This window comes from Entelurus aequoreus, linkage group LG01 (assembly GCF_033978785.1).
Source record: "Entelurus aequoreus isolate RoL-2023_Sb linkage group LG01, RoL_Eaeq_v1.1, whole genome shotgun sequence".
NCBI lineage: Eukaryota > Metazoa > Chordata > Actinopteri > Syngnathiformes > Syngnathidae > Entelurus > Entelurus aequoreus.
In genome coordinates, this window is record NC_084731.1 from 31,250,930 (window position 1) to 31,395,108 (window position 144,179).

At 39.2% G+C, this 144,179-nt stretch overlaps 2 protein-coding genes and 1 non-coding gene across 6 annotated transcripts in view; 2 read left to right on the forward strand and 1 right to left on the reverse strand.

The window, feature by feature from the left end:
• The first annotated feature begins 23,466 nt into the window (after nucleotides 1-23,466).
• Nucleotides 23,467-82,018, forward strand: raly (RALY heterogeneous nuclear ribonucleoprotein). 4 transcript variants are annotated; one of them, XM_062063999.1, is made up of 11 exons: nucleotides 39,639-39,695; nucleotides 41,741-41,820; nucleotides 41,927-42,010; nucleotides 52,008-52,271; nucleotides 52,355-52,427; nucleotides 55,745-55,792; nucleotides 63,736-63,890; nucleotides 68,268-68,384; nucleotides 75,704-75,858; nucleotides 81,701-81,745; nucleotides 81,939-82,018. In XM_062063999.1, exons 3-10 carry the CDS (start codon nucleotides 41,935-41,937, stop codon nucleotides 81,740-81,742), a joined length of 930 nt encoding a protein of 309 aa, XP_061919983.1. In that variant the 5' UTR covers nucleotides 39,639-39,695; nucleotides 41,741-41,820; nucleotides 41,927-41,934; the 3' UTR covers nucleotides 81,743-81,745; nucleotides 81,939-82,018. The 4 variants fall into 4 exon arrangements, with proteins under 4 accessions (XP_061919902.1, XP_061919983.1, XP_061919819.1 ...); XM_062063835.1 differs by lacking the exons at nucleotides 81,701-81,745; nucleotides 81,939-82,018 and having other exon boundaries at nucleotides 75,707-76,158; XM_062063752.1 differs by lacking the exons at nucleotides 39,639-39,695; nucleotides 81,701-81,745; nucleotides 81,939-82,018 and having other exon boundaries at nucleotides 41,750-41,840; nucleotides 75,704-76,158.
• A 20,954-nt stretch (nucleotides 82,019-102,972) lies between these two features.
• trnal-aag (transfer RNA leucine (anticodon AAG)) lies at nucleotides 102,973-103,054 on the forward strand. The gene has a single exon. It is a non-coding gene; the product is annotated as a tRNA-Leu (tRNA).
• A 4,945-nt stretch (nucleotides 103,055-107,999) lies between these two features.
• The window catches only part of asip1 (agouti signaling protein 1), a 48,998-nt gene continuing 12,818 nt past the window's right edge, over nucleotides 108,000-144,179 (reverse strand). Inside the window, exons 2-4 of the mRNA XM_062064285.1 lie at nucleotides 129,300-129,484; nucleotides 129,186-129,232; nucleotides 108,000-108,772 (exon numbers count right to left, since the gene is read on the reverse strand). Of these exons, the coding sequence (XP_061920269.1) occupies nucleotides 108,608-108,772; nucleotides 129,186-129,232; nucleotides 129,300-129,468 (381 nt within the window). The 5' untranslated portion in view covers nucleotides 129,469-129,484 and the 3' untranslated portion in view covers nucleotides 108,000-108,607. The remainder of the gene's footprint in view (nucleotides 108,773-129,185; nucleotides 129,233-129,299; nucleotides 129,485-144,179) is intronic.

The following is a 144,179-nucleotide window of genomic DNA, read 5'->3' on the forward strand; positions in this document are numbered from 1 at the left end:
CTGAGACTGTGGAATAATAGTCTCTGGGAGTGTGTAGTCTGTCTGAGGGGAATGTATTCTAGTAATGTACAAAATAAATTGTCTGAAAGAAGGCGGAAAAAAGGCTGAGCACAAAAGCAAAGTAACAAATGAAACAATTAAAATAATGTTTGCTCGTGATTTGTCAGGAAGAAGGTTGGCATGGTCTGGACTCATGGTCTGAAGTGCATCGATGGGAGAAAACAAACAAACAAACCGAGATTAATTTAAAAATGTAGAGAAGAAAATGTACGATACTGGCTTCATTCAGACTGCCGACAAGCAACGTTCCCTCTAAGGTGCGCGCTTGTGCAATTGCGCACTGCTCAAGCGTCCTCTGCGCACGGCAAATCTATGCCACGCACAAAATCAAATAAAAAAATAAGCGCATAACAATTTTGGACACACGGACACGACAGAGAAAACAGTTTTCGTCATCATTGTTCAAACATTGTAACGTCTGTCGAGACGCTTTGAGGACATGAATTCCATCCATCACTTTACTGAGCAAAACTCTTTATTATCGGCCATAAACACATCACCAAAACATTACTAAAAAAAATTATATCTAGCAAAACTGGTCATTTTCTGCAGTACAAACCAGACCAAAAGCAACTTTGTTATATCAAAAGCAGCCGCTCGCTCTTTCTCACTTGCGCCAACACATGCACATGTGGCACTTAGGCAGTGATGCTTTTACAGCCACACAAAAAGTCGGACAACTCCAACACCACACATAAAGTGTAATACCAGGTCGTTACACTATGATTTACCAATCAAATGTGTGCTTATTCTAGTGTCATTTATTAGGAATCTTAATTTATAAATATTAATCATGAAATGCTGTTAGTATATTAAATAAATACTAATAAAAATATAGGAAGTTGCAGGAATGTACACATGATCCCCTGCTTACATCTCATTGTGCAACATGTGAATGTTTTAATGGGAACTAAATGCAATATCTGAAAGGGGTACAAATTATTTCCAAAGCAGGACCTCCACCCAGACAAACAATACAAGTACACCGTTCATGAAAAACAATATTTTTTGTTATTGTCATTGTAAGTGGGCCTAAACACTTATATTAGAAAATCATCTCATGGAAATGACTGCTGTCATTTGATCATAATAATAAGAGAATGTTGTCTATCTATCTGTGTTGGCCCTGCGATGAGATGGGGAGTTGTCCAGGGTGTACACCACGGCTGAGATAGGCTCAAGCACCCCGCGCGACCCCGAAAGGGACAAGTGGTAGAAAATGGATGGATGGATGGAGATTGAACTTGTTATTTAGTCAGGTTTGGGACAGGTGTGCTGCTGGTGTAGCCACAGTGTGCACGTCTGATGTTGCTCACATGGGCTCCACTGAATGCTCAGGGAGTTTTTGCGTTTGCTCACACACATGAAAAATTAGAGGGAACATTGCCGACAAGTAAAACGTAAGGTAATGAAGCAGGATTATTATAAGGCAAAGAAGAAAACGTACACAAACATTTTCACGCTGCATTTGTGCACTACAAACTGCTTAACAATATCTCTGTATTACACATGACTGGCAAGCGTATACACAACAAATAGAAAGTTTAAAGTTAACAACCTCCATCTGAAGCATGCACGAACAGTCTTTTCCCTCGAACTTAAAACTGTAGGGAGTGTACCAGTGGCGTGCGGTGAGGTTCATGTCAGGTGAGGCACTGACTTCATCACAGTCAGATTTACAAACATACGAACCCTAAATAGTATCTTATTCACCATGTGATTGGCAGCAGTTAACGGGTTTAAAAGCTCATACCAGCATTCTTCCCTGCTTGGCACTCAGCATCAAGGGTTGGAATTGGGGGTTAAATCACCAAAAATGATTCCCAGGCACGGCGCCGCTGCTGCCCACTGCTCCCCTCACCTCCCAGGGAGTGAACAAGGGGATGGGTCAAATGCAGAGGACAAATTTCACCCCACCTAGTGTGTGTGACAATCATTGGCAGGGGCGCCGAAAAGGGGGGGTAAAGGAGACGGATTCTAGGGGCCCATGATGGAGGGGGGCCCAGAGAGGCCCCTAATGATGATGAAATTATAATACAGAAAAAATAATGGGTGTCCTGTAAAGATTCTTTTCATGGGGCCCAAAATCCCTTGCGGCGCCCCTGATCATTGGTATACTTAACTTTAACTTTACACTTACAAATTGTAGCACACAAAAAAGCACATTTAATAAAAAAACGTTATTATGGTCTTACCTTTACTTATAAGTGCGGGAACAGTGGTGTTCCTGTTGGAAGAGTTGTGAATGAATGAAATATGAAATCCGCGCTGCTGTCTGCAGGTGTACCTAATGTTGTGTCCCTGTTCACGGCTCCTCCGGCGCGCCGCGCGAGCATTGTTGTTTTTGCACTTTTTGGCTTCTTGTTAAGTGACTTTTTTTGGGTAGATTCGGTCTTACACGTGGAGGGTTTGGATGTGGGCTTTGGTTGGTGTGGTGCTCCCGTCGGGCGGTGCATTCTGCGGCGGAGGTGCTTGGCACCAGGAGGCGGGGTTATGAGACGAGCCTCCAGTTTTATGATCGCTCAGCACAAGAAATACGTTACACACATACAGTTGTTGACAAAATACACTGTACATTATATACCTCAGCTAACTAAACTATGGAAATGTATAATATAATTCATATAGCAATACGGTCTCACTGCACAGCAGGCCAGCAGTTAGCCGAGTCATTGTGCACAATCCATGTTGAGGCACAACGCCGTGCCTCCCCTGCCTCTAGTGACCGCACGCCACTGGAGTGTACGGGAGGCACGCGGCCTATGACCAATAGTCGCATTAGAGAGGGTACATAGGCACTGGGATTTCACATGTTGGTGTGAAAATACAGAAAACCGATCTATTTGAGAAATCAGACTAATTCAGTGCATGGAAACGTAGTGACTATAAGTAGAGTGTGGTGATTGGTGCCAAGTGGGCTCAAGCTTTCCATGACAACTGGGTAGAGAGAGAGAAAACAGAGCAAGAGCAGGGTGGCCACGAAAAGTACAGAGGAGAAACCCCCCTTTAATGGACGCAACCTGGCGGCCTACCCGGGTTTTCTAGGAAACGCCTTGAGAACTTTGCGAGCAGTGATCAGTCAAGGATGAGTGAGCGAGACAAAACCTGGATGACGTATAGAATTCGTATTTCTTTGCTTTGACAAATACCGTATTTTCCGCACCATAAGCCGCACCTAAAAACCACAATTTTTCTCAAAAGCTGACAGTGCGGCTAATAACCCGGTGCGCCTTATATATGGATTAATATTAATATTTATTTTCACAAAGTTTAGGTCTCGCAACTACGGTAAACAGCCGCCATCTTTTTTCCCCGTACGGTAAGCAACCGCCCCATAGAAGAGGAAGCGCTTCTTCTTCTACTGTAAGCAACCGCACCCGTCCCCGTAGAAGAAGAAGCGCGCGGATATTACGTTTCATTTCATTTGTGTGTTTCTGTAAAGACCACAAAATGTCTCCTACTAAAAGACACACGCACAAGGTTCCACTGACTTTTGATATTCCTGTGAACCGCACTGTGGATACAACGGGAACACATACGGTGAATATTCGCACCACAGGGAATGAGAAGTCGTCTTCACCGTGGTTCTAGCTTGCCATGCTAACGGCCAGAAACTTCCACCCACGGTGATATTCAAAAGGAAGACCTTGCCAAAAGAGAACTTTCCAGCCGGCGTCATCATAAAAGCTAACTCGAAGGGATGGATGGATGAAGAAAAGATGAGCGAAGACACCGGGTGACTTTTTTCATGCAGCTACGTCCCTGTTGATCTACGACTGCATGCGCGTCCACTTCACAGATGGTGTCAAAAAACAAGTGAAGCACACCGAAGAAGAATAATTCGATGGATTTGTGGATGAGTAATAACTTCAGAAAGTGAGCTTTAAATGTTTATTGTGTGTTGTGTGACACTAACGTATGAGCAACGTTGAGTTATTGATGTTGCTATTGCTCTGCACTATTTTGAGTGTTACTATTTTTGTGATGGCACATTTGCACATTACATTTTGGGAGTGAACAGAGTTGTTAGAACGCTGGTTTGTAATATATTATTAAAGTTTGACTGACCTATCTGACTGTTTTGTTGACATTCCCTTTAGTGTAGCGTAGGTGCGGCTAATAGCACGGGGCGGCTAATAGGTAAACAAAGTTTTGAAATATGCCGTTCATTGAACGTGCGGCTAATAACACGGGGCGCCTTATGGTGCGGAAAATACGGTAGCTTATTCTCAAGCAATCCGTGGCAGTTCAAAAAAGTGGTCATATTTTTGATTATTTCTTTATTTAATTCAGTGAATATCATCCACTTCTTATTCTCAACGCTGTCCTTCGCTCTTACTTTCTTCCTTCCCATTGATAAAAACAAAGTTATTTTATACTAATGCTAGCGTGTAAGACCGTATGTTTTGGTCGGATCTTACGGGGTTCATTGTGACATTCGCCACGCCAACTAGCCATAGGGATGCTCGTAACCTAAATGTGTGCTCGCAACCTAAAGCATAACAAATAGCCGAGAGACAGTTCGTATCTCAAAGCAGCTCTGTAGTCAGTTTTCCCGTGCATCATTCCGTGTAAAGGATTGCCCAAACAAAGAATCTGCCCTTTTTTTATTGAGTACGACTGCAAAAAAAGCCACCATTGGACCAAAGAAAGTTGCATGTGTCAGCATCTGTCACTGTCAGCGCCCGGATGGCTCTCCACCGCCCAGCTCCCTCTCAGCTCATCGCTGTCTTTGCCAACAAGAGTCTTTAATAAAGATAAAAATTATCCATTTAATTTGTCATTTCTACTTATATGACATTGTTTTCTGCAAGTGAAACTTTAATTATTATTTTTAAATTGTATTTTGGGTTTGTATTTTTATCTGGAAAGGATTAGACTTAGACTTAGATTTAGACAAACTTTATTGATCCACAAGGGAAATTGTTCCACACAGTAGTTCAGTTACAAAGGTTGGAAGGGTACGGATGGAAAGGATAATGCAGGTATAAAGTAGACTAAAAATGTACCATAGTAGCAATATAAAATATAACATATATGTAATATTTACATATTATATACACAGTATATAATACACTGATATATTATATTATTATATTATATTATATTTGTATATAATATATACAATACATAACAAATCCCAATTACCATGTACAATATTACAGTATATGTAACAGCTGCAGCATAAAATAGAGAGTAGATCCAGCAGAAAATGTACATTATAAACAAAGAGAGGTAGCTAACATAGAAGGTGTCAGGTAATAGACAGATATCATCTATTGCTGTATGGTGAGTCATTATACAGCTGGATGGAGTGCGGAATGAAGGAGTTCTTGAATCGAACACTGTGGGAACGAAGCTTAAGGAGCCAGTTGGAGTATGAGCTCCGCTGTCCCTCAATTGTCTGCACTGTAAAAAAAAATCCTATTTTTATGGTTAATTTACTCTAAATTTCTACTGTAATTTTTCTATTTTTTAAAATAGTTTATAAAACTGTAGAATTGAAGACATTATCGGTAAATAAACAATCCGCCTGTTATTTTAAGTAATATGCCAGTAATGACAAACTATGTATATTTCTATTTTTTTTTACAGAAAATACCAAATTAATTATACATAGCATTTTCTGTTTTCTTAAATTACTTTCAAATTCATGTAAAATTACAGTAATTATCTTTCATTAAATATGTAGCTTGTTATATAAAAGTCTATGTCCTTACTAACAATCTAACACAGGAGTGTCAAACTCAAATACAGAGTGGGCCAAAATTTGTTGGCAAGTATTGGAATTAGCGGTGAATGCGGTGTTACCGCGGCACCGCCGCAATATATAATCGGCAGGCCAGCTTTAGTGTTAATTTGATATCGCCTCAAGGACCAAGTGAAATTACACGGCGGGCCAAATTTGACACCCATGCTGTAGAATAAAGGTATTTTTCTGCAGAACTGTTTGCATAGTCACTTTATTAAAGGTGGTTGATTTTAACAATTCAGAAAAAATCTGTAAAATAATGGTATTTTTCTGTGGAACTGCCAGCATTGTCACTTCATTAAAGGTGTTTGATCGTAATAATTTGGAAAAACTCTGTAGAATAAAGGTATTTTTCTGCAGAACTGTTTGCATCGTCACTTTATTAAAGGTGGTTGATCTTAATAATTTAGTAAAAATCTGTAAAATTACGATATTTTTCCGCAAAACGTTTCATGAAAATTTCTGTAAATATAATGTTTTTGATCATTATTTGGCTTACAATGTTTTACTTTAATTTTATGGTTTTCGTTTGGCAGCCATAGCTGCCAATAGATAACCATTTTTTACAGAATTTTTTTTTACAGTGTGGTGGAGTGGGTGGGCAGGATTGTCCATGATGGTGAGCAGTTTGTCCAGTGTCCTCCGGTTCTCACTGACACAAACGCCTCCAACTGCGAGCCAATAGTTTGGCCGGCTTTCCGGATCAGTTTGTCAATCCGGTTGAAGTCCCTTTTGCTGGTGCTGCTCCCCCAACAAACCACTGCAAAGTACAGGGCACTGGCCACAACAGAATGAAAAAAGATCTCAAACAGCTTGCTGCACACATGATTAAAAGCCTACTGAAATGAATTTTTTTTTATTGAAACGGGGATAGCAGATTCATTCTATGTGTCATACTTGATCATTTCGCGATATTGCCATATTTTTGCTGAAAGGATTTAGTAGAGAACATTGACGATAAAGTTCGCAACCTTTGGTTGCTGATAAAAAAAGCCTTGCCTGTACCGGAAGTAGCGTGACGTCACAGGCTGAAGGACTCCTCACATTTCCCCATTGTTTACAATGCAGCGAGAGCGATTCGGACCGAGAAAGTGACGATTACCCCATTAATTTGAGCCAGGATGAAAGATTCGTGGATGAGGAAAGTGAGAGTGAAGGACTAGAGAGGCAGTGCAGGACGAATCTTTTTCCGCTCTGACCGTAACTTAGGTACAAGGGCTCATTGGATTCCACACTTTCTCCTTTTTCTATTGTGGATCACGGATTTGTATTTTAAACCACCTCGGATACTATATCCTCTTGAAAATGAGAGTCGAGAACGCGAAATGGACGTTCACAGTGACTTTTATCTCCAAGACAATACATCGGTGAAGCACTTTAGCTACGGAGCTAACGTGATAGCATCGTGCTAAAATGCAGATAGAAACAAAAGAAATAAACCCCTGACTGAAAGGATAGACAGAAAATCAACAATACTATTAAACCATGGACATGTAAATACACGGTTAATGCTTTCCAGCTTGGCGAAGCTTAACAATGCTGTTGCTAACGACGCCATTGAAGCTAACTTAGCAACGGGACCTCACAGAGCTATGATAAAAACATTAGCGCTCTACCTATGTGTCATGATCCATGGTCCGGATCATGTTTTGTTTAGTTATGCTGTTAGTTTTGGACTTCCTTAGTTCCTGGTTTCACTTCCTGGTTTTGTTTTGTTTCCATGGTTACTCATTAGTTTCACCTGTTCCACGTTTGGACTCACACACACCTGTCTCACGTTTTCACATTTTGAGTCACGTACCTGCTGTCACTATTATTTAAGCTCCCAGTTGCCAGGCTGTCTTCCTGGCAACATCACCTTCTCTGCACATTTATTCTCTGTCCTCTTTATGATCGCGTCTTCATGCCATGTTCTATGTCAAGTAAGTTTGTGTTTATTGTTCATAGTTTTTGTGCCCACGTGCATGTCTTTTGTTTCATAGCCAAGTTTGTTACCTCCTCTGTGAGCGCCTTTTGTTTATTCCTTTTTATTGTCCTTATATTAAATTATGTACTCACCTCCAAGCCGTGTCCAGTCAAGTTGCTTTGCACCTCGGAAAAACAATCCACGCCAAGGACCAAGTCGTGACACTATGCCAGCAAGCCCTCATCTGCTCATCAACACCCGTGCTCACCTGCGTTCCAGCGATCGACGGAAGGACGAAGGACTTCACCCGATCATCAGTACGGTCGGCGGCTAGCGTCGGCTAGCGTCGGCTAGCGTCGGCTAGCGTCAGCTAGCGTCGGCTAGCGTCGGCTAGCGCGTCTACTATCCAAGTCAAAGTCCTCCTGGTTGTGTTGCTACAGCCAGCCGCTAATACACCGATCCCACCTACAACTTTCTTTTTTGCAGTCTTCATTGGTCATTAAACAAATTGCAAAAGATTCACCAACACAGATGTCCAGAATACTGTGGAATTTTGAGATGAAAACAGAGCTTTTTTGTATTGGATTCAATGGTGTCCGAATACTTCCGTTTAAATACTGACGTCACGCGCATACGTCATCATACATAGATGTTTTCAACCGGAAGTTTAGCGGGAAATTTAAAATTGCACTTTATAAGTTAACCCGGCCGTATTGGCATGTGTTGCAATGTTAAGATTTCATCATTGATATATAAACTATCAGACCGCGTGGTCGGTAGTAGTGGGTTTCAGTAGGCCTTTAAAGGACCTAAGCTTCCTCAGGAAAAAGAGTCTGCTCATGCCCTTCTTGTATGCAGCTTTGCTGTTGTCCTTCCAGTCCAGTCTGCTGTTCAAGTGGACTCCCAGGTACTTGTACTGCCCCACGAATGCCACCTCCCGGCCCTGGATCTTGATGGGCTCCACAGGGGTCATTTTTTTCATGAAGTCCATGACCAGCTCTTTGGTCTTGTCCAGATGGTTCGCCTGAGACCACTCCACAAAGTCAGCGATCAGTGTCGTGTACTCCAATTCCTGTCCCTCTCCGATTTTATCGATTATCTGATGATTCGGTTTTTGTCAGACATTTTAGAACAGATTACCAACGAAAATTGTAATCAATATGTATCGCCCTCTGTTGACTGGATTGGGCGGGGCACTGCCTCGCTTGCCCCGCATGCAGATTGTCCACTGGTCTTTATTGTCATATTTGACACATTTTGAAACACGCTCTCATGCCATGATGGCCTCATGACGTGACGGCGAGCGCTTCTGACACCGGCGATGAATAATCGATGGACTTTGTGCGCGCTGATGCCATTAGTGTCATCTTCTTGGTGAGGGCGACTGCTCTGTCAGGTGAACTCTTTCATTAAACTATGACCGACATGATGGCCGTGTACTTACGACACGGCTCGCTGCAGGAGAACTTGGCTGTCATCTCGCCGTCGTCTTCAGTTTCACACTGGACTGATGATGGAAGGACGCTCAGTGGACTTAAGATTCTAGAAAGAAATGTCAGGGACACATTGAAGTAAAAGCAAATAAATGTTTTACCAGATTTTTTAAAATGACTTTTTTAGAAGGCATGGTCTATATAGAAATGTTGAACAGACTGGTAATGTTGAACAGACTGCTGTGTGTGCGTGCATGTGTGTGTGTGTGTGTGTGTGTGTGTGCTTGTGTGTGTGTAAGCTTTATCCACACTGCACACTGACATTTAAATCATTGACTTTAAGGCAATGGTTCACATTTAAAGGTGCTGTGTTTGCATGCTAAATATCAGCTTCTTCTCTCTCTCAAAGCCGAAGACCCCAGAGACACCAAATGTCGGCCAAGGGGACTGAATTAGCAAACTTAGTCCCCTTCAATTCCCCCTTACAAATATACAGTGCATTTGAAAGGTATTCACAGCACTTCACTTTTTCTACATTTTGTTATATTACAGACTTATTACAAAATGGAATACATTAATTTTTGTCCTCAAAATTCTACAGACAATACCCCATAATTACAATGTGAATTTCTTTTTTTTTAAATTTTGCAGATGTATTAAAACTAAAAAGTTAAAAAATTACATGTACTTAAGTATTTGCAGCATTTGCTCAATACTTTGTTGAAGCACCTTTGGCAGCAATTAAAGCCTCAAGTCTTTTTGAATACGATGCCACAGGCTTGCCACACCTATCTTTGGGCCGTTTCGCTCATTTCTTTTTGCCCATTCCTCTTTGCAGCACCTCTCAAACTCCATTAGATTGGATGGGAAGTGTTGGTTTTCATCCAGGGTGTCTCTGTACATTGCTGCATTCATCTTGGTCCATAGTCAAAAACCCAAAATCCCAATGTTTTACTCTGGCAGAGCTACTACATCTTTCCTTTGTGGAGAGGAAAGAACCTAACAGTAGGACAACCATCTCTGCAGCAATGCACCAATCAGGCTTGTATGGTATAGTGGCCATTTCTTTATTAAAAAGTTTGCCAAAATGCACCTAAAAGACTCTCAGACCGTGAAAACCAAAATTCTCTGGTCTGATGAGACAACGATTGAATGAACTCTTTGGAGTGAATGACAGGCATCATGTTTGGAGGAAACCAGGCACCGCTAATCACCAGCCCAGTGGTTCTTAACCTTGTTGGAGGTACCGAACCCCACCAGCTTCATATGCGCGTTCACCGAACCCTTCTTTAGTGAACAATTAAATGTTTTTTTTTTTTTTCAAATTCAAGACAAAGTTATATAATAATAATAATAATAGATTTTATTTGTAAAAAGCACTTTACATTGAGTAAACAACCTGAAAGTGCTACAGTGTATTAAAAATAAAAATAAAATAAATAAATAAATAAATAAATAAAATAAACAATAAAAAGATAATAAAAGATAAAAAAATAAAAAAACTAGAACAGCCAAATAGCTAAAATTAGTATGCATATATCTAAAAAAGAAGGGTTTTTAAGCCTTTTTTTGTCTGTGGTGCCCTCAGGTGGTCAGGGAGAGCGTTCCACAGACTGGTAGCGGCAGAGCAGAAAGCCCGGTCTCCCATTGTTCGTAGCTTTGTCCTCGGAGGTTGGAGGAGGTTAGCCTGTCCGGAGCGGAGGTGTCGTGTGGAGGATTTGGGGGTGAGTAGTTCTTTGAGTTAGAAGGGGGCATTTCCATGGAGGCACTGGTGGGTTAGTAGGGAGACTTTGAATTCAATCCTATATGTTTTTGGTAACACTTTAGTATGGGGAACATATTCTAAGTAACAAAGACTTAATTTGGAGTTTTTTGGACACTAAGGGAACATATTCTAAGTAACAAAGACTTAATTTAGAGTTATTTGGTTAGGGTTAGGGTTAAAGGGTTAGGGCCAGGGTTAGAGGGTTAGGGTTATAATAAGGCCATGCCGAATAAGGCATTAATAAGTACTTAATAATGACTAGTTAAGAGCCAATATGTTACTAATTTGTATGTTAATAAACAACTAATTAATGGTGAATATGTTCCCCATACTAAAGTGTTACCATTTTTTTTAATGGTGCACAAAATGAACCGTGCATGAACATCACCTTGTTCAAAGAGCATAACCAACACAGTGCATAAACTCACAACAAATTACACACCTGCAAATCCGTGTGACTTCTGCTGTTGCCGTATCTGTAATACGCCGATAGGGAGAAGTTTTTATTTACACGATGAGTCGGGTGTGTCTTGACCTCCGCCGAACCCCTGAGCCCGACTCACCGAACCCCTAGGGTTCGATCGAACCCAGGTTAAGGACCATTGCACCAGCCCAATACCATCCCTACAGTTAAGCATGGTGGTGACAGCATCATGCTGTGGGGACGTTTTGCAGCGGCAAGAACTGGGAGACTAATCAGGGTAGAGGGAAAGATGAATGCAGCAATGTACAGAGACATCCTGGATGAAAACCAACGCTTGTTATCAGTCTGATGGAGCCTGAGAGGTGCTGCAAAGAGGAATTGTCAGAGAGGAATGGGCGAAATTGCCCAAAGATAGGTGTGCCAAGTTTGTGGCATTGTATTCAAAAATACTTCAGGCTGTAATTGCTGCCAAAGGTGCATCAATAAAAGATTGAGCAAAGGTTGTGAATATTTGTTTTTATTTTTCATTTTTAATAAATTTGCAAAAAAACCCCAACCTTTTCACTTTGTCATTATGGGGTATTGTCTCTAGAATTTTGAGTACAAAAAAATAATGTATTCCATTTAAAAAAAAAATGCTGTAACATAACAAAATGTGGAAAAAGTGAAGCTCTGTGAATACTTTCCAGATGCACTGTATGAACAGTCCAGAATTTTTTATGGTAAGTTATGAGACAGAATGTAAAAGTCATGTGTAATGGAGTCACACAACAAAAAATATGGCCAAAACCTAACAAAAATGTACTGAAAGAATAAACAAGTCAACCTTTGTCACGTGATTGTTAAAGAAAAAAATAGGCTGCGTGTCAGTTTTTTTTTAATTTTTTATAATTGGATTTTCTTGTAAATAACAAGCTTTTGCAACACCGTGTCTGTCATGTCTGTGTTGATCATGTGTTTGTTTGGCCATGTTTTGCTTGGTTTTTGGACACTTTTTAGTTCTTGTTTTCACTCCCTTGCTTTGTCACCATAGTAACCATTAGTTCCTCCTGTTTCACTGGTCTGACGTCTTTCCTGATTGCCTGATTGCGCCCACCTGTGTCACCCTCCCTCACAGTGGCGTGCAGTCACTAGAGGCAGGGGAGGCGGGGCCTCACCTGCCATCATGGAAAGAAAAAAAATGTCAAAAGAAAAAAAAAAAAATTAAATTGTTATATGTATCCAGTGATTATACTAAAGTTACTTTCCATTTAACTTCACCAGTTTTAGATTATTTTTATTTTTCTTTTCACATTTGCCGTTCAAATACTGAGAAGAGACGGTGCGGTGATCAGCAGCCAGTTGAGGCACGTCACTGATTTGTGCCTCAACATGGATTGTGCACAATGACTCGGCTAACTGCTGAGCTGCTGTGCAGTGAGACCGTATTGCTATATGAATTATATCAGCTAACTAAACTATGGTATAGTTTAGTTAGCTGAGGTATGTAATGTACAGTGTATTTTGTCAAAAACTGTATGTGTGTAACGTATTTCTTCTGCTGAGCATTCATAAATCTGCTGCAAAAGACGTACTGGTTAAGGTTTGCTTTTGACTTCGGGACAGAAGACCCGTTCTTTTCAAACGGCGTCGTACACACGCAAAGGCTGGCTGTGTGGATGTCCAGCAAGAAAGGTAAGACCATAATAATGTTTTTTTTTATTAAATGTGCTTTTTTGTGTGCTACAGTTGTGTAAAGAATGCTGGTATGAGCTTTTAAACATAACCTGTTAACTGCTGCCAATCACATGGTGAATAAGATACTATTTAGGGTTCATATGTTTGTAAATCTGACTGTGATGATGTCACCAGACATTAACCTCACCGCACGCCACTGCTCCCTCATGTGTATAAATGTCTCATCCTCCTTCTGTCCTGTGCCAGAGTGTTTTCGTATCTTCTTGTGCGTACCTCCAGCGTTCCTTTGCCACAGTCTTGTCCACAGCCATTGCCACTTTTTGTATTTTTGATCCACGGGAGATTCTTTGTTTGTAATCTTAATGGGTGTCAAGGCACGCGAGGTAGCACTTGAGGCCGGATTCTGATCCCTCACCTGGGTTGACTTGGAAAGGCAGGCGGCCACGAGATGCCCCACCTCCCCGCAATAGAAACACCGCTCCTCCTTGAGGCAACGCTGGCGCTCTGCCAGGGGGAGTCGTGCCCGGCCCAACTGCATGGGCTCCTCTCCGCTCTCAGGCAACCGTACTGTTGGTTGAGGACCTGTAGCATAACTGGCGGTGAGGGAAAACTGCGACTGGTGATCATGGATCCGGACGGCCTCCTTGGAGAAACTTGAACTCCCGTAGTCGTTGGTCTGTCCGGATGGCGAGGGCGATGAGGTTGTCCAAATTCGCAGGTAGGTCTATGGGTAGGAGTTGCTCCAGAACAGGCCCGGCCAGCCCCTTGAGGAAGACGTCGTGGAGTGCTGTAGAGTTCCATCCGCTCTCTGCAGCCAGGGTTCGAAAACGAATTGCATAATCTGAGGCTGTTTCTCTCCCCTGACGAATCCCGGTGAGCTCTCTAGTCCTTTCGCGCTCAGAAGAGACAGGATCAAAAATACAAAAAGTGGCAATGGCTGTGGACAAGACTGTGGCAAAGGAACGCTGGAGGTACGCACAAGAAGATACGAAAACACTCTGGCACAGGACAGAAGGAGGATGAGACATTTATACACATGAGGGAGGGTGACACATGTGGGCGCAATCAGGCAATCAGGAAAGATGTCAGACCAGTGAAACAGGAGGAACTAATGGTTACTATGGTGACAAAGCAAGGGAGTGAAAACAAGAATTAAAAAGTGTCCAAAAACCAAGCAAAACATGGCCAAACAAACACATGATCAACACAGACATGACAGTGTCCAGGGACGTCACTAAGTTTGAAGACCGGGGGGCTCGCCCCCTGGAGGTTCCTGTGATGTGAGCGTGCGAAGCAAGTATTTCAGATCTTTTCGCTCACAACTTTTAGGCACTGTATAAGAATTACGCAACAAACACTGAATACATCTAAATGGTTGAAAGTGGAAGTTGAAGGATTTGACTATTTTTAATGCTAACTACAAAAATTGCTAGCATACACATGCACCTAATAAAATGTGTATATTGCTCTTACCATCATATTTCTGCATGCTAACTATCATATAATTCTTATATTATGTCAGTAGGTATTAATGTAATGGGTTAGTTTTAAAGTAACACATAGACACACAATAGATCCCTGACATGAGGGTGAGAGTTACTTGCGAGCGGCAATAATCAAGATAAGCCAGCGGAAGGAGCAGTTACCATGGAAACCGGAGTCTGCTGGAGGCTTCTTCTTTCATAATCTTCTCCACGGTTCAGAAAATGTTGACTTAGATTGCACAGAATCCTTGAACAACAAATGTGGCAGTACTGAGACGACTAGAATTGAAGCATGTTTACTTCTGAGTTTACTTCTGTAAATACTGCAGGACGTGCGACGTCATGACACCATATTTGTATTCGGATCAGTTTGCATTCACATTGAAGTCTGGACACATTTTTTTTGTAATGTCAACCACTACATAAAAAGATCAGATTTGACAAAAAAAATCTGAATTGGACATCCTAGCCTGCAGTGTTGTGAACGCACTGAACGTAGCATTTTCAACAGTGGCGGGCCGTGCGTTTCCCACCCGTGCTTCAGTGCTATTGCTACTTAGTCCGACTCAATAAATACCTCTAAAAATACCATAATTTAGGTCCCCACATGACCACGGCTGGAGAAATACTACACAGAAACACACTTGTGCACTACTGGACATTGAATCACCTCAACAGTGTACAAAACAGCCTATTTTTAGGCGCATTTAAACATCAATAAATCCGCATCAGCAATTAATGTGCTATTGTCAAAATGTATGTAATTTAAATAAATGTAAAAATATAATAAACGTGAAAAAACTAAGAAATAATCACAATTTTGGTGCGCACATTCAGCGCCGTATAAGGGCAAACCATTTCACTGCCGGTACAGCTTAACTAGCTTCCGGGGTTGTCGCCTCGTCTCACAAAATGTAGTTTCTTTTTAAATATCACTCTTGAAAATGATATTACAAATATATATCTGCCACCGTATCAACATTTTGCTCTCCTTCTTCGTGGATTAAAAAAGTGAGTACAGCTGATTTCTCCGCTGGCCGGGTATGTCTCCGGTGCCACTTCCTGCTTCCACAAATGGTAAATGGTAAATGGTAAATGGGTTATACTTGTATAGCACTTTTCTACCTTTTTTAAGGAACTCAAAGCGCTTTGACACTATTTCCACAATTCACCCATTCACACACACATTCACACACTCATTCACACACTGATGGCGGGAGCTGCCATGCAAGGCGCTAACCACTACCCATCAGGAGCAAGGGTGAAGTGTCTTGCTCAAGGACACAACGGACATGACTAGGATGGTAGAAGGTGGGGATTGAACCAGGAACCCTCAGGTTGCTGGCACAGCTGCGCAACGCCGTCCCCAACAAACCACAACTTGTGATTAGAAACTCACTTGGGAGTGACAACTGAGTATCCAATCACAGTCCCGTTTAACGTAACGATGGGCTACTGTCAACAACTCTTGATCTGATTGGCTATCGTAACTGTCTATTAACAGAATGTCCTCGTTTGTTTACATTGCACAGCCGCCGATAATGTCAACTAGCTAGCTGAATTCTTATTGGATAAAAGATATAATGTAAAACAAGCAACACTGGAGCCTAATATGACATGAAGAGATTATGATGAATACTTTTATATATTTATGGAAAGTATCTAAAAAATAAAATAAACTTTTATCAATTTATGATCATGATTTATGTTAGGCCAGCAGAGATGGCCTTGCTGGCCCTGACAGCACACCACTGATTTTCAGTATAGTAATGCAGGCATTACTGATGGAACGGATTGGATTGGATAATAAGCGCTGACAAAGGGTCTTCAAATTATTTATAATCATAGTGAATAATGACAGGTTATATTCCTGCATATTTACATGGATTTTTTCTACATTTTTTTGTAAAAAAAACAACAACAAAAAAACCCACCAAATTATTTAGGGGGGCTGTCATAAGACTTAAGTGAACGTGAGAGGAAAATATTTTTTTTTTATTAATTAAGAGGATGTAAGAGGAAGTGCAGCCCAGCAGAAATGAAATCTTCTCTGACTAAATGACTGCTGAAGTTCACTCATGTCCCTCAGCAACACCCATAGTGACACTTTACACTCCATCATGGCTTACTCCGTGTGTGTCCTGGGGCATCAATAAGCCACCATGAGATAAGTGCAGATGTCTGCAGCCTGCAGCTTCCTGCTCTCAACACCTCTTGGCACTGCCGCACAAATCAAACGACGCTCTGCTGGCACGCCGATCGCCTATAGCAGGCGTGTCAAACTTGTTTTAATTGAGGGCCACACAGTCGTTATGGCTGCCCTCAGAGGGCCGCTTGAAAACAGTGAATAATATATTAACATTAATACATAATGTTTCGCCTGGTACGCAATTCTCGAAGCATTTGATTATTACATCTTGTTTTGCATTCGTCTTAAAAAGAATGTAGGTTTTATGTTAAAAAACACTGCCGGCTCAATTTGACTGTAAATGGAACCACAGTATCCAAAAATCTATTGCCCTTTTTTTTGCTCAAGATTATGAGTCAAGCAGATATGCAAGTGATTTTTAACGTTTTGGAATGCACGTTAATATAATTGTTGCATTATTCAATCATATTAATTCTTTTTTTTTTATTGCATTTGTTGCGTCATTCGATAAAATTAATGATGTTTCTGTCAAAATGGAAAGAACAAATACATTCAGTAAGAAAGAGCAAAGTTCTTGAGTAAAGTCTCACAACCATGACCACTAGTGCATCTGATCGGATGTAGGCCTTGAAAAACATATACAATGTCAACTGTCGTCAATAAATATCAATAACCCATAAATACAATACCTAAACAATTACAATAAGCACTATTTAGTGTACCACAATGATAACTTATTCCCTTAGTACACAAACACGCAGAGAATTTCAGTGCATTGGCTGAGTTCAAAGACAGGGAAGTAATCAACGCACTAATGCACGTATGTCATGTATACGCCATAAAAAAGCATGTTTGAAGAAAGGAAACTTGTGTTTTCGTCATAAACTTCTGCCCCCTTTGTTCAACATCTAGACTGATCACAACAGGTCTCATTTGACAGCCCATCATTCATTTCCAAGCAGAGAAAGGGTGATTATTTCCCCCTCAGCTGTAATGATGGATGGCGACCGTCCACTCGATGGATGAAAAGCCCACATGTGCTGCGTCAGACTCTGTTTTTTTTAAATATAATATTCTGACCCTCTCACAGCCAATTGACAGCATATTTGTATGGCATATGGAAATTGCTATGATATACTGTGATGTATTACAGTAATCCCAGCTCGTTACAAACATGCTATAACTTTTTGTCCTGAAACATTTCGTGGTCATCCTCAAATTTTACTAATAAAATTTGCCACTGAGGGCAGCATACTGTAAAGTTAAAGGATGTGTCTGTACATTAAAGATGCTATTACCAATCCAATAAAGGTCAATATGTATGCTAAATTAGCAGCCACATCTTAGCTCTGTGTCATAGGTGACAGTGTAGTATTCAATAAAATATACTTCATTAATAATTAGAAAATACAAAATTTGCTTCTGAATGCTGAAAAGTTGATGCTAAACTGAAACACTAACATTTAGCACACTATCTAGATCAGGGGAGCCAAACTCATTTTAGATGGGGGGCCACATGGAGAAAAATCTACTCCCATGTGGGCCGGACTGGTAAAATCACGTCACGATAACTTAAAAATAAAGACAAGCTCAGATTGTTTTTTTTTGTTTAAAAATACAACAAGCACATTCTGAAAATGTACAAATCATAATGTTGTTGTGTTTTTTTTTACACTTACATGTTGCGGTTGATAGTATTATATCTTTATTTGTCGTTATCTATACTTTCTGAATACATTTTGTGATAATGTTCGTCAGTCAACTCATTGGTGTTAATTTTCAATCTATCATGTTAAAAAAATAATATCAAAATCAAATTACAGGATGTTAGTTATGTAGTTTGCTCATTTTCCTCGACTGATGTGATAACATCATGTGGTTTATTATTTTTTTTACATATGTAGCATAATCTACAAAGATACAAAGAGTTGCTATTGCGATATCTAGTGGACACATTTAGAACAGCAGTTTCTTTCATTCAAAAATTTCAGATCATTTTTATACTTAGAAAACTCATCCCGCGGTTCGGTTAAAACCTGTTCACGGGCCTGATCCGGCCCGCGGGCCGTACGTTTGACACCCCTGATCTAGGTAGCTTCAAGTTGTAAAAAATACAACTAATAGGTGCATATCTGTAAAATGGGATTAAAAAGATAGCATGCAAATGTTGGCATGCGTCAATTACCAAAATATATGTCTCTGGAGTGTATGCCTACGAAATGAACTAAAAAGCTACTATGCTAACATTAGCTTGCTAGCATTTTAAAGTTAGCATGCCAATGTTAACATGGGTCAAGTAACATAATATATGACTCTGATGATTTTATGAATTTCTTTAATAAGAAAATTGAAGTCATTAGAAAGGAGATTAAAGACAACGCATCCCAGCTACAACTGGGTTCTATTAACACAAATACGACTGTATATACGACGGACACTGCCCTCCAAAATAGTCTCTCTATTTTTGATGAAATAACATTAGAGGAATTATTACAGCGTGTAAGTGGGATAAAACAAACAACATGTTTACTTGACCCACTTCCTGGGAAACTTATCAAGGAACTGTTTGTATTATTAGGTACATCAGTGTTAAATATTATAAACTTATCACTTTCCTCCGGCACTGTTCCCCTAGCATTCAAAAAAGCGGTTATTCATCCTCTGCTCAAAAGACCTAACCTCGATCCTGACCTCATGGTAAACTACCAACCGGTCTCCCACCTTCCGTTTATTTCCAAAATTCTCGAAAAAATTGTTGCACAGCAGCTAAATGAACACTTAGTGACTAACAATCTCTGTGAACCTTTTCAATCCGGTTTCAGGGCAAATCATTCTACGGAGACAGCCCTCGCAAAAATGACTAATGATCTATTGCTAACGATGGATTCTGATGCGTCATCTATGTTGCTGCTTCTTGGTCTTAGCGCCGCTTTCGATACCGTCGATCATAATATTTTATTAGAGCGTATCAAAACACGTATTGGTATGTCAGACTTAGCCTTGTCTTGGTTTAACTCTTATCTTACTGACAGGATGCAGTGCGTCTCCCATAACAATGTGACCTCGGACTATGTCAAGGTAACGTGCGGAGTTCCCCAGGGTTCGGTTCTTGGCCCTGCACTCTTTAGTATTTACATGCTGCCGCTGGGTGACATCACACGCAAGTACGGTGTTAGCTTTCACTGTTATGCTGATGACACTCAACTCTACATGCCCCTAAAGCTGACCAACACGCCGGATTGTAGTCAGCTGGAGGCGTGTCTTAATGAAATTAAACAATGGATGCCCGCTAACTTTTTGCAACTCAACGCTAAGAAAACGGAAATGCTGATTATCGGTCCTGCTAGACACCGACATCTATTTAATAATACCACCTTAACATTTGACAACCAAACAATTACACAAGGTGACTCTGTAAAGAATCTGGGTATTATCTTCGACCCAACTCTCTCGTTTGAGTCACACATTAAGAGTGTTACTAAACGGCCTTCTTTCATCTCCGTAATATCGCTAAAATGCGTTCCATCTTGTCCACTAGCGACGCTGAGATCATTATTCATGCGTTCGTTACGTCTCGTCTCGATTACTGTAACGTATTATTTTCGGGTCTCCCTATGTCTAGCATTAAAAGATTACAGTTGGTACAAAATGCGGCTGCAAGACTTTTGACAAAAACAAGAAAGTTTGATCATATTACGCCTATACTGTCTCACCTGCACTGGCTTCCTGTGCACTTAAGATGCGACTTTAAGGTTTTACTACTTACGTATAAAATACTACACGGTTTAGCTCCAGCCTATCTCGCCGATTGTATTGTACCATATGTCCCGACAAGAAATCTGCGTTCAAAGAACTCCGGCCTATTAATGATTCCCAGAGCCAAAAAAAAGTCTGCGGGCTATAGAGCGTTTTCTATTCGGGCTCCAGTACTCTGGAATGCCCTCCCGGTAACAGTTAGAGATGCTACCTCAGTAGAAGCATTTAAGTCCCATCTTAAAACTCATTTGTATAATCTAGCCTTTAAATAGACCCCCCTTTTTTAGACCAGTTGATCTGCCGTTTGTTTTCTTCTCTCCTCTTCTCCCCTGTCCCTTGCGAGGGGGAGTTGCATAGGTCCGGTGGCCATGGATGAAGTGCTGGCTGTCCAGAGTCGGGACCCCGGGTGGACCACTAGCCTGTGCATCGGTTGGGGACATCTCTGCGCTGCTGACCCGTCTCCGCTCGGGATGGTTTCCTGCTGGCCCCACTATGGACTGGACTCTCGCTGATGTGTTGGATCCACTGTGGACTGGACTTTCACAATATTATGTCAGACCCACTCGACATCCATTGCTTTCGGTCTCCCCTAGAGGGGCGGGGGGTTACCCACATATGCGGTCCTCTCCAAGGTTTCTCATAGTCATTCACCGACGTCCCACTGGGGTGAGTTTTTCCTTGCCCGTATGTGGGCTCTGTACCGAGGATGTCGTTGTGGCTTGTGCAGCCCTTTGAGACACTTGTGATTTAGGGCTATATAAATAAACATTGATTGATTGATGATTGACTCTGAGGTGCATGCCTGTAAAATTATCTAAAAAGTTAGCATGTGCCAAGTACAAAAATATATCACTCGAAATTACTTTTGAAATTAGTTACAAACTAACCATGCTAACATTACACAAAACTGAAATGCTAACAGTTAGTACGCTAACCAGATAACTTCAAGAACTTATAAATATGACCAATAGGTGCATGTTTGTGAAATTTATCTTAAAAAGCTAGTGTGCTAAGGTAAGCATGCGTCAATTACCAAAATATATGTCTCTGAGGTGTATACCCCCACCCCCTCCATATCCCACACCCCGGACTGTAAATAATGTAAATAATTCATTGTATATACTCTGATGATTATCTTGTGTGATGACTGTATTATGAAAATAGTATATATCAGTGACCCCGACTTAAACAAGTTGAAAAACTTATTCGGGTGTTACCATTTAGTGGTCAATTGTACGGAATATGTACTGTACTGTGCAATCTACTAATAAAAGTTTCAATCAATCAATCAATACGGGCTAAATTACCCAAAAAAAGCTGGGTCAAGTAACAAAATATGTGACTCCGGGTGTATACCTATAAAATTTGCTAAAAAAGTTAGCAGGCACCAATTACCAAAATATATTGAGTTGTAATGCCTACAAAATGAGCTAAAATGGTTACCGCTAACATTACACCAAACTGTAATGGTAACAGTTAGCACACTACCCAGATAGCTGCAAGTAGAAAAATATGACTAATAGGTGCAATTCTGTGAAATTATTTAAAAAAGCTGGATCTACCAATCCCCCTAAAAACATTAGCATGCTAACATGTGAAATTTAGCATGCTAATGGGTCAAAGAACAAAATGTGTGACCTTGAGATGTACACCTAATAAAATTTGCCAATAAAAATGAGCATGCACCAAGTTCTGTCATAACGTGGACTATGGGTTGTTTGTTTTCCCGAGATGCAAGAAAAGCTGGACCGGACATGGCATGAAGGTAGATACATATTTATTTTAACACTAACAAACTACAAAAAGGGGTACAAACAAAAGGCGCGCTCACAGGCGGAGATCAACTTGGCTAAGAAAACAAAAACTAGCACAAAGGCAAAACTATGGACGTGAAACTATAAACACTTACTGTGACAAGAGCAGAACAAAAACTTATGTGGCATGGCATGTGGAATAAGCAGGGCATGATAATGACAATGTCGCCAGACAGACCAACTGAAAATGACAGGCTTAAATAGTAGTGACATGATTAACACAGGTGTGAGAGTCCAAACGTGAAACAGTTGAAACTAATGGGTTGCTATGGTGACCAAACAAGAGAGCGTAAACAGGAACTAAAAAGAGTCCAAAAACCAAACAGAACATAACTTAAACAAAACATGATCCCAGACATGACAAGTACTAAAATATATGATTGCGAGGTGTATGCCTAAGAAATAAACAAAAAAATCTACTATGCCAAAATTAGCTTGTTAACATGTTAAAGTTAACACACTAATTTTAGCATGGGTCAAGTACCAAAATATGTGACTCTGTTGTGTATTCCAAAATTAACTATAAAAGCTACTATGCTAACATGCTAAAGTTAGCTTGCTAGCAATTGAATGACATTACCAAGGAACATTTGGACTTTGAAACAGTTTGAATTGGTTGAGAAATGTAGGAACTGTGGAGGTTTGGAAAATGCATTTTTTAATGGGAAAACAATGCTTGAGTTTTTGAATGTTTTAGTTTGAGCATTTAATAAATGTGCTAAATACGGATTGAAAAAAAATGGTCCATTCATAACGAAGGTAAAAAACATTATCTGGAAAATGTGGAATGAAAGCGCCTCAGTAACGTTTTCACATGCATCTTCAGGATGCTGCAGTTCATCGTTTTGATTTCCAATCTGCTCGTCAAAAGGTACCAGAAACTTCCAGGAGCTTCCACCTGCCCAACTTGTATCAGCCTGAGCCCCTCGAGGTGGCTCCACCTCCAAAGCGGCACCTGTTTGCGGACAGTGCGAGTCCGGGATGCTTTTGAACGCTCAACCCTGCTGCACGTCTTTGTTGTCATGGTGACGGTGAGGCGGGATGCAGGTGGAGCTCCACTAAGGACCAGTCAACACAAGTCAGCGCCACACAAGAGGGTTTCCCACTTCTGGCTCTTGTCGCGGTCCAAATGAGCTGAGTGTCCACGCTCCAATGACGCATGGAGCCACTGGCCCCTCCTCCCTGCATCCTTCCCTCCATGCTCACATTCGGTGGTCCATCAGAGGTTCACCAGCAGAGGAGCAGCTCTCCTCTTCTTCCTCTCCTGCGTGCAAAGGTAAGTCTTCTTCTCGCTCCTCTAATATTTCGCAACCTTATTCCCACGCATGAACTTTATGTAATATATGCATCACAATGCCATTTTCTATGTAATAAACATATATATATATATATACATTAAATATTTACTTTACATACATTCAGACATTTTCTTTACAACTTATCCTGTTCAGGGTCACATGAAGAAATTGGAGTCCACGCAAACTGACTTGGAGTGCAAACAGAAACCTAAAATGATTCATAACTAGGCGTTAATTATCATAAAACCGTGATTGAGTACCTCACTTTGAAAAACTCAAAGCGTGTTGGTGCTCATTTAAAAAACAACAACTTTAAAACCAATGTCTTAGAAAAATACATCACTCTTGAATCAACACTGTAGTTAATCCTATGATCAGTGTTAATTACAAAACTAAATGTGGGATATAAATAATAATGGAAATATAAGTGTTTGTATATATTATATTATTGGTACAAATGTTTATTTCACATGTCTTTACTGTGTATATATATATATATGTTATGTACAAGGTGTATTTATAATATGTTGTGTAAAGGAAATGTCATATTTTTATGAAGCTCATGTTGTATTTGAGATTGTTTATAGGGTTAGGTGAAATAAGTGCTCAGCTTCAGACTAAACCCTTTAGGTCTGTAAAATTGTCAATTTATGAATGTACAACTGTTTGTTTATGTAAACTGTTTGTTTATTTTGTTGACCACTGACCGAAGAAATAATAAACTAATTTCCCGGATAGCTAGCTAGCTTAAATGCGAACATGAACACATTAATGTCTTTGAAAAACTCAAAACGTGTTGGTGCTCATTGCCTGGATAGCTAGCTAGCTTAAATGCTAACATGAATACATTAATGTCTTTCCCCATTACAAACGACACCTGTTGTCTTTAATATTAAACACTCAAATACAGCGGTTCTCAAGTACCACCTCAGAAAAAACTTGGCTCTCCAAGTACCACCATTATGACTGACATGAGAATACAGTAGCGTTGTAGGCCTAAGTTTTTATTAAAAACAAAGCAGAGGTTTTATTTACCAGGTATATTTATTATTTTTGGCCACTGTAACATTCCACACAGTCTGAACAGTAACACTGTGTTTGAATATCGAAAAAAAAAAGTACTTTAATCAAATGATTCTTTGGTGTACCACTAGATCAGGGGTGTCAAACTCATTTTAGATCAGGGGCCACATGGAGAAAAATCTACTCCCAAGTGGGCTGGACTGGTAAAATCACGGCACGATAACTTAAAAATAAAGACAACCTCAGTTGGTTTTCTTTGCTTAGAAATAGAACAAGCACATTCTGAAAATTTACAAATCATCAGTGTTGGGACTAACGCTTTACAAAGTAATGCGTTACTGTAACACCGTTAGTTTTGGCGGTAACCTCCTAATTTTAACTACACAGTAGACACTCTGGGGGACTTGTACACATGCATGTGGGGGGGGGGGGGGGGGGGGGGGTTGTGGTTCGGCGCACCCCTCATTGCCTTGTCGGCCGGCGCGGATTCCGGGGACTGCGTTCTGGTGGCCTGCCAGGCTTTTATTAATTTATTATTATTATTATTTTTTTTAATGTGTATATATATGTGTGTATGTATGTGTATATATATGTATGTATATATATATATATGTGTGTATGTGTGTATGTATGTATGTGTATGTGTATGTATGTGTATATATATATATATATATATATATATTTATTTATTTATTTTTTATTTTATTTTTTTAAAAATATTTTTTATTATTTACTTACTTTATTTTATTTAATTATTTGTATTTGTTATTGTTAATTTAATTTGTATTTCATTTTATTATTATTATTATTATTATTATTATTATTATTATTTTTTTTAAATTATTGTTATTTTTGTTTAATCTTATTATTTATTTGTGTGTGGCGTCGCGGGGGTCTCGCTTCCTGTTGGGTGGGGTCCGTGCCCGTGTGGCCCGACCTTGCGCTGTGGGGTCTCTGTTGGCGACTTGATGTGGTGGCGGCGCGGCACCCGTGTCTGGTCTGGATACTGTGTCTCGGTTGTTTGGGCGGTGGTGTGTTTGTGCGGGTTTGGGTTGGGGTGGTGGGGTCTTTTGGTGGGGGGGGGGGGGGGGGGGGGGGGGTGTTGGTGTCTCTTGTTTGCGTGTTGGCGTTTGGGCTTGCTGGCGGGCTGGCGCTGGCTGGTATCTGTGATCCTGTTGGCGTGTGGTTGCCGGTCGCGTTTTTTTTTTTGATCGCTTTGATTTGATTGGGTGGTGCTGGCTGTCTGGGGGTGTTGTGGCTGCTGTTTCTGCTGCCGTTTGTTTGTGGTGTGGGCGCCCGTGGCTGCTGGGTCTGGTGCAGGGGGGTGGCTGATGTTGTGACTGGTGGCAGCGCGCGCGCGTGGTGGTTGTCGGGGCTGACAAACTGTGTATATGTATGTGTATGTGTATGTATGTATGTATGTATGTATGTATATATATGTGCATGTGTATGTGTGTGTATGTGTACATGTGTATGTTTATGTGTATGTATATATATATATGTATGTATATTTCTGGGGGTACGTTCTGGGCCTGCCTGTCGGGTGGGGGTCGGCGCCTCAGGCTACTGTATCCGGACTGCGTGTCTGGAGCTCCTGGGTCCCGCCGTCCATCCCTTCCGGGTGCCCATCTTGGTTGGGGCCTGCTGGGTCTGGTCCCTGCGTCTACTGTGGTGGCTTGGTGCTGCAGGGTATTCCGAGGTGCTGCGAGTCGGCCAGTTGTTGGGGTAGCGACCTTGTGTGTCAGCATGTCTGTGATCTTCTTTTAATTCTTTATTTATTTATTTATTTATTTATTTATTTATTTATTATAAATAGATTTAATTATTTATTTATTTATTTTCCCTTTTTTTTTTTTTTTCTTCTTTTTAAAAAAATATATTTTATTAATATTATTATTATTATTATTATTATTATTATTATGTATTTATTTATTTTATTTATTTATTCCCCTACCTCAGGGGGGGGAGACTCGGCGGGGCGGTTGCCGGTTGTTCCATCTCCATCGTTGGGGTCCCTGCGGGTGGGGTGGGTGGTTCCTGTGGCCCCGTGCTGGGTGGTCCTGTGGCGGCCGGCTTGGGTGGGGTGGCCGTGGGGTGGCCGTGGGCTGGCCTCGCCGCGCTCTCCGGGGGTGGGGGGGGGGCTCGTGGGGGCCCTGTTGCCGGTGGGGCGGGGGCGGTCTTCCCGTCCGGTTGCGGGGGGTCTCCGGGCCCCTCGGGCGGGGCGTCCCGCCTTTCTGTCCGTGTGGGGTGTGGTCTCTCGCTGGCTTGGGGTCTGGCTGCCCCCTGTTTTTCTCGTGCCTTGTCCTCTGCCGGGTGCGTCTGTCTGTGGCCTGCTGCTGGCCCTTGTGGGCGGCACGGTGGGCCAGGCTCTGGGGTTCCTGTCGCTGTCCGGCTTGGCTGCGTGGGGGCGGTGGCCCCTGGTTCCCTGGGCACCACACCTACTGTTTGTGGGATGGGTTCTCGGGGAGGCTGGGGCCGTACCCTGGCTCCCGCACACACTGGGAGTCAAATGTATTGTGCATGCAAATTCACATATACTCACACACATACATACAGACATACATAGGTACCTACGCTCCCACATACATATACAAATAAATACAGTACATATTTACACACTCAAAGTTCGTACATCCACACGCACATTCATTATACAAACATACTGTATACACATACTGTACATATACATTCACTGTAAAAACATACATATACACATACAGTACATATACACTCACTGTACAAACACACACATACACATACTACACATACATTCACTGTACAAACACACACATACATATACTGTACATATACATTCACTGTACAAACACACATTTACACATACTGTACATATACATTCACTGTTCAAACACACATACTGTATACACATACTGTACATATACATTCGCTGTACACACATATACACATACTGTACATATACATTCACTGTACAAGCACACATACACATACTGTACATATTCAAGTACATATGCACACATACACTCATGCACATAATCACGTTTCATCAAACATACATTAACGTTGTTGCCCTAGGGTAAACTGGGTATAACACATGGCACACTGACAAAGCTTAACCTATTGTTACTATAACAACCTACAAGGTTAAGGTTGCTTCTCTTTCTTCCCCTCCATTTTTCTGCATTCTTTCGTATCTCAAGTTATCATTACGTATATGTATTGTTGCATTTGAACAATTGTATTGTTGATAATAAAGGTAAAGTACTGGTATTGTTTATTATCAATAGCACTATTTCTATTGGTATTCATATTGCTCCATTTTTAGTGTAATAATGCTCAGTTCTGTATTTTTTTATTTATTTTCGCTAACTGCTTATTTGCTATTACTTTTACCATCATATTTGTACATGTCGTATTTGCTGATGTTGCTCTGTTGTTGTTGTTGTTGTTGTTGTTGTGTTTGCTGTTGTTGTTTTTGTCTCTCTGTCTAATCCCCCTCTTGTCCCCACAATTCCCCCCTTGTCTTCCTTTTTCTCTCTTTCTATCCCCTCCTGCTCCGGCCCGGCTGCACCAAATGATAATATAAATACATTTAATAAAGTCAAAATACAAGTAAGGCAACAAGAGAAGTATCCTACACTTCTCTTTTGTAAAGTAAATATGAACAGCCGATATGGGCATCTACATCTGCTATATGATTTGCCCGAGAAGCTGGGCAGGACATTAAAAAAAAAAAAAAAAAAAAAAAGTTTTGGCGATAACTAGTAATCCATCCATCCCATCCATTTTCTACCGCTTGTCCCTTTTTTGGGGTCGCGGGGGGTCGCTGGAGCCTATCTCAGCTACAATCGGGCGGAAGGCGGGGTACACCCTGGACAAGTCGCCACCTCATCGCAGAACTAGTAATCTAACGCGTTATATTTTATATTCAATAACTCAGTTACCGTTACTACATGATGCGTTACTGCGTTATTTTACGTTATTTTTTATGTAGTATTGGCTAGAAACAGAAGATCTGAGTGTGTTTTATTGGAGCGCTGCAGTGTCGTCCTTCTGAATCTCTTGTGTTACAAGCTGGAGGCGCGCTCTGTGTGTGTCTGGGTGTGGGTGTGGGGAGGGGATGGGAGGGGAGGGGGGGGGGGGGGGGGTTGCGCAATACAACGTAAACCGTTGGCCAACCAAAAAGTTACTTTTTGGTTGGCCAAGCGGTACGTGGGACGATAGGCTGTCCTCACTCAGGTCCGCATGGATCTGGAGGGGGCGTGCCTTAAGTCCGGCTGGAAATCGGGAGAAATTCGGGAGAATGGTTGTCCCGGGGAGAGGCACTGAAATTCGGGACGGTTGGCAAGTATGACATATTCTCACTTCTTTTCTTTTGTCGAGCACAAAGAAAAGAACATTTGAGTTAAATGTAAGTTGTGTCTTGGATCAAAGATCCCGTCTACTGCCCAAAACAACAATTCAAATCTGCCTGGTTAGGCTTTGTGTATGTCACGTGTGCCTTCCTTAGGTGAAGCCAGGTTTACAGCTATGTTGTTATTATGCTGATTGTTACTTATGTATGATATGTTGCAGCTATTTAAAATAGTTTTGTCAATTTGTTCTGGCCTGAAATAAATTGGCCCTTTGAAACATATCTTTGTCTTTGTGTGTTGTATGTAGACCACATTGCAGAGTTCAGTGATGCAAATGCATGTCAAGTTGATCAACACATTGTATTATTCTCCAGTGCAATAACAGTACTGAAATGAAGGCTAAAAGGGCATTAATGGGAGCTTTAAAAAAAAAAAGATGGAAAAAAAAAAGTAACGAAATAGTTACTTTTCACAGTAACGCATTACTTTTTGGTGTAAGTAACTGAGTTAGTAACTGAGTTATTTTTGAAATAAAGTAACTAGTAACTGTAACTAGTTACTGGTTTTCAGTAATTAACCCAACACTGCAAATCATAATGTTGTTGTTTTTTTGTTTTTTTTGACATTTACATGTTGCGGTTAATAGTATTATATCTTTATTTGTTGTTATTTATACTTTCTGGATAAATTATCAGTCAGCTCATTGGTGTTAATTTTCAATCTATCAAGATAAAAAAATAATATCAAAATCAAATGACAGGATGTTATTTATGTAGTTTGCTCATTTTCCTCGACTGGTGCACTAACATCCTGTGGTTTTTTTGTTTTTTTTTTACATATGTAGCATCATCTACAAAGATACAAAGAATTGCTATTGCGACATCTAGTGGACACATTTAGAACAGCAGTTTCTTTCATTCAAAAATTTCGGCTCATTTTTATATTGAGCAAACTCATCCCGCGGGCCGAATACAACCCGTTCGTGGGCCTGATTCGGCCAGCGGGCCGTACATTTGACACCTCTGCACTAGATAGAGCCTGTGTACCACTAGTGGTACGCATACCACAGTTGGAGAGTAACTGCTCTAATAGCGTTACTAATTAAAACAGAAAAAGATAATATATGAAAAAACTCTATATTTAAGGTTTCTTTTGCCAAGGAAAGAACATTTGTGTGTTTGTGCTGCTTATTTATTTTAAAGAACACGTGGTTAAAAGATTTCAGTGTGTGTATAAGCACTTTCACCGCATATTCAAGAACACCGTGATAATAATGATAATAACCATGATCATATTGGTCACAAAAACCGTGATCTACAATTGTAATATGGAGCGTTATATCCCTTGTACAGTATATCAGTATGTGAATGTGATGTATAACGTAAAGCACTTTGGGTATCGTGCAGGTATAGTAAAAGTGCTATATAAAATAGATAATTTACCATATACAGTCTATAGTGTTTCATAGCTGACAGGAATGTGATCGCTCCCAGACAGCTATATTTGGGGTGCACACGTTTGCAGTGTTTGTACATGTGTACTTACTACTATCACCAAATAGTGGTAGTAAGTACAAAGTATCTACCCAGTAGAAGTAGTAAGTACATAGTCAGGAACATATGTGTACAGAGCTAACATAGGCAAAGAGATAGAGAAGTTTGTGACACTTATAAAGAATGTTGTAAAGATAAATAAATATTATTAAGTTGTCAATAGTTAGTTTAGTTCACTTTCGTTTATGGACTTCAATGACATAGAGCTCCTGGTAATGGTTCATAATCCAATGTCCGAAAGGGAGTAGGCATAAGCAGAGCTTATTCAATCCTACTCCTTCTCCATATCACATCAGTCTCTAAAGAGCCTCTCTTTTGCACTGTTCTCCGAAATCTAAAACATGGAATTGATAAGCTGGTCTCTCAACTCAATTGACAAGATCTTCTCGATGAGAAGCACAGGTTCAGGGGAACCTGCCTGTCCTGTTTGCTGCTGGATACATGAGAGACTCTTGGGAGAAGTGGCGAGTCCTGTGCCTGGCAGTTCTTTCTGTCGAAGACATTGAAGATACGTATCTATCTATTTGGAACGGTGATAACAGGTCATCTGCTGACTGGATTGAGCGTTGCCCTGGTCTATCGAGATCTCTGGAAGACAATGGCAGCCCTTCAAGGAGCCCAAATGCTGCCTTTCGCAATGAATGGGTTGGCAGAGTCACAGCTCACAGAATAAAATCGCAAATTGGATAACATCTCGGAGAAGCTTTCCACTCTGCAAGTCAAAATTATGATAAATTTGAAAGCCAGAACGGACCACTCGCTCTGACAAACCATTGGAATGTGTTTGCTTGTCTAACCAAAAACAATTCGACTCCCTCTGCAACGGCCTAGGCAAGGCTGTGCTGAACACCCCAGCAAGACTCGTGCAGCGAAAGACGCCCTGAAAAATCCCTTCCCTCTTCTTCAAAGACATATGTTATTTTCTGGTCTCAACTCAACACCCCGACCCCATTTAATTTCCATGCTACAAATTGATCAACAAAAAAAGGTTCACTGTAAGCCCATTTGGCAGGCCGGCTAAACTAAATGTGGTGGTGCGTTTCACCACAGTTATAAAAAGGTTGAAAAATATTCTTTAATGTCCTTTAGATTTTTCCCTGGAAAAGGTTTATGAAAAAAAGCCTAGTGATGTTTTTTCATATAATTTAACATTTAACCAAATCAGCGTGCACTCATGGAGGTAGACGCTTCTTTCTTTGAATGCCACTAAAAGGCCTCTCAGTTTGATGGGAAGACATTCCACGGATGCTCTTTTAATGAGGGGAATACCTGCGGGAGTGATTCCATACAATGCGGAACGATAAAAGCATCAAGTGTCTATAATATGTTCTCATCTGGACAGATCTATCCCACCCCTGACACACACATTTTGCTCCTCAGCAAAACTCAAGAAGCTCTTCCACAAGATTTCACCTTTTTGTGTTTCATAACTGAACTACAAAAACACTCAGAGAATGCAGATCTCAGCCAGGTCTTACCTCCCATTAGTAAAAAAAAGTACTGAATCCTGAATCCATATCCCATTTCCTAAAGGTTTATTCAAAATCCAGCCATAACTTTTTGAGCTATCTATAGCAAAATGAAAGAAATTACTGCCTTTGTGTCTTGGTCGTAACGTAAACGTAAGTTAACATAGTAGACAATATCCAGATCAGCCACAAAATGTATTGGCTGTTTTCTTATTCCATTTCAGATATTTCCAAAAAGTTGGATGAAAATCTGCCCATAACTTTTTGAGTTATCTATAGCGTAATGACAAAAATATTTAGCGGGGCCGCTGTAGTACAGACACACACACAGAAATGTAAACGTAAGGTAACATCGTAGAAATGATCTGGATCAGGGCCAAAATATAATCACTTGTTTCTTATCCAATTTCGGACATTTACTGAAAGTTTTATAAAAATTTGCCGATAAAATTTTGAGTTATGTTGCTAACTAACAGACAAATCAACCACAACTATCAAATTGTGGTCGCCACAACAACAACATAATAATAATAATAATAATAATAATAATAATAATAACACCTACGGGTAGGGCTGGATACAGAGTGGTGTGCTGTCAGGACCAGCAAGGACTTCCCTGCTGGCCTAACATAACCAGAAATCATGATCATAATTAAAGACAAAATTATTTTTTAATTTACTTTCCCTAAATATCTAAAAGTATTCATAATCTCTTCATGTCCTTTGAGACACTTGTGATTTAGGGCTATATAAATAAACATTGATTGATTGATGATGATGTCATATTATGCTCCTTCCAGTGCTGTTGTTTTTAGGTTATAGTTTTTATCCAATCAGAATTCAGCAAGCTTATGTTGCCATGCTGTACGAAATCTGCCCGAGGCCTTCAGAATCAACAATGCTGGCGTCTGTGCGCTGTAAGTGAACAGACACAAACATTTGACAGACAGTTGCGATAGCCAATCAGATCGCAAGTTGTTGTCAGTAAGGCCTTCTAGCGATGTTATGAGCGAGGTAACATAAGAACTCCATTACCCAGCATGCCTCGCCCTGTTTAGGTTGTTGAATGTAGCCATGCCATGCAGCTGGATGTTAGTGATGAGCACGCTGTGGAGTAAACTTTAAGAACTCAGCCTACACGCCTCGTCTGCATCTTTTATGATTAGACAAGACGACACATATATTTGCAAGGCCATTTTCAAGAAGGATATTTAAAGAGAAACTACATCTTGTGAGACGATGTCGGCCAACCCCGTAAGGTAGCTCAGCTGTCCCGGCGATGAAATGGGGAAATGCCCCCCACACAACGAGCGGCACCACTGCCTTATACGGCTCGAATGGGTTCTAGAAATTGTGAGTTAAAATTGTACTTTTTTTTTTTTTTTCACGTTTAATATTTTTTTTGCAATTTTAATTTTGACAGTACCACAAAAGATGTTTTAATTGCTGATGCAGGTTTATTGATTTTTAAATGCGCCAGAAAATAACCCGTTTTGTACACTGTTGATGTGATCCAATGCCCAGTAAATGTGTTCCTGTATATTATTTCTCCAGCAATGGTCATGTGGTGACATAAATGATGGTATTTTGAGAGGTAATCATTGAAGTCGGACATCACTGAAGGCTTAGGTGGGAAAGGCACTACTTTTATAGGCACCGACTAAATCCCATCGGTACTACAGTGCCATATTTGGATAACATTGTTTCTTATGACGTCACGTCCGGTTGCAGGCTAACCATCCGTTCAAACACTTGGTGGGCAAACAATCCCTCTAGCAGCACTCAGATCGGACTCAGCCAAACGGGCTCTAGGTAATGTTGTAATTTTCCATGTCAACAAAGCAAGTATGTCTGATAGAAAACGCTCCAATGTACAGTAAGGCTCCACTTTTCAAAATGCGCTAGCTTGATACTAATTTACATTGGATATGCCATAGACATGCTACTATTTAGCATTTGTGAATTCACATGGCGATTTCAACACCTCCAAATTTGGTAATGAAAACTACAACTAAGATGCACGGAGTGATCAATCAATCAATCAATCAATCAATCAATCAATCAATCAATCAATCAATCAAAGTTTACTTAATCACAAATGTCTCAAAGGGCTGCACAAAACTATCAGTGCTACTTTAACTTTAACTTAAAAAGCCACAACGACATCCTCGGCTCAGATCCCACATTTATTACATGTATTAAAAAGTAAATATATTAGTAATTCAATTACTTTTTTGGTTAAGTAACAAGTAACTATAGTTAATTACTTTTTTTTTTATTATCTTGAGAACACTGGTGGTAACAGTAATGTGGTGTTCAACTTCAAACTAAACACTTTGTTTAAAATATTGATTGAGGTTTTTCAATGTTTTTAGAGCGCTTAATAGGCGGAATAAACCGGCTCCCATTGGCTCCATTGTTGGCTGACTTTTGCTAACGTTTATTTACGAGTTGGGATGTATATAAAAAAAGAAAAACCTATGTGTGCTTGTCTCACATAGGGATTGTAAATGGTAGGCAAAATTCCCCAAAAAGTGCAGTTCCCCTTTCTTAAGCTCCATCACAGAACCAATTAGGCTTGTAAGTTGAGGTATTACTGTAAGTGATAATAAAACATAATAATATAGGCGTATAAAGACTCTCCATAACGGTCTCATCAACAAAGTGTGTTTATGAGTCACAGTGAGTTTAAGATCTGAACTATATAATCATATTAAGTGTGTGTGTGTGTTTAGTGTAAATGTTTCACTGGAGGTGGATACAAATGTGTCATTTGTACAAAGAAAAATAAATTAAAATATAATGGGAAGTGAATTAAAAAATATCTTTACTAACATTGGTAATAAGGAATCTGAATGTAGAAGTACTGATAATATTCATAGTAGAGAACTGTATAATAATTATAATCATATTCAACTAGATTTGTGTGACAACATCAATTATAACTGTAATTCAAATGAGTTTGGCAGTGATGTAGATCCAGACTGCAATCTTTACAATAACATTACCAGAAACTCTGAGTACTACACAGACGAACAATTTAAATGTGTGAATATGGACAAATCTTTTACTGTAATACATTTTAATAGCCGAAGCTTGTATAAAAATGTTGACAATATTAGTGAATATCTGAGCCAGTTCAAAAAATGTAGTATTGTTGCAGTCTCAGAGACTTGGCTCGATGAGAACAAGTGTTGTGATATGAGATTGGATGGTTATGAATTATTCACCACAAACAGAGTTGGAAAAAGGGGAGGAGGAGTAGCACTTTTTGTAAATCATGATTTAAAATGTTGGAAAATTGACAGCAAATCAACTGCTATAGCTGGAATTTTTGAATGTATTACTGTAGAAATTGAAGTAGAAAAAAAAAAAAAAAAAATGTTAGTTGTGTTTATAGAACACCTGGATCATGTCTAGACACATTTAATCAAAAATTGGACTATTTGTTTAATAAGTCAAACAAGCTCCATATTGTGTGCGGTGATTTTAATATTAATCTTCTGAATCCCATGGACAGTACCAAAACAACCGATTTTATAACAGGATTGTACAGTAATAATTTTTTTCCCCTTATCATAAAACCTACCAGAATAACAGTAGACTTTGCCACACTGATAGATAACATTTTCACCAATCAACCTGAGAATCAAATAACAGCAGGACTACTACTCAATGACATAAGTGATCATCTACCTGTATTCAGTATTTTCCACAATTTCTTTGATCAGAGAGGGACCAAAAAAGCAGTTCAATATAGATTTGTTAGACATCAAACGCCAGAAACTATGGCAGCATTCAAGTCTGAGTTATGTGCTCAAGACTGGGGGAGGTTTACACCTCCACAGACCCAGATGAGGCATACGAACATTTTCTCAACATTTTCATAACATTGTATGATAAGCACTGTCCAATGAAAAAACATTACATTAAGGACAGCACTGTTAAGGACAAACCATGGATCACAAAGGGACTATTGAAGTCCTGCAAAAAGAAAAATGATCTTTACAGAAGACATTTAAAGCACAGAACCAAAGAAACTGAACACAAATATAAAACGTATAAAAATAAGTTAACACAAATAATAAAGCACAGCAAAAGAACATATTACTGTAACCTATTAGAACAACATAAAAATAGCATCCAGGGTACGTGGAAAGTTTTGAATGGTATCATTAAAAAAAACATGACAAATAAGGAACATCCAAGCTATTTCATAGAAAATAATCAAACTATAAATGACTCTAAGGAAATAACGGATGCTTTTAACACTTTCTTTGTGAATGTTGGACCTAATTTAGCAAATGAAATTGTACAACCCGAAAACGGTGTCAAATTTAATGAACATACCATTCAAAGCAACATAGAATCGTTTTTTATTTCCCCCGTCCATGAAAGTGAAATCACAGAAATTGTAAATTCTCAAGAAAACAAGAAGTCAACAGACTGCTGTGACTTGGACTTTTCTCTGATCGGGGAAATTGTTGATTTTATAGCTGTTCCCTTCACTTATGTATGTAATATTTCTTTTATAAAAGGTGTTTCCCCAAAGAAAATGAAAACGGCAAAAGTTATTCCCATCTTCAAAAGTGGAGATAAGCATCAGTTCACCAACTATAGGCCTATTTCTATACTCTCACAATTTTCAAAAATCCTTGAAAAATTATTTGTGTCAAGATTAGACAGTTTTATTGACAAGCATCACTTGCTAAGTGAACACCAATACGGCTTTCGACCAAACAGGTCCTCTTCCATGGCAGTGATGGAACTAGTTGAGGAGGTAACCACTGCAATTGATAAGAGGGAGTTTGTTGTTGGCGTTTTTATTGACCTGAGCAAGGCCTTTGACACCATCGATCATACATTGCTTTTAAACAAAATGCAGAGGTATGGTTTTAGAGGTCTTGCTCATGATTGGTTGAAAAGTTATCTTGGTGGCAGAGAACAGTACGTGCATATGAATAATGTAGATTCAGATAAAAAGATTATAACACATGGAGTACCCCAAGGTTCTGTATTGGGACCAAAATTGTTTTTATTGTACATTAATGATATCTGTAAAATCTTTAAAAAACTCAACTGTATTCTCTTTGCTGATGATACAAGTCTGTACTGTTCTGGGCAAGACCTTGGCCATCTCTTAGGGACTGTAGAGAGTGAACTCCACATACTAAAGCAATGGTTTGATGCCAATAAACTACCAATCAACCTAAATAAAACAAAATATATAATTTTTGGAAATAGGAAAAATAACAAACAGTGTCATATAAGAATTGATGATATGGAGATAGAAAGGGTGTATTCAACAAAATTTTTGGGAATCCATATAGATGATAAATTAAATTGGAAACTGCACATGAATATACTTAAGACAAAGATGGCAAAAAATATTGCTATGTTACATAAAATAAAAAACTCCGTAAATCAAAAGGCTCTTATCATGTTATATAATTCTTTTGTACTCCCTTATCTTAATTATTGTGTCGAAATCTGGGGTAACAATTACAAAACAAACATTAAATCTATATTCTTACTTCAAAAGAAAGCGATTAGAATTGTAAATTATGCAGATTATCACGACCATACCAATGCTCTGTTTATTAAATTAAAAACATTAAAACTGCACGATCTTGTTGACCTCAACACTGCTATTGTGACGTACAAAGCTCATAACCACATGCTGCCTGGGTGTCTACAGGAGAGGTTTAAACCCAGAGAGAATCCCTATGACCTCAGAGGTTCAGCTGTCTTCCAGAAAGCTAAGATAAGAACAAGCTTAAAAAGTAGATGTGTTTCTGTCAGGGGGGTTCAACTGTGGAACAGCTTGGATTATTCCTTAAAATGTTCCAGTTCTATTCACACATTTAAAAAACACTTTAAGACCAATGTCTTGAAAAAATATATCACTCTAGAATCAACACAGTAGTTAATACTATGATCAATGTTAATTCAAATACTAAATGTGGGTTATAAATAATAATGGAAGTACAATTGTTTGTATATAGTATATAAATTGGTACAAAGGTTTAACATGTCTTCAAGGATATTTCACATGCCTTTACTGTGTATATAATTGAACTGTGTTTATGTTATGTATAATGTGTATTTATAATATGTTGTACAATGGACATTCAATAATTTTCGGAAGTTTATTTTGTACTTGACATTGTTTATAGGGTTAGGCGCAATAAGTGTTCAACTTCAGCCTAAAACCTTTCGGTCTGCAACATTTTCATTTTCAATTTAAGAATGTACAACTGTTTGTTTATTTTGTTGACGATTGACCGAAGAATAATAAACTTGAATATAGCATACATGTCTGCAACAAGGTGGAATTGGGGTAAAATGAGTATCTACTGTAACCCAAAACAACATGACTTAGGTGTAAGATGAGGATCTTCTGTAATCCACACCAAGAGTGTATTTTTAACCCAACATAACTACAAAGTGTAGAAAATACTACTTGGAAAATGTAGTAAGCTAAGCTACTAGTTACTCTCATTTAATTGTAGCTACATAGAATTGTAGCAAGCTACACTACAAGCTACACGGCAAAAGTAGCTTGCTACATCCACATTACATATATATAAATATATATCTCAACTTAATGGACAACTTTCCACCAAACAAATAGGCAGATAATAAATGCTCAGTTTGATTTTTTTTGCAATAAACACAAACTGAAAACGTGCCCTCTGTCTGGATTCTCGACATTTTACCATTTTTTTAAACTTGCAAAGTTGCAATACAATGTACAAAATGAGGGTGTCATGTCTGTGTGATCATGTTTTGTTTTAGTTATGTTCGGTTTTGTTTTTGGACTGTTTGTGCACTCTTGTTTTGTCACCATGACGACCGATTAGTTGCACCTGTTTTCACTTTCGGTCTCACACACCTGTTGTCAATCATGTCTGTATTATTTAAGTTCATTGTTTTTAGTTAGTCTGCCTGGCGACATCACACTTTATGATCACTCTGCTTCATGCCATGTTTACGGTTTCATGCTTAGTTCACGCTGCTCATTTCATAGTCCATGCTGCCCTGTTCACGTAATCGCAAGTAAGTTTTGTTTATTAATGCCACAGTTAGTGTTTTTGTTTCATTGTTCATAGTTTCTGCCTTTTGTGCAAGTTTTGTTTCATTAGCCAAGTTTTTGTACTTCCGCCTTGTGCGCGCTTTTTGTTTATTCCTTTTTGTAGTCATTATTAAATCTAATCATTTGCACCACGGGAGAACAAATCACGCCAAAGTCCTAGTCTTGACAGAGGGAGGAGACACTGGAAACAAAGTAAGTTAAAGGCAGTTAAACAATAATAATAATAATAGTATAAAAAAAACCCAAAATATATGCCATCTTTTGGAATGGGGACAGAATAAATGACTGTTTCAACAAAAACCACAGTGGCAGAATGACAATAACCTGGCCAAAGGAAAAGTACATAACAATTGTCTCACTAAACAGACATAAACAAACTCCATCTTTACGTGAGCATAAATCAATAAAAGTGAACATATTTTTGGGCCAGGACTGGAATCCTATATGACTTTTTTTTTACCAGTAAGCAGCATGGAGTAATTGGCATTGACACTTTCCCATTGCCTCCCTATTAGTGGTTTGCTCACACAGCTGTTAGTCAGAACAAATTGGAACATTAATACTATGTTAAAAATAATGTCAATTACAGGGTGGACCCCGCCTTCCGTCCGAGTGCAGCTGAGATAGGCTCCAGCACCCCCCGTGACCCCGAAAGGGACGAGCGGTAGAAAATGGATGGATGGATGGATGGACATAAAAGTATTGGTAAATGGCCTTTTGATGCACCCTGGAAGAAACATAGTTTTTAAAGCAAAACCCTCGCCTCATGTTATTTCTACGAGCAAGGTGTGTTTGAATTTGTTTCCTGGTATTAAAGCGTATTGACCCACCCTAGCTTGCCTACTCGCTACTCGGAAATGTAGTTAAGCTACGTAGCATCGCTACATGTAGCTTTTTACCGCCCATCACTGGATGCAATTTACAATCAAACAGCTGGTGTGTAAAAAGTACAATACTTACAGTATAAACACTTTGTAGGGCAGGTTTAAACACTGTCGCCTATACACTACTGCCATCTATTGTCTTAGAATTGCAAGTGCATCCGAAGTCCACCATATATTACTTGTAAATGAGACTCAGGAGTATAAGAAATCAAGATACAACAACTTGATCGCACAGTTATCATTACCAGTTCCTTGTTTAATGTTAAATAAATATTTTTTTTAAATTATGAAACCAATTAACATTTATTAACACATGAACACATACAGAAGTACCAAAAATCGGTACCGTCGAGTATTGGTATCGATTCCCAGGTACCGGGATCGTATCAAATCATACAGAAAAAATGGAACACCTTTTTGTTAATCAGACACATAAAAATCAACCCAAAGTAGTTAATATCATAATTAAAAAACCAGACATCTCTGCTTTTTAATATTAGCATAATGGCTTCTTGTCTGATAACATTTAAACTTTTTTTTTTCCTCACATCTTGTCACCCTTTTAAATTTGTATTTTCTAGTGTAATCTTTTGCCATGTTAAATTCTATCTTTGTCACTGAGATGACGACATCGATCTCTCCTGCTACGTATTCTTATTATCTGGCAGAAGATGCTAAACAGTTAGCGCTAGGGCTGTGAATCTTTGGGTGTCCCACGATTCGATTCAATATCGATTCTTGGGGTCACGATTCGATTCAAAATCGATTTTTTTTTCAATTCAACACGATTCTCGATTCAAAAACGATTTTTTTCCCGAGTCAAAACGATTCTCTATTCATTCAATACATAGGATTTCAGCAGGATCTACCCCAGTCTGCTGACATGCAAGCAGAGTAGTAGATTTTTGTGAAAAGCTTTTATAATTGTAAAGGACAATGTTTTATTTACTGATTGCAATAATGTAAAGTTGTTTTAACTATTAAAGTGAAAATATTGGACACAGTGTGTTGTCACTGTGACACTATTGTTCATTTTTTTTATTTTTTATAAATGTCTAATGATAATGTCAATGAGGGATTTTTAATCACTGCTATGTTGAAATTGTAACTAATATTGATACTGTTGTTGATAATATTCATTTTTGTTTCACTACTTTTGGTTTGTTCTTTGTCGTGTTTGTGTCTCCGCTCCATTGCTCTGTTTATTGCAGTTCTGAGTGTTGCTGGGTCGGGTTTGGTTTTGGAATTGGATTGAATTGTTATGGTATTGCTGTGTATTGTTTTGTTGGATTGATTAATAAAAAAATAAAAAAATAAAAAAAATTAAAAAAAATTAAAAAAAATTACTAATCGATTTTTTAAAAATGAGAATCGATTCTGAATCGCACAACGTGAGAATCGCGATTCGAATTTGAATCGATTTTTTCCCACACCCCTAGTTAGCGCTAAATCTGTATACCGGTAGGTTAAGTAAAAATAAAAATCACAGATATTTACAAATTACATGTAGTTTGAATGGAATTAATATGCTTTAAAAAAAAATTGTGCAGCTCGAATATAAAACGTCAGTCTGGTATTCAACATAACCAGTTCTATAATGAGGCTTTATTCCTAATTGACTTCCCTGTACTTCACAAATGAAGGGGTAGAGGTTAAATCAATGATGCTGAGGTTGCGGACACTGCTGACATCTTTATCCCACTTCCCTGTTTGTGTGTGTCAGTGTGTCAGTGTGTGCGTGCGTGCGTGTGTGTGTGTGTGTGTGCGTCTGTGTGTGTTGCCTGGAAGAAAACAATGACATTTATGACCTGATAAAATACGTGATTCACTGCCATGACAGCAACATATCATTCCATATACCCTTAGGAAGATTCATATATTTGGCCAGTGAGTGTCCATCAACGTGTCACACATTCTCCCAGAAGCCATCAGTGTGAGTTGAAAAGGTCAGTGAGGGGAAGAAGAGGTGAGGCGCTCCACACATTAAGGACATTAGCGGAAGTTAATGCTCCTCATCTTCCCTCATACTGCTTGCTGCTACTTATTTCCCAGGAAATAGGATGTCTGGGGACAAAGGCTGCTCCCAGGGAGGACAGGAGGAGGAGATGATGGTGGGGATGAAGGGAGGAGTGACAGGTGAGATGAGATTTACAGATGATGAAAATTCCCATTGATCCATTTTTGCTGACAGTGGGTGGTTTATTTGTAGCAGTAATGACGTTTTTCTGTCAAAGATACATAAAAAAGCCATCTTCATAATGAATGCAGTGTTACGACCCGTGCACCTGGCCATTCTTTGTTTTAGTTTTGGGGTGTGTTTCCTGTGTTTTTGGCTTCACCTACTCTTTTACGGTCTTATTTTGGTTCCACTTCCTGTATTGTTTGTATTCTGTTTGCCCCAGCTTTACTCTCTTTCTGAGCGCTTCCCTCCTCACCTGCGGCTTGTTTGCGTCGATTGTCTCACCTGGTGTTGAAGGGCTTTTTACGTCAGTCTCTTTTCTTTGTTGGTTGTGGGATCATTCCAAATGTTAGGAGAAACTTTCACCGTTTGTAGCCTTTTTTTGACTTCTGGTTTTACATTTCTTTCTTGTTAGCTCTTTTCAGTTTTTTTTCTTGCACAGTGTCCCTGTGTTTGCTTTATGCATATCCCTGTTGCTCTCTACCTCAGATGTTGGACTTTTGGGCATTAAATACTTTTCTGCCTGCACGCTGCCTTATGTCTCCTGCCTTTTGAGGCCACGACCTCTGCTACAAAGAGCATTCCTAACAGAATAATCCCACATACAAATATCGGTTTGATAAATGCCCACCTGGAATTAGTGTACGCGGCCTGGGCTATGACTCAGCGCAGTCTTGGCTCAAAACATTCTCAAGTCCAATCCAAAGAGGTTCATTAGGGCTTCAAAAAATTATGCAATTTGTTATTCTTGTGTGTGTTTACTTCACGTGACAACCTCTGAGGAAGGCAACAGTTGTAGCCCAAACCGTCAGGTATGGAAGAAAACACACAGGTCCGCACGGTAGAAGAGGGGTTAGTGCGTCTGCCTCACAATACGAAGGTCCTGAGTAGTCTTGGGTTCAATCCCAGGCTCGGGATCTTTCTGTGTGGAGTTTGCATGTTCTCCCCGTGACTGCGTGGGTTCCCTCCGGGTACTCCGGCTTCCTCCCACCTCCAAAGACATGCACCTGGGGATAGGTTGATTGGCAACACTAAATTGGCCCTAGTGTGTGAATGTGAGTGTGAATGTTGTCTGTCTATCTGTGTTGGCCCTGCGATGAGGTGGCAACTTGTCCAGGGTGTACCCCGCCTTCCGCCCGATTGTAGCTGAGATAGGCTCCAGCACCCCCCGCGACCCCGAACGGGACAAGCGGTAGAAAATGGATGGATGGATGGACACAGGTCCGGCTGTAAGAATAACAAATTGCTTCTGATGTCCATTACGGAACACCGCTGGCGCCAGAAACACGCAGGGGGACGCACACTCCACGTCCAAAGCGGCAGACACATGAGGAGGCTCCCGCAGATGATGCGCCCAGTTGGGACATATTTTCTTTAACAGCCAGTCAACAACAGTGGGCCAGGGCTCAAGTTCCTCCCACCTCACCCGCTCCACGGTTTTCCGCAACCCCTGCTTTTCCTGGTCTGATTCCACCACCCAGATTCCCCAAGGCCTGGCCCCCGCCAACTCCGGCTACCTGACTTCCAAAGACCCACCCACCCTTAGCTTCTGCCCCCGCTAAGGTTGCGGGTCAAAAGCTCCTCTCTCCAGTTCCATATAGCGTCTGGAATCCGCTCTTTGAGGAAGGAGTGGGGGGGAGGTTCAGCTGTGCGACTGGGGAGGCATAGCTCCTTCCAACGTGGTCGCCTTCCACCTCTTTACTAACGGGGGCGTCATCAGCTCATGCTTCAGCTACACTTCCTGCTCCAGCACCACAATCCACCAGAGACTCTCCAGAGAAGTTAAGCTTCGACGCCCACCCCAGCCAAGCTCGCTCCAGCTTGTACGCACACTCCAGCCAAGCTCGCTCCAGCAAAGCTCGCTCCAGCTTCGACGCCCACTCCAGCCAAGCTCGCTACAGCTACGACGCCCACTCCGGCCAAGCTCGCTCCAGTTTCGACATTCACTCCAGCCAACCTTGCTCCAGGTTCGACATCCACTCCAGTCAAGCTTGCTCCAGCTGAAAAGTCTGTCCAGGCCAAGCTTGCTCCAGCTTTGATGCCCGCTCCGCCACCAGCTACTCCAGTGGGCCCGCAGACGCCACCACTATTCCAGTGGGCCTGCAGACGCCGCCAGTCTCGACGCTTCCTGCCCCAGATCTGCAGACGCCACCAGTCTCGACGCTTGCTACTCCAGCTCTGCAGACGCCACCTGTCTCGACGCTTGCTGCTCCAGCTCTGCAGACGCCACCAGTCTCGACGCTTGCTGCTCCAGCTCTGCAGATGCCACCGGCCCCAACGCTTGCTGTTCCACCTCTACAGACGCCACCTACCCCAACGCCTGCTGCTCCAGCTATGCAGACGCCCACTCCCCCGACGCTTGCTGCACCAGCTCTGCAGACGCCATTGGTCCCGACGCCTGCTGCTCCAGCTATGGAGACACCACAGGTCCCGACGCCTGCTGCTCCAGCTCTGCAAACTCCACCAGTCCCGACGCCTGCTGCTCCAGCTCTGCAGACACCACCGGTCCAGAGGCCTGCTGCTCCAGCTCTGCAGACACCAAAAGCAACTCTAGTGGGTCTGCCGACGCCGCCATCCTCGTCTCCAGTGGGTCTTCCCACGACGACGCCATCCTCGTCTCCAGTGGGTCTTCTCACGACGCCGCCATCCTCGTCTCCAGCGGGTCTTCCCACGACGCCGCCATTCCCGTCTCCAGCGGGTCTTCCCACGACGCCGCCATCCTCGTCCCCTGTGAGTCTTCCCACAATGCCGCCATCTTCGTCTCCTGCGGGTCTTCCTACGACGCCGCCATCCATGTTTTGCAGCTCTGCAGTCAGCTCGACTTCTAGCCCAGCCATCAACTCTGCAGTCAGCTCGACCTCTAGCCCAGCCATCAACTCTGCAGTCAGCTCAACCTCCAGCCCAGCCTTCAGCTCTACAGTCAGCTCGACCTCCAGCCTAGCAGTCAGCTCGACCTCCAGCCTAGCAGTCAGCTCTGCAGTCAGTGTACTATTACCACCTGTGTTACGTTCCACGTAGTGGTGGTTTTTGTTTTGTGTTTCTTCTATTGTTTGTACAGGTCACACTCAATCACTGCCTCTGCTGCCAATCAACCGGTTCCTGTTCCCAGCTGCTCCTCATTTCAGCTGTTGATCAGCCAGCCAATCCCGGTCCACCATTCATCCTCCTGTGCTGCTTAAAACCACCTGCTCACCACTGGATGGGGGATTCTTTTTCTGACATGCTGTGTGGAGCTTTGTCTTTGACGTTACTTTGTTTTGTAATCTTTTTTGTTAAGCTCTTTGCTAAACTTGTGCCACCTGTTTTTTTGTCTTCCTTTTTGTTTTACCTTTCAACTTTTGTAAGTATATGCAGCCTAGTCTTGGGAAAGGTTAGACAGAGGCCTCTATACACTACACACGTAGGATTTGTTTATGTATAGAGACACCAGGCTTAGTGGTGGCTGTCACCCTTGTATGTTTTGGACCCCCTCTTTGGCTAGAGTAGGTAGGTAGGTTTTTGGTTTATGCTAATTAAATAGCTTTAGTTAGTCAGCTAACCTTTCTTTTTTAGAGTTGTTTTTTGGTATGTTTTGTTCATTTCTTTGACAGGGCCTGTATTCCCAAGCTAGGCTAGTTGTAATCCCCCCACCCCCATGGTTACTTTTCAATAACACTAGTTTTTGTTTTCAATTCTTGGCTTTGGTATCTTTAGTTTACAACTCATTTGGTTTATACACTTTTATGTTGCGTTCCCCTACGATCCCTAGACTCTGAGCCATCTGGGAACGTAACAACCTGTTACGCTCGACCATTCTTTGTTTTAGCTTATGGGTGTGTTTCCTGTGTTTTTGGCTTCATTTCCTGTTTAACACTCTTATTTTGCTTCCACTTCCTTTTTTGTTTGTATTCTGTTTGCCCCAGATTTACGCTTTCTTTCTGAGCGCTTCTCACCTGCAGCTTGTTTGCGTTGATTGTCTCACCTGGTGTTGGAGGGCTATTTATGTCTGCTTTTCAGAGGAACTTTCACGGTTTGTAGCATTTTTTGACTTCTTGTTTTGCATTTCTTTCTTGTTAGCACTCTTCAGTTTTTTTTCTTGCACAGTTTCCCTGTGTTTGCTTTATCAGAATCAGAAATCTTTAACAATCCCCAAGGGGAAATTAATATTTTTGGCGCCCCTTACAAAAAAGGTGAGAAAAAAGGTAAACTGCACATCCCTGTTGCACTCTACCTCAGATGTTGGACTTTTGGGAATTAAATACTTTTTTGCCTTATGTCTCCTGCCTTTTGAGGTCACAATTTCTGCTACAAAGAGCATTCCTAACATGCAGTGTTTCTTCCATCATAAAGCCTGCAGGGCCCCCTTCAATGGCACAACCCGCCCTCAAAGAAGGTCAAGTTAATTAAATTAAATTTTAATTTAAAAAAATCTATGCTATAGTGCTAGTTTCCAACAAAAACAATCTGAATCATTTTAGTAAAGAACAAGTCTATACATTGTTCTGTAATTTATTATCTATTTTTAGATATCGATTACAGTACTGTGGTACCTCAACTTAAGTGTTTTGAGATAAGAGCTGTTTCTTGGCTAATTATGTTTTATGTTGAAAGCAAATATTTGAGTTACAAGCATTAGTTGGCGTCGCAAATGTCATGGCAAACCCCGTAAAATCCATCCAAAACATTAAGCCTTACTCACTAACATTAGCTTATAGCTGGAGATCAACAAAACGTTGTTTTCTAACAATGGGATGGAGGAAATGAGTGTGGACTGAGAAGAAGAAGCGGATGATATTCATTGAATTAGAAAAATTAATGGTCAAAAACAAGCGGTAGAAAATGGATGGAGGGATGACAAACTTAGCGAAGCAATTTCAACTGCTAGTCTGCACCATACTGAAGCCGAATGAGTGTAACGCCAGCCAAGGATGTTTGAATAATATCCAAACAAGACATTTTTCAATGAAAATATGGAAAAGCTGCTGATGGTGTGGAAGGAGATATTGTAAAAGTCCACTCTCCAAAGTAAATGCTATACATTATTACATTATCTCATAAATCTACTATAGTTGTCAATGGTACATTCTATTGTATTGTTTTAATACTATATTTCTAAAAGTTATTTTGTCTTTTTTATATGAATGTTACATGTTAAAATTGTGTCCTTGTAGGGGAACCGAGCACCTATTAAACTGATTTCAATTTATTTCAATGGGAGACATTGATTTGAGATGCAAGGGTTAAGAGCTCTGTCACAGAACTGATTAAGCTTGTAAATTGATGTGCTGCTGTATTATTATTTTGCACCTGAAGAAAAACACCTTAATGGAATTTGAAGAGATAATAAATACAAGTTTACTGTTGTAACCCAGGTTACTATGAATGCAAAACAGTCTTCTGGACACAGGGGTCTCAAGTAGCCACACACAGTCAATTTACATGAAGGAGCTGTATCATTGTTGCTTGCAGTCCCTGGAGGACTTGGTGGATGTAAAGCTGGAAGTAAAAGGCGCAAACAGTCAGTCGGCGCCCTACCTTGGATATATAAAACTGAATTTAGCATTCCCTGAAGAATTTAATCTGGACAGAGATTGAAGTTCCCACATTAGCGGTAGTGGCCCCTGATCTTAATAGAATGCCACAAGTGCTTATTGGCAGCAATACGCTAGATGTCATTTACTCCAGGTACGTTGAACAAAATTAATGGAAACCCCAAAAACCTTTCCAGACTATGGAGTGGTTTTTAAGGTACTAGAAGTGCGACACGAAAAGAAAGCATGGAGGCCAAAGGTAAGGTGAGAGTACCAGATAGAGCCCCTCGAATAGTGCCTATAGTACAGCTTACATTGGTGGACTATTCCATGCTAACAGCACCCTTGACAAGAAGTGGGTCCTGGGGCAGGCCTTGTTTGAGTTTTCCCCTCCCCGAAGATTGTAAGTTGTAAGTACCCTATGTAATTTTTCTAGTCCCTTACGCAGTGTAGTAAAGAATAATAAAACAAACGACTTCAGGACAGTGCTGGCCGATATTCATGCTGTTCAGCGAGTGATGGGTGATAAGCATATTGTAGACCAAATTGATCTTGATTTTGGCGACTCCCCTTTACCACCTGAGTGGAAAAACCAGATCCCAAAATGACTTAGCGCCATGCCAGAAGTCTTTGCCCATCATGATTTGGATTTTTGGCATACCGACAAAGTGATGCATCACATCAGAATTAGTAACGATATGCCTTTTAAACAACGGGCTAGACCCATCCACCCACTTGACATAGATGTGGTCAGAAAGCATCTTCAAAAATTGCTGGATTCCGGTATCATCCGCAAGTCTAAGTCTCCCTCTGCATCGGCCATAGTTGTTGTCAGGAAAAATAATGTTACACTGCGTTTGTGCATCGATTTCAGAAAATAGAACTCTATCTGTGTTGGCCCTGCGATGAGGTGGCGACTTGTCTGGGGTGTAACCCCCCTTCTGCCCGAATGCAGCTGAGATAGGCTCCAGCACCCCCGCCACCCCGAACGGGACATGGGGTAGAAAATGGATGGATGGTTGGATGGAACTCTCAAACCATCAAAGGTGCCTATATGCACTGCCAAACTTGGAATAAATGCTGTCCCTTCTAACTGGTTTAAAATGGTCTGTCCTTGACCTAAAGTCCTGTTATTACTAAATTGAAATGGAAGAGACATACAATCAGAAGGGTTCAATCAATCAATCAATCAAAGTTTATTTATATAGCCCTTAATCACAAGTGTCTGAAAGGGCTGCACAAACCACAACGACATCCTCTACTCAACCCAATGGGAACAACGAGACACGGGTTGGTGTGGTTCTATGGATCTAGCCCATATTCAATACACTGTTGTATTTACCTTAAAGTGCCTGAGTGCTACTCCATAATTAGATGTAGTTCTTCTCCAGTGAACTGAACCAAGCTTCTGGCGTACTGGTTCAAAAATTGCTGATATAAAACAAGAAGCCATTTCGTTTGTCACCCAGTGGTAACCATAGTGACCATAGGCTACCACTGGGTTCCTGTCGTTCTCATCTGCTCTCTGTATTGTGTGCGAAGGAGGGATCACATTAATTCAATGACACATATTTACTTGCTAACTAGGTATAAATATACATAGAAGAGTCTCAAACAATAAATATTTGTGGAAATACACCAAGTCCAGGCTGTCACGCGGAACATACTGTCACCAAAGCTGACTGACATGAAGATGGTGCCATCTTCAATGTGTCGACTCTTTGTTTATATGACCTCTGACGTGCAGAGAGATGATCAAATAGAAGAGACATTTGCGTCTTCACTCTGATGTTGAAAGCACAGCAGCAGTTACTGCGATGAAAGCCTCTAATGGACCAACAAACATGAATCAAAGGAACATTTTCATCTGCGTTGGAGTGACCCCGATGAAAAATGTCCTATAATTCTGCTGCTCAGAGCCAGAGGAGAGACAGTAACATATTTATGGATTGTTTCTGCATGTTTCAGGAAGCCTACAACGGCATGTTTGGGTCGCGCTTGAAGATGGCCGCTTGTGTTCACTTCTTGCTCTTGACGTGATGTGAATTCCCTCGACATGACGTTTCACAATGATGCAGAATTGACTGTACAGTATATTGATGCAGAAGGACGCAAGGAAAAAGTGCTTTAATTTCTACCCTCGAGACAACAAGCAAACAACTCTTAAAATGTAATTTTCCGAATGGAGTTTAGACTAGGAATGGGTATCAATACTTGGTACCTAATAGCACCGGTGTCAATGTAATTGATAAATAAATGATAAATGGGTTATACTTGTATAGCGCTTTTCTACCTTCAAGGTACTCAAAGCGCTTTGACAGTATTTCCACATTCACCCATTCACACACACATTCACACACTGATGGCGGGAGCTGCCATGCAAGGCGCTAACCAGCAGCCATCAGAGGCAAAGGGTGAAGTGTCTTGCCCAAGGACACAACGGACATGACTAGGAAGGTAGAAGGTGGGGATTGAACCCCAGTAACCAGCAACACTCCGATTGCTGGCACAGCCACTCTACCAACTTCGCCACGCCGTCCCTAGATGTAAAAAGACCGAAGAACTGAGTAGATACCAATGCCTTATTTCAGTGCTAAATGATAGGTACTATAAATGAATAGTTACTATTAATACTTACTATAAAATGAATAGTTCCCATTAATTTGTGCAGGGGTCAGCAACCCGCGGCTCGAGAGCCGCATGCAGCTTTTTAGCGCCGCCCTAGGGGTTCCCTGGAGCTTTTTCAAAGATGTGTGAAAATGGCAAAAGATGAAAAAATGTTGTGTTACTATGGCTTCTGTCAGAGGACAATCATGACACACACCTTCTTAGCTGTTAGAAATCCCACTGTTCATATTAAACATGCTTCACTGATGAGAGTATTTGGCAAGCACCGTTTTGTCCTACTAATTTCAGCGGTCCTTGAACTCACCGTAGTTTGTTTACATGTACAACTTTCTCCTACGGTGCCACAGAAAGACGTGTTTTATGCCACTCCTTCTTTGTCTCATTTTGTCTACCAAACTTTTTATGCTGTGCGTGAATGCACAGACTTTTTATGCTCTGCATGAATGCACAAATGTGAGCTTTGTTGATGTTATTGACTTGTTGGAGGTGCTAATTAGGCATATTTAGTCAATGCATGACAGCAAGCTAATCGGTGCTAACATGCTAAATAGGCTAGCTGTACATATTGCATCGTTATGCCTCGTTTTTTAGGTATATTTGAGCTCATTTAATTTCTTTTACGTATGTCCTCTGTGTATTTAATTTATATTTGCATGTCTCCTGACACATTATCTGTATGTAATATTGGCTGCATTTCTGATAGTTGTTTGTGTGCCATGTTGTTCCAGACCACAGCAAACGTTACCCAGCTTGCAAAGATTGTTATAAATCCATTAGAAGAAGACAGCCTGCCGTTTCCTTAAACTTGGACACACATCTATACATTTGGCCATTCGGAGCCAGTAATTTCCAGAAGTTAGCTCATCCTGTGAGAAGCCTCCGTTTTACTAATGATTTCCCATGTTGTGAAAATGTGTAGAATAAAAATTAAAATACCACATTTCTGTCAACGAAGATTTGCGTCAGCCTTTGATAGAAGGCTAATATAGCTAATATAGATACTTACATCATGTGTTGCCTTCATTATAACACTTATTAAAAAAAAAACAAAAAAAACTTATTTAAGGCTTTTAATTTTTTGCGGCTGCAGACAGATTTTATTTTTGTATTTTTGGTCCAATATGGCTCTTTCAACATTTTGGGTTGCTGACCCCTGATTTAGTGGCACAAAAATTAAAAAAGTAAACTGCTCTCCCTGTTATCATTAGTCTTATTTTGCATATTCCTTAGACTTAGAAAAACTATATTGATCCACAAGGGAAATTGTTCTAATATTCCAGGGAACCAACGTCCTCTACAGTAGACATTTGATTTCAGTCTATTTTTTTTTCAGAATTACAGGAACACTTTTAAGGACCTTTTGCCAAAAAAAAAAAAGATACTCAAAGATCATCTCTATGACAGCATTTTAAGAAACTGCTGTTAAAATGTGAGTCTCTCATACATTTTTTTGAACTGAACATGCGGGCCACCAGTTGATTAGCCCAAATGAGGACCTATCATGGATCTGTGAGGAACACCACTAGTATAACTAAAGAAGTTGCATCTTAAGTAAACACGCTACAGCAACACTTTACTTACATAAATGACATTATTAAAAACAATTGTAACTGCCACAAAGGAGAGGACTTAAGGATGACTCAGTTATATAAATCACAAGATTGGACCCCAGTGGTTTTATGTTTGCTTGCGAGGTTAAAATTAACTCCAATTCTTTAGCCCTGTAATACGCAGAAGAACATGAGCGCATAATTTTTGTGTGTGAACAACAAACATTATCAAGAGAAAGTGACTTGATATCTTCTCCTCTCTGCAGGTCTCAGGATGTCGCTGAAAGTGCCGACCAGCAACGTGACCAACAAAACCGACCCCAAGTCCATCAACTCGCGGGTGTTTATCGGCAACCTCAACACGGCGGTGGTGAGCAAGTCAGACGTGGAGAGCATATTCTCCAGGTACGGCCGCGTGCTCGGCTGCTCCGTACACAAGGGCTACGCCTTCGTCCAGTACGCCAACGAGAAGCACGCCAAGGGCGCCGTCGCTGGCGAGAACGGTCGGGTGCTGGCAGGGCAGACGCTCGGTAAGTCACAACGACCTCAAGTAAGTCCGAAAACTTCCATTTTCTCAGGTGAATGAATGGAAGTGTGCTTGTGTTTCTCTCAGACATCAACATGGCGGGAGAGCCTAAACCCAGCAGGGACAAACCCACAAAGCGACCGTCTTCTTCACACTACAGGTAATCCATGTTTTGGTGCTTTGCTCTACTACACACCTCAGGACATTGACCTAAGACAATTTCTGGTGAACCTCCGACTAATTCATCACATTTGATGTGTCATGATCTCTCATGTTTGTTATTATTCTTTTCCGGTATTTTTGTTTTATTTCCTGTCCAGCGCTTTTATTTTTGTTTCCATTTCCTTCTTGCCTCCGTTTGATGCGCTGGCTCCCTTACATGTCCCTGATTGACAATCAGGACACAACTGTTCCTTGTTGCCAATCAGGATGATTTTTACACCAACCCTGTCCTCAGGATTGGCCTGGATCATTGTGCATCAATTCTGCTTTGCATCATTCTGTTTTGGCTTTTTTTATTTTGTACCTCTCATGTTGCATAGCTTTCTTTATGCTTCCTGTGACAGGTCCCATTTCGTGCATTTCCCTGCTGAAATATTTTTCTTGTGCTCTCCCTAATAAGAGCGTTGTGCCTGCACTTTGCCTGCCGTCCTTTCATCCTGGGGTCCAGACCAATAACACCCAAGCCAGACCGTAACATGATGATGTGAATAGTTACCATAATGACTATAATCACCATACTATTAGTTGTGTTTACCTTTAGATCGTGGATTCAGATCATTTTGATCAGAATTGGGCCATATCAGATCGCTTTTTTACTGGCATTTGGCATATTCTGAAAATAAAAGTAAATTTTTACTTGGGCTACTGCATATTATTAGATATTACAAAAAGTCAAATGTATAACTTTTTAAAATGCCGCTATACGGAGTGGTACACGGACGTAGGGAGAAGTACAGAGCGCCAATAAACCTTAAAGGCACTGCCTTTGCGTGCCGGCCCAATCACATAATATCTACGGCTTTTCTCACACACAAGTGAAGAATGCAAGGCATACTTGATCAACAGCCATACAGGTCACACTGAAGGTAGCCATATAAACAACTTTAACACTGTTATAAATATGCGCCACACTGTGAACCCACACCAAACAAGAATGACAAACACATTTCGGGAGAACATTCGCACCGTAACACAACATAAACACAACAGAACAAATACCCAGAACCCCTTGCAGCACTAACTCTTCCGGGACGCTACAATATACACCCCCCGCTACCCCCTACCCCCCCCCCCCCACCTCAACCCCGCCCCCCCAAACCCCGCCCACCTCAACCTCCTCATGCTCTCTCAGGGAGAGCATGTCCCAAATTCCAAGCTGCTGTTTTGAGGCCTTTTAAAAAAAAAAAAAGCACTTTGTGACTTCAATTATAAATATGGCAGTGCCATGTTGGCATTTTTTTTTCCATAACTTGAGTTGATTGATTTTGGAAAACCTTGTTACATTGTTTAATGCATCCAGCGGGGCATCACAACAAAATTAGGCATAATAATGTGTTAATTCCACGACTGTATATATCGGTATCGGTTGATATCGGAATCGGTAATTAAGAGTTGGACAATATCGGAATATCGGATATCGGCAAAAAAGCCATTATCGGACATCTCTAATTTGTATGGCCTGGCCCGGCGTCGCGGCCATGCCCGCCCTGTGCTAGAAGTTGTTTATTTTATTTAATCTGTTCATTTATTTTTATTTTTTACATCGGAGCAGGTAATATAAGATAATCGGTAATCAAAACAAAGTCACGTTGACTAAGATGATAAAATAAGTAACTGACATGTTAGTAAAAGTATAAGTACGAGACAAATACGCTGACAGAAGTGAAATCCAATCATATTTAATTACGTCTTGTCAATTAGGGATGTCCGATAATGGCTTTTTTCCGATATCCGATATTCCGATATTGTCCAACTCTTTAATTACCGATACTGATATCAACCGATACCGATATCAACCGATACTGATATATATAGTCGTGGAATTAACACATTATTATGCCTAATTTGGACAACCAAGTATGGTGAAGATAAGGTCCTTCTTAAAAAAATTAATAAAATGAAATAAGATAAATAAATTAAACATTTTCTTGAATAAAAAAGAAAATAAAACAATATAAAAACAGTTACACAGAAACTAGTAATTAATGAAAATTAGTAAAATTAACTGTTAAAGGTTAGTACTATTAGTGGACCAGCAGCACGCACAATCATGTGTGCTTATGGACTGTATCCCTTGCAGACTGTATTGATATATATTGATATATAATGTAGGAACCAGAATATTAATAACAGAAAGAAACAATTATTTTGTGTGAATGAGTGTGAATGAGTGTAAATGGGCAGGGAGGTTCTTTGGGTTGGTGCACTAATTGTAAGGGTATCTTGTGTTTTTTATGTTGATTTAATAAAAAACAAAAAAACCAAAAAACAAACAAAAAAAAAAACCGATACCGATAATAAAAAACCTGATACCGATAATTTCCGATTTTACATTTTAAAGCATTTATCGGCCGATAATATCGGCAGGCCGATATTATCGGACATCTCTATTGTCGATGGGTGGGACGAATTCGGAATATTTCTCATTCTTTTCTTCTACATTTTTTTGTTATAAAGCACTGTGTGTTTTCACTTGCCTTTACATTAAAAGTGCTGTATAAAAAAGTTTGATTAATTGATTGCCTATAGTAAAAACCCATAAACAAATGCCCATTTCTGATACTATCAACCCTATAATATGCCTCTCATAATTCCTTAACACTTTTTCAATTCAGTTTTACACATGAAGAAACAATTACAGAGTATGCAGAATTATATACTGTACTTACTAAATTTGAAGTTACATAACATTACATCATGTCAAAGCGTCTTCCAGTTGAAAAATGTTGAGGTCCCTCTGCAGGATTCACAGCTGCATCACTTCTCTTTCTCTTCTCACTTTCTCCCTGCAGATGGTGCCATCAAACCACTGTCTATTTAAGGGCACTATACTACCATTTGTGCTGAGCTGTTTTTTTATGATGTCATTTCAAAATCCGAAAGATGTGTACTAAAAAAGCCGACAGGGAAGGCTAACGCAAAGCTATACATTTTTCGAGATGTGGCTAAAAATCAGCTGGAGACTTTGGAGGGGGAAGAGCCTCGTGACACGAGATCATATTTCAGCATTTCCTTTGAGGGAGAGAAAGCATGGGAGAATATAACCCTAAATTACCATTGATAAAAGGACATTACAATTCAAAGCAGAGAAAGGAAGTCCACAAGTATGCGAGCGAGGGAATGCCGACATCTGAATAGGCAGACATCTATAAGGTGTTGTGAAGAGGGGGACAAACATCTCAAAGTAACATTGAGGAAATGCAGACATAAATACTCAGCTAGTTGCTGAGTGACATGTGACTTTTTATCTTTCAGCACCTACGACTTGGACTACGAGCACTTCAGAGACGACTTGTACAATAGGTGAGATGTTGTCTTCACGCGGAGGCTTAAAATTGTGGGTAACACTTTCTTTATTGCAAACACAACAAACCAAAAATCCACAATTTAAAGAGAAAAAAAACAACATTTACAATACACTGTTGTCATTTGTAAAAAAAACAAAAACACGTACAATAAAAAAACAACATAACATTGTGTCAAAGAATCAGGAAGAAGCAAAGCTCTTAATGTCCTATATTATCGCTCAGATCTCATTCTTGATCAACAATACAACACATAATCACCTGATATTTAAACAATAATCAGTATATTATTACAAGATACATATATATATATATATATGTCCATATATACTCACAGTAATACACCTACTCATCCTTTCATAAAATGTAGTTTGTATAAATACATTACATCCTTAAGATAGTTTGTTTCCTTCTCTTTTTTTAACATACTTCTTTTTAAACTGTATGATGTTTATTGTTTGATTTCTTCATCCAACCACAAGCTGCCATGCACACTTTTAAAAAAGAATGGTCACAGGGCCGCATTAAATTCAATTTACTCCCTCAAATTATATTTCCACCTCTAATTCTGAACAATTCTTTGGGAAATTTGATGGCGGCAGATTATTTCGAGCTCCGAATGTTATTTGTGCAGGTTTTAATTTCACCATATCCATAAGTTTAATTATTTGTAATTTTAAAAACAGCACAGTTGTGTGTTCTCAATAGCCAGCATCGAAGGGCCCCACCTAGCAGGCACAAGACAATAAAACAATGTTGAGAAAATGTTGAATTCTATCCTGACGTTGAGCAACTCAATCATAACCACATGCTTTTTGACAACGTTTACTCAATGTCAGGTTCTGATATTAAGTTGACCACTGAATTTTGGTCATATCTCAACCAATATTCTACAACACAAATACAACAGTGAAACAACATGCTTTTTTTTTTTACGCCGTTTAATAAATGTCTGGTGTTGCGTTGATTTGACCGTTGAAATTTGGTCATTTCCCAACCAACAACGTTGATCCAATGTGAGACATCAATGTTGTCTCAATTTATAAATAAAACTATTTTGCAACGTTGTTTTGAAGTCAGTCCTAAAGGACAAGTACGTATAATGAACATTGTTTCAATGTCTCGTGACTGCTGGGTAAGCAGAGTTTTATTTGGAGCCCCTCCAACCCACCCACACTCATTACACGTTTTTCCCCATTTTTATTTATTTTATACTTTTTAAAATCCAACTTGAATTTCATTTGATGCATGTTTTGTACTAAAACAAATTGATGGAAAGAAATTGGTCATTTTTATGAACGTTGAAATGTTTTTATTTGTGCCTTTTTACTATTTTTATGGATATTCCTTATTTTATTTTTTTCTCCCAGTGCCGCTCACACTGGTGAATGAATGATAGGTGGTGATCGGAGGGTCAAAGGTGCAAATTGGCTGCCGCGCTTCCGTCAGTCAACCCCAGGGCAGCTGTGGCTACAAATGTAGCTTACCACCACCTATGTGTAAATGTGGAGCTAATGAATAATGGAATAATATAAACTTAGACATAGACAAACTTTATTGATCCACAAGGGAAATTGTTCCACACAGTAGCTCAGTTTCAAAGGATGGAAAGGGTAAGGATGGAAAGGATAATGCAGGTATAAAGTAGACTAAAAATGTACCATAGTAGCAATATGAAATATAACATAAATGTAATATTTACATATGTTATATTTTATATTGCTACAATGGTACATTTTTTGTCTACTTTATACCTGCAGTATCTGCAGTATCTAGTCAATAGAAAAGCGCTATATAAATGTAATCCATTATTATTATTATTATTATTATTATTATTACCTTATTGTGTATGAGGTTTGTTTAGTTGTGTTTTTATTGCATGGTCTGTACGTATTGTGATTTTTATTCTATTTTTAAATCTTTGTTTTTAATTTGTACAGCACTTTGGTGCAATAGTGGTTGTCTTTAAAATGTCTTTATAAATAAAAAAAAAACGACACCTACATTGTCCAATAATTAATTGTTTTAGTGCAAAAAATATTTTTTAACATCATTAAAACATCAATTCATAAACCCTCCAAAATGTACCCTGACCCAGATTCCAAACTCAGTACCTCTACCGAACAAGACAAACACTAATGCTGTGTGTCGTCACACATGACGGTACAAGATTGTGAGGGATTTTTCCATTAAAGTTGAGTCAGCAAGCAGCTAGGAATACATATGCAGAAAATTTCATGTGAAGTGCCATATCATTCATAATTGACTTTTTACACGTGCTTCTTCATGCTTAACGAGTGAAAAAACAGAAAGGTAAAATATAAAAAATAATTCTAATCAAAATCACACTAAGTAGAGAACATTCTATATACTAAACACAGTTAAAATGCAAAAAAATAGTGAAAAAAACACAAAGGTAAAATATTACAAATAATAAAAATCACAACAAGTAGAGAACATTCTATATACTAAACACAGTTAAAATGCAAAAAAATAGTGAAAAAAACACAAAGGTAAAATATTACAAATAATAAAAATCACAACAAGTAGAGAACATTCAATATACAAAACACAGTAAAATGCATAAAAATAGTGAAAAAAAACAAAGGCAAAATATTACAAATAATAAAAATCACAATAAGTACAGAACATTCTATATACAAAACACAGTTAAAATGCATAAAAAATAGTGCAAAATACAGAAAGGTGTCATGTCTGTGATCATGTTTTGCTTAAGTCATGTTCTGTTTGGTTTTTGGACCATAGCAACCATTAGTTTCACCTGTTTCACATTTTGAGTCACGCACCTGTTTTCACTAATCATGTCACTATTATTTAAACCGATAGTTGCCAGGAAATCAGCCTGGCGACATTACCTCTGCTCACTTCATGCCATGCTACTTCTGACACCCCTGCTAACTCTGTTTGACTTCATGCTACCATAGTTCCAAGCCAAGTAAGTTTTTGTTTATTGTTCATAGTTTCTGCCTTTGTGCAAGTTTTGTTTCATTAGCCAAGTTTTTGTACTTCCGCCTTGTGCGCGCCTTTGGTTCCTTTTTTATAATAATAATAAAAAATGTCCTTACCTTCACGCCTTGCCCGCGCCAACTTTCCGTTGCATTCCAGAAAAAACAAACCCCAAAGTCCACACGTTGACAAAAGGTAAATGATTAAAAATAATAAATAAGCACAGCACAGTGCATGTTCTGCCTATAAGGAGCACTGGCCGGCATTGTTTAGTATTGTCAGTGCTTTTTTTTTGTAATGTGCATTCATTTTGGAAGATTTTAATGGTGCATTTTCTCATTTGGCACAAACCTATATCTCACATGAACCCCTTCTAAAATGAAGCAGGGCGTTACTGTCCTACTCAGTACTGCACGGGGCAGCAGTAATACAGACTGCCATAAACGACAAACCTTTTTTTTCCACTACAGCGCCATCCGCTGGATCTAGTAGATTTCTGCCCTTAATATCAGCCAAATAAATTCCCCAGTCTACACCTTTATCCGGACCTGCACCAACATGTGCATGTTTGTTATGAAAACCATCAGTATAATCTCTCTTTGGAGAGGCCCCGTCCAGCTGGGATCGATCAGTCATGACGCTTCCAAATGATTCCACATTTCAAAGTGGCGCCTGATATGGAAAGAGGATATTTCTCTTCATCCTCACAATAGTGGACGTGTTGTCAAAAGACTCGCCGGCAGCGAGCGCAAAGTGTTGCGTTTCACAAAGAAGAAGATGAAGATAAAGTGGTTGCTGTCAAAGAGAAAAGCCGCTTCACGCGACAAGGAAGCGTAACCGCGGTAACCGCCTCTCCCTGGAGAAGAGGAGCGCTTTAATCGGTTTATGGAGGTCAGCTCTCACATGAGGCGACCACCTACGCGTGGCGACATGAACATGGCTTTTGTCCCACACGTCCTCCACCTTTGACCCTGATAAGTTCATCGAAAGCTACTCGCCTGTCATGCCTCGTATGTCTCAGCAGGGAGCGCCAATTCCACAGTCCAAACAGCGATTATTTCCATTGGTTTTTTTTAACAAGATACATTCTTTTCATGGCAATTTTATAAATCATAAAAGCTTCTTTTTTTTTTCCCCATTCCTAATTGGACCCACTACAACACTTCAATCAGAATACAAGGAAATGTGTGCACCACAAAAGAAGATACGCCAAAGTGTGGATTTACTACTTGGAAAAAGTAATTGGATGCTGCATAAAAAGCAATAAAATAAATTTTTGTCTTTTATTCCATTTTTACTTTCATTCCTTTCCAACATCTTCAGTTGCTCTTGCTTTAAAACTTCATGTATATAATAGTTTATATAATATGTAGTGCAGCGTAATAGTGTTTTCAGCATATGTACATCATAAATTGAGGTTCCACCACATGCTTTTTAAAGCATATACTACAACATTTTTGCACTGAATAAAGCATTTACAAGTATGACCATGGCTAAATGATCTAAAAATAGGAATAGTACGAAAACAATCAGAGCGCGCTGTTCAGTTCAGTTCAGTTCAGTTCAGTTCAGTTTATTTTGAACGTGCATACAATACAATTACAATGCAATGCATCACATATTTCCAGTTTTCATTACAGCATGTCCGAAATTAATCCATTTATTTGCTCTGTTTGTAACAGAAAAGTGAACTAATAAATAATGAATAAATATACCTTAAGTAAGTAAACAAATATTAAATACATGAATAATTTCTCTCTCTCTCTCTCTCTCTCTCTCTCTCTCTCTCTCTCTCTCTCTCTCTCTCTCTCTCTCTCTCTCTCTCTCTCTCTCTCTCTCTCTCTCTCTCTGTCTCTCTCTCTCTCTCTCTCTCTCTCTCTCTCCCTCTCTCTCTCTCTCTCTCTCTCTCTTTTAAAAGGTTCAATATATTTATGGTAAATGTTCTTCTTTGTACTTTGTGAACACTTGTAGCTTGAACAATCTCTTAAACATAATCACATTAGAGCTTTGTTTGATTTATTTGTTTAATCTATTCCATTATTTAATGCAACATACGGATATGCTAAAAGTGTAAGTGCATACAAATGTTTTAAATTAGATTTTCCTCTACGGTTATATTTCTCCTCTTTTGTTGAGAATAATTGTACATTCTTGGGTAGAAGGTTATAGTTTGGTTCGTACATAATTTTAGCTGTTTGCAAATGCACCGAGTTGTAAAATTTAAATATTTTTGATTCAATAAATAAAGGGTTTGTATGTTCTCTATAGCCAACATTATGTGTTCTTCTAATTGATATATTTTGTAACACAGTTAGTGAATGAAGCACACATTTGTAGTTGTTTCCCCGTATTTCTACACAATAACTCAGATATGGTAACACTAGTGAGAAGTAGGCCACTGATTGGCTCAGCCTCAGGCAGCATATTAAGATTAAGATTAAAGTACCAATGATTGTCACACACACACTAGATGTGGTGAAATTTGTCCTCTGCATTTGACCCATCCCCTTGGGGAGCAGTGGGCAGCAGCGGCGCCGCGCCCGGGAATCATTTTGGTGATTTAACCCCCAACTCCAAAACTTGATGCTGAGTGCCAAGCAGGGAGGGAAACGGGTCCCATTTTTATAGTCTTTGGTATGACTCGGCTGGGATTTGAACTCCAACCTACCGATCTCAGGGCGGACACTCTAACCATATTGAATTGAAAGAGTATAAAAGTAACTAAAGGGAGTTATTTTATAACTAAGGGGCTCTCACAATGTTAAATTTTTTTTTAAGATAATAAACATGTTTTTTATGCACTAGCTATGAAAATGTTCAATTTATGATTAATGATTCCTACTTTACAGAAATTCATTTATTGTGGAACCAATTAACAGCGATAAACAAGGGATTACTGTAGACTAGTCCATATGCGTGCTGTCTAACGAAAAAAAAGAATAATCTGACCTTCGAATTTTGATTCATCGTGATTAATCGCAGTAAATGTTTTGCTTGTCAGAGGGGCTCGTGGTTATGCGTTAACTTCGATAACCCTAATAATTAGGGCTGCGAATCTTTGGGTGTCCAACGATTCGATTCAATATCGATTCTTGGGGTCACGATTAGATTATAAATCGATTTTTTTCTATTCAAAACGATTCTCGATTCAAAAACGATATTTTTCCGATTCAAAACGATTCTCTATTCATTCAATACATAGGATTTCAGCAGGATCTACCCCAGTCTGCTGACATGCAAGTAGTATATTTTTGTAAAAAGCTTTTATAATTGGCTACCAAATTTAGTACATATTCATACTGAACTTTTTTCAAGTATTTCTTATATATATATAAATAATCCGTTCATGAATGAGTATATCCGTTCGTCCACCGTGTTCAATGGAGAAGTCTGATCTACAAAATTTGCAGGCAGCATACCCCTTCCCCTTTGAGCTGTCCTGGATGAACTGAAATTATTTTTTCCAATCATTTTGGAACTTGCAAGCGTACTTCTTTTTCTTACTCGTCGTCGCCATGTCTCGTTTGTTCTTCTGCTACTTCTCTGTTATGTTTTTGGACATTACTACTTGCCGTAGTTTTGAACCAATGCATGATGGGAATCCGGTTGTTGTGTGTCAGTGTATTAACGTGCCGGCTGGAATAAACACGCTGAGAAATAGCTCCGTGCCTGCCTACTTTATGGGTTGTAGATAAACCTATGGATAACGGAGACATATATAATAGTCTCCTTTTCATGTGAGAGAGGACGCTAAAGGCAGTGCCTTTAAGGCACGCCCCCAATATTGTTGTCCGGGGGGAAATCGGGAGAAATTCGGGAGAATGGTTGCCCCGGGAGATTTTCGGGAAAGGCACTGAAATTCGGGAGTCTTCCGGGAACATCGGGAGGGTTGGCAAGTATGTTCCAACATCAACACATTCCACTCATCCTGAACATTCAAACTAACACTTTCACATGTTCCAAAACAAATTCCGGTTTCCCTGGAAATTCAAACACTTCAACATTCAAACATATCCAACATTCAAACTATTTCAGCGTTTAAACGATTTCAACATTCAAACCATTTCTACATTCATCCTACGTTCCATTACACTGTAAAAAAAAAAGAAAGTTGAGAAAATGCAAATTTTCAAGGCAACATGATGCAACAAAATTTTTGCGTTTTCTCAACTTTTGACTACTGCTGGCCAGACACTGTTTTGGTATATTTTGTTGGACTAATTATAGTTTTCAAGTTAGTCAGGCACAGAAATAAGTTTCACTATGTTTAACTACCAAAACAATGTCTGGCCAGCAGTAGTCAAAAGTTGAGAAAACACAAAAATCTTGTTGCATCATGTTAACTTGAACATTTGCGTTTTCTCACCTTTTTTTTTTTTTTTTTTACAGTGTAGCATTTCAGTTCAGCATCAGCTTTTCAACATTCAAACTATCCTTACATTCATACTACATTCTGTCAGCATTTCAGTTCAACTTCAGCATTGGAGCATTCACACGCAATTTCTTCAGGAATTGCCTCTTCTAGTTTAATGTAATATATGCCTCAAGTTCCAGCACGGTGGAACAGGGGTTAGTGCATGTGCCTCACAATATGAAGGTCCTGAGTTCAATCCTGGGCTTGGGATCTTTCTGTGTGGAGTTTGCATGTTCTCCCCGTGACTGCGTGGGTTCCCTCCGGGTACTCCGGCTTCTTCCCACCTCCAAAGACATGCACCTGGGGATAGGTTGATTGGCAACACTAAATTGGCCCTAGTGTGTGAATGTGAATGTTGTCTGTGTATCTGTGTTGGCCCTGCGATGAGGTGTCGACTTGTCCAGGGTGTACCCTGCCTTCCGCCCGAATGCAGCTGAGATAGGCTCCAGCGCCCCCCGCGACCCCGAAGGGAATAAGCGGTAGAAAATGGATGAATGGATGGATGGATGCCTCAAGTTCCTCCTAACAACTTCCTGTTCTTCCTTCCTTTTTCCTGCCAGGCTGATGGTGTACGGTGGTCAGGTGTTGCCAGACGCGCGATTGGTGCCAGTCAAAGGCCTGCGGGTGGCGCCCCCTTTCGTCCGTCGGCTCACATCTCTCCCAGTTAGAACGCTGCCGCGTAACGCAAACATGCTTCCTGGCGGTAAGCACAGACGTGAGTTCCGACACGAGCTGCAGATTTTCTTTTCACACTTCCTGTTTCTTTTCATTATTTGCTCTTAGTCGACACTAAAACGTCCCCTGATGGCTGTGAGGAGTACGAGTAGCCTGAAAATCTGGATATATAAAAAAACGGTGTTAGGAAGACAATCGCCTTGAAAAAAACAATCACAGTTGATTTGATGGCATTATGACAAGGGATGGCTACTGAATTTGGTACTTTTAGGTACCAACAAAAGTCTGGCAGTACTGCAGGTATCAACTGATGTAAAATCAAATGGGGGACACATTTTGATACTTTCGATATTTTTTGCACGCGATATCATGTCCGATTGCAGACTTGGCACTGGCTCAAACACTTGGCGGGGAAACCAGCAGTCAAGCTCGCAGAGTGGACTCCGCCGGACTGCCTCTAGGTCAGGGGTGCACAAAATATTTTGCCTACAAAGGCTAAAATAAAAATGTGTCATTGGTCCGTGGGCCAAAGAGCGATTTTTACCATATGTCAGCAATATGAGGGAGGAATTTAGCCTCATATTGCCATAAGGTACAGTAGTAGAGAACGCCAGGTTCAATTGATGGTAACTAGTTAGCATTAGAGATGTCAAAAAATTGCTTTTTTGCCGATATCCGATATTCCTATATTGTCCAACTCTTAATTACCGATTCCGATATCAACCGATACCGATATATACAGTCGTGGAATTAACACATTATTATGCCTAATTTTGTTGTGATGCCCCGCTGGATGCATTAAACAATGTAACAAGGTTTTCCAAAATAAATCAACTCAAGTTATGGAAAAAAATGCCAACATGGCACTGCCATATTTATTATTGAAGTCACAAAGTGCATTATTTTTTTTAACATGCCTCAAAACAGCAGCTTGGCGGGGTTGGGGGTTGAGGTGAGGGGGGGGGGGGGATAGGGGTATATTGTAGCGTCCCGGAAGAGTTAGTGCTGCAAGAGGTTCTGGGTATTTGTCCTGTTGTGTTTATGTTGTGTTACGGTGCGGATGTTCTCCCGAAATATGTTTGTCATTCTTGTTTGGTGTGGGTTCACAGTGTGGCACATATTTGTAACAGTGTTAAAGTTGTTTATACGGTTACCCTCAGTGTGACCTGTATGGCTGTTGACCAAGTATGCCTTGCATTCACTTGTGTGTGTGTGAAAAGCCGTAGGTATTATGTGATTGGGGTGGCACGCAAAGGAAGTGCTTTTAAGGTTTATTGCCGCTCTGTACTTCTCCCTACGTCCGTTTGTACAGCTGCATTTTAAAAAGTCATACATTTTACTTTTTGAAACCGATACAGATAATTTTGAAACCGATACCGATAATTTCCGATATTACATTTTAAAGCATTTATCGGCCGATAATATCTGCAGTCCGATATTATTGGACATCCCTAGTTAGCATGTTAAAAAAAATAAATCTAGATTTTAGAGTAAAAAACTGCTTGCTCAGTCACCAGAATTTATTGTAAAATTTACTGGGTTTTTACAACAAATTACTGTAAATAAAAAAACTGTAACACTGTTGTTTTTACGTTAAAATTCTTGTGACTGAGCTGCCAGTTAAAATATACTGCGGTACTGTAAATTGAAAAACAGTATAAGTTCTATTTCTATGGTAAAATTTTAGTGTTTCAGCTGCCAGTTTTTTTGGTTTTTTTTTACAGAAAAATCTATGGTAATTTGTTTTACAGTGCATTACTGTAAATTGAAAAACAATAACACTGTTATTTTCACTGCAAAATTCTTCTGGCTGAGATGCTACTCTTTTTTTGCTGTCATATCTACGTACATTGTTTTTACAGCGCATTACTGTAAATGGAAAAATTGTACAACTGATGAGTTTACGGTAAATTTCGGCAACTTTTCTGCCAGGACATGCCATCCGTGATTGTTCAACTTGAAAAAAGTTCAGTATGAATATGTACTAAATTTGGTAGCCACCCTTTGGCGGGCCAAACAAAATGGCACGACTGGCCATTGGGCACTACAGCTCTAGGTAATGTTGCTATTTTCTATGCTAACAAGGCAAGATAAAGGCGCTCAAAAGTAGAGTGAAGCTCCACTTTTCAAAATGTGCTAGCTCAGGATTGTCAAAGTCAAGGCCCGCGGGCCAGATCCGGCTGGCGAATGAATTATCTATGGCCCCCGGGATGATCTTTGATTAGTATTAGAACCGGCCCCCAGGCCACAGCCGCCTGCTGCTATTTTGCATGCACCAATACTCCCTCAGTGTTGGCGCTAGGAATTTTCAAAAAGGGGTCCCAGGGACCCCATCAAGTCATAAAAAGGGGGTGCCATAGTACATTTTGGGGTCCCACTTTTTTGTATCCATTTTTAAAAACAAATGAGAAATGTATCCTGTTATATCCCACATTCTATATTGTGTTTTGGAACAAGGTTGTCATAAACGTTACTTAATTCATTAAAAAAAAAATAATACAAACGAAAACAAATTTTTATGCATATGTAAATTTATTCAGTTATAAACATTCATTCACTTTCTTCTTTCCTTCATGGACTTTACTGCTGCCGGTATTTTTTTCTATATTTTTATTGTAATATTTTCAGAATGTGTTAGTTCTATTTTTGGCCAAAATAAGACAAAGAAAACAATCTGAAGTTGTCTTTATTTTTTTTAGTTTTAATGCCATGATTTTAATAGTCCGGCCCGCGTGTGCACAGATTTTCCTCCACGCGGCCCCTGAGCTAAAATGAGTTTGACAACCCTGCGCTAGCTCGATGCTATTTACATTGGCTTTCCCATTGACATGCTCAAGATTAGCATTGGTGACTTTACATGGCGATTTCAACGCCTCCAAATTTGGTAGTGAAAACTACAACAGATGCACGTTACAATCAAATAGCTGGTGTACACTAAGTACAATATAGGTCTCAACATAAGACAAGACCTGGTTGAGGCTACACATCGTAGCCTATACACTACTGCGTCTAACATCTTAGAATTGTTAGTCTACTATATAATACAGTACAGTGCAGTACAGTAGTAGCAAATGAGACAGAAGTGTAAGAAAACCAGATTATGACTGGACAGCACATCCCAGTGTTAAATGGTAAATAAAAAAAGGGATTAAAAAAATAAATAAAATTAATAACACATATGGCCACACATACAAGTACTGAAAATTGGTACTGTCGAGTACTGGTATTGCTTCCTTAATTAATTAGTAATTAGTATAGTGTTGATTTGAATGTGAAAGGTACCCATCCCTAATTATAAACACCTCTGTTCATCAATGTAGTAATTTGATGTACAATGACGTGTAAATTCAAACTATTGAAAAATTTGCATTTTTAAAGTGTCCGTGTTGGTGTGGACATGACCTTATTAAGTGCTGTGATCTTTTGGTGGTGTTGTGACGTCATTGTTTTTCTTTCCATGCGAGCCTAGATACTGTATGTCATCTACGCGGTGTCCCTAAAGTCTGGCACGTACAATACTTGTACAATAATTTGAATCCAAAATCATGTATTATAAAAAAATGTTATGATATAAATACATACTTTCTTTTTTATTTACTGTGTGTTGAATTAAAAAATCATTATTAATGAAGTATTTAGCTGTTACATTTTAACCCTGTACAGTTGTTTTTAGTTCTTAAAAAAATTCATAGTGAATAATTATTATATTAGTAACATTTGGTAATAATTTCAAAACATTTTTATAGGGAGGCTTTGGTGGAAAACGTTGCTCTGGACTCTCTCCTGCTTGCTAAATAAATACTTGATCGTATCACATGAAATACATGCACACAAAAATACGAGACGAGCAACAATAAAGCACAATAAAACTCAAATCTTTTCCTTTGAAGTCTTCCAAGCTTGGCCAAGTTTTGTCCTGTTTTTATCCCACAAAACCCCAAAAATGCAAATAAACGGTGAGTGCAGGAGACAACAAACCCAAACAGACTAAAGTGTCCTCTCAGGCACGTCTGAGAACAACTTGCTCTGTCAAACATCTCAAGCAGAATCCCTCCCAGAAGTCTTTGTGCCTCTCCTCACATCTGACTTTCATTGGGACGAAAGGAGGAAGTGTCGGAGAGAAAAGGTAATCATGTTTGAAGCGCTGCTCACATGAGAACGTGCTCCCTGCTGTCCTTCCTTGTCAGCACCAATCACTACCTGCTTGTGTGTGTGTGTGTGTGTGCGTGTGTGTGTGTGTGTGTGTGTGTGTGTGTGTGTGTGTGTGTGTGTGTGTGTGTGTGTGTGTGTGTGTGTGTGTGTGTGTGTGTGTGTGTGTGTGTGTGTGTGCGGTCGAAGCCTTCTCTACGTTGTTTTCGTGGGCCACACTCTTGACTCCTGAGGCAAACACCTGTGTCGTTCTTGTCCTTTCAAGCAGTCAGAGGAGTCCAACTGCGGGCCATCAAGTCCCAGCTGACTCAGATTAAAGACCACATTGAAGCTTTGCTGCGACGACTGGACCGCATCGCTAAAGACGCACACCTCAGCTGCACAGGTGACACACGCCGCAGAGAGACAGATAACGCAGATGCTGTGAAATGTTTGTCCATTAAACATACCACATTTTTCAGGCTATAAGGCACATTTAAAATCTTTTCATTTTCTCAAAAATGACAGTGCGCCTTATAACCCGGTGCGCCTAATGTACGGAATAATTCTGGTCGTGCTTACTGACCTTGAAGTAATTTTAATTGGTACATGGTGTAATGATAAGTGTGACCCGTAGATGATAGTCACACATAAGACATACATCTGGACTGCAATATGAGGCCAGTAAACAACACCAAAACTTTAAATGTTCCATTGAAAGTAAAGAACATTACACACGGCGCTTCAAAATCCGTCAAAATGTTGTAGTGTGACTTTGAAGCCGGCCCATTAAGGCTACCGTAGTCAGAGATATAAGTATTACTATGGTGTGTGTATAACAGGGGTCTCAAACTCAATTTACCTGGGGGCCACTGGATGCAGAAACTCGGTGAGGCTGGGCCGCAAGAAAAGATTTCTTAAAAAAATCTAACTTGCACTTTTTAATGAATTCACCTTCTTTGAATGGCTATCCCGCCCTAGCAACATACTTGCCAACACTCCCGATTTTTCCAGGAGACTCACGAATTTAGTGCCCCTCCCGACAATCTCCCGGGGAAACCTTTCCCCCGAATTTGTCCCGCAGGGTTGGGGGGGCGGGGTTTGGTGGTAGCGGGGGTGTATATTGCAGCCCGGAAGAGTTAGTGCTGCATGGGATTCTGGGTATTTGTTCTGTTGTGTTTATGTTGTGTTACGGTGCGGATGTTCTCCCGAAATGTGTTTTTCATTCTTGTTTGGTGTGGGTTTACAGTGTGGCGCACATTTTTAACAGTGGTAAACTTGTTTATACGGCCACCCTCAGTGTGACCTGTATGGCTGTTGACCAAGTATGTCTTGCAGTCACTTACGTGTGTGTACAGAAGTCAAATACAACATGTGACTGGGCTGGCACGCTGTTTGTACAGGTTGTAGAGGGCGCTGAAGGCAGTGACATCACGGCACGCCCTTAATATTGTTGTTTGGGTGAAGACATTCGAGAGAATGGTTGTCCTGCAATTCGGGAGTCTCCCGGAATAATCGGGAGGGTTGGCAAGTATGACACGGTCAAGCGGCATTCATATAAAACTTGCGGGCCGCACAAACATTAAATTTTCATATTAAGGTGCGGGCCGCAAAATAACGTCTCGCGGGCCGCAATTGGCCCGCGGGCCACGTGTCTGAGACCCCTGGTGTATAAGGACCGCAAAATGGCAGCCATTAGCAGACATATTATCGTGCGTTTTGTTTCACAATATTATGCAAAAACAACTTTTCTTACCTTCTGGTACCTGCTGATGTGTATTTGAGATCTGCATAAGTCCTGCAAATTTGCGCAAGTCCGCCACTGTAGTCCGTGCCGATGCCGTAGTCGATAAGCTTTTTCTTTTTCACTATCTTCTTGTTATGGAACATTCACCCTCTGCTGTTGCCATTTCTAATATAAAGTAGTGTAAAGTTCTAACTTATACCTCGCTATGGAAGTGCTAAAAACTACCAGTGTAGTGGGTTTCACCTATGGAACTTTAGTTATTAGAGAGTTTCGGTCAGACGGTTTTTCAAGGCACACATTTCCGGCGTTGTTGCACTAGTGAGCCACGGATGAGAAGATGCTGCTCCGTTGTTGATTTAAGTAAAGTCTGAATGTCATTAAAACAGTTAGCTCCATCTTTTGACACACACTTCCTGTGCTGTGTCCCTTCAGCTGTGGCTGATTGGCACCTGGCCACACCTGGTGTCAATCAGCCAGCTGCTATTTGAACCTGCCTTCCCATTCAGTCTGTGCTGGATTATTGTCATGAATACTTGTAGCTCCTACCTGATACTTGTCTCTGTTCCTGTATTCCGTGGACTGCTTTCTGTCACATTGAGTTGTTGACGAACCCCAAGATGCAGAGATGGCGGCAGGCATTGTGCGGAAAAACATTATTTAATGTCCAAAAGTAAAAATAAAGAAAAGACACAAACCAGGAACGCCAAACTGGAAAACGGGAAACAGGATCCAGCAAACAGGAACTAGGAACAAAAAGACAGAAAGCAGTCCACGGAATACAGGAACAGAGACAAGAATCAGGTAGGAGCTACAAGTATTCGTGACAATAATCCAGCACAGACTGGATGTGAAGGCAGGTTCAAATAGCAGCTGGCTGATTGACACCAGGTGTGGCCAGGTGCCAATCAGCCACAGCTGAGGGGACACAGCACTCAGGGAGACAAACAGGAAACTGAACCAAAATAAGAGTGCTGACAGGAAATAAAACAAACACAGAGAAAAAACTAAAACTTGACCAAACTGTCAGGGACAAGCCTGACAATAATCTATGCAACATTTTGACCAAAGAACCACCGTTACATGTTATGTAGACCACAAGGAAGTGTTTTCCATTTAGAAAAAAATCATATTATGACCCCTTTAATGCGCCTTATAATCCGGTGTGCCTTTTGTATGAAAAAAGACCTGAATAGATCCGCTCATCGGGAGTGCGCCTTATAATCCGGTGCTCCCTATGGTCCAGAAAATATGGTAAAGCCACTTTAAACCGACCTACTACAAAGTGGACGCACGCACGCACACACACACACACACACACACACACACACACACACACACACACACACACACACACACACACACACACACACACACACACACACACACACACACACACACACACACACACAAAATAGTGCTGCTAAAGGAAATTAGCGTTAACTCGTTATTATCGTGTTAACTTTGTCAGGAACACTTAGTCTGTTGAGTGCATAAGTGTGTTCACACTGAGAAGTACGGCACAGTATGTCAGTACCCGGATATTGCACTCAAAGGGCCTGATCGACAAAACCCAAAACCAGTGAAGTTGGCATGTTGTGTAATTCGTAAATAAAAACCGAATACAATGATTTGCAAATCTTTTTCAACTTATATTCAATTGAATGCACTACAAAGACAACATATTTGATGTTCAAACTCATAAACTTTATTTTTTTTTGCAAATAATAATTAACTTAGAATTTCATGGCTGCAACACGTGCCAAAGTAGTTGGGAAAGGGCATGTTCACCACTGTGTTACATGGCCTTTCCTTTTAACAACACTCAGTAAACGTTTGGGAACTGAGGAGATCAATTTTTGAAGCTTTTGAGGTGGAATTTTTTCCCATTCTTGCTTGATGTACAGCTTAAGTTGTTCAACAGTCCGGGGGTCTCCGTTGTGGTATTTTACACTTCATATTGCGCCACACATTTTCAATGAGAGACAGGTCTGGACTACAGGCAGGCCAGTCTAGTACCCGCACTCTTTTACTAAGAAGCCACGTTGTTGTAACACGTGGCTTGGCATTGTCTTGCTGAAATAAGCAGGGGCGTCCATGATAACGTTGCTTGGATGACAACATACGTTGCTCCAAAACCTGTATGCACCTTTCAGCATTAATGGTGCCTTCACATGTGTAAGTTACCAATGCCTTGGGCACTGATACACCCCCATACCATCACAGATGCTGGCTTTTGAACTTTGCGCCTATCACAATCCAGATGGTTCTTTTCCCCTTTGTTCCGGAGGACACAACGTCCACAGTTTCCAAAAACAATTTGAAATGTGGACTCGTCAGACCACAGAACACTTTTACACTTTGCATCAGTCCATCTTAGATGAGCTCGGGCCCAGCGAAGCTGGCGGCGTTTCCGGGTGTTGTTGATAAATGGCTTTCGCTTTGCATAGTACAGTTTTAACTTGCACTTACATACGTAGCAACCAACTGTAGTCACTGACAGTGGTTTTCTGAAGTGTTCCTGAGCCCATGTGGTGATATCCTTTACACACTGATGTCAGTTTTTGATGCAATACCGAAAGGATTGAAGGTCACAGGCATTCAGTGTTGGTTTTCAGCCTTGCTGCTTACATTAATTGATTTCTCCAGATTCTCTGAACCTTTTGATGATATTACGGACCGTAGATGGTGAAATCCCTAAATTCCTTGCAATAGCTAGTTGAGAAATGTTGTTCTTAAACTGTTCGACGATTTGTTCACGCATTTGTTCACAAAGTGCCTCACCCCATCCTTGTTTGTGAATGACTGAGCATTTCATGGAAGCTGCTTTTATTCACAATCATGGCACCCACCTGTTCCCGATTAGCCTGTTCACCTGTGGGATGTTCCAAATAAGTGTTTGATGAGCATTCCTAAACTTTCTCAGTCTTTTTTGCCACATGTGCCAGCTTTTTTTAAACATGTTGCAGGCATCCAATTCCAATGAGCTAATATTTGCAAAAAATAACATTGTTTTCCAGTTCAAACATTAAGTATCTTATCTTTGCAGTCCATTCAACTGAATATAGGTTGAAAATTATTTGCAAATCATTGTGTTTTGTTTTTATTTACGATTATTACAACGTGCCAACTTCACTGATTTTGGCTTTTGTACTAAAGAAGTATGAAAACGAATATGATAGCGCACACAAAGCTGATCTGCTAAGCTCATGCACAGAGAATTGCATCTCTTAAATGAACAAAATAGAGAGCGCCATCATTGTATGTACAGGTATATGCAGCATACATGTTAATTATCAGAGCACCCACAATACTGGTAGGAGACGATGCAAAACAAATTATTTAGCATTTGCAATGTGACTGAAACTGTTTAGCGTTCGCCGTTTTGTGTTTATATTTAGCATGATTTAAATGTGCATGCAATCTGGCACAGCTACGAAATGGCTGTTAAAGGAAGCGCTGCAAAGAGAGACAGTATTCCATTTTTGTGCGTGTGTCAACATATTTGGACTGTCAGAAATAAAAAATAATAGGCATATCATTTATTCCGCAATATTATTTTATAATATTATAGCTGCTGGATTAAAACAAACTCACTTAATCAAACAAAATAGAACAAAATGTATTTTGTTCGATTTTGCATATAGGAAATATATTGTAGTAATATATCTCCTGTATAAAAAAATATTCCAATGTACATTTTTCGTGCATGAAGATCATCAGAGCATCACAACACTGCAGCGCCTCCCAGTGTGCAACTCCAGTGTGCTAAAAAATAATTCACACTTCAATATAGCCTAGAAAAATTGGTACACATTATATTTGTGTGCTGCATGTTTAACAACATGACAAAACACCACAGTTTGGACCATATGATGTCATAAATGTGAAGGGAAATGGCGGTCTCCATGGTGACTGATGGTATTAATGCACACAAAAATCTCATTTAAATAGGGCGGTCCACACCACTTTTTACACTTGTAAATCAACTGTACAGTCTTAGTAGATCAACCGCAAAACGCCCACAAATGTACATGCAATTATATACGTTGCACACGCTGTTATTTGTTATGTGGATTTTGGATCAAAAGAGTGAGTGTGCAGTGCTGAACACTGACCACACTCAATAGTCTTGGCTACAAAACTGAGGGGAGGGGGAAATCTGGCCAAAATGTTTTTGGCCAAAATGCAAGTGTTCCATCATGTGGTTGCGATTCACTATTAAAAAGGAGAGAGAAAAAGCAGGTGAATATCGCGATCACCATTTCATTAAGTCGCAAACTAAAATTCACACTTCCAATACTAGAGTGTTCGCCCTGAGATCGGTAGGTCGTGAGTTCAAACCCCGCCCGAGTTATACCAGAGACTATAGAAATGGGACCCATTACCTCCCTGCTTGGCACTCAGCATCAAGGGTTGGAATTGGGGGTTAAATCACTAAAATGATTCCTGAGCGCGGCCACCGCTGCTGCTCACTGCTCCCCTCACCTCCCAGGGGGTGTAACAAGGGGATGGGTAAAATGCAGAGGTTAATTTCACCACACCTAGTGTGTGTGTGACTATCAGTGGTACTTTAACTTTAACTTTAACTAAGTACACAGTTTAAACAGTATCCTTTTTAAAATGTACTGACTGTTCTATTCCATTTGACACAGCCAAAGGAAAAATCCATGTTAAAGCTTTGCCTAGTGGCTGTAATACTGGCTTTGGCCACAGAAGGCTGCTGTAAACCATCAGTGAATCAGTCACAGTTTTTTTAAAAGATGCCAAATTGTTTTGTCAGATGGAAACATGCAGCGGCAACAATGAAAATCACAAGAAAAGCGGCTGGTAATTATTTTAAATGCTTATAAGCAAATGACAGGAATTAGTAGTGACAAGTAATAAATAAATAAAATACAATTATGTTTTTTATGGTATTGAAAAAGTCATAAAGTATTGCTTTTATGACCCCATAACTCATGATATTGTGCAAATGTACCTAATCAGGGTATTTACTTCGATTTTAAAGTCACCTTTCAGTTCAGTATGGGTACAGAAAAAGAAAATATGTATGTATGTATGTATGTATGTATGTATGTATGTATGTGTGTGTATATATGTATATATACTGTATATATACTGTATATAAATATATATATAACTTAATTATTTCTGTATAAAATGAAATAAATATTGTAAAAATTATTATAATTTGATACAAAATAAATAATTATTATTTTGATATTTTTATTTTTTAAAGTTTCTTAATATTAGAACATGCAACTGCCTAGCTTTTGGGGTAACAGCTTTTGATTTTTAAATGCATGGTTTTTAAAAGCAAAACCTCTATGTAAAAAAAATTGGTAATTATTCAAATGATTTCATTATTTATGTGTACAATGTTTTAATACATCATTATTTCCATGTAATTTAACAGAAATATTTATATAAAAAATATTATTTCTTATTTAAATCATTCTAATTTAAAAAAAATAATTAATATTTCTTCTGAATACATGTATATCTTATTTAAAATGTACAATTTGAGTGTTGACACGGTGCGATGGAAAAGGTGTTAAGTTTTTGACAAAAGTCAGATGTGCAGTCCGGAAGCCATCATGCAATGATGATGATGATGATGATAATAACGATGATGACGATGATAATAATGATGATGATGTAGAGCAGGAAGAAAGAAACGTGGCCCGTGTTAGGGTGCGAGGAGACCCGATGACGCCTGTGATCAAAGTGTGAATATTCACCCATTGTGATGGGGAAAACTTCTACGGGCTTAGTGGGCGGAGTCTATGATTGACCTCTGACCTCATTTGATACGCTACACACACTAAAATTATTCGCTTAACCCTTTTGTGAGGTCAGGTTACCAATGTAGGGACTATAGTCCAACATTTCATGCATTCATTCACAGACTGAGACCTGCGGCCCAATACTTGTGTATTTAACACTCACACGCCATTGTTATGTTTTTGCTGTTGAAGAAGAGAGGACATCGTTGCAGCGTTACAGCGAGGAGGAGGTTTGGCAGGGAGAGGAATGTAGCTTGGATGTTGAAGAATCTGATGAGGAGGACGCGGATCCACGGCCGGGCAGCGAGGGCGACGAGGAAGAGGACATGCAAGGCGACAACCACATGGTGCATCCAAAACTTCTATACATTCATCAACTATTTGGGCTTTTTTTTTTTTTTAACCAAGGGCATGGGTTTCCAAAGTGTAGCAAATGGCCCTCGATGTATTATAGAAATACAAGTATTCTTACACGCATGAGTCTTCAATTCAACGTTCCGCATCAGTCGCTACAGTGGATGCTAAAAAAAATACCAATAAAATACATGCATAAGTGTACTGTCCCCCCACAGTACATGTTCATCCAAAACAAACATATGGACATAAAGCAACAAGAAGCTAATATTCTTGTTGAATTCTGAGCATTGATTTTGTGATTTGAGAAAAATTGTCATTAATCATGCGTCCACTAAATTGGACATACAGTATGTTGCTGGCTATAGATAGATAGATAGATAGATAGATAGATAGATAGATAGATGGATAGATAGATAGATAGATAGATAGTACTTTATTGATTCCTTCAGGAGAGTTCCCCTCAGGAAAATTTAAATTCCAGCAGCAGTGTACAGAATTGAGAACGAATTTAAAAAGTAAATAATGGGGATACAAATGGAAATAAAATAGAAAATATAACAATACGAATACAAATAAAAAGCAACAACAAGAATACAAATATAACAGTAAAAATAAGAATATAACAAGAGAAACTAGGCAGTAGTGACCATGTTATGAAAATGTATTGCACTTTAAAAAAATGTTTTATTGTTTTGCATCCCCTATTATCCTAGTACCCCACTCCCCCCCAGAGAGGAATTGTACAGTCTGATGTGGGACAAAGGAGTTTTTTAGTCTATTACATTTTGACTGCCGTATGTACAGTTTTGCTGCGACTCTGTTGTTTTTGACAATACTTCATCTGCAGTAACTTTGGAGCGCAAATCAATTTATGTCATTAAAATTGTAAATATTCTGGTTAAAATGCAGCCATTTTTTGTGGACTATCATGTTTCTCAAACAATATTTTTGAAGTCAGAAGGTTTTTGCAACACTGTCCATCTATCGACGCATTGTTAAATATCATTAAAAAAACATATTAATAGTAAATGGCAAGGCAAGGCAACTTCATTTATATAGCACATTTACAACAATTAAAAAATGGGACCAAAGTGCTTTACAGGTTAAAAAGCATAGAGCAAAAAAAACAAAAATAACAACAACAAACAAAACAAAGAACATAAACAATGCATAAGCTAAACAAGATAGTGCAAAAGAAATACAGTGAAAGGGTTCGGATAAAAAGTAAAATTGCAAGATAAAAATAATGAAATAATAAAAGTGCGCCAAATTGAAAAAAAAATAAAGCGAAGGGGCGGGGGATAGAAATGGTGGCCTAGTGGGCGGGCTCAGCTCAGGTTAAAGGCCAGCGAGAAGAGATAGGTCTTAAGAAGGGTTTTGAAGACCCCCAGGCTCTGGGCTGACCTAATGTGGAGGGGAATTATGTTCCAGAGCTTAGGGGCGGCAACGGAGAAGGCTCTGTCCCCTCTGGTCTTTAGCCTGGATCTGGGGACCGCCAGCAGCAGTTGGTCAGCTGACCTTAGGGCTCTAGACGAGGTATGATGGTGCGGAAGCAGAAGCAGAATAACATATAGGATGGTATAATTGTATTTTTCTTTTTCTTAAAAAAGGTATTTCTGTTAGGATCCGCTGCTCGGATCACAGTTTGTTCTCATGCAACAGTATACGACTTCTTCGATTCCTGCTAGCTTTCATGCTATATTATTTTTGCTTGCTAGCTCCCACGCTAGTCCCTTTGTTTTTGTCTTTTGTGCTATGTACACGTCTTTGTTTTTTCCCTGCTATGATTTATTTGCTTAAATAAATCATTTTCCTACCTGCACGCTGTGTCCGAAGCCGTCTGCATCCCTGGGAGAACACCTCGCACCACGATGCGACCAGGTCGTTACAGTAGCAAGCCGGCAAGAAAGAGTTCTCTTGCAGCGAGCATGATGGAGGAGATGGACGAAGGTGCGTGGGAGGTGTTGCGAGCGATGGAGGCGAAGACGCTTCGCTATTCCCCTTCGGAGCGCCAGGACCTGATATGGGGTCCTAACGGAAGGTTGGTCCCAGTCAACTCCGTATGGCCCGAGGACATCGCCACACCCCCACAGTACCGGACGCGTCAGCGAAGACGGAAGCCGCCCAAGAGGTCTTCACTTCGCTGCCAAGACGCGCCACTCCCTCAGACTCCTCCACCGGTACACAGCAAGCTACATGCAGCCCAAGCTTCCCCTCCTCAGATGTTTGGCAACCCAATTGACCATTTCGCCAAGCTGTCAGTCAGCTGGAGACCCGCACGAATGACGTCATCCCGCCCACTGTGGATGACGTCAGAGACGAAGATTTTTTTTAAAATTCTTCTAACTCTTTCTGTCAGCAACCTCCTAAAGACTTTAATTCTAAAATAAAACATTATCAGGACATTTTTTTTACAAACCCGCTCACCAGGTTTGTCAATGTCCTCCAGGACTCAATCTCCAACCCCAGTGACTATTGCTCCGCCCACTGCGCAGAATTTTTTTCCCCTGTGTTTCCATCCAATCTCAAGTGGGGTGTGAGAATGGACATTTTGGACATTTTAAAGGGGAGGAGTATACCCCCCTCCTGACCTCCCTCCACCCACCCTTGAAGACGGTTCCAAACCACAAGGAGTCTTTTTGAGGGGGGGGCTAGTACTGGGAACTGTGCTAGTGGGGTGGCTCAGCCAAGCCACAACCTCCTGCCCGGCCACCGCCACCAGTTTTTCGGCGTGCTAAGCCGCAACCTCCTGCTCGGCCACCACCACCAGTCCTTCGGCGGGCTAAGCCGCAACCTCCTGCTCGGCCACCGCCACCAGTCCGTCTGCGTGCTAAACCGCAACCACCTGCCCGGCCGCCACCACCGGTTTTTTGGCATGCTAAGCCGCAACCGCCAGCTAGGCCACCTGCACCGAAGCTAGCGCCAAGGCTAAGGCTAGCACCAGCTCCACCACAGGTTCCAGTACCTGCACCTCGGCTGGTTCCCACACCAGTACCTGCACCTCAGCTGGTTCCCACACCAGTACCTGCACCTCGGCTGGTTCCCACACCAGTACCTACACCTCGGCTGGTTCCCACACCAGTACCTGCACCTCGGCTGGTTCCCGCACCAGTACCTGCACCTCGGCTGGTTCTCGCACCAGTACCTGCACCTCGGCTGGTTCTCGCACCAGTACCTGCACCTCGGCTGGTTCTCGCACCAGTACCTGCACCACGACTGGTTCTCGCACCAGTACCTGCACCACGACTGGTTCTCGCACCAGTACAAACTCCTCGGCTGGTTCTCGCACCAGCACCAACTCCAAGTCTGGTTCACGCGCCAGCACCGACTGCCACGACAGCGACTCCTGCTGCCATGACAGCGACTCCTGCTGCCACGACAGCGACTCCTGCTGCCACGACAGCGACTCCGGCTGCCACGACAGCGACTCCGGCTGCCACTACAGCGACTCCGGCTGCCACTACAGCGACTCCGGCTGCCACGACAGCGACTCCGGCTACCACGACAGCGACTCCGGCTGCCACGACAGCGACGACGACGCCACCTCCTGCTCCGGCTGCCACAGCAACAACGCCGCCGCCGCCTCCTGCTTCCACGGCGACTCTTCCTGCTGCCACGGCGACATCTGCTCTCTCCTCGTCTCCGGTGGGCCTTCCCAGGGCGCCGCCACCTTCCTCGCCCTTATCGTCGTCTCTGCGACCTCGAGTGGTCCGGCTGCGCAAGCGGAAAGCAGGTCCCCCCATGCAGCCCTCGAGGTCAGTGAAGGGACGCCAGTGGCGCAAACAGCAGCGACACCCAAGACTTTGTTGCAGGACTCAGAGGCTGCTGAACTTCTGGCGCCACTCACGCCCACCTTCTCGGCGGCCACGAATGTGGCCTTTCCGTGGTCGCCCGCCTCGCCAGCGGCGGCGGCGTTCCATTCGCCGCCGCCGCCTGACCCTTCCCCGGTGGATTCGGGGACACGTGGCCTGGCGACCCACCACCAAGTCCTCCCTCCGCCCGCCCTTGACTTGTGAACTATTGCTTGTTTTTTTTGGGGTTCCAGTAGTTTTTTTGTTTTCAAGGGACATCTGGAATCTGTCCTTTTAGGAGGGGGTACTGTTAGGATCCGCTGCTCGGATCACAGTTTGTTCTCCTGCAACAGTATACGACTTCTTCGATTCCTGCTAGCTTTCATGCTATATTATTTTTGCTTGCTAGCTCCCACGCTAGTCCCTTTGTTTTTGTCTTTTGTGCTATGTACACGTCTTTGTTTTTTCCCTGCTATGATTTATTTGCTTAAATAAATCATTTTCCTACCTGCACGCTTTGTCTGAAGCCGTCTGCATCCCTGGGAGAACACCTCGCACCACGATGCGACCAGGTCGTTACAATTTCACCATTAAAAACATATTGCCTAACAGGTGTTGACATTACACCAGCTCCGTAAAAAAATAAGTTCATTGTTTTTAATGCCGAGAGAGTAAATAAAATCACCTTAATGGTTATAATAACTCGTGCATGAAAGGGAAATGTATCAAAATGATTGGACACTCCTGGCTTCCGTGGCACAGTGGACAGGACTTGCAGATGTAAAGTTGCTAGTTTGATCCCCACACTGAGTTGTAAAAGCTGATAAAGTAGGATTATATCATACAATCTAGGGCTGTGAATCTTTGGGTGTCCCACGATTCGATTCAATATCGATTCTTGGGATCACGATTCGATTCAAAATCGATTTTTTTTTTCAATTCAACACGATTCTTGATTCAAAACAGATTTTTTCCCGATTCAAAAGGATTCTCTATTCATTCAATACATAGGATTTCAGCAGGGTCTACCCCAGTCTGCTGACATGCAAGCAGAGTAGTAGATTTTTGTAAAAAGCTTTTATAATTGTAAAGGACAATGTTTTATCAACTGATTGCAATTATGTAAATTTGTTTTAACTATTAAATGAACCAAAAATATGACTTACTTTATCTTTGTGAAAATATTGGACACAGTGTGTTGTCAAGCTTATGAGATGCGATGCAAGTGTAAGCCATTGTGATACTATTGTTCTTTTTTAAATTTTTTTATAAATGTCTAATGATAATGTCAATGATGGATTTTTAATCACTGCTATGTTGAAATTGTAACTAATATTGATAGTGTTGTTGATAATATTCATTTTTGTTTCACTACTTTTGGATTGTTCTGTGTCGTGTTTGTGTCTCCTCTCAATTGCTCTGTTTTTTGCAGTTCTTAGTGTTGCTATGTCGGGTTTGGTTTTGGAATTGGATTGCATTGTTATGGTATTGCTGTGTATTGTTTTGTTGGATTGATTAATTTAAAAAAAATTAATTAAAAAATAAAATAAAATAAAATAAAAAAACGATTTTTTAAAAATGAGAATCGATTCTGAATTTCACAACGTGAGAATCGCGATTCGAATTCGAATCAATTTTTTCCCACACCGCTAATGCAATCCCTACACAAAAGTTGAATTTGTTTTATTTTATTCTCATACCCAGAAGTTGAGTTACTTTAAAGTAGTGCTGTCAAACGACACATTTTTAAAATCAGAAATAATCACCCTGTTTGAATTTTGATTAATTGAGATTAATGGCAGTAAGTCACTTCCCCGAATAATTTTAAAACACTTTAAAAAGACCAATATTTTGACACATGATGTTATGAAGGATTTTTTTTAAATGTGCGTGATTAATCTAAGTTTATACATGATTAATTTCATAACTTTTTGCGATTAATCACATAAGGTAATGCGTTAACAATGACAGCACCAATTTAAAGGAAACACAAATATTAAAAAAATATATGTATCATGATAAGTATGTGTGTGTTGTTCAGCGCGGCCTCCTCCTGTCAAAGATGGATGTCATCCACACATGAAAGGTTAGCACCACCTCGTCTGCATGCAGTTTTTATTTAGAAAGAGTCTTTAAGCTTGTTCATTGAGGATTGAACAAAGACCACCATTACAATCATCAACTTTTGTGTTGGCAGTAAGGACACTGTCCCTAATGAATTGTCAAGTGGGTGTATAATAAACTGTGGTCTAAACGGAGGCTCACATTTGTCTTCGCAGGGTCGCCGGGTTTCCCGTGAGACTCTACGCCGCCACCGCCACTGCAGGAAGACGCAGAACATGTTTATGTAAATAAAAGGTTAAAACACAATTTGATTCTGTTTGTCATCTAACCCCATCTAAGAGCAGGGTTGTCAAACTCATTTAGCTCAGGGGCCGCATGGAGGAAAATCTGTGCACACGCGGGCCTGACTATTAAAATCATGGCATTAAAACTAAAGACAACTTCAGATTGTTTTCTTTCTCTTACTTTGGCCAAAAAGAGAACAAACACATTGTTAAAATATTACAATAAAAATATAGAAAAAAATACCGGCTGCGGTAAAGTTTAGATCCATGAAGAAAAGAAGAAAGTGAATGAATGTTTATAACTGAATACATTTATACATTCATAAAAATGTGTTTTCTTTTGTATTATTTTTTTTAATGAATTAACGTTTATGACAACCTTTTTCCAAAACACAATATAGAATGTGAGATATAACAGGATAATGCATACATTTATCATTTGTTTTCAAAACAGTTACTAAAAAGTGGGACCCCAAAAATTTACTGTGGGACCCTATTTTTATGACTTGATGGGCTGCCTGGGACCTCATTTTGAAAATTCCTAGCGCCAACACTGATGGAGTATTGGGGCGTGCAAAACATAAGCTGGCGGCTGTGGCCTGCGGGCCGGTTCTAATACTAATCAAATATCATCCCGGGGCCCGGGGCCATAGATAATACATTGACTTTGACACATAGGCCATAGAGGATTCCAACTTTGACCTTTTTTTGGAGCCTTCCCCAATCTCTGGTAAGATTTAAACATCCAACTTGACCCTTTTTGTGCTTAGAATTGAACCAAGTAACATATTTATTCTGAATAATTAAAATTGTGCGGTAGAAAATGGATGGATGTTTATTATGTTGCTTATTAGCATTTTTGTCAGACTTTTTTTCATGACAATTTTAGAGCTACACCTGATAATTTCCTACAAACCCTGTTTCCATATGAGTTGGGAAATTGTGTTAAATGTAAATATAAACGGAATACAATGATTTGCAAATCCTTTTCAACCCATATTCAATTGAATGCACTACAAAGACAAGATATTTGATGTTCAAACTCATAAACTTAATTTTTTTTTTGCAAATAATAATTAACTTAGAATTTCATGGCTGCAACACGTGCCAAAGTAGTTGGGAAAGGGCATGTTCACCACTGTGTTACATGGCCTTTCCTTTTAACAACACTCAGTAAACGTTTGGGAACTGAGGAGACACATTTTTTAAGCTTCTCAGGTGGAATTCTTTCCCATTCTTGCTTGATGTACAGCTTAAGTTGTTCAACAGTCCGGGGGTCTCCGTTGTGGTATTTTAGGCTTCATAATGCGCCACACATTTTCAATGGGAGACAGGTCTGGACTACAGGCAGGCCAGTCTAGTACCCGCACTCTTTTACTATGAAGGCACGTTGATGTAACACGTGGCTTGGCATTGTCTTGCTGAAATAAGCAGGGGCGTCCATGGTAACGTTGCTTGGATGGCAACATATGTTGCTCCAAAACCTGTATGTACCTTTCAGCATTAATGGCGCCTTCACAGATGTGTAAGTTACCCATGTCTTGGGCACTAATACACCCCCATACCATCACAGATGCTGGCTTTTCAACTTTGCGCCTATAACAATCCGGATGGTTCTTTTCCTCTTTGGTCCGGAGGACACGACGTCCACAGTTTCCAAAAACAATTTGAAATGTGGACTCGTCAGACCACAGAACACTTTTCCACTTTGTATCAGTCCATCTTAGATGAGCTCAGGCCCAGCGAAGCCGACGGCGTTTCTGGGTGTTGTTGATAAACGGTTTTCGCCTTGCATAGGAGAGTTTTAACTTGCACTTACAGATGTAGCGACCAAATGTAGTTACTGACAGTGGGTTTCTGAAGTGTTCCTGAGCCCATGTGGTGATATCCTTTACACACTGATGTCGCTTGTTGATGCAGTACAGCCTGAGGGATCGAAGGTCACGGGCTTAGCTGCTTACGTGCAGTGATTTCTCCAGATTCTCTGAACCCTTTGATGATAATACGGACCGTAGATGGTGAAATCCCTAAATTCCTTGCAATAGCTGGTTGAGAAAGGTTTTTCTTAAACTGTTCAACAATTTGCTCACGCATTTGTTGACAAAGTGGTAACCCTCGCCCCATTCTTGTTTGTGAATGACTGAGCATTTCATGGAATCTACTTTTATACCCAATCATGGCACCCACCTGTTCCCAATTTGCCTGTTCACCTGTGGGATGTTCCAAATAAGTGTTTGATGAGCATTCCTCAACTTTATCAGTATTTATTGCCACCTTTCCCAACTTCTTTGTCACGTGTTGCTGGCATCAAATTCTAAAGTTAATGATTATTTACAAAAAAAAAAAATGTTTATCAGTTTGAACATCAAATATGTCTTTGTAGCATATTCAACTGAATATGGGTTGAAAATGATTTGCAAATCATTGTATTCCGTTTATATTTACATCTAACACAATTTCCCAACTCATATGGAAACGGGGTTTGTAGATTGTCTTATATGAATTAGTTAAATAAATATAGTAAAAACAGTTGAATTGTAACATTTGACACCCTACTAAAGCATTAGAATTTTGAAATTACCTTTATTAGCAAAAAATAAGCTTTTGGAACACTAGCTAGCTTAACTGACACACTGCCATTTTGGCAGTGGTGGGCAATTAAAACATATCTAAAGTGGTACTGCCAAAAGTAAAATAGCAAAACAACATTAAACGTGAAAAAATTAAGAAATAAAACATTTGAACTCACAATTGTTTGTGGGGGTCACTCACATCTGCGGTCCCCTTCAAAGTTTCTCACAGTCATTCACATTGACATCCCAGTGGGTTGTGAGTTTTTTCTTGCTCTTTATGTGGGATCTGAACCGAGGATGTCGTTGTGGCTTGTGCAGCCCTTTGAGACACTTGTGATTTAGGGCTATATACATAAACATTTATTGAATGAACTTATAGTCAATTGAATAGACTGCAAAGACAAGATATTTAATGTTGGAACTGAGAAACTTATTTTTATTTTGCATGTAATCATTAACTCAGAATTTAGTGGCAGCAACACATTGCATCCAATTCCAAATGAGCTAATATTTGCAAAAAATAAAGTTTACCAGTTCGAACGTTGAGTATCTTGTCTTTGCAGTGTCTTCAATTGAATATAGGTTGAAAAGGATTTGCAAATCATTATTTTCTGTTTTTATTTACGATTTACACAACGTGCCAACTTCAATGGTTTTGGGTTTTGTAGTTTATCTACAATGTCTCGTGTCAACTCTATTAAAATAAATGCGATTTTCCTATCTGTTCTTACGCATACCACTTTTTATCCCTCTGTCCTTTTGTGAATTAGATTGTCAGATTTTAGACTCGAGACAGCGGTTAGTGCTTGTGCCTCACAGCAAGAATGTCTTGGATTTGATTCCCGGGTCCTCTGTGTGCAGTTTGCATGTTCTCTGTGGGTTCTCTCCGGGTACAACGGCTTCCTCCCACCTCCAAAGACATGCGCCTGGGGATAGGTTGATTGGCAACACTAAATCGGCCCTAGTGTGTGAATGTGAGTGTCACATCCCACCTCGGGTGAATGTAATGCAACCTTTGTAAACCGGACTTTCAAAACCAAGGATGGCGAGACATGCATTTGTAAACAGTTTACGAACATTTATTTACAAAATTGCATTTTACCACTTAAATACCCCGTAGCCCCTCCCACTAGCTGGGACCAATTTGACGGGGGGATTAAGAATGCTGTTCTTTTGTTAATACATCATTAATAAACCATCACAAGTCTAAAGTATTCACATAGTACATTTGAGCTTGTAGATCAGTCATTTTTGCTACAGTGGATTCCGGCTTGGAGATCCTAACTTTTAAATGTCCAGTCTCCTTCTCCAACACCAAGCTTTTGAGAACCATGGTTCGGCCCAAATTGGGCCTAATCAGTGAGGGCATGTGTGTCCACCTATATAATGCCCTCAGCCCCACCCTGACTCTTTTAGCCACCAGTTCAGAGCCATGGTGAGTGAGAGGTTGTGATTTGTTTATTGAGTACATGCTTTTCACTGACTAAAGAGATTGAATGTTTGTTGTTTGTCTGTCACAGTTGTCTATCTGTCTGTGTTGGCCCTGTGATGAGGTGGCGATTTGTCTAGGGCGGGGGTCGGCAACCCGCGGCTCTAGAGCCGCATGCGGCTCTTTAGCGCCGTCCTAGTGGCTCTCTGGAGATTTTTAAAAAATGTATGAAGAATGGAAAAAGATGAGGGGAAAAAAATCTATTTTTTGTTTTAGTCTGGTTTCTGTAGGAGGACAAACATGACACAAACCTCCCTAATTGTTATAAATCCCTACTGTTTGTATTAAACATGCTTCACTGGTTCGAGTATTTGGCGAGCGCCGTTTTGTCCTACTAATTTTGGCGGTCCTTGAACTCACCGTATAGTATGTTTACATGTAGAACTTTCTCCGACTTTCTAGGACGTGTTTTATGCCACTTCTTTTTCTGTCTCATTTTGTCCACCAAACTTTAAACGTTGTGCGTGAATGCACAAAGGTGAGTTTTGTTGATGTTATTGACTTGTGTGGAGTGCTAATCAGACATATTTGGTCACTGCATGACTGCAAGCTAATCGATGCTAACATGCTATTTAGGCTAGCTATATGTACATATTGCATCATTATGCCTCATTTGTAGCTATATTTGAGCTCATTTACTTTCCTTTAAGTCCTCTTAATTAAATTTATATCTCATGATACATGTAATATGGCTTTTAAGTTTTTGCGGCTCTGACAGATTTGTTTTTGTATTTTTGGTCCATTATGGCTCTTTCAACATTTTGGGTTGCCGACCCCTGGTCTAGGGTGTACCTCGCCTTCTGCCAGAGTGCAGCTGGGATAGGCTCCAGAGCACGAGAGGGACAAGCGGAAGAAAATGGATGGATTTTAAACTTCATTTGGAATAAAAAAGACTCACAGGTTACTGTATTTGCAAAGTCCCAAGTTGTCGGTATATTACAGGGCCATCAACATTAGAATTCTTAAAAATTGGCTGCAGTATGAATCATTTGATCCTCCCCTGCTGTGGCTGGATATAGAGGCAAACTCAACTAAACCGGTATCTCTTAGGTCTCTGGTTCACTCTCCCATTCACTCATCTTCTCTTTTTTACGGAAAATCCAATTGTAAAAGCCTCATTCAGGATTTGGGTTCAGTTTAAGCGCTTTTTTTTGGTTTACAGCAAATATATATATATATATATATATATATATATATATATATATATATATATATATATATATATATATATATATATATATATATATATATATATGTGCATATATATAAATATATATATATACCTGTGTATATATATATATATATATATATATATATATATATATATATATATATATATATATATATATATATATATATATATATATATATATATATATATATATATATATATATATATATATAAATGATAAATGGGTTATACTTGTATAGCGCTTTTCTACCTTCAAGGTACTCAAAGCGCTTTGACAGTATTTCCACATTTACCCATTCACACACACATTCACACACTGATGGTGGGAGCTGCCATGCAAGGCGCTAACCAGCAGCCATCAGAGGCAAAGGGTGAAGTGTCTTGCCCAAGGACACAACGGACGTGACTAGGAAGGTAGAAGGTGGGAATAGGGTGTCATATATTACATACATATGTGTACATATGTGTATATATATGTATATATACACGGACGTATACATATATATGTATACATGGACATATACATAGTCATATACATATATATACACACATATATACACATTTACACATACATATATACACACACACACACACACACACACACACACACACACATTTACATAAAATATATATATATATATATATATATATATATATATAATGTAAATGTGTGTGTGTGTGTATATGTTTATGTATGTATATGTCTATGTATATGTCCATGTATATATATATATGTATATATATATATATATATATATATATATATATATATATATATATATATATATATATACATATATATATATATATATATATATATATATATATATATATATATATATATATATATATATATATATATATATATATATATATATATATATATATATATATATATATATATATATATGTATATGTGTATGTATGTATATATATATGTATATATGTGTATATACGGAGATATATGTATATGTGTATATATGTATATGTGTCTATATATATATATATATATATATATATATGTATATGTGTATATGTGTATATATATATATATATATGTATATATACATATATTAATAATAATAGATTTTATTTGTAAAAAGCACTTTATATTGAGTAAACAATCTCAAAGTGCTAGTGTATTTAAAAAAAAAAAAAAAAAAAAGATAAAGAAATAAATAAAATTAAAAACTACAACAGCCAAATAGCTATAGCTAGTATGCACATATTTAAAAAAAAGGCTTTTTTTTAAAAAAAAAAAGAAGGGCTTTTAAGCCTTTTTTAATCCAATCCAATCCAATCCACTTTATTTATATAGCACATTTACACAACAAGAATGTTTCCAAAGTGCTACACAGCCATGTTAAAAACAATATTAAAAACAATATTAAAAACAATATTAAAAACAATATTAAAAACAATATTATGCTACACCAATGACTGAATAAAAACAAATAATAAATGAATAGAAAACCAAAACAGAGACAATATAAAAAATAAATATGATTAAAAACGATTTTAAAGGGTAAAAACAATTAAAACAGTAAAATAGACATCAAAATTTATTAAAAAAAACACACAGGACAACAGAGGACAGAAGACCACACAACTCACGTAGTGTTAAAAGCCAAAGATTAAAAGTGGGTCTTAAGACGAGACTTAAAACACTCCACTGTGGAAGCAGTTTGAACATGGAGGGGCAGAGTGTTCCAGAGTTTAGGGCCGACCACAGAGAAGGCCCTGTCTCCCCTGGTTTTAAGTCTTGTCCTGGGCACCACGAGCTGGAGCTGGCTCTCGGACCTCGCAGGAGTGTAAATTTGGATGAGGTCCGAGATATACTGAGGTGCCAGTCCATGTAAAGCTTTAAAAACAAACAGCAAGGATTTAAAATCAATTCTAAAATGAACAGGGAGCCAGTGCAAACTCCAAAGAATTGGGGTTATATGCTGGCGTTTCCTGGTCCCTGTTAAAAGTCGTGCTTTCGCGTTCTGGACTAACTGCAACCGGGAGAGAGCTTTTTGGCTAATGCCAGCATAAAGTGCATTGCAGTAGTCCAGGCGACTTGAAATAAAAGCATGCACGACTTGTTCAAAAAGGTTAAAAGATAAAAATGGTTTTACCTTTGCTAAAAGACGAAGATGATAAAAACACGATTTTAAAACGCCATTGACTTGTTTGTCAAATTTAAAATCGTTGTCTATAGTGACGCCAAGGCTGGTGACTTTGGGACGCACATAGATAGATGAGTAAACAATCTCAAAGTGCTAGTGTATTTAAAAAAAAAAAAAAAAAGATAAAGAAATAAATAAAAATAAAAACTACAACAGCCAAATAGCTATAGCTAGTATGCACATATCTATAAAAAGGCTTTTTTAAAAAGAAGGGCTTTTAAGCCTTTTTTTTAAAGCATCCACAGTCTGCGGTGCCCTCAGGTAGTCAGGGAGAGCGTTCCACAGACTGGGAGCGGCGGAGCAGAAAGCCTGGTCTTCCATATATACTGTATGTATATATATATATATTCATACATATATATTCTTCGCGCACTAATTGACTTAAAGAGCGCACTTGCTGCATGTCACGTTATCGATGGTAAAATGCATTTTTAGACAATATGATTTGCCTGAGTGGCTAGGAGACAGTAGAAAATGGACTAGTAAGGACAAATTTTAAAAAAGTTTTGTTTTTTTTAACTTGGGACTTCCCGCGGGCCGGATTATGGACGCTGGGGGGCCGTATCCGGCCCACGGGCCGTAGTTTGGGGACCCCTGGTTTACAGGCTCTTTCTAGTCTTGCACCCAACACTGCTATTCATGCTTTCCATCCCTCTCTTTTAGATAGTGTCTTTTTAAGATGGTGAAGTGTGGGGATCAACAACATTAAAATATATCTACATTGACAACACTTTTGCCTCTTCCCAGCAACTTTCCTGCGGTGACCCCCGGGAGCGACCAAGAGGCGGAGCGAGATGGGACGAGTACGGCCACGTAGGTCCCACGAGAGCATACTTGCCAACCCTCCCGAATTTTCCGGGAGACTCACGAATTTCAGTGCCTCTCCCGAAAATCTCCCGGGACAACCATTCTCCCGAAAATCTCCCGATTTCCAGCCGGACAACTATATTTTTGATTGATTGATTGAAACTTTTATTAGTAGATTGCACAGTGCAGTACATATTCCGTACAATTGACCACTAAATGGTAACACCCGAATACGTTTTTCAACTTGTTTAAGTCGGGGTCATGATACAGATATATACTATCATCATAATACAGATGATATTGGGGGCGTGCCTTAAAGGCACTGCCTTTAGCTTTGTCTCTCACCTGAAAAGGAGACTATTATATATGTCTCCGTTATCCAAAGGTTTATCTATAACCCATAAAGTCGGTAGGCACGGAACTATTTCTCAGCGTGTGTTTATTCCAGCCGGCACGTTAATACACTGACACACAACATCCGGATTCCCATCATGCATTGCTTCAAAACTACGGCAAGTTGTAATATCCAAAATGTCCAGCCGGACAAACAATATTTGGGGCGTGCCTTAAAGGCGGTGCTTTTAGCGTCCTCTCACCTGAAAAGGAGACTATTATATATGTCTCCGTTATCCATAAGTTTATCTATAACCCAAAACACGGCGGCCGAATGGATATAGTCACTCATGAACGGTCAGAGAAGCACAAGGCGTCGGCAACGCAGTATTATGGGCCACCTTGCAAGCAACATCCCGTTCTCATTTGCGGATGTTTTCAACAAATCCGTGAAGGATATGTTCCCGGATTCAGAGATCGCTCGCCAGTACTCAAATGGCAGAACAAAAGCTACTCAAATAGTGAAAGGTAAGTGTTTTTTTTTTTTTAAGTAAGCAGCAAGTACATTTAGTAGAACTGTGTTTTCATTACTGTTTACTGTACTATATATATATATATATATATATATATATATATATATATATATATATATATATATATATATATATATATATATATATATATATATATATATATATATATATATATATATATATATATATATATATATATATATATATATATATATATATATATGTATATATATATAAGAAATACTTTAATTTCAGTGAATGCTAGCTATAAATATACTCCTCCCCCTTAACCCCGCCCCCCGGCCCCGTCCCCCCCACTTGTGATTTAGGGCCATATAAGTAAACATTGATTGATTGATTGATTGATATTTAGCGCCCTGAGTCTCTGACTTCAATTCAGTCATTTTGGGAGGGGGATTTGGGTATGAGTCTTTCTAAGGATAGCTGGACAGAGATCTTAAGACAGTTCATAAGTCTTCCTATTGTGCCAGACAGAGCCTTATTCAATGCAAGCTAGTAGATCGTACTTATTATACCAAGGGCGAGCATATATGTGTTATGTGATCGGTGTCAACAGGCTACAGCTAACCTAATACATATGTTTAGGCTCTGCCCATCCATGAGCAGCTGTTGGACGAACATTTTTAACACTTTGTCTGGCGAAAGGATTGAACCGAATCCGCTAAGTCACAGGTGTCAAACTCAAGGCCCGGGGGCCAGATGTGGCCCGCCACTTCATTTTATTTGGTCCTCGAAAGCCTGCAAATAATATGTATCAATAAAGTACTAACTTTTCTTACTAAATGTATTCTTTATTTTGGGAGGAAAAAAATATATGTACTCTATGCAATCGCAAATGATGTTAAGTTAAATATTGTCTAATTATGCAAAAATATATTATCCAACATTCAAACCATTTTTTAAATTAGAAATAAATACTAATGATTTCAAAGCAAGTTATCCATTGAATTGAGCAATGTAAAAGTAGCACTAGATTTCATGGTAAAATTGTGAAATTGACTGGTTTTTACAGCATTTTTCTCTAAATGAAAAAACAGTGCTTTTTTTTACTGTAATAAACTGGTGCCGTTTTGGCATTTTACAGTAGTACACCGAAAAATCTACAGTTGATTTGCTGTAAAAAAAACAACCAAAAAACAAACTGGCAGCTCATGTGCCAAAATTTTACTGTAAAATTGCAGTTTTTTTTATTTACAGTAAAAAAACAAATGCAAATTTTACAGTAATATTCAGGCAACTGAGCTGCCTTTTTTTTTTTTTTTTTTTTACCATAAAAACAGCATTACTGTTTTTGCATTCACAGTAATATACACTCAATTTTGAGGTTACATTATTGCAACTCACCATATTTTTTTTACATTTTAGTTTAAAAAAAATCTGCTAATAAAATGCATTAAAAAATGGTGTAATAATAGTATTCACTGTAGACGCGGCCCTCTGGGGCCAAACATAACTGCGATGTGGCCCTGATTGACATCTCTGCTCTAAGTGGACTATTTGGGGTAGCACCTCAGCCATCTACCCTTAACAAATCCAAAAAGAATCCCATCAACCACCGTTTGATGTATTTTGGACTGAAATCCCAATTAACAAATGTTTTTTTTTTAAAAGTGTAAATTTGAGTGCAATGTATAGTAATTACTGATGAATTGAGTGCATTAGTGTTAAATGAAGTGCATTGTGTGGTTCTATGTGTTAAATTGAGTACATGGTATGATGGTGCATTGCAGAGTAATATGTGTTAATTTGAGTGCATCGTATTTGGTAATCAGTGAAAAAAGGAGTGCATTGTATGGTAATGAGGTTTAAATGAAGTAATTCCATATTGTGATTTCGTCAATTCCTTTATTTTGCAGGTTCCTCACAGCAGTTCTGAGGCTCACAGGTGCATCTCCAAATAGCCCACGTTATAACTTAATGCAGTCCAGTGAAATTTAAGGCCGCGCTCACTATTCCAATGAGTTATTTAATCGCAAAGTGCACATTGGCGTTAAATCACATTTGTTCTGTAGGCTGCATCACATGGAGGCGAGGCATTCATTTTGACAAGAGCTGTCGGCTTTGAGAGACTTTGAAGAAACGTCGAGAAACTCAAGAGAAAATATGCCTCTGGGATATGAAGGGTGTAAATCAAAGGCGCCAGATGGGACACACCCTGCTGACACTGGATGTGTGTTTGCTCAATTGCTGAACTTTTACATTCGCCAGACATTGGGTGTCTTTTTCTTTGGTTGGCATTCTTACTTTTCCACAACTTGTCTCCAGTTTGCATACCGGGTTGTTAAGACACCTTTTGAAAGCTTTTTTGATTCTAGTCATGAAAATGTCTAAATAATTGAAGGATTTAGGGGCCACTGTTATTCTATCAAATGTAGGTCCAAATATGCCAAACAGTTAACAATAACTCAAGAAAAAAATACAAACCTAACTATAAAATACAGGTTTATACTGTTTTCATTTTTTTCCTTTATAGTAAAATATATTTTTAACTGAAATTATTGTAACATTGTTGTAAAATATATTCTTGACCTTTTCTTCCTCCTTTTTTTTACTTTTTCCAAAAATATGCCCAGCTGCTAACTATTGTTAAAAAAATACATAGAGGCCATATAATTCCTTCTTTTTTAGTTTACAATCAAATATGATCTACCATTATAATTGATTTTTTTGAATAATCTTTCTGATTTTTGTTCTTTCAACAATTTAAATGAAAAATATTGTAAAATACATATTTTTTTTTATACATGTATTCACCTTTTCGTTTCCTAAAGAAATCAAATGTAGGTCAAAATAGTGTTAAGGAACAAAACAAATACAATACTTTTAAATAGTTTTACAGTCAAATATGATCTTTCAATCTAAAAAATAAATCATTTTGGAAAACTACCCATTTTTATACATTATTATATGTAGATGGTTTATTTTTTATTTTTGTTCTATTAACATTTTATATTTATTAATAGATTATTACTGTAATTTATTTCACTTTCTTAATACATATATTATTCATCTTTTTGTTTATAAAATCAATGTACTGTAGGTCAAAATAGTTTAAAGAAACAAAATACATACAAACTAAAAAAGAACATATTTTTTTCAACAGTCAAATATGATCTTTCAATTTGCAATAATAAATTATTTTGGAAAACTATTTCTTCCCTTTATTTTATTTAGACAGTTATGTGTAGACGGATAGATTTTTTTTTTTTACAGTCAGATATAAACTTTTAATCTACCATTGTTTTGGACATTTATGAGTAGATGGATTGATTTTTTCTACATTTGTATCATCAAAAATGTTTTATAATTATAAATTATTCCTGTAATACACTTTTTATACATGTATAATTCACCTCTTTGTTCATTTAATCTAATGTAAATCGAAATAGTTAAAAAAAACCGAAATACATTAAAAACAATTATTTTCTTTAAACTACAATTATAATTTATTATTTTGGTAATGAGTAACAATTGTTTGGAGACTATTTATTTTTTAGTTTTTTTGTCAACAATTTAATAATTATTCCTAATTCCAAAACTAGTCTGTAGGCCAAATCCTTATTTATTTTTCAACGATTATCCCCATTCTGACAGCTTAAATGATATAATAGATCATGATGTATTGCTTTTGATTATTTGTTTTTCAATCTACAATTCCAATAAATGAACACATATTTCCAGATTACCGATAACTTTTTCAAAATACATTTGAATTCCTGAATAATCTAATCGTACCGAATCCTATGGATTGTCTGGCCCTAATCCTCTTTGTAATGATTGTTTGATTCTTCAAAAATACCACACAGGCTAATATGAAAAAAATATCTGCCCCGTTGCGCTGTAGTGAAAAAACCCTAAAATTACTTCTGACATGTTTGCTGACCTCTCCCAGTCCTTTTTCTGCCGTGTCAACAAAGCAAAAGTTTCCTTGCAGGTCAAAGATGGATCAGAGACCACCTTTAACCCCCACGCCCCTCCACTCCCAAGAGAACAACAATTCATATGAGGTGAGTTTTTTCAAATATTCCAACATGACTTTTTACTTTCATTTTGTATCAAAGCTGAGTTGTCCTCTCAGGTTTATTTTGCAAATTGAACCACCAGAACATTCAAATGGAAAATCTTTCGCAGGTCATTTCTATTTTTTTGATGCATTACACTACAATTGTATAGATATTTGTTTATTTATTTATTTTATTTTATTTTATTGACAATGTTATTGTATTATTATAGATCATGCACAAAATAGGCAATTCATCACATCTGTTAAAGATATGTCTCATCTGTTGTAAGTACAGTAATATAGTGCAATAAAAAAGCGCAATTATATTGTGTTTATGTTCACTTTTGAGGACCTTGCCAGCGATGGAAGTGCGTTAATATATTTTAGATTTATATAACATACCAGCTTAAAAGATAAACAAGGTGTTTGGTCTGAGAGAGAGGAGTGATAGAGGATGTCTCAGGTCCACATGGATCTGGATCCACCGTCCTCCTCGAAGCATGCATGATTCTATAAATCCAAGTGACCCTGTGACCTCTGGCACCTGTAAACACTTAAGACTTTAAAGCACACTTGGAGCGCCACTTCCAGACTCTCTGATGGCAACCAAAAGTGTGAGAAAAGGTAGGAGCTCAAGTGGGGGGCAGGAGTTTAACCCGTGACCTCCACGCTTCCTCGGTCGCTAACCTCTCGGAGATTACCCAAAAATATTATTTTATATTATTATATCATTATATATTTATATTAATTATTTATATATATATATATATATATATATATATATATATATATATATATATATATATATATATATATTTATATTAATTATTTATATATATATATATATATTAACGTGCAACTACAATAGTTATGTGCTGCAATGTTTATTAGGGTTTTTTGCCAAAAAATTCCACAATTTCTCATAAAATAAAAAAATCCACAGCAATGTGATCAAATGGTCGTCATCACACAGTGTGGCTATGGTTATGATTTATTTGTTACAGACATGTTTACGTCAAGCAACATCACACGGTTTCATTTGCACCTTTCAACAAATCTGAAAAGGAATATTAAGAAGTACAATTTATATTTAATCCTACCTCTTCTCCGAGCACATTGTGACTAAATATAATGTACATACTGGTCAAAAAATGTTGACCTAATTGTACACTTCCCACTTTAAATGGCAAACTGATAATATAAATGCTTTTCACTGGACAGTGATAACATGGTGATGCAGCTTGAAAGTAAAATATTGTTATGAAAATCTTAAAACATGTGTAAATGTATTTAATATTTTTAAAATGTTTACATTTAATTATCATTTAATTTGAGCCCAAAATTTTTATTCATTAAGTTTTGGATATTTGTCTTCCTTGAAATGACAACATTAGGGGAAAAATGCAGCTTTAAAATATGAGAACATTATGTTCATTATCATGTGTTTTTTTCTTTTTTGTTTTAGTCCAAAAAGCTGCTTTTTGTGTTAAATGTTTTCAATTTGAATAACAAAACGTGGAGTAAAATTTACAATGTACAATATTATCAAGTATTTTACAATGACATATTTTAATGATATTGTACAGTATAATTCAATCTAAAATTAATGTGATTTTTTTTCAGGATAATTTTACTTTTAGCCAATAAACAACTTTTATGTATCTTTTGGATCAGTTTTCCCCTTTAAATAACACAATTGTATAATTGTACAATATTTATTATTATTAAATATAAAGTATTTTACTACTGTATCAATAAATAAATAAATGAATAATATTGTACACAATTTTTGTATTTTGTAATTTTGTGGTATTTCTGTGATTTTGTTTATATTTCTCCCCTCAACCCCAAAAAACTTTTCTCTCTTTTGGACCAATTAGGATAACGTTAAGTTAACAATAATCATAATATTAATTAAAAGTGTAAGAATTTCTGCAACACTGTTTTTTATTTCATTACATTTCATTGCTGTTTAAATCATAGATCGCTCTATAGCAAACACAATATTAAACATGATTACCGGTGTATTTGTAATTTTTTTAAATTGGATTTCATTAGCTGGACTATTATATCAATTATTGTTTTATTAGTATTGTTAAAGTTGGGAAAAAAAGTGTCATGCTTGAAATAAGTTGCATATGCATGCAGAGGGAAAACGTTAACAAGATTACCTTGCATGACTTTGTGGGGCCGCTAATGGAGTTTTGGCATGTTACGGTAATTTCACACTTGATTTCAGGCTCAGCCTGGAATTCAACACGGCATTAATAGACTTGTCACTCAAAGAAAAGTATTGAAAACAATATATAATTTCATTTATTTTTTATATTTTTAATGCAAACATGTTCCACATAATTGTCTTTTGGTAAGGTAAAGCTAAACCAACTCAATATTTTTGTCTTAGACTAAAAAAAAGTCTGTTAAAAGTAGTCTCAAATTATATATTTTTTGTATTGTGTCAGTTAAACACAAAACTATAAATCAATGTTGAACTGGCTTATGATTTAAAGGTCAATATTTAAAATAAAAGCTGTTTTGGAGGTTGGGAACATAAATTTACACGACAATTACACTAGGATCTAGATTTATATTTTTTTCATCAGTCCATTTATCGCTATTGTATTTTCTTACACAAATACAATAAGTCAGTGTTGCATGAACTCAGCGGTTGTATTAATAATTTTGGCCATTTACTCAAATGATATAGTAAAGGTCATATATTACATTCCTTTTTAAGTTAAAGATGCAAAATACAATACAGTGAGTATGATCCATTAAAAATATTAATTAATCATTAGTTGTGTGTGTTAAATAAAAGCAAACATTGAGTTGTCAACATCAGTTGATATTTTTAGAATTAATATATTTATTATATATTATATTTTTACTATATATTTTTTGTCACTTAATGTTATATTTAATTGGTTGCACATAAAAACTATTACATTGCTTGTTGTACTGGAACTGAATTAAAAAGTCAAGGTTTTTTGTGGGGAGGGGGCAAAATCTAGACGTACACTTCGGCATTTCCCATGCATTTATTTGTGGCTTTCTGTAACAAATAAACTTGGACTGCGACAAAAGGATTTAACATAATATACAGCTTAAACTATGTGGCCATTTAAGCTGAGCCCCTAGATACTATCTTTTCTTTAAAAAGGCAACCGGCGACAAATTTAGTGAAAAAACTTTGACATGAAAGCACATGTCTCTCTTCTCAATGACCATGCGGTGCTGCGGTGGGCCTCGCATCTAAAAAGCACTCACAGGATTGTTGGTGACATAAAAAATGGAAAGAAAGAAGCAACAGAAAAAAGTTCATTTTTAATTCTTAACATATTTGTTTTTTCATGTTTTTACTCACTATTTGTCTCACAACATTCACCTATTTCTCCCGCCATAGTGTCAATTTGTCGTCACCCACCACCCCCACAAATAGATGTACAATCATGTGGAAAAAATTGTACTTACAAAAATTACTTTATAACTTAAAAGCATATTTTTCTCATGAATCAATGCCAGATCGTTAAAACTATTTTGCAAATATTGCATTAACTTTATAGGTGAGTCATGTTACCTTTCGGAATTTCGTCTTCACTAAATATTTTTTGGCCATCTGCTTTCGATCAAACGTCTTTTTCTGGATACAAATATTCCATTTATAAATTGTGCTAAAGATGTAAAGTACAATACCGTTGGCGTGGCAAGACAATCGCAAGTAAAGAGATTGTACGTTTGTTTTTGTAAATCTACTATCTTTGATGCATTAATGGCTTTTTGGTGAAGTTATTTTTAAAGATGCACTTCAGCGGTAATTGGTTTACCATCTAATTGAACCAAAGTCACTAGAAAGATATCCTCAGGAAGACTTAGTGTCAGTGTAGTCCGAGTGGATTCACCTGAATTCACTTAGCATCTGATACTTTGTCTTATCTCCTCCGGGCCTTGGAGGAGCTTTCATGATGAAAACATCTCTGTTATAGTTTTTTTCCTTACCTCTTGGCACTCGTTTGATCTTTAAACTGCCATTTCCTGCCTGAGGGAAGGAGATAGAAATGTGTTACAGCTGGGAATGACATTTCTTCTCCAGCCATTTTACCACCACAAACAAAAGACGTACGCAACATACTTTGCCTCGCTTGAAAGCTAACCGCCTATGTATCATTCCGCGACCGATAACCGATACCCGCCGAACGAGCAGCGTTTACTCTTACCAAGTAGAAAATATATCTACATCTGTACATTTTAAGTAAGCATCTACGTTTCCCCTTTAACTTGAGACCAGGACCATCCATGTAGACCAGGGGTGTCCAAACTTTTTCCACTGAGGGCCGAACACAGAAAAATTAAAGCATGCGGGGGCTATTTTGATATTTTTCATTTTCAAAACCATAATATATGGATTTTTAATTATTTTTTTACCTTTAGGGCTCCCGGGAACCATAAAGGGTCTAAGTCATTAAAATGTTAAAAACAAGTCAAATTACTTTTTTATTTTTTTATTTAACGCTTTCAGTAAATCTCTAGAGTATATCAACCTCAGGTTGATATAAAGTTAAAAAACAAAAAAAAGGTTTTATGCCTTTTTTGTCCAAGACAACTTTGTTTTTTATAATAAAATTGAAATATGCAGTATTTCCCCCACTGCCCAAAACATTCAGAAAGCAATGTTTGATGTGAAGTAATGACAGATCAATAATTCATTATTATTTTTGAGTAATCACAGTGAAAAGATAAATAAAATCCCATTAAATATATTTGGGATCCAAAAGGTGCCCCACTCATAAAGTGATACATTTTAATTTTTTATTTTTTTAACTTCCAACACTTAAGTTACGAGATGAACTTCAGATATATCTGTCGATTTTACGTTTGAACTATTATTTTGTTTGTTTTTATGCTCTTTTGTCAAAGAAAACGTTGATGTTTTTGTATGGCAACCGCACAATATATGCAATATTTTCCACATTAAACATTTTAAAGTGAAATGTTTGAAATAATTGGAGCCTTGAATAGGTCAATAATTCACTATTAGTGTTAGATTGATTTTTTTTTTTTTTTTGAGCAATGGCAAAACAATTTCAATAAAGATAGACTAAAGAAAAAAAACAGCCTGCATGGCAGCTTTGTGTCAACATTGCAACGTTTTCTAGTTAGATTTCACCTCATACCATTTTTTTTTATGTTTTTATTTTTATTTTTGCAATAGCATTTCCAGAATGTGTGGCGGGCCGGTAAACAATTAGCTGCGGGCCACAAATGGCCCCCGGGCCACACTTTGGACACCCCTGATGTAGACAGACCTCAGACAAGCAGAAAAAACCTTGATTTATTTTGTATGTACGGTATCTTTTTCTAACTGGATTTAAGAGGTCAAAGATGCTCCAAACTGGGTCTGCAACGATCAGTCGACATAATCGACAATATTTATTATAAAAATTAATTGACAAAGATTTGTTATCGTCAACGAGTCGCCTAATAAAAACCTAACATCGGGACACGCAAACTCCTTTACCACAATAAGGTGGCAGCTGAGAAAGAAGTGTTATAGAAAATTTGTGTAATATATAATAATATACCTCATTAACCTTTTAAAACAGCTGAGTTGTGTCTGTGTTGCTATAGTAACTTCTAACTATAAACAAACACACAAAAGCCCACGTAACAAGATGAACGTTAGCTAAAAGCTAAACATGACTAATGTTAGCAACACAGAAGACAATTCAAACCACACTCGCTGGAGGACAAGTGAACAGTCCGAGGCCAGCATTTGTCACAAATAATATCATAAAACCCTAAAACGACGAACTTGGCCTTGCCTGAAAGCTATCATTTAGCCGTCCAACTATCGCTAAAACTCTCTTACCTTGTACAAGCAGGGGAAAATGTTATTGAATTTGGATGTCTTTTTTTTTTAGTAGGGCTCAAAACCAGTCCAATGGAGGTCAATATATGTTAAGCTATTCTGAAATCATGACAGCAACATCTAAGTTTTTGTGTGATGAATGTGTGACAAAACATTTGTGCAATATTTATTAATATATCCCATTAACCTGTTTAAACTGCTTGGTTGTGTCTGTGTTGCTCTGGTAATTTCTCGACATCAACAAATACACATAAGTCCACATAACTAAAATATTGTTAGCTAAAAGCCAAACAATTTTAGTAAAATAGAAGACAATTCAAACCACAACCCCTTAAATGGGGCAAATGTCGAAAACAAGCAATGCAAAACTTGATTTATTTTGGTTATGCTTTTTTTTTGTAGGATTTAAGAGGTTAAAGGTGTTCAAAACCAGTGTACAAACACATTAAAGTCCACATAACTAGAAGAACATAAGCTAAAAGCCAGATCTGACTGATTTGAGCTAAATGGAAGACAATTCAAACCACACGCCCTTGAATGGGGCAAATGTCGAAAACAAGTTAACAGTCAGAGACTGGCATATTAATTTCATACTACAAAACACCAAAACGACAAATTGGCCGAGCATAAAAGCTGCCACTTAGCAGTTCCAACTGTCCGATAACTGCTAAATCTCCCTGGACAAGCTTACTCTTACCAAGAAGCAAAGACATAACCTTTTGAAGTAAGCATCAAAGCCTCTCCCTTTACTTTGACAAAAGGACCACCCATGTAAAAGCTCGTACGAGCATAAAAAAATGTTATTTATTTTGGATATATCTTTAAGCCTTGGGTGTCAAACTAATTTTAGCTTAGGGGCCGCATGGAGTAAAATCTATTCCCAAGTGGGCTGTAATGGTAAAATCAAGGCATGATAACATAAAAATAAAGACAACTCCAAGTTGTTTTCTTTGTTTTACTTTGGCCAAAAATAGAACAAGCACATTTTGAAAACGTACAAATCACAAATAATCCTCTGGACAAAACACTTCAAGTTTGTTGAAAATTCTGAGGAAATTTGTGCAGCTTGAAAAACACAATGAAGCTTAGACTTCGTCTCAGTGTATCTACAAAGCCAGGATTAAACTTTAAGTCACAGTCTTTCTGGGATTGGACAAAAAACACAACATGTAAACTCTTCGAGGTATCACATACCTCCTTTGTCATGTCCACGTATCAATCCAGTGCTAACTCAACAAACCGTAAGAAAGGGAGGTAAAAACCATTCAAAAGGGTTAAGTTCACTTTTCTCGTGTTTGACAGAGACATTTTGGGGGAGTAAGGGTGCCAAATGACGATGTGTTCGAAGCAGAAGACATAAAACGGCAGGTTTTAAGTTTCATGTGGGTCGAGGAGGAGGAGCCACAGTCACCCTTTACTGTGTACCTCCTGCTTTGCCTCGGTATAAACCGTTTGCTTGCCTAACAGAATTGCTATTGTGACATCCAGTGGACACTTTTAGAACAGCAGTTTATTTCATTAAAAAAAAAAAGCAGCTAATTTTTATACTTGGCAAACTCATCACGCGGGCTGGATCGCGAGCCGTACGTTTGACACCCCTGGTTTAAGAGGTTGCTCAAAATCAAACTCAATGTAGCGCAATATATTAATTATCGTAATAGTTTTTGTGTAAACAAATTAGTGTAGTTTATCTCGTAATATATCATTAAAGGAGCTCATATTTTCAAACCAAAAATTGCTAGCTAGCTTATGCTACCATTAGTGGTTTAACAGAACATATTTTTAAAGAAAATGCCTATATATTTTTTTACAATTACTAATTACATTTAATAAAAATTGCTCGTCAGCCCGAAGAATCAATCTGGCGTTCAGGCATGTCACTCACCACTGTCTCGTATACATACGTACAGTACAGGTCAAAGGTTTGGACACACCATATCCTCAGTCAATGCGTTTGCATATACTTCCACGACTAAAGGTAGCGTGGCCGAGCGGTCTAAGGCGCTGGATTAAGGCTCCAGTCTCTCCGGAGGCGTGGGTTCAAATCCCACCGCTGCCAATTTTTACCATGAATTGATTAACATGGACCCCGACTTAAACAAGTTGAAAAACTTATTCGGGTGTTACCATTTGGTGGTCAATTGTACGGAATATGTACCTGTACTGTGCAAGCTACTAATAAAAGTCTCAATCAATCAAAAAACAACTATTTACATTGTAGATTGTCACTGAAGGCATCAAAACTATGAATGAACACATGTGGAGTTATGTACTTAACAAAAAAAGGTGAAATAAATGAAAACATGTTTTATATTCTAGTTTCTTAAATAGCCACCTTTTGTTCTGATTACTATGTTGCACACTCTTGGCATTCTCTCAATGATCTTCAAGCACATCTGTGAAGTGAAAACCATTTCAGGTGACTACTTCTTTTTTCATGAAAAAAGTAAAATAATAAACGTGAATCCACTGTGTACTCATATTGACCTTTATTAGCACATTATGCCAACAACGTAACGAGTATAATTTTATTTTTATTTATTTATTTATTTTTTTGTCATGAAAAAATTAAAATAATAAACGTGAATCCACTGTGTACTCACATGGACCTTTATTAGCACATTGCGCCAACAACATAACATGAGTATAACATCAAAGTCTCTGGTAACTTCCTCTCTGCCTATTACATAAATAAAAAAAATGACGTGGAAAAATATATACGTAAATGACAAGAACTAGCAATTCCACACTACTGTCATTATGAATGTTATTTTTCAACAGCTGAAATAAAGTTGTCAGTTTGAACCGTCAGATAAGCCTCCTGTATGTTTGTGTGCCCGAGTCGACTCACAAGCTCCTCCTCTCCCCTCTCCCTCACCTCCCTCTGCCCAAAAGCGCTCTAATTTTCGTTGCTATGGTAACGTTTACATGCCTTCAAAATAAGATGCAGATACAACATTAAAAACGAATATAAAGTGCATGAGATTTTTAACTCACCGTAACGCTAGATCAATGGGAGCCCTGAGCTTGTTTCTCTGCAACGAGACGGTCCTACCTGTGGGTAATGGGAGACAAAGACACCCGAAGTGTGTTGCTTATGTCCAGTCTGCTACGTTGTTTTGTTTTGGTGGCTGTCACTGCAGAAAATCCCGCTTCCCACAGATAGGATGTTGGAAATGGCAACAGTGTTTTCGGTGCTGTGGTGGCGATCTCGGGGTATTCTGCCATGACTTTAATCCAGAAAACAGGCAGAGTTTTTGTCTGAAATACACTTTTAAAGGCCTACTGAAATGAACTTTTTTTATTTAAACGGGGATAGCAGATCTATTCTATGTGTCATACTTGATCATTTTGCGATATTGCCATATTTTTGCTGAAAGGATTTAGTATAAAACGATGATAAAGATCGCAACTTTTGGTATCTGACAAAAAAAAGCCTTGCCCCTACCGGAAGGAGCGTGACGTAGTCAGCTGAACATTTCCGCAAAGTTCCCTATTGTTTACAGTGATGGCGGCCAGAAGTGAGAGCGATTCGGACCGAGAAAGCGACGATTTCCCCATTAATTTGAGCGAGGATGAAAGATTCGTGGATGAGAAACGTTGGAGTGCAGTTCAAGACATATCTTTTTTTTCGCTCTGACCGTAACTTAGGTACAAGCTGGCTCATTGGATTCCACACTCTCTCCTTTTTCTATTGTGGATCACGGATTTGTATTTCAAACCACCTCGGATACTATATCCTCTTGAAAATGAGAGTCGAGAACGCGAAATGGACATTCACAGTGACTTTTATCTCCACGACAATAAACACTTTAGCTACGAGCTAACGTGATAGCATCGTGCTTTAACTGCATATAGAAACAAAAGAAATAAACCTCTGACTGGAAGGATAGATAGAAAATCAACAATACTATTAAACCGTGGACATGTAAATACACGGTTAATGCTTTCCAGGCTGGCGAAGGTTAACAATGCTGTGCTAACGACGCCAATGAAGCTAACTTAGCAACCGGACCTCACAGAGCTATGCTAAAAACATTAGCTCTCCACCTACGCCAGCCAGCCTTCATCTGCTCATCAACACCCGTGCTCACCTGCGTTACAGCGATTGACGGTGCGACGAAGGACTTCACCCGATCACAGATGCGGTTGGCGGCCCGGAGACGTAGGAAGTCAAGATGAGGTCACCGGCTAGCGTGTCTGCTCTCCAACAAAGTCCTCCGGTTGTGTTGCTGTAGTCCGCCGCTAATACACCAATCCCACCTACAACTTTCTTCTTTGCAGCCTTCATTGTTCATTAAACAAATTACAAAAGATTCACCAACACAGATGTCCAGAATACTGTGGAATTATGAAATGAAAACAGAGCTTTTTGTATAGGATTCTACGGGGTACCAATACTTCCGTTTAACTGACTACGTCACGCGCATACGTCATACCGAGACGTTTCAGCCGGATATTTCCCGGGAAATTTAAAATTGCACTTTATAAGTTAACCCGGCCGTATTGGCATGTGTTGCAATGTTAAGATTTCATCATTGATATATAAACTATCAGACTGCGTGGTCGGTACTAGTGGGTTTCAGTAGGCCTTTAAGGCTGCCATCATTTGCGATCTCCAGCATTTGATCTTCTTCTTGCACAGACATGCTGGATTCATCTGCTTTGTTGACAAATGGGTCGCGGATCCATTCCTTGGCAGTTCGTGGGTCTTTTGAAGTTGGGAAGTAGCGCTCAAACTCTTTTAAAAGCACAGACAGGTGATCGTGCAGCAGCTTGGTGAATGAAGGCGCAGGCTCAGTCTCACGCAAAAACCCCGCCAATGTTTGAAACATGTCCAGGTTTTTTGGGTTGGTGCACTAATTGTAAGTGTATCTTGTGTTTTTTATGTTGATTTAATAAAAAAATATTTTAAAAAAACAATTTTTTTTATAAAACATTCTTCTGCGGCCGGGTGGTTGGGGACCACTGATATAACGTACACTTATTAAGCCTGTTGTTCACCATTCTTTATTTATTTTAAATTGCCTTTCAAATGTCTATTCTTGGTGTTGGGTTTTATCAAATAAATTTCCCCCAAAAATGCGACTTATAACTCCAGTGCGACTTATATATGTTTTTTTCCCTTCTTTATTATGCAATTTCGGCCGGTGCGACTTATACTCCGGAGCGACTTATACTCCGAAAAATACGGTATTCATTAAAAACAAGGCAGAGGTTTTATTTAACATATACAGTACAGGCCAAATATTTGGACACACCTTCTCATTTAATGCATTTTCTTTATTTTCATGACTATTTACATTGTAGATCAGGGGTCCCCAAACTTTTTGACTCAGGGGCCGCATTCGGTTAAAAAAATGCGATGAGCTTCAAGAAGTGGTTTTCACTTCACAGGTGTGCTTGAAGCTACAAAACATGTTTCAGTTATTTTACCTTTTTTTTGTTGAGTACATAACGCCACATGTGTTCATTCATAGTTTTGCTGCCTTCTGTGACAATCTACAATGTAAACAGTCATGAAAATAAAGAAAATGAACACATGAATGAGAAGGTGTGTCCAAACATTTGGCCTGTACTGTATATTTAACATTTTTGGCCACTGCAACTTTACACACAGTTTGAACAGTAACACTGTGTCTGAGTATCATACTTGCCAACCTTGAGACCTCCAAATTCGGGAGATTTGAGGGGGTGGAGGGGTGGGGGTAGTGTTGAGGTGGGCGGGGCCGGGGGTCGGGGTTAAGTGGGGGGAGTATATTTATAGCTAGCATTCACTGACATTTAAGTATTTCTTATATATATATATATATATATATATATACTACCGTTCAAAAATTTGGGGTCACCCAAACAATTTTGTGGAATAGCCTTCATTTCTAAGAACAAGAATAGACTGTCGAGTTTCAGATGAAAGTTCTCTTTTTCTGGCCATTTTGAGCGTTTAATTGACCCCACAAATGTGATGCTCCAAAAACTCAATCTGCTCAAAGGAAGGTCAGTTTTGTAGCTTCTGCAACGAGCTAAACGGTTTTCAGATGTGTGAACATGATTGCACAAGGGTTTTCTAATCATCAATTAGCCTTCTGAGCCAATGAGCAAACATTGTACCATTAGAACACTGGAGTGATAGTTGCTGGAAATGGGCCTCTATACACCTATGTAGATATTGCACCAAAAACCAGACATTTGCAGCTAGAATAGTCATTTACCACATTAGCAATGTATAGAGTGTATTTCTTTAAAGTTAAGACAAGTTTAAAGTTATCTTCATTGAAAAGTACAGTGCTTTTCCTTCAAAAATAAGGACATTTCAATGTGACCCCAAACTTTTGAACGGTAGTAGATATATATATATATATATATATATATATATATATATATATATATATATATATATATATATATATATATATATATATATATATATATATATATATATATATATATATATATATATATATATATATATATATATATACATATATATATTTTTTTTTATTTTTTTTATTTTTATTTTATTATATATATACATATAAATAAAATAAATACTTGAATTTCAGTGTTCATTAATTTACACATATACACAAACATAACACTCCTCTACTCATTGTTGTATTTGAAAATGCAATGCTTTGCAGCCAGTAGCACAGCCTTTGAAGGAGCATAGGTATGGACAGTGTAATATTCTGGGTTGGAGTCAATAACCAGGCGAGGTGATGAAGTTACGTCTCTTTATTTCATACTTCAGAACCGACTCCCACACTTGCCGTCAGGATGCGCAATACAACGTAAACCGTTGGCCAACCAAAAAGTAACCACAGAACACTACTGTTCTGTGGTTACTTTTTGGTTGGCCAAGCGGACGTGACGACAGGCTGTCCTCACTCAGGTCCGCACGGACCTGGAGGGGGCGTGCCTTAAGTCCGGCTGGAAATCGGGAGAAATTCGGGAGAATGGTTGTCCCGGGAGATTTTCGGGAGAGGCGCTGAAATTTGGGAGTCTCACGGAAAAGTCGGGAGGGTTGGCAAGTATGCTGAGTATGGGAAAACAAAACACTGTACTTTAATCAAGTGATTCTTTGGCATACCACGAGATGGAGCCCGTATCATAGTTTTGGCATAAAGGATGCAAACAGCCCCTTTAATAACGACAATCTTGACTGCTGTCTATTCCTCGCTACATTTCATTTAATCAGCACTCCAGTTTAATATTGCATATGTTTTATTCATCATTTTTTTAAATAAATGATACATATAGGCATGAGCAGGGGCGCCGCTAGGGATTTTGGGCCCCATGAAAAGAATCTTTACAGGGCCCCCTGTATTATAATTTCATCATCATTAGGGGCCTCTCTGGGCCCCCCTCCATCATGGGCCCCTAGAATCCGACTCCTTTACCCCCCCTTTTCGGCGCCCCTGGGCATGAGGCGTATATGAAAATAAGTATCTTATAGTCATGCAATGTCATTGATTGCTTCATTGTTCATCGCTCCTCATCAGACTGCTGCAGTCCAGCCTCTTAAAGTGCTTTCATGCAGTGAAGTTCAGGCAAGCTCTTGGGCCAGGAAGCCGTCCGCATCCCCCCGCGTCCGCGTGGACTCCTTGTGTGCTCAGCAGCGAGGGTTGCCCATCCGGCAGTAACAGACGGTTCTGAAGATGCGACAGTGGCACAAGGCGCACAAGTCGCAGCAAACGTTCCCCGCAGATTTACAGCTCCCCCACAGGGGAACGCAGTCCGCAGGGGGTGTGGGGCGCCTCTTATTGCCGATCTTGTTCTACGTGAAGGAAGAATATGACACACGATGATACGGAAGATAAGAAACCAACAGGCGTGTTACGTTTACTGTAAGTGGTCTGCATAGCATGGCTTAGGGAAGTGTTTCTCAACCATAGGGCCGCGAAAAACATCTGTTTCTCAGCTGTGGTCCGTATGGGCCGCAGCACTTTTTTACCACTTTTGGCAGTAATCACAATATCAAACGAACAGAAAAAGTCAGAATTGATTGATTGAGACTTTTATTAGTAGATTGCACAGTACAGTACATATTCCGTACAATTGACCACTAAATGGTAACACCCGAATACGTTTTTCAACTTGTTTAAGTCGGGGTCCGTGTTAATCAATTCATGGTAAGCTTAAGTCATAGAGAAGTTTCTTAATGACTTATGACTAAAATGGTGAAGCTGTATTTTTATTTGCACTTTGATTTTAGCGACAGTTTTGTTAAGAAACATACATATTAGGGCTGCGAATCTTTGGGTGTCCCACGATTCGATTCAATATCGATTCTTGGGGTCACGATTCGATTCAAAATCGATTTTTTTCGATTCAACGTGATTCTCGATTCAAAAACGATATTTTCCCGATTCAAAACGATTCTCTATTCATTCAATACATAGGATTTCAGCAGGATCTACCCCAGTCTGCTGACATGCAAGCAGAGTAGTAGATTTTTGTAAAAAGCTTTTATAATTGTAAAGGACAATGTTTTATCAACTGATTACAATAATGTAAATTTGTTTTAACTATTAAATGAACCCAAAATATGACTTATTTTATTTTTGTGAAAATATTGGACACAGTGTGTTAAGCTTATGAGATGCGATGCAAGTGTAAGCCACTGTGACACTATTGTTAATTTTTTTTTATTTTTATAAATGTCTAATGATAATTTCAATGAGGAATTTTTAATCACTGCTATGTTGAAATTGTAACTAATATTGATACGGTTGTTGATAATATTCATTTTTGTTTCACTACTTTTGGTTTGTTCTGTGTCGTGTTTGTGTCTCCTCTCAATTGCTCTGTTTATTGCAGTTCTGAGTGGTTTTGGAATTGGATTGCATTGTTATGGTATTGCTGTGTATTGTTTTGTTGGATTGATTAATTTAAAAAAAAATAAAATAAAATAAAAAATAAAATAAATAAATAAATAAATTAAAAATTAAAAAAATCGATTTTTTAAAAATGAGAATCGATTCTGAATCGCACAACGTGAGAATCGCGATTCAAATTCGAATCGATTTTTTACCACACTCGTAATACATATTATTATTTATTATTATGAAGTTCAAATTTATTTTACAAAATGTATTTTTATCAATTTTTATGAGTCCCTTCTTTTTCAGTGTATTTGATGAGCATTTATTTTGACCTAAACCTTGATAATAATCTTTGTGATTAACACATGCTTTCATATCCTTTGACAAGGTTTAAAAGTTAAAGTACCAATGATAGTCACACACACACACCCACGCACACTAGGTGTGGTGAAATTACCCTCTGCATTCGACCCATCCCCTTGTTCCACCCCCTGGGAGGTGAGGGGAGCAGTGAGCAGCAGCGGTGGCGGCGCTCGAGAATCATTTTGGTGATTTAACCCCCAATTCCATCTCTGGACGCCGAGATGAGCGGCCGCACTCTCTTTCGCTCCCGATCGGGATCCCAAACAACTGCTCGGATTATCCCATACTTCCTCCTTTTTCTACTGTGGATCACGGATTTATATTTGAAACCTCCTCGGATACTCTACCCTCTTGAAAATGAGAGTCAAGAACGCGAAATGGACATACACAGTGACTTTTATCTCCACGACAATACATCAGTGAAGCACCTTGGCTTTGGAGCTAACGTGTTAGCATCATGCTTGTCTGCACCTCGAGGCAGAAGAAACATGCCCCTGACTGGAAGGATAGATAGAAAGTCAATAATACTACTATTACTTCTACTATCAGGAGACACTGAACTCAACCCTGGACCTGCAACAACACGGTTAATGTTGTCCCGACTGGCGAAGACTAGCAATGCTACTGCTAGCGTCGCCATCGAAGCTAACTCGGCTACCGGCTCATCTCAGCTCAAGCTCACCTGTGCTCCAGCGATCGGCGGCTCGGCGGAGGACTTCACCCCGTTCATCGACACGGTCGGAGGCTCGGCGGCGGCGATGGAGGACGACCCGGTCATCGGAGAAGGCAGCGACTCAGCGGCGGTGAACGACGCGGCGGCTGCGGTGGACGGCGACCGCGGTGGACGGCGACCCAGACATCGGTGATTGCGGGGAACTGCACGAGATGGCGGGGGTCCATGCGGCCTCTCCCCGGTCCCAGACGGTCGAGGACGCGGCATACACAGGATTTAGAGGCGCCTTTACACAAACATTTTCGTTATTCTCTTTCTCTTTGTCTTCAAAAAAGCCCGGCAAAAGGAAACCCAACCCCACCCCCAGCAACCCTACCTGGCCTCCCCCTCTCCCCCTCTCCAACTCCGCCCCTCCCCCTCCCCCTCCCTCCCCCTTCACCTGGAGGACGATCAATATGCCTCTCTCTCTCTCTCCTCTCTCTCCTTGCTCTTCAACTTCAACAGCATTAATAACCAACAATTTTTCTGGTCAGTACCACAACACAGCGGACTCTGATGCTCTTTTTGGTTCCAGTGGACTACACATCATCCACCTTAATGTGAACAGCCTCTCTGGAGCCAAACTTGACCAAATCAGAGAAATGTTCCTCAACACGAAGGTAAAAATCTTGTGTTTCTCTGAAACCAAAGTTGATCAAAGTATTTCTGACTCAGAGATAGAAATACAAAACTTTTCGGTTATCAGAAAGGATAGGAATAAACAGGGTGGGGGCGTTTGTATGTATATTCACCAGGATATTAAATACATAACTCGCACTGATCTTAACCACAATGACCTGGAATCTGTGTGGGCTGAAATCAAATTTAAAAACGCTAAGCCGGTACTAATAGGGACTGTTTATAGACCCCCTAATCAGAGTGATTTCTATGGGGCTTTGGAAGAATGCTTGGCAGGGACAGACAACATGGAGAAAATTATAACTGGGGATCTGAACACAGATATTCAATGCAAAGATGCGCCTGTCTTCAGATCCTTCAGCAAGTTTTGTAATCTGCACGGTCTTTCCCAGCTAATAGCGCTACCCACAAGGGTGTGTGATTCCACCCAATCAACCATAGATCTCATTCTCACTTCAGACCGGCCTAAAATAAAAAATAGTGGGGTCATGATCTGTGGTCTTAGCGACCACTATCTAACCTTCTGCACCCGTAAAATAACTAAACCTAAAGCCAATGGCCACATAACAGCCCAATCCAGATCCCTCAAAAAATACTCCAATGACAATTTCAATTTAAAATTAGATGAGTGGGACTGGTCCCCTGTGCTCGCGAGCAACCTGGTCGATGTTGCTTGGGATCGCTTCAAAACGGCGTTCCTAAAGATACTAAATGACATGGCTCCCGTAAAAACAGTCAGGATCAAAGCCCGCTCGGAACCATGGATGAATCCGGACCTATTAGCTGCCATAAAAGACAGAGACAGGAAATACTCTGAATACCAAAAATGTAAAACAGAAGTAGATAAACAACCCAATAATATCAACCTCAAATGACTCCTTTCAATTCTCAAAAAGCAATGCAATAAATTAAGAAATAAGTCAACCAACCTGACTAAATCCTTAAAAAAAAATTACATTAACGACAAAATAGAGGAAAACACAAATAAGCCACGTGAGCTCTGGAAAATTCTCAACAACCAGCTTCCTGGTTGCAGCCAGAAACTTAAAACAAGACTCACCAACATCAGCATCAAGGAGGGTGACTCCCTCATTACAGACAAAATGGAGGTAGCTAGCAGACTTAACATCTTTTTCACCAGCATAGCCGCAACTCTTGTCAACAAGCTGTCCCACCACTCTGGTCGCTTTGGTGTAGAACACATTAAAGCCTTCTACAGAAAGCTAGGAGTATCCAATAATGATTTCAAATTAGAAATGGTCACAGCTGATGAGGTGTTTAAAAAATTGAGCGCGCTCCACCCTAACAAGGCCACCGGCCTTGATAATATTCCCTCCAGATTCCTCAGGGACTCTGCCTCCATCATTGCCCCGATCATCACGCACATAATAAACCTATCAATTACACAAGGCCAAGTACCTAAAGATTTTAAGATAGCAAGAATAACTCCCCTCTTTAAAAAAGGAAGCAAATTGGAAACTGGCAACTACCGATTTGTTTCTATTCTCAGTTCCGTTTCGAAAGTAATGGAGAAAATAAGTTTATGAACAGGTCGATAGTTACCTTGCCACTAATAAACTCATGTACAAATTCCAATCCGGCTTCAGAACTAACCACTCCACTGACACATGCCTTCTCTATCTGACCGACCACATCAAACATGAGGTGGACGCGGGCAAATACTGCGGCATGGTCATGCTGGACCTTCAGAAGGCCTTTGACACCGTTAACCACGCTATACTGTTGGATAAGCTCAGAGCAATCGGATTTAACAAAACCTCATGGAGCTGGATGCAATCTTACTTGGAGGGGAGGGAGCAGGTGGTAGAGGTGAACGGCACCGTGTCCCCCCCCCTCTCGGTGAGCTATGGAGTCCCCCAAGGCAGTATATTGGGACCTTTACTGTTCCTAATATACATAAACGACATGTCATCGGCATGCGACTGTCAATTGTTTTTGTTTGCGGATGACTCTGCCTTGCTGGTATCCGGCAAGGACAAGTCACAGGTGGAGAAAATCCTCAGTGCTGAGCTCTGTAGAACTTGCACCTGGCTCGCTGACAACAAGCTATCCATACACTTGGGTAAAACAGAATCCATCCTGTTTGGGTCCCACATCAAATTTAAGAAAGTCAATGACTTCACCATAAAAGTAGGTGACATTGTTATCACCAGGAAAGATGAGGTCACCTACCTAGGTTCCATTCTAGAGGCTAACCTTTCCTGTGATAAAATGGCAACCAAGGTAATCAAAAAGGTTAACCAACGAACGAGATTTCTCTACAGAATTTCCTCTCTGGTCAACAAAAGCACCTTGAGGATTCTGGCGGGAACTCTAGTTCAACCCTTTTTCGATTACGCATGCACCTCCTGGTACCCTAGCACCTCCAAAACCCTCAAATCTAAACTCCAAACATCTCAGAACAAGCTAGTCAGGTTACTTCTAGACCTCCACCCCAGATCCCACCTCACTCCTACCCACTTCTCTAAAGTGGGCTGGCTCAAGGTGGAGGACAGAGTTAAACAACTTGCACTGAGCTTAGTCTATAAAATCCGCTACACCTCCCTGATACCGAAGTACATGTCAAACTACTTCCTTAACGTAAATGACCGCCATAACCACAACACCAGGGGGTGCTCCACTAACCACGTTAAACCCAGATTCCGAACTAACAAAGGTCTTAACTAGGCTAGTGACTAACTGTCAAAAAGGGCTTTAGTTTTTGAGATACCCCTACCTGGGTATGACAAATCCCATTCAACAGTTTAGGATCTCAGAGAGCCCTAAAGTAAAGTGCAATAACTAACTTCATAGTCTGGATCCTCCTCAGAATCTTCATCAGGGAGCTCTTGAGCGGACATACAAAAAATGAATATCTATGCAGAATATTCTCATTTACTTTGTGGTTGCTTTGCCAGGGATTGTCATAAACACACACATCATGGCTTTTTGGAAAGATGGGGCTGTGCTGAATCCAGTGATACCAAATATATGAATATAGCATGTATAGTCAGTGTGTTACATCACTAAGTGTATGAGGTGTCCCAAATGAAAGAAAGTGAAACATTGACACATGGTTGTGATGAATCCAGCAATGCCAAATATGTAAATACTATGCATTATCATTTATCACTAAATATATAAACTGTCCCAAATAAAAGAATATGTTGCATTGCATAACAATGTATTGTACTGTACCGTTTGCCATCACCGGGGGATGGGGCACACAGCTCATACTCAACATAATCAAGTCTCCACAGCCCATTATCAATGGTGACAAGAATGTTGACCGATTCAATGTTACTGCAAAGTAAGTCACTAGAGGTAAGCGCTACTCTTTATTTATGATGCATTAAATAATAGTATATTTCACATGACACCATAAACAGTTAATATGGAAAAAAATATCCAGTAGAATCAGTTTAAATTTAAATAGAACACCTTAAAAAATATCTACAACCACTTGAATTTATTTTTGGTCAAGTCATTACTGCATAATGGAACATAATAGTGTTAGTTGTCCAAACCAGTAGAGGGCAGTATTGCCTGCACTGCTTACTTCACTCCCTTGGTGGTGTTCTACAGTGGTCTACAGTGAACTGGCTAGGCTACTCCTCCTGGGTGGATCCAGCTGTAGCTATCTACATCATTGTCTTCATGTATATTTTCCTAACCTGACAGGTAAATCATTGCAAATACTATGTCATGTGAAAAGGACCTAGCTTAATATAAATTAATAACTACTACTAAATTTAGTAGCTTACTAGCCTAGCTATAGAAATGACTTTAGCTACCATTATCATTGTTATTATTATTTTGTCATGTGAAAGAGACATAACATGACATGTCAATACATGTGTATGAAAATACAAAATCTGAAATTTATATTATTTTCCCTTTTACTGGTTTCTAGAATTATGGAGAATGTCTTACAGACTTTGGATCCAAAAATTTGTATCATCTGTGGGAAAAATTTGGAAAAAGGCAAAAAAAAAAGAACCATATGTCCAAAAGCCCACAGTTGAAGGCCTCCAACGCATACTTACCCTTGCTCAGCAGAGAGATGATGATGTCCATAAAACCCTGGCTCCATATACAGATGACATACTTTCTTCCAAAATAATAGTATCATATCATGTATCATGTAGAGTAAACTACTGCCTTAAGACAAAAGTCAGTGAGCATGAAGTTTAAAATCTTGAGAATGAGAGCGCATCTGCACCAAGAAGACTGCGTAGGGCTGACACAACGACATTTGACATACGGAGAGATTGTTTCATTTGTGGGAAGGCGAGTACTAGACCAGAACCTCTGACAGTTATTACAACTGGTACAGGCGCGAGTACCAGAGACAAGGTCCTTCATGCAGCTTCTGAAAGGCTTGATGAAGATGTACATCTTCGGCTGCTTTCATACCCTGATCTCTTTGCATATGATGCCAAATATCATAGAAGCTGCCTTGGACACTACATCTCTGAACGAAATATAACAGCTGCCAGACGGAGAAAAGAACCAGAGAAGCAGACCAACGTCTATGACAAAGCCTTTATTAAGCTCACTGAAGACATAGATAAAACAGTATTGTCTAAAGATATGAAAGTCAGGACTCTAAATTCTTTGACTGATAGTTATAATGACATACTGAAGACTCTTTCTCAGGAAGAAGATGGCACAGTGGTCCAACACAAGAAATATGCATCCTGGAAACTAAAGGAGAGGCCGATACAGCATTACAAAGACAGGCTGGTATTTGTCCCACGTCCTGGAAAGTCAGATCTGGTGTGCTCTGAAAGTATGCCCGTAGGTTATGCAGTGAGAGAAGCTGCTGAACTCACAGAAAAGACGGAAGACTGGGAGACAACACTTCCACAGACAAGTCAGAGTCTTTCTGATACCCAAATATTACACAAGGCTGCTGACATATTGAGGAAAAGCATGGAGCAGGTTGAACATGACCGTCAATCATATGTTGGCAGTGATCGTCTATCATGTCTGCAATGCAGCAAGTATGTACCCAACATCCTGTATGACTTTGTTAACTGATGTGTTGATTCACGTGCCCACAGAGATTACCAAACATGTGATGAGGACCCAGCTTCGAAGGACAATCTCTGTGTGATCGCAATCTGCCATGATCTTATTGCACAGAGCTGTCACATCCATACGCCAATCACACTGGGACTTGCCATTCTGATTCATCATGAGTTTGGTAGTAAGACACTTATTGATGAGCTCAGTGCAATGGGGCACTGTGTTTCCTACACAGAGGTTAGGCACTTCCTCACATCTGTGGCAGCAGACCAGATATCAAGAACAAAGAGTGGTGTCTACATCCCAACTGGCCTCACTGGAGTCGCTGAACATGGCATTGTTGATGCAGCCATCGACAACTTTGATCAAAATGAAGACACTCTGGATGGGAAGCATACAACCCACGCTATGGCTTCTGTTGTGTTCCGAAGAGGCCATGTCTCCACAGCAGATAAATGCCTAGCACGGGTTCCAGAGAGGTCCCTCACTACCTTAAACACATTTGACATGGATGGAGATAGACTTTACAGGTAAATTTTGTGCATTCTTTTTTCTCTGAAATCTGATTTCATGTCATGGTATTTACTCAGTCACATAAACTGCACGAATTAATGGGTTAGCAGAGTATGAATGCATGTTGTGAGGTTTTACAGTGTTGTGATTTGATATTTAATACATATGATCACAAGTTTATCCTCTCATTTCAATTTTATTGTGACTACAGATACATCAAATCTACAAAGCGACCAGAACCACCTGAGCTTCCCCAACCTGAGTTACTGCACGCAAACACAACAGTCTCCAAAGCAGCTGATGACAGGTATGGAAGCTGGCCCGAAACGTAAGGGAGAATCAGCAGCAGGTCCCTGCATGGTCTGCATTCAATGTCTTCATGTCAGACACTGCTTGTTCAGTAGCCAGTGTACTCTACATGCCCTTCATAAGAGAATCACCTAAATCATATGCCCTCCTCCTGTATGGCCAAAAGAAAAAGGAGAATGGCTGTCCTTGTACCAACCTAGATGAGCTGAGGTACACACTAGCATCTACCACAGATTCTTCAGCAGCAAATCTACCCCCAACAGAAGACGCCTTTGAGCAACATGTGTTAAGAGCCTTATACCAAACAGCAGTTTGGCGTCACAGCCATCAGGCCAAGCCTCATCTCTGGAACCCAGTTGGTAGAGGATGGAGGCTCAGACAGGATGGGTCCATTGAACCTATCATGTGTCAGAAGGCACCAGCACCTAAAGAAGTTCGAGACATCACCCACCTGTACTGTAAAGATGGAAAATGCAATGAAACCAGCAAATGCCAGTGTCTTTCAGTGGGCTTGACTTGCACTGAGTTTTGCTCTTGTTCTTTCCCAGAGTGCCCAAATATGACTCACTTTGTCACTGATGATAATGTGGATGAGTGACAGGGATGGCTACCAAAAACAGCCCATGAAGAACACCAGCCAAAGAGCTGGGGAGTTTAACGTGAGGAGAGGGCTCATTCCTCCTCAGATTGTTTTGTTTGATGAACATTTGTTTGATTTAACGTGAGGAGAGGGCTCATTCCTCCTCAGAGTGTTTTGTTTGATGAACATTTGTTTGATTTGAAACAGTAATTTAATTTGTACTGTGTGAAGTTAAGTTATAGTTATAAAAAGATCATCCAAACTACAATCCTGTCACCTGTCTCCTTTGTGTGCTATTGCTGAGCTGTGTGCCTCATCCCCCGGTGATGTCAAACGGTACAGTACAATATATTGTTATGCAATGCAACATATTCTTTTATTTTGGACAGTTTATATATTTAGTGATGAATGATTATGCATACTATTTACATATTTGGCATTGCTGGATTCATCACAACCATGTGTCAATGTTTCACTTTCTTTCATTTGGGAGACCTCATACACTTAGTGATGTAACACACTGACTATACATGCTATATTCATATATTTGGTATCACTGGATTCAGCACAGCCCCATCTTTCCAAAAAGCCATGATGTGTGTGTTTATGACAATCCCTGGCAAAGCAACTACAAAGTAAATGAGAATATTCTGCATAGATATTCATTTTTTGTATGTCCGCTTATTTTAGGCAAGTGTTCATAGGTCTCTATATGTTACACACATCAAGATATTCACATCCAGTTTTTTCTAATAGGTAAAGCAACTTCCTGACCACAATTATGCCAAGTTTCAAAGCTGTCAGAGCTTGTGTTATTAATCTACATAAGTTTATATGGCTTAACTCCCATACGGCCAGGCTGTATTTTTGTTCTTTTTTAAGTTTGGGGTGTATGACAATATGTATCAATTTAACAATGTTTGCAGTAAAATATTTTAACCTAAGAACCCATTTCATATATGGGAGACCTTAGAGATGAGGAAAAACATTGTTAGATTTTGTTCTACCTCCGGTAGGGGTATCTCAAATTTTGAGGGGCATTGTCACTGGCCTAAACTCATTCTCTTTCTATGCCACATCAATGTGGAATGCGCTCCCAACAGGTATAAAAGAAAGGGCATCCCTATCCTCCTTCAAAACCGCAATAAAAGTTCACCTCCAGGCAGCTACAACCCTAAACTAACACCCTCCCCGGATTGCTAATAATCAAATGTAAACAATCAAATGCAGATACTTTTTCTTTTTCTTATGCCTTCTGATCTCTCTCTCTCTCTCTCTCTCTCTCTCTCTCTCTCTCTCTCTCTCTCTCTCTCTCTCTCTCTCTCTCTCTCTCTCTCTCTATGTCCACTACTTGATGTCCATCTCCCCCCCGCCCCCTCCACAACCCTGATTGTAAATAATGTAAATAATTCAATGTGATTATCTTATGTGATGACTGTATTATGATGATAGTATATATGATAGTATATATCTGTATCATTAATCAATTTAAGTGGACCCCGACTTAAACAAGTTGAAAAACTTATTCGGGTGTTACCATTTAGTGGTCAATTGTACGGAATATGTACTTCACTGTGCAACCTACTAATAAAAGTCTCAATCAATCAATCCAACCCTTGATGCTGAGTGCCAAGCAGGGAGGTAATGGGTCCTATTTTTATAGTCTTTGGTATGACTTAGCCTGTTAAACTGTAAGTAGGTTATGTTGTTAGTAGGAGATATAAATCAAGAGTAAGATTACTAATTCAGCGTTAAAGGGGCTGTTTGCTAAATTTACACAGATGCCTAGAGGGCGCCAACTTTCCAAAGTATTTTACACAGTATATCCCGCCCTCTCACAGCTTCTCGTACGCAATGACGTAATTATGTACGTATGTAACACGTGCACACACTTCGGCTTTAGGTGTTAGCTGTTATTGAATTTTTATTCTGTCATAACAACAACATGACTGCAAATTGTTTGTTGGTTCTCTTGGACTGCTTTTGTGTACGTGCACACGCTCCCTGAGCGTTTGTGTTGACGAGACGGGGTGAGTGACCGTCGTAAAACCAATCATTTTATTCGGGCCGGTTAAAATTTTTCTCACATAAACTTTGTCATTGTGAAAAATATAGACAATTGTCAAACAAATGTATTCTGTTAAAGCACAAATGGTAACATACGCTACCCGGTGGTGTTCTCATTATATATTTTGTTTTAAAAAATTTTATTGTAAGGGAGTTGCAAACAGCACCTTTAATATATGAGTGGCCCCTCTGTAGTGGAATAGTTGGGCCCCATGGTCTAAAAGGTTAAGAACCCCTGGTTTAAGGGCTTAGGGAGTTAAGTCACGGGTGTAGATTGTGACTTTTAGATCATTTTGATACTTTGTACGTATTCATATTGTGAGCTATGTTGGTTAGCAATAAATACCGTCAAGGAGCGGTCACATTAATAAAACACCAGGATAAGTCTTTATTACACACACAAGAAATTGTGTTAATTATCATTAATAACCTGCAAGGAGCGTTTATATTTATCAAATGACAGATCTTTATTACGCACAGGAATGTAGTTTGGACCTTTGGATCGTTTTAAGTCTTTCCATCTATTTATAACATAAACATTAACGGTTATCAACAATAATTTACAAGAAGATAGCATTTTACATAACTTTATTACACACACAAATGTAGTCCCAGGTGAGCTAGCGCACTGTGAGTTTTGACTTTTGGATTATTTTGAGTCTTTTTACGCGTTCATATTATGAATTGTTTAGTTATCACACACAACCTGCAAGGAGCAATCACATTAAATGACACGCCTTTCTAACACACACTGATGTAGTCACATACGAGTAAATGTGCTATTAGTTTGGACTTTGAGAGCATTGTGAGTGTTTGTATGTATCTAAATTATGAATGGTGTTGTTTATCATTGTTAACCTACAAGGAGAAGTTACATTAATTAAAGAACATACAAAACCCAAAACCAGTGAAGTTGGCATGTTGTGTAAATCGTAAAATAAAAACAGAATACAATGATTTGCAAATCATTTTCAACTTATATTCAATTGAGTAGACAGCAAAGACAAGATATTTAATGTTCGAACTGAGAAACGTATTTTTTTGTGTGCAAATAATCATTAACTTAAATTTTAATGGCAGCAACACATTGCAAAAAAGTTGGCACAGGGACATTTTTACCACTGTGTTACATGGCCTTTCCTTTTAACAACACTCAGCAAACGTTTGGGAACTGAGGAGACCAATTTTTGAAACTTTTCAGGTGGAATTCTTTCCCATTCTTTCTTGATGTACAACTTAAGTTGTTCAACAGTCCAGGTTTTCCCTTGTTATATTTTACACTTCATAACGTGCCACACATTTTCAATGGGAGACAGGTCTGGACTACAGGCAGGCCAGTCTAGTACCCGCACTCTTTTACTACGAAGCCACGCTGTTGTAACACATGGCTTGGCATTGTCTTGCTGAAATAAGCAGGGACGTCCATGATAACGTTGCTTGGATGGCAACATATGTTGCTCCAAAACCTGTATGTACCTTTCAGCATTAATGGTGCCTTCACAGATGTGTAAGTTACCCATGCCTTGGGCAATAATACACCCCCATACCATCACAGATGCTGGCTTTTGAACTTTGCGCTTATAACAGTCCGAATGGTTATTTTCCTCTTTGGTCCGGAGGACATGACGTCCACAGTTTCCAAAAACATTTTGAAATGTGGACTCGTCAGACCACCGAACACTTTTCCATTTTGCATCAGTCCATCTTAGATGAGCTTGGGCCCAGCGAAGTTGGCGGCGTTTCTGGGTGTTGTTGATAAATGGCTCTCGCTTTGCATATAGTTTTAAAGGCCTACTGAAAATATTTTTTTTTATTTAAACGGGGATAGCAGATCTATTCTATGTGTCATACTTGATCATTTCGCGATATTGCCATATTTTTGCTGAAAGGATTTAGTATAGAACAACGACGATAAAGATTGCAACTTTTGGTATCTGATAAAAAAAAGGCTTGCCCCTACCGGAAGTAGCGTGACGTAGTCAGTTGAACATATACGCAAAGTTCCCTATTGTTTACAATGATGGCCGCATGAAGTGAGAGAGATTCGGACCGAGAAAGCGACAATTTCCCCATTAATTTGAGCGAGGATGAAAGATTTGTGGATGAGTAAAGTGCAAGTGAAGGACTAGTGGGGAGTTGAAGCTATTCAGATAGGGAAGATGCTGTGAGAGCCGGGGGTTACCTGATATTCAGCTGGGAATGACTACAACAGTAAATAAACACAAGACATATATATACTCTATTAGCCACAACACAACCAGGCTTATATTTAATATGCCACAAATTAATCCTGCATAAAAACACCTGCGTGTTTGTTATGCTAGCTCCTAGCTCCTCTGCTAGCTCCTAGCTCCATAGAACACGCCAATACAATTCAAACACCTGATCAACACACACAATCACTCAGCCCAAAAGACCGTTCACCTAACCCAAGGTTCATAAAGCTTATATATTTTTAAAAAGTTACGTACGTGACGCGCACATACGGTCAAGCTATCAAATGTTTAGCAGCCAAGGCTGCATACTCACGGTACCTGATATTCAGCTGGGAATGACTACAACAGTAAATAAACACAAGACATATATATACTCTATTAGCCACAACACAACCAGGCTTATATTTAATATGCCACAAATTAATCCTGCATAAAAACACCTGCGTGTTTGTTATGCTAGCTCCTAGCTCCTATGCTAGCTCCTAGCTACATAGAACACACCAATACAATTCAAACACCTGATCAACACACACAATCACTCAGCCCAAAAGACCGTTCACCTAACCCAAGGTTCATAAAGCTTATATATTTTTAAAAAGTTACGTACATACGCAAAAAAAAGTTGCGCACATACGGTCAAGCGATCAAATGTTTAGAAGCCAAAGCTGCATACTCACAGTAGCACGTCTGCGTCTTTGTCATCCAAATCAAAGTAATCCTGGTAAGAGTCTGTGTTGTCCCAGTTCTCTACAGGCGTCTGAGTATCGAAGTCAAAAGTCCTCCTGGTTAGAGTCTCTGTTATCCGAGTTCTTCCATCTTGACTGCATCTTTCGGGAATGTAAACAAAGAAGCGCCGGCTGTGTACTGTTGTTGCTGACTACGTTCGAAAAATACGTCCATTTCGCACCGACAACTTTCTTCTTTGCTTGCTCAGCTTCCTTCTCCATAATGCAATGAACATGATTGCAACAGATTCACGAACACAGATGTCCAGAATACTGTGGAATTATGAAATGAAAACAGAGCTTTTTCGTATTGGCTTCAATGTGGAGGGCATACCCGTGTTCCCCGGTCTACGTCACGCGCATACGTCATCCTCAGAGGCGTTTCGAACCGGAAGTTTAGCGGCAAATTTAAAATGTCACTTTATAAGTTAACCCGGCCGTATTGGCATGTGTTATAATGTTAAGATTTCATCATTGATATATAAACTATCAGACTGCGTGGTCGGTAGTAGTGGGTTTCAGTAGGCCTTTAACTTGCACTTAGAGATGTAGCGACCAACTGTAGTTACTGACAGTGGTTTTCTGAAGTGTTCCTGAGCCCACGTGGTGATATCCTTTACACACTGATGTCGGTTTTTGATGCAGTACTGCCTGAGGGATCGAAAGTCATGGGCATTGCCGCTTACATGCAGTGATTTCTCCAGATTCTCTGAACTTTTTGATGATATTACGGACCGTAGATGGTGAAATCCATAAATTCCTTGCAATAGCTCGTTGAGAAATGTTGTTCTTAAACTGTTCGACAATTTTGCCCTGGCATTTGTTCACAAAGTGGTGACCCTCGACCCATCCTTGTTTGTGAATGACTGAGCATTTCATGGAAGCTGCTTTTATACTCAATCATGGCACCCACCTGTTCCCAATTAGCCTGTTCACCTGTGGGATGTTCCAAATAAGTGTTTGATGAGCATTCCTTAACTTTCTCAGTCTTTTTTGCCACTTGTGCCAGCTTTTTTGAAACATGTTGCAGGCATCAAATTCCAAATGAGCTAATATGTGCAAAAAATAACAAAGTTTACCAGTTCGAATGTTAAGTGTCTTGTCTTTGCAGTGCATTCAATTGAATATAGGTTGAAAAGGATTTGCAAATCATTGTATTCTGTTTTTATTTACGATTAACACAACATGCCAACTTCACTGGTTTTGGGTTTCGTAGTACGTCTTTATTACACACATGAATGTAGTGGAGAAACGAGCTAACGTGCTGTGGGTTGTGACTCAATTGTGTCGATTATTCAATAAATGACATGTATTCATTACGCGCACAAATGTAGTCGGAGGTGAGCAAGTGATGGTTGGTTGGTGTCAGTTTATTTCGAACATGCATACAATTACAATGTAATACATCACATATTTCCAATTGCTTCATTACAGCATGTCCAAAAAGGAGTAGGAAGAAGCAGAGTTTATTTAATCCTACTCTTGTTTTTGTTATCTTAGCAGGTTTTAACCTATTTCTTTGTTCCCTATTACATAACACAACAGTGAATAAGTAAATATACAATGAGTAAGTTAATAATTATTAAATACATAAATAAAAAATAATTAAAGTTCTCATAAATAAAATAGTTAAGTAATTTATGGTTCACTTATGAAATGAATAAGGTTATGTATTTTTTTAAATAGGGTTCAAGATGTTTATGAAGATTATTTTTCTGTGTACTTTGTGAACACTTTGTGTTTGAACAGTTTCTTAAACTGGATCATATAAGTACTTTGTTTGATTTCTTTACTTAATCCATTCCATAATTTAATTACACATACACTACCGTTCAAAAGTTTGGAGTCACATTGAAATGTCCTTATTTTTGAAGGAAAAGCACTGTACTTTTCAATGAAGATAACTTTAAACTAGTCTTAACTTTAAAGAAATACACTCTATACATTGCTAATGTGGTAAATGACTATTCTAGCTGCAAATGTCTGGTTTTTGGTGCAATATCTACATAGGTGTATAGAGGCCCATTTCCAGCAACCATCACTCCAGTGTTCTAATGGTACAATGTGTTTGCTCTTTAGCTCAGAAGGCTAATTGATGATTAGAAAACCCTTGTGCAATCATGTCCACACATCTGAAAACAGTTTAGCTCGTTACAGAAGCTACAAAACTGACCTTCCTTTGAGCAGATTGAGTTTCTGGAGCATCACATTTGTGGGGTCAATTAAACGCTCAAAATGGCCAGAAAAAGAGAACTTTCATCTGAAACTCGACAGTCTATTCTTGTTCTTAGAAATGAAGGCTATTCCACAAAATTGTTTGGGTGACCCCAAACTTTTGAACGGTAGTGTACATGTGTTATTAAGTTTTGACTTTTAAATCATTTTGAGTATTTCTATGTAATCATATTATGAATTATTTCCGGTTATTATAAATAACCTGCAAGGAGCAATCACATTATTAAATGGCACGTCCTAATCCTTTATTTCACACAGCAATTTAGTCGCAGGCGAGCAAGCGTGTTGTGAGTTTTGACTTTCGGATTTTTTAAGTCCGTGTGTTTTATGAATCCTGTTCACAATCATTACAAACCTGTCATTCTATGACTTGGCTACATTTTGCCTGGAAACGTGCCCTGACCTGGAATACCTCCTCCAAGGAAGTGTATCGTGCCAGGCGCCCATCAGATGTGCCGTACTATAGGTGTTAAGTGGGCCCAGACACGGCACAATTGTTCTAGCGTGAGTACACTCGGGGAGTTAATAATCGATTAATCATGCGTCATTCCTGCACGTTCAGCTCTTTTAGGGGGAAAGAATGTGCTTCTTGGAAGTGAAAACCGTTGAACCCGGGCCACGTTCCACAAAGCAATGGTGTAAACTTATACCGGACGTTAAAAAACGTGCACTTTTTAAAGCGTGTCACGTTGCGATTCGGCGCCGGCTGATTTGCAAGGTGATATCTGCGCACAGACCGCTTGTCCACAATAAAGGCTGTAGCATCTGCGTCCTCCAGCCAACTCTTTCATGCTGCGTGTTAAAGGCGGGAATAAAGAACCTTTTTTTTCTGTGTCGCTGCCTGTGTGAAAAACACAAAAAGGGGTGACAGAAGCGAGTCAGGGGTTAGACTGCTTGGTCTTGACAGACAGCGGTTGTGGTGAAGCGTATCCTGCTGAGTTACTCATTGCTGTGCACACACATGTCCCGTTTCACTGGTTCTGTGTGAAAGACACAGATGTTACACAGGGATAAACATGCAGATTTGGTTCTACATTTTTACTGATTTAGACTAAAACGTTTTGGATTGGTTTGGTTTATTTAACATGTTATAAAAAAAGTATTCTACATCGCGTTGTACATAATTCAATTAATGTATTTATTCCTACCTGTGCCAACACGTGCCAGTTTACTTTTTTGGGTTGTGGTTTTAATTTTTAAAGAAAGGATTTGTAAAAAAAGAATAAAGTTGCAGCAGTGGCATATGGTAAGGGGAGGCAGTCATAAAAAAAACAAAGATAATATACAGTGTTGGCACTAGGAATTTTCAAAATGGGGTCCCAGGTAAATTTTTGGGGTGCCACTTTTTTGTAACTGTTTTGAAAACAAATGATAAATGTATGCATTATCGTGTTATATCTCACATTCTATATTGTGTTTCGAAAAAAGATTGTCATAAACGTTACTTAATTCATTAAAAAAATAATACAAAAGAAAACACATTTTTATTCACATGTACATTTATTCAGTTATAAACATTCATTCACTTTCTTTCCTTCATGGATCTAAACTATACTGCTGCCGGTATTTTTTTCTATATTTTTATTTAATACGTTGTCGATGTATTTATTTCAGTATAAAAGTGTAAAAAATGTTTTGCTTCGGTCATGAAATTATGATAATCGTGTGCCGGGGCATACATGCATAGGACAAATTTAGTTGATTATTCTCACCTGTAGGTAGATCATCAGGCTTTTAAAAACCGCCACATCTACACTTTCAGGGCAAATAATGCCAATAAACTTAGAATTTTGCAAGTGAGTTTCAATGTCATTTAATACAGTGGCACTCAACGCCTCTAGCATTTCATGTCTGGCTTGGTGATGGCTATAAGCTGTGTGTTCCCCTTTAAGAATGGCAGTATGTGGAAAACATAAATAAAGAGTTGTAACAAATCGACGGCGTCGTCATTCCGACCAAAGAGCGGAACTGTAGGGACCCAAATTGGAGGGTATTTCTTGGGGCCTGGTGAGGCTGGATCTTTGAAAATCAGTGCACCCGGTTTTAAAGGTGTTCTTTTTCTTAGCCCGTTTACATGACGTGCAAAACATCTTTCCATCTTCTTGAGTCAGCCATTTGCTGAAACGTGGCTCCTGAAGCCACTTTTCATTGAAGCTTCGCTCCTTGGGTTTATTGATCGCCATGACAAAAACAATGACACGTGGGAGTCCTAATACCGGAAATGCAGTATTTGTGATCGATAAAACTTTCGGCGGATCAAAATTTAAGAAATTGTACTGGAAAGTGCATTACTTTAAAATCGACCAATATTTAATAATCAATAATTTGACCTGGAAAATATGAACAAAACAAAACACAGGCGGAATACGATAATCGGTAAAAAAAAAAGAAAAAAGAAAATCTGCGTCCGGGCGACACACGGACTTCTGGAATTTCGCGTCCTTTCTGATTTCAATGCGTAAATAGACACAAAAAGTGCGTTAACACCAACACTGACATAAAATGAATATTAATATTTGTTGACTTTCTACAGCATGTGACTTTAACTTAAATGTGACATATTTTTTTTAAGATTAGTTTATTTCAAAGGGGACAATGCATTTTCCTAAAACACATAACTACACATGGTTAAAAAAGCCAGAATTAGCCAGAAGGCTAGTTTTCATCTCTTTTTTTTTAGAATGGCACAGTGATGATAATGCCTAGGTTTTTTATAACTTTAATTGCTTGTTTGTATATTCTTGCTAATCGGACAGTAAACTGCAGAGAAATGTCATACGGCAACTCTGGATTACCGTGAAGGGGAAGTACAAGAGCCGGCAGGTGCTTGGCACTGCCGCCTTTCTACGAGGAGGAAAAGCAGCTGAAATACTTTTTTTTTTTTTTGAACTACAATCAACTAGGGGGACTTTTACAACAAACAAACAGAGCTTTTTTTGGAAAAGGATAGGCACATGTCAAACCCCGGCCGAGTCATACCAAAGACTATAAAAATGGGACCCATTACCTCCCTGCTTGGCACTCAGCATCAATGGTTGGAACTGGGGGTTAAATCACCAAAAATGATTCCCCGGGCGCGGCACCGCTGCTGCCCACTGCTCCCCTCACCTCGCAGGGGGTGAACAAGGGGATGGGTTGAATGCAGAGGACAAATTTCCCTGCACCTAGTGTGTGTGTGACAATCATTGGTACTTTAACTTTAACTTAAATAAAGGTAAGACCAGAATATATTCATTAAATAAGTAATGGAATTAAGAAGAATTTGAAAACATTTACAACATAATCAGCAACATGCTCTAATTTTGATTAGAGCACAATAATTAAAACTACATTTAGTAATAAGTAAATACATGAAGCAGTAACGTTGACAGAACTATTATTGGGTAATGAATAAGTACATAATGTATGATAAATATACCCTTATTAAATAATAAAATAATGAAGAGTACCCGCCAGGTTGTACTGTAATGGTAAATGGGTCATACTTGTATATAGCGCTTTTCTACCTTCAAGGTACTCAAAGCACTTTTGACACTATTTACACAGTCACACACTGATGGCGGGAGCTGCCTTGCAAGGCCCTAACCATGACAAATCAGGAGCAAGGATGAAGTGTTTTGCCCAAGGACACAACGGACGAGAAAGCCGGGGGGATCGAACCGGGAACCCTCGGGTTGCTGGCACGGCCGCTCTCCCAACCGAGCCACGCCGTCCCCTTTAGTATGTTTTTATTGAATATTTATGTTGCACTATTATGTTTTATTTATTATTACCAAGACCTTCCGCCCGATTGTAGCTGAGATAGGCTCCAGCACCCCCCGCGGCCCCAAAGGGAATAAGCGGTAGAAAATGGATGGATGGACCTTAATTAATGGAAGTACACATTACCTTATTTATTATATTTGTCTTTTAGATTGCGAAACTGTATTTATTTTTTTTAATGAAAAATATGAATACCAGTACATGCAATCTCACCTTTTGGACCTTCTTTGTTCTCTTCCTCCTTCCTGGTTTTGCCAGTTCTGCTGGACAAAAAACAGTGAGTGTGACCAACAACAACAAACAACAAAAATGTTGTTTTCCACTTGCCTACAACGACAACTGGCGGTTGTAAGCCGGCGTCGATGTTTCGAGAGAGTGACTTGAACATGGTCACCTTGTTGGTGGACAGGCTGTCGTCGGTCAACATGTGGGCGGAGCCAAAGATGTACTCTGAGGTAGCAAAGACGACGCAGCCCAGAAGCAGGAAAGCTTGCATTTTTAAAATCTTTCCTCTGGAGAAAAAAGCAAAATTATTGGACATGTCTTAGTGGTCTGACAGTACAGATGCTCTTTGTTCTTTCTGTTATTAATATCAATTTACAGCATGTACTGTAAAAAGTGAAGTGAAGTGAATTATATTTATATAGCGCTTTTCTCTAGTGACTCAAAGCGCTTTACATAGTGAAACCCAATATCTAAGTTACATTTAAACTAGTGTGGGTGGAACTGGGAGCAGGTGGGCAAAGTGTCTTGCCCAAGGACACAACGGCAGAGACCAGGATGGCGAAAGCGGGAATCGAACCTGGAACCCTCAAGTTGCTGGCACGGCCACTCTACCAACCGAGCTATGCTATAAAAGGCAGTTTATTTGCAAAAAACACCTTTCTTACTCACTCTAAGGCAGGGGTCTCAAACTCAATTTGCCTGGGGGCCACTGGATGCAGAGTCTGGGTTAGACTGGGCCGCAAGAAAAGATTTCTTTAAAAAAATATTTTTACAGCCCTTTGAGACACTTGTGATTTAGGGCTATATAAATAAACATTGATTGATTGATTGAAATGTCTTTATTTTTATTTTCAACACAAAATAAAATCAAAATATAAATGAACAAAATGAGAATTAAGTAAATAAATCAGTCATAAGTAATAACAAGAGAGGAGAAGTCTAGCAAAACTCCTAGCCATTATGGACAACACCTCCCACCCACTACACTCGGACCTTGCGGAGAGAATGAGCACGTTCGGTGGAAGGCTCAGACTCCCAAAATGCAACACGGAACGACACAGGAGGTCCTTCATACCGACAGCCATCAGACTGTATAATGCATATGTTCCTTGACTGCACTTAATTGTAGAGTATATGTAATATATGTAGAATATATTTATATTATTTGTATATTATATTATTTATTGTTATTCTTGTCTATTGTGAGCGAACTGTGGTGCTGAATTTCCCCCAGGGATCAATAAAGTACTTTCTATTCTATTCTAACAATAATAATCCGATTTCTCCAGTCAGCAACAATGTATACACGTACACATAATGTGCAACCCGGTTAGCTCTCTCATCTCCCTGGTATTTTGCATACTCCTCAGCATGTCTAGTTGTATAATGACGTTTTAAATTGTATTTCTTGTGCACCGCAACTTTCTCTGTGCAAATAAGACACATCGGGGTGCCCCTGTGCTCAACAAAGAAATATTGCATCCCCCACATTTTCTGGAATTGTCTTTGCTCATCACCAACCTTTCTCTTCACTGCACGCTTTGAAAAAGACATGTTTGGGGTTGTGGAATATATTTGTATTTAACCGACGCACGGAGAATAATGTTATTTCCGCAATGTGTGTCGTTCCGCTTTTCCTCCCGACAGCAACACGGCGGTCGACGGAAAGTACCAAGAAAAAGTGACGGCTCCCGGAGTGTTATATGGCGTCATATAAAAATATATGTAGTGTTCATCGTGTGAGGCAATGCAAATTAAACAATAAAAAAAACAAATAACGGTTTGAATTGAACCAGGTTATCAGGGACTTTATTACTGACGGACAGGTGTCGCCGGGTGAGTGCAACCAGGCACGTAAGACAACCCTCGTCTCCATGGCAACGTTTCTCTCGCTTTCACTCATTTGCCGCTTTTCCACTAACGCAAGAGTATTTTGGACCCAAATAACAAAAATTGTCTCTGTCTGGAGCCAATTGGAGGGAGTGAGGGAGGAAGGGAGGAAGAGCGCGTGCGGGTCTTGTGGAAAAGCAGCAAAACGTTTCTCTGCTTGCATCACGCAAGTGACGTCAATGTTCGGCCCTCGAGAGCCATATACCACTCCATGATTGGTAGATTCCTTGTCCTCCGGAAAAGTTAGGGCTACAAGGAATTCTGGGTATTTGTTCTGTTGTGTTTATGTTGTGTTACGGTGCGGATGTTCTCCCAAAATGTGTTTGTCATTCTTGTTTGGTGTGGATTCACAGTGTGGCGCATATTTGTAACATTGATAAAGTTTTTTTTAATACGGCCACCCTCAGTGTGACATGTATGACTGTTGAGCAAGTATGCATTGCAGTCACTTACGTGTGTCTGTTGAAGTCGCATATAACATGTGACTGTGCAGGCACATTGATTATATGGAGAAAAAGTGGACACTAAACCTCGTGTCTTCAATATTGTTGTCCTCAGTATTGTTGACGGGTGAAAATCGGGAGGGTTGGCAAGAATGCTTCAGCTCCGCACACAGCGCTGTCAAGCGCCATTCATATAAAACTTGCGTGCCGCACTAACATTAAACGTTCATATTAAGGTGGGGGCCGCACAATAACGTCTCGCGGGCCGCAATAATTTTTACTTGCTAATTTACTTTTAATATTTGGTTAATTTATTTTGTAACATGGTCATAACAACACATTTGTTGAAATATAATGAGCACTTATACTGCTGCTATTTGATACCTTACATTAGTTTTGGCCGATACCACAAATTTGGGTATCGATCCAATACCAAGTAGTTCCAGGGCGAGTATTGGGCATAACATTGACTTCAAATTTTCAAGATTATTAAATGACAACATTTGTGATCACAATTACAATCAGACAAAAATACAAGACGACAGGGTAACAATATCAATTAAATATTATATTATTTCTTACCATTAGCTTGCATTTAAATCCTTTGGTTTTTGCCCTTAAAGTCCTCCTGAGTCCAGGGACTTTTATTGTGAGCATGTAAACAATAAAAAAATGACAACATTTTTTAGTAATAAAGATTATCGATACAACAGTGTACTATCGACCATATACTGATACTATACTTAAAGTTAAAAGTTAAAGTACCAATGATTATCACACACACTGTAGGTGTGGTGAAATTATCCTCTGCATTTGACCCGTCACCCTTGATCACCCCATGGGAGGTGAGGGGAGCAGTGAGCAGCAGCGGTGGCTGTGCCCGGGAATAATTTTTGGTGATTTAACCCCCAATTCCAACCCTTGATGGGTCCCATTTTTATAATCTTTGATATCGGCCAAAACTAATGTAAAGTATCAAATAGCAGCAGTATAAGTGCTCATTATATTTCAACAAATGTGTTGTTATGACCATGTTACAAAATAAATTAACCAAATATTAAAAGTAAATTAGCAAGTAAAAAAATTATAGTTTTGGGAAAATGATTCAACCAGAAATGACGTAATATGTTACTGTATACGTCAGCAGCCATATCATTCACATACCAAATAATACAAAATAATATATTGTGGTATACTGTATACCATTATAGCAGAAGGCTGCAAAATATATCGTAATACAGAATAGATTTCAGGCCATATCACCCATCCCTACTATGTGTATATACACTGCACGTTAAGACATGCATAGAGAAAGAAAATGGATGGATGGTTGTTTTGTTAGCATGTTAATAATAAAAGGAGAACTACTAAAATGAGCTGAACAAGACTAGCATTAAAAGACCAACTATATCATTTGCGTTTGCGAAGAATAATTTGTGATCTTATGGATTCATCCATTATTCGCAGGGGACCTTGGAATGTAACATAACCCCTCTTCAATATTGTAAAACCTCATTGAAAAACATGGTCAGCAAGGAGAGAAGAAGAGTGGCATGACAACAATGCAGAAACATTCACGGAGCTGCAGGAATTCATGTTTCGGTTCTATACGCACTTCTCTTTTCTTACAAAGATAACATCTGAGAACTTTTAAACTTGGCAGGAACATGTGGGGAACTTGTGGCTGAACTGTAGATGAACTTGTTGGCCATTTGCAGGCATAAATAGGTAGGAGAGTATGGATGGTCCAAACAAGTTAGGACATGATTTCTGTATTTTAACAAAGCGTACATTCTATACCAACATAACTCATTGGGGGGACAAATGTTTAGATCCAAGTTTGTGGTGGCCTAAAAAGTGCTGAATATAGACTGCGAGGAATAGGCCCTCCGTCACATCACTTCTAATAGAAATGTTGTATTGTATAGTGATGATGGATGGATGGGCCTGGCTAGCAGGGCCACTTAATTGCACAGGCCTACACGTTTAGGGACCAAGCTGGTGCAGGAGTCACAGGAACACATTGTGACTGCAAAAGGTGGCAAATGATCTCCTAAATAAATTATCCTCGCAAATATTAATATGAATATGAAGCATTAAATGCATTGGTGAAAAAGTGAATTTTGTGTCCTTGCTTTGATCTTTTTGACATTGTTAAAATCAAATGTTGGCAAAGCCCGGGCAACCACCTCCGTGTGTCGCCAAAGTATCCACAGCCTGTAGAAATGTGCGTACGTGAAGCACTCTTAATAACTCTCATCACTGCCGTGAAAAAAGGAGTACGTCAAGTTTTTGTGCATAAGCAAACTTAATACATAAGGGGGTGAGTTTCTAAATGAGTTGCATTGACGGTCAAACTCCAAATATCTGTGGTTCCTTTCAATGCGTCATAACTGAAGATAGAAACAAAGACGACGACTGAGTGTTGAAAAAAGCAAACTGCTACACGAAGTTAAAACAACATAAAAGGTGTTGAGGCACCTCGTTCAGCTTTAACAACACTTTGCCGTGACTGTGATGATTCTGGCACTCTGGTGAGGAGGAGAAGAACGTTCCAAAAGCTATAAAGACATTCTCTCACTTGATGTTTTTCTGATGGCGATGGCAAGGCCAGAACATTTGATTTGCATATTTTTCATCCTGCATCCAAACACTGTTGGAGGAAATGAACTGCTGGCGCCATCCTCCACAAGGACAAACATTTCCATGAAGATCATCAACTCACCCACTCCCATTGCCTGTCTGTCATTCATACAGATATTTTTTGTGATTTGTCACGAATGAACTCATTATTTTGGACAGCCTTAATATATATGTACAAAAATCTAACAATTTCTCCCATAAGAAATAATGGAAAACCAATTAATTCGTTCCAGACATTCAAAATTATAAAACCCAAAATATTTTTTTTAAAGAATAATTATTATTAGGGCTCGGCGTGGCTCGGTTGGTAGACCGGCCGTGCCAGCAACTTAAAGGTTCCGGGTTCGATCCCCGCTTCCACCATATTAGTCCCTGCCGTTGTGTCCATGGACAGGATACTTTACCCACCTGCTCCCAGTGCCACCCACACTGGTTCAAATGTAACTTAGATAATGGGTTTCACTATATAAAGCGTTTTGAGTCACTATAAAAAAGTGCTTTATAAATATAACTCACTTATAATTTAACATCAGGTGTGTAACGATTCGTTTTGACAACGATTCTGTAAGATTCAGTAACTTTTTAGCAAAAAAAAACAACTAGTGTGACTGTGAAATAAATACTGGATACTTGACACTGCAGGTGAAGTTTCCCATATTGCTGTTATTTTTTGTAAGGGAATTATGAATAAATGAATAAGGGGTACAAACAATCAATCAATCAATCATCAATCAATGTTTATTTATATAGCCCTAAATCACAAGTGTCTCAAAGGGCTGTACAAGCCACAACGACATCCTCGGTACAGAGCCCACATACGGGCAAGGAAAAACTCACCCCAGTGGGACGTCGGTGAATGACTATGAGAAACCTTGGAGAGGACCGCATATGTGGGTAACCCCCCCCCCTCTAGGGGAGACCGAAAGCAACGGATGTCGAGTGGGTCTGACATAACATTGTGAAAGTCCAGTCCACAGTGGATCCAACACATCAGCGGGAGTCCAGTCCACAGCGGGGCCAACAGGAAACCATCCCGAGCGGAGATGGGTCAGCAGCGCAGAGATGTCCCCAACCGATGCACAGGCTAGTGGCCCACCCGGGGTCCCGGCTCTGGACAGCCAGCACTTCATCCATGGCCACCGGACCTATGCAACTCCCCCTCGCAAGGGACAGGGGAGAAGAGGAGAGAAGAAAAGAAACGGCAGATCAACTGGTCTAAAAAAAGGGGGGGTCTATTTAAAGGCTAGATTATACAAATGAGTTTTAAGATGGGACTTGAATGCTTCTACTGAGGTAGCATCTCTAACTGTTACCGGGAGGGCATTCCAGAGTACTGGAGCCCGAATAGAAAACGCTCTATAGCCCGCAGACTTTTTTTTGGCTCTGGGAATCACTAATAAGCCGGAGTTCTTTGAACGCAGATTTCTTGTCGGGACATATGGTACAATACAATCGGCGAGATAGGCTGGAGCTAAACCGTGTAATATTTTATACGTAAGTAGTAAAACCTTAAAGTCGCATCTTAAGTGCACAGGAAGCCAGTGCAAGTGAGCCAGTATAGGCGTAATATGATCAAACTTTCTTGTTTTTGTCAAAAGCCTTGCAGCCGCATTTTGTACCAACTGTAATCTTTTAATGCTAGACATAGGGAGGCCCGAAAATAATACGTTACAGTAATCGAGACGAGACGTAACGAACGCATGAATAATGATCTCAGCGTCGCTAGTGGACAAGATGGAACGAATTTTAGCGATATTACGGAGATGAAAGAAGGCCGTTTTAGTAACACTCTTAATGTGTGACTCAAACGAGAGAGTTGGGTCGAAGATAATACCCAGATTCTTTACCGAGTCTCCTTGTTTAATTGTTTGGTTGTCAAATGTTAAGGTGGTATTATTAAATAGATGTTGGTGTCTAGCAGGACCGATAATCAGCATTTCCGTTTTCTTAGCGTTGAGTTGCAAAAAGTTAGCGGACATCCATTGTTTAATTTCATTAAGACACGCCTCCAGCTGACCACAGTCCGGCGTGTTGGTCAGCTTTAGGGGCATGTAGAGTTGAGTGTCATCAGCATAACAGTGAAAGCTAACACCGTACTTGCGTATGATGTCACCCAGCGGCAGCATGTAAATACTAAAGAGTGCAGGGCCAAGAACCGAACCCTGGGGAACTCCGCACGTTACCTTGACATAGTCCGAGGTCACATTGTTATGGGAGACGCACTGCATCCTGTCAGTAAGATAAGAGTTAAACCAAGACAAGGCTAAGTCTGACATACCAATACGTGTTTTGATACGCTCTAATAAAATATTATGATCGACGGTATCGAAAGCGGCGCTAAGATCAAGAAGCAGCAACATAGATGACGCATCAGAATCCATCGTTAGCAATAGATCATTAGTCATTTTTGCGAGGGCTGTCTCCGTAGAGTGATTTGCCCTGAAACCGGATTGAAAAGGTTCACAGAGATTGTTAGTCACTAAGTGTTCATTTAGCTGCTGTGCAACAGTTTTTTCGAGAATTTTGGAAATAAACGGAAGGTGGGAGACCGGTCGGTAGTTTACCATGAGGTCAGGATCGAGGTTAGGTCTTTTGAGCAGAGGATGAATAACCGCTTTTTTGAATGCTAGGGGAACAGTGCCGGAGGAAAGTGATAAGTTTATAATATTTAACACTGATGGACCTAATAATACAAACAGTTCCTTGATAAGTTTCCCAGGAAGTGGGTCAAGTAAACATGTTGTTTGTTTTATCCCACTTACACGCTGTAATAATTCCTCTAATGTTATTTCATCAAAAATAGAGAGACTATTTTGGAGGGCAGTGTCCGTCGTATATACAGTCGTATTTGTGTTAATAGAGCCCAGTTGTAGCTGGGATGCGTTGTCTTTAATCTCCTTTCTAATGAGTTCAATTTTCTTATTAAAGAAATTCATAAAATCATCTGCCGAGTGGGTGGAGCTACTGGGAGGAGTCCCTTGTTGGGTTAGCGATGCTACTGTACTAAACAGAAATTTAGGATCGTTTTTGTTGAGGCGGATGAGATTTGAGTAGTATTTAGCTTTAGCTAAGGTAAGCATGCGTTTATAAGTTATTAAACTATCACTCCATGCTTGATGGAAAACCTCAAGTTTAGTCGCGCGCCATTTGCGTTCCAGTTTTCTACATGATAATTTATGAGCTCTAATTTCTTCTGTAAACCATGGGGTGCGCCTTTTAGGGGCCCTTTTTTGCTTTAGCGGTGCTATACTATCAATAATTTCAAGCAAGTTAACAGCAATTTACATCTTATTTGAATAATGTGCAACAAACAATTTAAGTTGAATTAACAAGAAGAAACATTTTCTGCTCACATTTTCAACATTTAAGCAAATTTCAATAAAAGTACACTAATCAACATTTTAACAGTAGATTTACCTGCTAAATAAAGTTCCCCGACCTGGCCATACAGTGTCGGTTCTGTGCTATGACAGGGACTCCTCATCATTGTTGATGGTGTTGGCCGCTCACTTCCTAATTTTCATAGCCTCCTTGATCCATGTCTTGTATTCATTTGTTTCTGATTAACTGACGTTGGGGCGTCGCTGTAACATCCGTTTTGTCGGTCGCGTTTTTTTGTGGCTTAAAGTTGCGTTGCGGGTATATTGTTGTGTTGTTTGTCTTTGTTTTGGCTTTTGCACTTGTGCTGTAGCTGAACGTGTTTGTGTTGCGGCGCTTTATTAACAAGCGGTAGCAAACTCACGGAGTGAAAACACACAAAAATAAGACCTGCTGTTCGCCACGACTCACGCTCAGACACTCAATACAGACCACCAAACTCTCACGCGACCCCATTCAGTCTGCCGTTTCTGCACACGTCACACACAACACCACCACCACCCCTTAAAAATACACACACATACAATATATCACAGATAGTACACTATATATTATATACAATATAAAAAAAATCACAGGGAGAACATGCAAAGTCCACACAGAAAGACTCCTATCCTGGGAATCGAACCCAGGACAATCTCACTATGAGGAAATAGTGCTAACCACTGTGTTTCCTTATCTAATTTCTAATAAATGCCCGTGTTTCCAAAACATTTGAGCGGTACATGAGGATTTTAACTTGAAAGTATTTGTACAACCTTTCACTGGACAACTCACAACATGGCCTTCCGCAACATGTACCTTCAAGTAAGCTATTAAAATGAGCCTTAAATGCTCTGTTTCTGTTAAATAACTGCTTGCAACCAGTTCCAGCACACTTAAACACACAGCGTGGTTCATTTTAATGCAGTTTGCAATGAAGCACACACATATAACACCTCAACGTCTGAAACGCCTTGCCACAAAAATACAAGTAAACATGTTGTTAGCCAAAAGTTACCTCAGCTAATGCTTTAACACAAACCCCTAAAACAATTGAGGTATGCTGTAAATTTAAATGTACAATCTTCAAATCTTTAATTTAGACAAAAAAAATGCCGTACGTTTTTGAGTATTTACATGCCTTTGACATTACAGTATTTGCAAATGCATTGTACAGTTTTTCATTCTTTTCACAGTAAAGTCATGTTTTCTACGTATTATAACCACAGTAATTTAGGTTATCTACTGTTTCTTGGTTTGCAGGAATCCACTGCATCTACTACTGTGATAAACTATTTTGGATTTTACGGTGTTTTACTGTTGCTATTTAACAACTGCTTGTCGTAGTTTTTACGGTCATTTTTTTTTACATACATTACGTTTGTAATGACCTCTCTCGACCACCCCAGGTATCCGCCATTTTTGTTTTGATGACGCTGCAGACGGCAGACCAACTTAACTTTTAACATTCATATTATTAAGAGTCTTAAACTTCGTATTAAGTCTGCTGTTCTTAAATCCAATTATTTTCCTTTTTCTAGTATAGATGATATTGATCGATACATTTTGGTTTTGGTCTTGTCAATTACGAGAAAGAAAGTCATTTTTTTCTCATCTTTGATGAACTCAAAGCACTTTGCCGGCAAAAAAACAACTTTCCTCAAAGGAGTTCGAGTCTCCCACAATCATGTCAAAGGGGAGCAAAGGCTGCAAAGTCTTAGTGTGCCTCTTCAAGCGGCTCACGTCTGCCAACTATGGCGTGCATGCGAGGCCCTCGCCAGCTGAAAGCGTTACTTGAAAGGCTAAGAGGGGACGAGATGGAACGCTGATAAGGGAGGCCATAGTTTCCTGTCGGGAGACCTGACACTAGGGAGGAGATCAAAATAAACAATCTCCATGTACTGGAACTCCAGCTCATGAAACTTAGTACCCATATTCTTACTGACAATCTATACGGCAGCAAGTGGTTGACGACAGCTCATCAGGAATATGGAATTATTCCCTTTCTCTATTTCTCCTATTCTTTGGTCATGATGCCCACTGCTTAACATCTGCTCAACACTGGCATCCCATTTTGGCAAAGTTTTATAGTCAAAAAGTGGGTTTTGTGGTAATCAGTGTTGGCAGTAATGTGGTACAAATCCATGACGTCGTGTTCCAATGCATTATATGTTATCTTTCTGCCACTAACCTCCATGTTGGACACTTATCACTGAGAGTTTAAAATATATAAAATATCATGAACTCAGGCATGTGTTACTCCTTTAGCTGTGACTTGTGTAAGTCCCACATTCTTGAGCTGTCATTAGTGCAGTCAAACTATTCATTTTTTAAAACAAATTATTCACACTTTTGATCACAAATCATGATTAATCACAGTTAATTACTACTCTGTATGATTTCAATAATATTTTAAAAAGTTGACAAAAAAGCAATGTTATTGTCATAATTGTTAACTTGCGATGTGATATGTAGCAATGTTGCTGCCTTGACTATTGGTAAGTATGATAATAATCCGATATGATACTAGCAGAAATCATTCATGCCTTTGACATATTTTGTAGTGTAGAATGTAAGAAAAAGCTTAATGAATTGACATGTTGTTGTGATCACGAAGGCCCTGCATGCTGGATCGAGGTGCAGGTGAAAAGGACTATCTACTACAGGGGTGTCAAAATCATTTTAGCTCAGGGGCCGTATGGAGAAAATCTATGCACACGCCGGGCCGGACTATTAAACGGAGCCCCTAAAGGGACGCACAAGAAACTATCTCATGCGCACGAGATACATATCTAAAAACAAATTTCCCCATGTCCCTTTAGGGGCTACGTATTATTAAAATCATGGCATTAAAACTAACAAATAAAGACAACTTAAGATTGTTTTCTTTGTCTTACTTTGGCCAAAAATAGGACAAACACATTCTGAAAATATTACAATAAAAATATTTAAAAAAACACCAGCAGCTGTAAAGTTTCGATCCATGAAGGAAAGAAGAAAGTGAACAAATGTTTGTAACTGAATACATTTATATATGCATAAAAATGTTTTCTTTTGTATTATTTTTTTAAAATTAATTAAGTGACGTTTATGACAACCTTTTTCCAAAACACAATAAAGAATGTGAGATATAACAGGATAATGCATACATTTATCATTTGTTTTCAAAAAGGTTACAAAAAAGTTGGACCTCAAAAATTTACCGTGGGACCCCATTTTGAAATTTCCTAGCGCCAACACTGAGGGAGTATTGGTGCGTGCAAAACAGCAGCAGGCGGCTGGAGCCTGCGGGCCGGTTCTAATACTAATCAAATATCATCCCGGGGGCCATAGATAATTCATTCGCGAGCCGGATCTGGCCCGCGGGCCTTGGCTTTGACACCCCTGGTCTACTATTTAATTGTTATATCTTGTTTTTCAACACTTCTGAGTCTCATTTGCAAGTATGCACTCATTTCAGTTTGTCCTAGCTGTGTTGTCATAGTCAGGAAACAGTCTTTTGCCATTAAGTTAAATGTACCAGTCTTGTCTTTTGTTAAACCCTACATTGTGTTCATACTGTAAGTATTGTAGATATTTTACATCAGCTGTTTGACTGTAACCTGCATCTCAGTTTTTTTTTGTTTGACACAATTTGGAGGTGGTGCAAGCGCCCTATAAAATTGCTAAAATCAATTATTATTTATTAGCATGTACCTGTATATGGCATATTCAATGTAATTGATATGGCATATTCAATGTAATTGAGCATTGAGCTAGTACATTTGTATTAATGTGTTTCTTTCATGTTGGAATGTCTAAGAGAAGTTATTTTGTATCCCATGTAGGTTATATTAACATATTTAAATGTCTTTATGTTCATTTTTACAGTGTTCTGAAGTGAAGACTATTACAAGTCTCTCAAATGTAGTCAACAAGATATCAGTCTGCAAAGCTAGCAAGAGGAGACAGAGCAGAGTACTTTTATCAGAGTTCTTAAATCTGAGATTTTAGATGAAGGTCGATATAAAACTTTATGTTTGCTGATATCAGACTGATATCCCATATCAATATCGGCTGGCGACACTACTAATAAATAGCCTGCTAATACAGGTCCTTGGGTAATGAACTGTAAGTTTTAGTGTAAGACGAGACATGTATCCAAATAAACGCATAAGTTATTCACTCTGTACACCTATAAAATACTGTAATCCATCCATCCAACCATTTTCTACCGCTTGTCCCTTTCGGAGCAGATCTTTCCACATATTCTGAGATTCTATCTTTCATCCTTAATGATGGTCGCTGCATTTGAGCAGCTCCGACTGGGCTTATAACCATTAACCAGTGTTGGTTTATGAGAGAGCATTGGTTGCCATAAAACATTGTACAACGACGTCCACTCGTTTTTTGATTTAAATATCCATCCATCCATTTTCTACCGCTTGTCCCTTTTGGGATCGCGGGGGGTGCTGGCTGTATATAATATCCTAGCATATCTACATGAATAGGTTGTAGCCTGTTTACAAAATTAAAAATATCAAAATGGCCTACGCATCCTTTGATTTTTCAGTATACAGCCATCTGTAGAAAAGTTTGGACACCCCAGTAATGGCAGATTTAAGATTATGTGAATAAAACACTTATCTAGAAGTATGCCATGGCATAGCTTTTTTAAATATATAAAGTTTATTTGAATTGGTAAAAAAAAATAAACATCAATTAAGAGTAGGCCTATTTTTAATGGTAATGCAATAAAATCGTTGTTTAAGGTGCATTAAAGTAAAGTAAAAAGTAATTTAAAAGAAATATAATACACAGATGGTAATTGACATAATATACATAATATGGCTCATAACTTTCCAATGACACTAGCTATTAACACAACATTTTGGTATGACATAATTATAGAATAATCTTCAATATCCAGTGAGAATATAGAAGTGGAGGAGTGATAAAAAAATAATTAATATTAATAATAAAAGGTTGGACTGGCCTTAACAACGTGTGTGTTGTAGTATAAGTGACTAAGACGCTTGAAATGATACAAGAAGCAACACTGAACACACAAACACACACATTGGAGAAAAGTGCCGGAAACAGAGGAACAACATCAGAGCGTCTGCTTCTCATTAAGAAATCACTTTGTCATTTCCATCATTGTGGAAGTCTGAAAAGAGGACAAAGAAAACACGCTGGGTTCCCCATTTATTTTAATTGCTTTGTTTTCAACAGGCCTGTCTTCCCATTCACACATGCAAGCATCCACACACACAAACACGCAACCTGCAGTGTTCCACAGCAAGTTGATTCTTCTTTTAATGTTAGTGGTTGTTCATCTTGTTAATTTAAGTATTATAGTCTCCTTTCAACAACTAGTTTTGTATTTGTTTAGTCTTATTGTTAACAAAATAGTGAAACGCAAGCCCTTCGAGTATAGAAAGGAGTACAATTGTTTTGAGGGGACGCAACAAACATGCTTTCTAATTGTTTTGCAGATAAAAGATAGACTGACGAGAAAAAAAATGGCTGATGTCACAAATGTCAGCACATATTTCTTCCCTTTAGGGAATGTTTGCCGCTCACAATAGTCGTGGCTTTCCAACACAAAGCACAATTTGAAAATGTGGCTTTGCCTCAGTGAATTCTAAGCAGGTCTCTTGGTTGAACGTTTTCACACTTGAGAGGCAGAGGATCTTTTTATTTTCATCAGGAGAAGGGTAATTCTCCTGCAGGGGGTAACATGAGGCGCAAAGGTTCAAAGGTTAATTTGCCCCGAGTGACCTAGCGACGCTGTTCATCACTTTGAGCTGAAAAACCTCAGTGGGCTGAAGGTAATCTTTTTAAAATAAATAAAAAACAATGACAGTAAAAATAATTCAATTATTTTTGGTTTTGATAATACAAAATTATATATTTTTAAAGTTGTTACTGTTTCCTGCAAAATGAATATTGAATTTTTTTTTTTTTAATGTTCAAGTACTTACCTATGACCTCACCTTAACCACGCCCCCTGATGCCTGCCATTCGGGGTCACGTGACATAGAGACTTAACTGTAGCAGTTACACTGACAAACATCAACATTCAATTAACAGCTTGAATTGTATCGGTAACCAAACACTTTGAAATTGAATGAAATCACACTGAAGGCGTGTTGGCGTCATTAGCGTCGCTACCGTTACGTCCTGGTGAGTCAGCTAAATAGCCGCTAAATGCTTGTTATGTACAACCCGTATCAAGGCATGCTTAAAATAGTTTGCAACACTAAAGCTAGCTAGCATCAAAGCTAATCGATCATCGACGCCATGTTGGTCTCAAACTAATGGAAATGATACCGGTTTTAAGAATTGATGTGATAAATAAATCAGTAGATATTCAGCTTGTCACGATTTGTTAACTAATGTTGTTTTAGTGCACTCTTTGCTATACCTGTATATGTAGCACATTGGAGTTGAAGGTGCAGTCGAGGGGCCACTTGCCGCCTGTGACCAATAAATTAGTAATTGACCAATACCGAGGGCAAAAATTGGTTGTCCAAGAGGAACTTTAAAAGGCTTTAATCATGGGTATCCCAGCACCATATAAATGTTAGTACTTTGAGCAACACAATGGGAATTTCCAGAATAACAGAAGCTTTAATTGAACTACAACTATCTATAACTCCAT

Bases quoted from the DNA above. Each gene is read 5' to 3' on its own strand.
- raly (XM_062063752.1), top strand. From the start codon at position 41,935: ATGTCTGGGGACAAAGGCTGCTCCCAGGGAGGACAGGAGGAGGAGATG. The intron at 52,272-52,354 runs GTAAGTCACAAC...TGTTTCTCTCAG, and splicing joins GCTGGCAGGGCAGACGCTCG to ACATCAACATGGCGGGAGAG. The intron at 68,385-75,703 runs GTGACACACGCC...TTGCTGTTGAAG, and splicing joins CGCACACCTCAGCTGCACAG to AAGAGAGGACATCGTTGCAG.